This window comes from Gymnogyps californianus, chromosome 2, assembly GCF_018139145.2.
Source record: "Gymnogyps californianus isolate 813 chromosome 2, ASM1813914v2, whole genome shotgun sequence".
In the NCBI taxonomy this organism is placed as follows: Eukaryota; Metazoa; Chordata; class Aves; order Accipitriformes; family Cathartidae; genus Gymnogyps; species Gymnogyps californianus.
The window spans coordinates 112733644-112855539 of record NC_059472.1 but is presented as its reverse complement, the minus strand read 5'-3'; the positions used below and the strand labels follow the sequence as shown (position 1 = coordinate 112855539).

The window sequence follows — 121896 nt, the reverse complement described above, 5'->3', positions numbered from 1 at the left end:
GCACACCAACTCCAGCCATTTGCCTAGGAGAGCAATTCGTGCAGTTTTAGCACTATCTGGTCTTAAAGGGAGAGTTCAGAGCCTGAACGACAATAAATAAACCCAATAAACCACATTCATGCCATTGTGCAGTTCATGCATGATTCTGCAACATCTAAAGGCTTTGTTTTGGGGGAAGGGGCAGTGTTTATCTGATTTGAAAAAAGTCGTATCTTATTCCCAAATAAAGTAACATTTAAGACTTTCACTGAGTGCAATGAGGCAGGTGAAAGCTTTGAGAAACAATTCATCGCATTGCTTCCCAGGAACATTGCAAAAACTCCTATTTACTTAATTGATCAAGTGAAAAATTACTTTTTAGTCACTCATGTTGCTCCTGGGTGGAAAACCAGTAAATGCTGAATTACCAGGCTATGAATATGCAATTTTAAATGAGCTGCAGCAAATGATGTATGTTGCGGCATTTTTATGGCTGGGCTTCAAGTTGATCTATACAGGGATGGTAAATTAGGCTGCTGTGCTGTCAGAGATGTCACTGGGACCGTAACTCCTCTTTGGCGAAGAACATACAGTGCTAGGCTTAAAGGGTGCTCTTTTTTTTCGTATTAAGCTGTGTCAGCATTCCCCAGGCTTGGAAACAAATCCTCTTCAGAGCAGTGAAGTCAGTCACATCCGATTTGTGCTCCTGCCTTGTGTTGTTAAGGGTCTCCATGTCTAAACATGTACATTTTCACAGCTAATCCATTGCTGATATTCATTTGAATCTTTTCAGGACTCCACGCTCTCACTCTTGCTGTATTGTGCACTGAAAACATTCACCAACTTCACTGGTAAAGCTAGACTCGAATCGCGCATATTCGTTGTCATGTACTTGCTGTGGCATACTTTACTGTGTACCTTACATGAATGTTGTTGTGTGAACTATTGATTGTTCATATTTTAAATATTATCTCATCTCACTGATAGATTAACAGGATAAAAAAACGTACACCTCCTAAGTATCAGGCATCCCATTAATAATATAACTGGCCTCTTGTACACTTTAATACACGATTATTTATTATAAGCTTGTTGATTACATCTTGAAGCTGAATATCTGTGAATGGACTGTGTTCTCATGAAAGATGCTGGGTCAGTCACTGTGGCAAATGAAGTCCAAACTAGTGTGCTCCTCAGCTGTCTGCCTAAGGGTGTTAAAAAGATAACTAAATTCAGTCTGCCAGGCTAGATAATCTTTAACCTCTCTGCTGAGATCCCTAAGGGTCCAGCTGGCAGTGCTGCTCCATCTAGCGCACAGAGCTATTAAGGTAAGCACAAAACTACCCAGTTCTACCTATTTTATATAATATTCTACAAGTACCCGTCTCTTTGTACAAATGCTGAAGGCTGTAGCTGGCTGTGAAAACAATTCTTGATTGAATCAATGAGGTAAGCTATTAAAAAAAAAGCATGGTGCTGTTCCACCTTGCAGTATGCGTATGTCATTGAGTAACACTATTACTTTTACTCAATTTTTACTCTCCCGCTGTGATTTTTAATCTTTACGGCCCCTCCTAACTGACAACCTAGAACTCAGTTTAAAAAGTAGATGTCAACAAAAAAAAAATGGAGTAAAAGGATCAACTATCCAACTAGTTTATCTTTCACCAACCCAGGAATAAAACCTTTGAAAGAAAAAAAACTAGTCTACACTGGTGTAACAGGCAGGCATTGCACTTCCCGTATGTTTCTCTTCTGAGAGCTCTGCTCTCTGTCCTGTTTGATGTGTCAATGCTGACAGCCCTTAGCTGTAAGTTTTCATTCTACAGTAAATGTACCCTTTTCTCCTCACAAACACAAGTCACAAGCAGATACAGGCAGAAGAAGTGTTTGCTTTGCATTTCAGGGACTCTTAGCGTTGATTCCTGCCCTCCCACTCCTTCCATCTATCCCATCAGCTCTGCACGTGGGAATTTTCACTGTGGTCAGTATTATTCCAGCAGAGGAAAGCTGGACAAATGAGGTGAAATGTCAGGAGAAAAATGCACTTTGAATCATTAGTTGATGCTTTACTGCTGTGTGCTACCAACCGCTCTGGTACCTAGCGCCAGGCACACTGGATTGGTGGTGTCCTTTGTGTTAACCCTTATCACTACGCTGCACAAAGCTAGATCTGATCTGAGGTGGATTCCTCATTGACAAAAATCCTGGGAAGCCGCTTTTAGTAAACCAAGAGAATCCTTCCAACCCCACGTGTAAGTGAAATTTCTGTCATTGTCTGCTATGATGCTTGCTGGGATATCATGAGATGCAGATAAGCACTTGAAGATAATTTAAATTCAAGTGCATGCTTGAGAAAATTATTATTTATAAAAATGAAAGGACTTTTTTTTTCTATGTGCTGCCACTTTGAATGACCCAGAATTATTTACACTGCATTATTGGAAATGTCACTGTAATCTTAACTGGGGATTGTGTCTCCATCCTTTTCTTCATCTTCCATAATCACTGTTTGCTTTTCTTCTGTAAGCAGCTTAGTGCCTTAAAATCAGAAAGACACAAAAAAAAAAAAAAAAAGAGAGAGAGAAAAAAGAGTCGATTTAAAATATTACTTCTTTAGAAAATATCAGGATAAGAACTTTTCAGTCCTCTCTAATTTCTTGATCCTAACGTAGTTTTCCAACATCATGGGAGTTACTCCTCATTTATTTTTGGCACATCAGTCTCCTGATATTTAGTGAACTAGGATTGGATCACTGTATTTTTAGCTAAAATTATCAGGCATTCTTAAATCCAGCGTATTTCTGCTACCTGTGAAAAGAGACACTGAATTTTCATCTGGGAACCTGTTTGTTAAAAGGGTTTGGGAAGCTAAAAAAGGGAAAGAGTTTGCATGATGAAATAAATACTGTGATTAATCTTTGTGAATGAGTCAGCTTATGTGAATATGTGTATGTTTTCTATATGCATATAGCAATATTACTTAGATTTTGCAAATGCAGATGCCAAAAGGGACAAATGTTGGAATACCCACATGCCAAGCGCCATCCCCACTGAAGTTATATAGTATCAATAAATTGCAAAAGCAACCAAATTAAGACCAATGGGAAAATAGACTCGGGTTGTGGACCATACTTTCCACAAATCTCTGTCTCTTCTCCCTTCTCTCTGTCTCTCTTTCTCTTTTTCTCTCTCATACTTAAACCAGTAAGTCTACCCCTTACGGATTTTGAGGCTTTTATGTGATACCAAGATATCACAATTACTGTAACTGCTCTCTTCATTAGAAATTAAATTAACAGAGTGAAGAGAGGACAATGCATTAGGTAGAAAATGTTCTTGATCCCTATTTTAACAGATTGTGTTGGTTTTGCCTGTTCCCAGTAAAAAGCAAGTGACCTGTAAGATATATTTTATGCCCACATTCCTTGGTGTGGAGGTTAACATAGTCTAAAAACAGGATGAGGGTTACCATTGTGTCGAGACCAACGAAATCTCTCCCTAATTCGGTCTCCTACTGTTTGCTCTCAGTCTGTGCTAACCAGCTGAGTTGTTCTGTCAAACCAACCTGTTTTGCTTCTTTCTGCATCGAAAGCTCTCTCACAGAGAAGGCTTTCAGTCTTGATGAGGTCTGAAAATAGAGCAATACCACACAGGAAGATTTTCTTCAACTTTGGAGTCTTTTCAAGAGGTGATGAATTAATGAAAATATTAACCTATACTGCCCTTCATTTAAGTTAGCTCCAGCTTCATTTATATGCAGTTCTTGTGAACTAGCTGGTTTCAGTGGGACCATGAGATAAACTGAAAGGCATGAACGAATATTATTTTGAAACACAAAGGACTTCATTTGTTCAAGCAGCAACTGAGTAACCACTATCGTTAACTGCAAAGAACTATGCCATTTTATGGAGATGGATGTAAATGTTCCCCACTCAGACTTCTATTCATATAGACAGCTTAGGCAAATACAATTTTTTTTTCCATTGTCTTTGGGATTTGGGGGAAGGTTAGGGGAGGGGGGGCGGGTTTCTTGTTATTTTTTCTTCATGGAGCATTTGAGGAATGAGGAAAACATAACTAAAATATGCTTAAAGTGTGAAGCTACAATGGCTCATTTGATGAGAGCTAACCTGTCTTTTGGGTAAACTCAGGAATAAGAAATCAGGAATGTAAGCTAAATAAAGCTGCACTGTGCTTTATGATCATGTGTCTTATTTGAATTATGAAGTGATGAAGGAAAAGTACGTTTATGTAATTCTGATGGCTTGATTATAGCATATAAACTAGCCTTTTTAGAGCAGATGCTAGGGACAGCCGGAAGGTAGCAGCCAAGCAGAGGTCCCCAGCTCTTAGCTGGACCCACATCAGTAGTGTGCCAGACGCTTACCACAATCCATAGCAAGATGATGCATCGTTATCAATGAGTCACTTTGGTGACTGATGAACTCCAAAGGTTTCCAGCAGAGTGCAGAATTCAAAGCTCAGAGGAGGACGTAGCCTAGAGCTGCAGCTTATTAACTTTCCAGACCATGGACCACCAGCAACTTCAAGGACAACTATGTGCCTTTAAAATCAACCTTTTAATGCAAAACAGTGGAAAGAGGATACAAATGGGATGTCTTAGCTAGAATTATTTCTATAACACAGGGACAGGATTTTTTTCTTTGATATAATGCCACTGATCACTTGTGGGGAAAGTGCTTTACTGAATGCAGTTTGGAAATTCTGGGTTTAAAGGAGCGAGCAGGGCTAAGAATTGGGGAACATTTGTAAGTCAGTCTTTACTGTTTAAGTAAATCATTTAGCCTCCCTGTCTCTGTTTTCCCAGCTGTATTATGAAATGCAGCTCATCCCGCAGATCTGTTTTAAGGATTGGTAGGTTGTTCTATTAGTATTTGCCAAGAGATCTGACTAAAGAAAGCAGCGTAGAAATACAATGTGGCCGTATTTTCCCAACAGAACTTGGAACTACTTGCAATTTTTAGCTAGAGACTAGGATCTCAAAGGCTCACAGAGACATGAGAGCTTCTGTTAGGAAGCTCAAACATATGCAGAAGCAGAAGTTGGCTTAAATCAACCATTTACCAGGTGCCACCTAGATCTAAGGCACTCCTCCTGGGTTGTAAATCAGAAAACCGCCAAGATGGCACCAGTTCCCCTTGACTGCCTATGGACAACTCCTGCAGCTGGGTTGGAAGAGTATTGGAGTGCTCTAGTCACATCCCTTGCAGTGGAAAAGGGCAAGAAATGACATTAAACTGCTGTACTTCTCCTGCATCACTCAGATTTTTCACTGGGGGGTTGATGTTATCCTAAAGCAGCTACCTTAACTAGTTTTCTAGGGCATGAGGGAGAATGAGGGATTGAAACTGGTTTTATTAGTTATCTCTGATCTGATTAAGAAACCCTAAGCAGCCACATTTCAGGAACCACATTCCCATATTTACACATGTATTCACATTCTTGCTCAAACCCACAGGCCTGAAGAGCTCTCAGAAATACTTCAGTTAATTGAATATATTGCTAAGCGGGGATGGCAATAGAGTGTCTCAGAGCTGAGTACAGGCCTTGGATCAGATTCAAATCACTTACTGTCAAGTGAGAGGGAAAAAAAGACCATTAGAATTGTGATTATATTTTGTCTTCTCGTCTAATCCCTTCAGAAAGACAAGGTGTTGGCTGACTGAAGGGGAGCTGGCCACTGGAGGAGACCTCTGCTCATGGCTCATTTGTACGCACATGGCACAATGTTATTTGTGCCACTTCAGTAGGAGTTTGAAGGTTGAACACATTTAGAAGTCTGACCCTTGTAGGGGAGAGTTTTGTGATGTCCAGGCTTAGACATTTAAGCTGGCTAAGGACTGATTTCCTTAGTCTCCTTCTGCAGACAACAGGTAGCCATGGATTCCTCCAGACAGTAACGTTCAGATCCTAATTTAGCAGCCCCCTTTCTGTACCTGCATTTCCCATTTGGACTGGGTGTTTGCAAGGTGTAAAACTGATTCCACTTCTCACTTGGATTGCAGGCCATCCAGTAGATACATTGATTTTCATCACTTTGTATGGTCTGTTTCACTTGCTTTTATTTGCAATAGAAAATCTCTCTGGCCACCCAAGAAGGAGAGGGACCGTCCTAGAGTGCTAATAACCAGCTGGTCAAAATGGAGAGAGATAACACAGCTGCCATTTTTAGCTACATTTACAACAAAGCTATTTGTGTGGACAGCTGCTTAAAAAGATAATCTAGTAATTAAGCTCTGTTACTACAAACAATTAAGTGGAGTTTTTTTGAACTGGCATCTGGAAGTGGTGTTTGGGAGGGATCTGAAGGGGAAATGTTAGAAATGGGGACAGTCCTCATTAGCAGGTCGCAAAGGATACATGCGGCACTGAACGTGCATCTTACTGCAGCAACGCCAATAACAGGGAAACAGGGACAGAAAGGCCTGTCTATATTTATTTAGCGCACGTAGCCCTGCTGGGGCTTCTCAGGTATCCGAGTCTATAGTTCAGGTTCTATTTTGCACAGCAGTTCCGCAAGAGTTCAGTTTGTTTGTGCTCTGTCTGCCACCTGATGGGATAACCCTGAAAGTAAACAAGTAGTAAATATTGGACCAGCTCTCAGCCACAATGAGTCACTTTTTCATAGCAAGTCATGGAGCCACCGCTGGCGAATTTCAACCAGCAGAACGCTGTACATTGGTATGTATCTTGAAAAGAAAATCTGCATCCTTATAGTAGGGAGGGAATGAAAATCAGGCAGTCAAACACATTGCCCCTGATACAGGCACCAGTCTGCCACAGGCAGTCAATCACTGGAAAACAGACCCAGACTACAGGATCTGGAAAATCTGTCCGCGGGGAGAGGCAGCATCTAGCAGGCTGCTTTGAATCCATGCTGAATGCTGGAAGGTGGCTTCACCAGTAGGCAAGAAAGTGTCTTTGGAGGTATAATTGAAAACAACTGAAAATTGCATTAGTTTCTATCATTTTCGCAACAGCAAATGCACACAGTTTGAATTTTTTCACACATTTGAAGGTCACTGCATTTTATTTTTTTCCCTTTCCTTGCCTTTCCCCTTTCCTTTCCTTTTTCGAGTTTTTTGATTACCAAATCATTTGGGGATTATAACATGTTTCTGTTACCATACAAGTTGTATTAGCTTTTTGCTTTGGAAATTATTAAAAGTTAAAGAGGAAGTCTTCATGGAAGGCAAGAGGCAAAGACCCCTACAATGATTCTTATTTCTCACTTAAGTGCCTACTTGAGCTAGTTAAAGCTAGGCTAGAAACATGAAGTAATAAGTGACTAGATGTTAATCCAACCAGGGTGTTGTTGAGACAGGTCAAGGAAATAATTCACCCTTGCTGCATCCTCTTAGCTAGCAATTACATTTAAACCAAACAGGAGTCAAGCCTCTCAGCTTCACTGTCACACATTTCATCTTTGATTTCTATCAAAAGTGTTTCACTTTCAGATTCTTGTTCTCTGCATATACCCAGAAGTGCAAAGGACATACAGCATCTTCAAAGGTGCTACAAATGGCCAAAGGTAACTTTTCTTGGGAGTGTTTTTGAACTGACCAAAATAATGTCTCATCTCTCCTCCAAGGTCCACAGGAAGGGTAGGCTTCAAGTATAATACACAGGACTAATATTTATTACAAATGGTTTGATAAATTTTACCTCTGCTTCTGTTTCTGAATCAATCCCTAAAAGACTATGATTTTTTCCCACCTAATACATTTGTCCTGTGGAACTCCAGGTAATTTGCTGGGTAATTTCCTCCAGCAATTATATGAGCAATTCATTATCAGTGCTCTATATTAAATATTTCAAAGAAGTGGAGTATTTGCAGTTGGGCTCAGAAGTTGTATGATGGATTTCATTTTCCCCAGCCAATGATTGGACCAGGTTTCCAGTGACTCACTCACAGCAGCTCTGATGCCGTAAGCCATTGGGATGCTTGAGTTCAAAGAGCAGATAAGAAATGTACTTTCCTTAGGCCGATCAATATGCAAGGCACTAGTATTCACCATGCTTGCTGCCATGATCCTGCAAACTTAGTCATACTCCTCTCTACTTTTGGGAGCCTCATACTGATTAAATGAAAAAAATTCTTAGACATGTTTAAGTCAGTTATGAAGGCTCAGATTCACAAAGAAAGGAGATGTTTACAAATACAGGTGCCTATCTGGATTGATGAAGCCATTTGCACACCTTATAATTATTAGGTGTACAGGAAATTCCATTCAAAGTGTACCTGAAACTCAGGTGCTTGATGTACTGAGCTGTTGCTTAGTCACTCAGGGCCAAAGTGTCTGTCTCGGGATTTCTTCCTTTAGTGTGTCTCACCGCTCAGTAGTGCCAGCCCACAGCAGAACTGGTTCATACTAGAGGGTTCCAAAGGGAACAGTGTTTTCCAGTTTTGGCACTAGTTTTGGATCTGGGGTTTGTTTGTTTTTTGTTCATTCATTTGTTCATTAGTTCATTCATTTTTTGCTCCATCCTGTGATCTGGAAAGGGCTAGTGCATAGCATACAACCTTGCACTAGTTCCTGCATCCCTAGCGAGCGCTACTAATTAACATTTACACAGTGCTTTACATCTTCAAAGACCTTCAGAAATATTGATGAATTGAGGCTCTTCTGTGACAGAGGAATGTGGGAAATGCAACAAACAAAGGGTCTTAGGACCTAAACATGTCTGGCTGACTTCATATGGTCACCAACCAAATTAGCTGCTGCACTGCGTATTATGCCAGAAGAACAGCACTGTCTTTAAGGTGCTGTTAACGAGAAGTTCATCACAGCTTGGTTTCCTCAGTGCATGTCAGGGACTGTGGAGTTAAGAGGAGGTTAATCAGGACAGCTTTGCTCCAGGTTGTTTGAGGCAGCATGAGCCACCTTAGTGCTGGTGACCTAAAAATTTGCACATGCTCAGGTTTGAAAAGCAGGGCAGTAGTTGGCCTTTCACAAAAGTAGGATCATGTTTGCAAGAGATGATAATCAAGTGACCTAACGTGTTCTTTTACTCCCCTTCCCTTCTATCCCCAGAGCATGAGCAGGTGATATGGAAGAAACTTTCCACTGCTATTGCATACTTGCACCAAATAGGTCCAGTTCAGCAGGAACTGCTAAGTGCACTGGGCAGAGCAACCTCCTTCCAGCCTCCTCCCAGGCATACCTCTGACACTAGCCACTTTTTGCTTCCTCTTTGGAGCACCTTTACCTAAGTTTCTTACCTATTATCAAGGGTGGGATGTGTATTGCAGGCGTATCTTTTCTCCTGGGCTTTTTCTGCTCCAGTTCGGTGACCTGAGAGCCTGGACTCACTCTCTCTCTCTGTGGCTTCTCTGTGATACCATACCTTTTCAGCAGATTATCAGAAAAGTCTGAAAGTATGCCTGCAGGCAAGAAAAAGCCACTTCAGCCTTGTTCACATCAAAGAAATTTGCACCTGTGTAACTTTCGCAATGACTACTCTGAAGTAAGGCTGCATGAGTGCATGATCTGCTCTGCATGGTGTACCTACTCTTCAGTATACATTTCCTCCAAGTCAGTTATATCCCATAGGCTATATGCAGTGATGCGATCAGGCCAGCTGGCTTCTGGTTGTACTTAATGGATTAAACTGCAGCCCATCAGAAATCATGGTAAAGATGAGTACAATCTTCTATTCCAAAAGCTTAGACATCTTATCAAAGTAGATTTATCATATGGATACTCAAGCCTGTGCTTGCGAGCAATGTGACCACACAGAAATGGCGTATTTTAACTAGTGAAACAACGTTTTCTTTAAGATATTGCTACTGTGGGCACAAAATGCAGCTCTCCAGCCTCTGGGCCACTCTTCCCTAGGAGAGAATTGCTGAGGGGAAGATAGATGTGAAAGCTGAACAGAGTCAAGTTCAATATCTGGATTACAAATACTGGAAAATCCCAGCTGCTTGTTTTTGACTTGGTGAATTGTTGCGGGTACGCAGGGGACCATGTAAGTAGTTACTGGCTAACTCCTCTGCCTATGTGCAGCATGGGAAGAAGAACTCAATGCAGTTGATACAAGAGCACAGCTCTCTCCCCAGAGAGCACAACAAGGAGTGCTTGTTAGCAGAGAGAAGCAACAAACATTTATTCCCACTGCTGATCTTGGAAGATCGTCAGGTTTCAGTGGCAGTCTCCCGCTCATTCTTCCCTTCCCCAGGTTGGTGGCATTTGGCTCTCGAGCTTCAGAGGTCTGTAGATGCGCAGCAGCAGGGAGCATCCCCTTTTTTGCTGCGGTGGTTTCTGGCTTCCCGAAACACCCGCTCTTTGCCAGAGTCCCCATAAGCACAAAAGCCCTGTAATTTCCAGGAGGAGGAACCTGCAGCTGGCTTGTGTACTTCCCTGGTGTCCTCCCAGCCTTATCCCCGTTCAGCCTCCCACTGAGCACTGGGTATGAGTTTCACAAGAAAGTGCAGGGACTGAACTGGGTCCTTTTTGGTTTTGGACCAGATCAAATCAGGACATCTAGCATGGCTCAGCAGCTAGAGATAAATACACATCATTTATCATGTAAAGGCAGCAAAACTATGAGTTCCAAGGGAGCACGTTTTCCAGAGCACACACCCACTCACCTTGGTATTCCCAGACCCTGTGAGAAAACCCTTCATCTAACAGGGAATGCCTTTGAGAAAGTCAGTCTCTCTGTTTGCCTGTTTTCCCAGGTGCACATGGCGTGGAGCTGCGTTCTTGCCCACATCCAAGGGGACATAAGTGAATGAGGGGTCTCCAGACCTGTGCCCAGATTCTGTCCCCTCAGCTGAATTGGGATTTCGAAGTCAAGAGACGTATTGCTCACCTGTTAGAGGTGGTGGAGTGTGCAAAGCTGGTGTATCTTTTCTCCTTGGCTTTTTTTGCTCCTGTTCAGTGTTTTGGGAAGCCGGGATGGTTTTACCTTTTCTTGGTTTCTTTTTGAGGTCACAGCTCTTAATCAGCTGCTCTGAAAGATCTTCTGCAGGGGAAAAAAAAAGAAAAAGATTAATAGAAATTGAAACTGAGGGGAAATACTAAACCAGATGGTGAAAAGGAAAGCTTTAATAATACTCCTTTCATCCAAGTAAATTAAAATGCCTGTGGAGAAACATCTCCTAAATAGAAAGTCAGCACAAGAGGCCTCTGTGCCATACTACGTGGGAGTCAACTGACTTAGGTGGTCCTTCCGCGTTGTAGGTGGTAGACATAAAGCAGAGGGAGAGAGTTGTGGGCAGCTCCGTGTTACATGGCAGAGGGAAGGCTGCACCATCGTGTGCAGAGGTCCCATGGCCATCCCTGTTTTGTCCAGCGCTAACTGTGCAGGCTGTGTCTTCAAAAGTTACAAGGGCACTTTTGTGAAGGAAAGATTTACGTGTGTGGAGTCAGCCTGAGGTATTGGTAAACCGAGCCAATATATTGTTCCCTTCAAGAGCTGGCTTTATTTCCAGAGCCACTGAGCAGTTGGTATTCGCTTTTGATTTACATAACATTACACTGGATTTTTGGTTTTCCCTTAAAACAAGCCTTGACCCAGATGACTCAGATCGTCAGCATGTTTTTTTCTGCAAGGATCTGCATTTTTGGGTGCTTATGCAAGCCGAAAATATTGAAGATAGCCTGTCATTAGTATCATCACACAAACCAACACTTTGATTTCTTAAAAGCTGTTTGTTTGGCTTCTAGCTGGGTCCCCCGCACCCCTACCCAGCGCCTGACTGCAGACTTGGGCGCAATGGGACTTCATTCCAGGCTCTCTCACGCTATTTGAGGCAGCTGTATGTCTGCGAGCCTGCGGGTAGACGCAGGAAGGATGACCTCCGGGTGAAGTCCCTGGAAGATGTGGGGTCTTTTTCTGGCCCTCACAGGCTTCCTGCACGGTCCTAATGAGCTCATTTAACCTCCTGCTGCCTCAGTTTCCCGACTGTAGAATGGGACTCATTCTGTACTTATTTAAATAAGCAATTTTGTGGAACAATTATGTTTGGTATACCAGCAGTTGTAAACGTGATGCCTGCGGCTAAAAATGCCGTGTGGCAGAGGCAGAACTAGGATACCTTCCTTGCAGGCCAGATAATAAACAAAGTTTATAAAATTGTGCTTGCCTGCGGTGAGACACTTTTTTTGACAAGCAAGTGAAATTGCATTTGTGTTTTGTTGTTGTCATCACAAGGGTAACAACAAGCAAATAGATTTTTGTTTCTGGGTTGCTAAATCTTCATGACAATTTTGCAAGGCGGGAGTGAAGTAATAACATTTGAAGCAGAGGCAAAGACCATGAATATGCAAAAAGCTTATCTATCAAGTATGAAGTCTGGTACTTAGGAGTGTGGTGGAGCAAAGATGCCTCTGGTACTCTCAGTGCAAAAGTTATGTATGAAATAGGTGCAAGAGAGGAAACAGATTGACGATGAAGGAGAAAAAGTATTTAGAAAGCCACCCCAGTGGAGGCGAAGGGGGTGTTTGAAATCTTTTACTGATATTGCATATGGAAAAAGTGTTCAGGGGAGGCTCAGCTATATCCTAGCTTTCAGTTGCTTGTGGTGTAAATGAAGAAACTGCTCTACTTTTTCTACCAGGGAAAAGAACAATGACTCTTTTTCCTTTCTCCTCTTTAATTAACTTCACTGTAGAGCTTCAGCTGATATTTATATGCAGGAAAAATGCTCTTTGCCTTTCCATCTGGCATCAGAAGTGTCAGCAGAAGGTGTAATCTATCGAGTTTCATGAGGGCTCAGTTGTGTTGCTGGAGGGGAAAAACGGACACTGGACAGGACCTAATGATATGAAGACAACACCTCTCCAATTACTGCAATGACATCATCTAATAACACTTACCTAAATGGCTACAGTGTGAATCTCGCTTGTCCAGTCTGTCTTCTGGGATATCAAGTGGCTGAACACATTCTGTTGACATCATTGAAATAAGCTTTTCTCCCCCTTTGAAGTTACTACACCAAAAAAAAAAAAAGCAGCAACATGACATAAAACAGACTTATCGGTGTTATGTATCCACTTGCTAGCCAGATCATGAGAAGTTCTTGTCTTCCAGCTGCTCTCTGTCATGCAGTCTGCTGGCCTGATTTTGCTCACATGTGCTAAGAGATGCATTTATTCACTGCCTTGATTACACATGCAATATCCTGTTTTTCCACCTACCTTGCTGTAAGCAACCCACACTAGCGCGGGAAATACGTTGGCCCTACAGAAGAGTACTGACTTTGATCATACAGAAAGTGCTATCACATACACAAAGTAAATGCTAGGAAATAGGACATTTTGTTCTGGTTTTCTTCAATTTTTCTCAGCTGTAAACTAAGGATCATATTTGGTCTTTATCATACAATCTAACTTTATGAATGCTGTTGAGTTAGTCTTACAAGTCCAGCTCCTCTAACAGAGCTTGGATACCCGTGAAGACCCAGGTGTGAGCGCTGCCTCTGAAAGATGGCCAGTGCCCACAGACCCCAAAGCCAGCATGAAGCAGACTTACTCATCACCTTGTAAGAGCATGGGAACCCATTTCACAAAGCTGTTTAAGCGCCCATGCTCTGTAGGTCTCACTGGATTGCTGTTTTGACTGTTTTATCCCCCTTTACTTACAACTGCAGGGGGTCCTGGAGCCCAGCCTCATAGCTGAGCTCCCCCAGCATCCCCCAAGCTGAGATTTGATTTACTTGCTTACTCAGGGGCCACCCCAGATGCCATCACAGGAAGAAGGAAATTAGACCATTTTTTTTACTGCTGATGGTTTCTATGGTTGCTTAGCAGAAACCCATCAGAATGACAGAGCGGTGTTAAAGGAAAAAACCTTCAACCTGAAGGTGCAGTCTGAGTGATCTGGGTACCTCCCTTCAGCCAGCAACAGCTGTGGTAGTTTCTTACTCACAACCTCTGTTCTCCATTTTCGGGAAATAAGAGCAGACTGTGACTTCCTTGTAGGGAGGAGGAAGGCAACGAGGAAGAGATAAAAACAGGAGACAGCATGAACAGTAGAAGAAAGACAGCAGGAATTGGGAAAAAATGGGTGAAGAAAGGGGAGGTGGAGAAGGAAAGGTAAATAAAAGAGAAGGGTGAAAGAAAAGGCAGTTGGAGAAAAACAGTGAAAAGGAGGACGGAAAACCAGGAGACTGTACTGTGGGAGTTTGTTTTTATCTTGCTGGAGGTAAAGAAATTATCTAAACTATTTGTAAATTGCAGTGGTTGTTTGTCAACAAGAAACAGAACAGTAGGGGAGTTTTAACCTCATTTCTATGACTAAACTTGTGTCTATATAAAGAACAATTAATTGTCAAGCAAAATCCAGTCACATAAATATTTGCCAAACAAAATATGAAAGGTCACACTCATAATCATGCACTGAGATAATTCTTCAGGGGATGGAAAAACATGTCCTAAACTCTAGTGACTTCAAAGTAAGTGGAGCAACACTGGCTGACAGTAATAAAGGTCAGGAACATTGACTCATAAGGTATGTATGGGATTAACTCCCATACCCTTCAGCATTCAAAATTCACAAAAGTTTGTAAAATTCTACAAATTCTTAAATACCTTACTGAATCAGGCCTGGATAAGGGGTTTGACCTCCAGCTGTTCACTGCAGAACTGTCCCAGTCCAGCCTCACATCTGTACTAAAGGATTATACTGCCTGGAGACTTCATTTGCATTTACAGAAAAAATGATCTTCCACTTGGGAAGACCCTGCATAAAGAAATCTTTGAATGCACCTTAGCATGGTATGGTTGCTCTGTATAAATAATCCACTGTATAAATAAGCTATAGCTGTGGCTTAAAATGTAGCAGTCAATTTTATTTAAAACAAAACTTATTATCTGACCATACGAAGGCTCACACTGCATTTTGTGACTTGGAGTTTTTTTCTTCAATGCCATTTGATTTTATTGGATTTGATTAGGGCATGCTGGCTAAATATTATGATTGTAGGGAAAATGTTCTTTTCTGAAGGGTACTCTGCTTAGAATGTTTTCAGTAAAATCAGGGATGCCATTTCAGACACTATGTACTTTTTTATAACAGGTCTTGAGGCAAAAAAGCTGAGGATAGATAGTAAAATTTAAATGTAAAATTGGTAGTAAATTATACTGACTGGAAATGCCTTATAAAATGTGATTAACTTTGGTTTGATTTCACTAAGGTGTTTCATTGAGTTATGTCACCTAATAAAAAATAAGCTTTGTAAAGAGACTTAATGTAGGATTGGTATATGCAGATTATGAGAGACTTCCTTAATTATTTTTTCTTAATACAGTAGTTTGAAAAATAGTATTCTAAAATAAATCTCTTAGATCTGTCTTCACATTTTCATAGTCACAGATGCCAAGCCCTTGGCATCTTCAGTGCTTTAAACTATGGCTTTACAGCCTAACTTCTGACACCGTCCCTTTTTTTTTTTTAAAGTTTGCCCTGCAGCCAGCATTGCCTTGCTTACAAAAGTGTTTCCACACTGCATGTTGTGACAGTCGGTGTGACAAAAGAATAAAAAGAGAAAGATTACCAGAATGTATCATGAGGTTTGGTATCTTGGGTGTATATACATTGCATACAATGTGCGAACCTGTGAGTGCTGTTACATCTTATCACTGTGCATTACACACAGAGCTCTTGTTCAAAGGAGAGGTGATGTATGTGAGCATTGTAATGGTGCTTTCCCAAACCACTGAAATCAATTCCCACCACTAAAGAAACAGATTCCCCAGTAACGTTTTGCGTGGAAAGGAAGACTGCTATGGGGACTGTACGAAGCCATTAATATGCCTTTACAAACGGAAGCACATTCTCGGATTTTCGTGTGTTAAGTGCAATTCTTTTCCTAGCAGCCCTCATGCTAGCACGGTTTGCGCTCTCTGCTGCCATCAGTCACCTTGGTAGTTAATGCTTGCTATTTACATGATGGACTAAGGTGGTTTTTTTCTTGCATGCTGTTACATCTCTTGACATAATGGTCCACATTCATCCTTTGTGCAACTGTAATGGTTACAGTGGAGCTCTAAATCACACTCAGCAGGAGACACTTCCTAAAATGCATATAGATTTTTCCATATGAATTGGGATTCAATAGTCATTTAGCCTGACACTTTGGTACAATGCAGCTAGGCTGTACCACCCCCCTGCAGAGATATGTGCCTAAAGGAGTCACCTCGAGTCTCTTTTGGGAAAAGACAGAGCTGACAGAGACACCTTAAATGCTTCCCTAGAGGTTGAGACAAGTTCTAGCTTTGCCTACATAGTTTTGCATTTGCTTGTAAAAGCATTCGACATTCAATAGGATTGGCTCTCCTTACAGACAAAGAAGAGCAAGGAATGATAAGGCAGACTGAAAAGTGCAGGTATGAGTGAAAGCTACTTCAGCCTCATGTGGATGAGCTCTCATGCTGAGCCACTGTCATATAACAGCAGGACTCCTTTGGGCATACACACTTGTAAGAGATGGTGATTCAGATGACAAATATCTGAACTTTTCACTTCCTAGATATCAGCTTTGGATTTCTAGGTAGCTCAAAGCACACTCCAAATTTTGTTTTCAGAATTCTCAGTTGCTGTATATGCTTGATTAAGGTGCCCAAATAAAGCTATCCGGAGAAAGGAGATTTACAGCTCCTACCACTCACTAACATAGTCTTAAAGCGCACAAATGCATGCAAATAATAGGATTCCTTTCTTTGCTTAAATTGTGAGTCTCCATCAAAAAGTCCACCAATGCAACCAGTTCCAGGCTTCAATTAGGTAAAAATATTTTGCCTAGAGGCAGACAAAGAAACCAGTTTTGGTTTACTATTTTAATGTGCAGTTGGTTTAATGTAGATATTTGTCGCAAGTAATCAGGCTAGAGCATAGGGAATACTCAGCAAAGCTACTCTCACATATTTCTACCAAAATGATGTAAATCTTTTGAGGCCATCTGACCACGTGACATTTAAATCAACTTGAAATGAAATCTCATGACAAAAAACTACCTTGTAAGATGGAAAACTAAAGCTTTGAGAACAAAACTAAAGAGCTGGACTTTTTTCATTTGATCCTGAACTAAACGGCTTTGGCACAGAAATGGCTTTGGATAGGGGAAAGTTAAATCTCCATTTCTTGTCTTCTAGGATTTGAATGGTCATAGGTGCTATGCAGCTACATGGAAATTAGGTACCTATGGATATTTGTATCCAGTCTCAAGGGACAATGCAGTTCTCAAATGAGTCATCAGTAGGCAATCATTCTTGTCTATAAGATGGAGATACGAATTTCTGATCTGCAATTCTTACCAAAGTTTACAGGGTCTAAGTGGGCATCGATGTCAATAGTTCTCACCATTGTACATTAAGGGCATGACTTGTTACACCTGCATATCATTTCCTGGTACGTTGAATGCTTAGAATTTCTAAACTGACCCTTTGTAAGATCTCCACAAACTGTGCTTCTCAGGACTTCAGTAGACCATGTGGTGTTGTCCACAAGTATGTGGATTTTTCTTTTTTTTTGTATGTGTTTTTTGTGTTTGGGTTTGTTTGGGGGTTTTTTTGGTTTGGTTTTTTTTGAGTTTTGTTTTGTTTGGTTTTTTTTTTTCCAGGGGCATGTTTTGTTTCCATAACTGACAAAATTCCCAAGAAAAAACATGGACTAGTTTGCAGGACATGCATAATCATTAAAGAAACCATTGGCATGTTGACAAGGATGCTACATAAATAAAAGTACTCTTGAGAGCGTTCTTGTTGAGTGGCAGCAGGCAATCTGAATTTAATAAGTATTTATTTTGGTAGGTTGATAATAATGTTGCCACAGAAGCCTATATGACACTATGTACCTATCTTCTGGACCCAGAGCACTTCATAAGAATATATTTTTGCCATGAGCTGAGAGAAAGAGAGTTCAAGAGCAGAAACGGAGGCAACTGGGGCCCTCGGGTGGGACAGCACGCACATGTGCTTGTCCACATTCCCGTAGGCAGAGCCTTGCCTTGCTGCTGCTGATGCACTCGACAGTTGGAAATGGAAGCAAGTGGGAATATCTTAGAGTGTGCTGCCCCATGCAGACACGAGGCAGAGGTTGGACTGCAACAGCTACACTCCAGCCTGCACCAAGGGCAGCGCTTCACTACCCTGCCCAAAGAGCTGCTCAGGCATCAGGGTTTGCCCTTTAAGACTGGTGCATCTCCTCCCACCATGCACACACTTATGGTCTCCTGACAGGTTTTGATTATTAAATTATTTTTAATTGCTTTGCCCCTCTTTGTCTGGTTGCAATGAGCACATGAGCAAGAAGGGACAGGCAGGCTCCCTGCATCCTTACCTGCTCTTCTCTTCCCTCCCTAAACCTATGTGGGAGGCAAAGACAGACCTGTCCTTCCTTCTGTCACATGTCCTCTGCAGGGTCCTATAGTGTGAGTAGGCCCCTTATTTGGATGAAGTCATTTACAAATGTGTAAAGAAGGCATAAGATACTATCATCTGGATGTAGTCATCTTGCGTCCGTCTTCCCAACACAGAGCTCATCTGAAACAGCTCAGGGGCCAAGGGGAATTCTACCACACCTGGCTGCATTTTGCTCCTTCCACCTGCACTCAGCAGGCAGCCTTGGCTCCTTTACCAGCAAATACGTACCCTCACCCATACCCCAGTCCTATCCTAGCCCCGTTATAACTGCTTCGTGGGCAAAACTTGTGAATAAAGCAAGGCAACCCATCTACTACAGTCAGAGTAGAAAATAGATGCCCTAAAAGTAGAAAGTCTGAGTGTTTCTGCTTTGTATTCCAAACTTTTCATTACGAGTTTTACTATATGTTTAACGTTACTCTATTGGAGTGATGTCTTCCTGGGCACAGAAGACGGCCTCATGCTACTGCCCAGAGTTATTTGGGCACTAGGCTGCTCTCTCCAGGCATTCTTGTCAGATTAGTCTGATTTTTATTTTTCTAAAGCATATTTAAAACTTCTTAGGAAACACTTAGGTATTTGAAAGCCGCATCCATGTGCCTCCCTCCACCCAAAACTTTTGCTACTAATAATTGTGCTGATGCAGAAATCCCACAGAATTGTCTGGGAGCAGTTTCCTCTCACAGACAGTGTGCTTCTGGGGGCTAGTTCAAAACCGTGGTTGGGCTGTGGGCTGGCTCCCACTACCTCCCATAAACTTGTAAAAAAAAATAAAAATATCAACCGTTAAACTCTGATTGATGGGAAAAAATGTAAGATACATTTGTACAGGTTCTGGTCACAATGTCTTCGGAGATAATAAAAAATACAAAGTCTTCCTTAGTTATTTCTTTGAGGTACAAACTAACCCTTGCACATGCCAACCCTTTGTAGTGGGATAAGAAGTCCTGATACCAGTTCCCACTCTGCTGGCTTGTATTATCTGCTTGTGAACTGTCCCAGCAGTTAAAGTTAGTTGAAGCAGTTGTCTCTAAAGCACTCTCCTCCCCATGATCCCATCCACGCATTCCAGCCTCAGTGCGGTCGCACCCCAGCTTTCCCCGCATGGGACCATCCCCAGCCCACTCCCCGCAGAGTGGGGACCCCGTGCTTTCCTGCTAGTCCCCACGGGTGACGCGGGCGATTTGCCTTGCTGGCGGTGGCTGCTAAGGGGGGGGGGGGGAGAAAAGAAGAAGAAAAGAGCAAAGCAAGAAGCCACCCAGGCGGGAGGGAAGTGCGTGGATGAAGTACTTACGAAGCGGTGCGAGGCGGTGGGGCGGGTGCGATTTGGCGTCGGGGCTCGCTGGAGCGGGACCTTTCTGGGCTGGGGCTGCAGCTGATGCTCCTGCCCGCCTTATCTAGGGAGCAGCGGGAGCCGTCGCTATGGCAACGCCGCGCTCAGGCGTCCTCCGGGGGGCTGGGGAACAGCATCACCGCTCCCCTGCCCCGCCAGCGGGTGGTAATCGTGCTTCCTTCCTCTTCCACGAGTTGCTGAGGCCGAAGGAGAGGGAACGGGACGGGGGAGGCCGGCAGCGCCTCAAGGCGAAGGCATCTTTCCTGCCAGACGACCAAGAGCCGCAGGCGCTGCTGCTCTCGGAGAAGCAGGGGAGGACGCGAAAGCTTTGGCACAGAGAGCCGAAAGGCGAGCTGCAGCCGCCGTTTCAAGAGGCGCAAAGAAAACGGCAAGGGGAGGGAGCGAGGCGGATGCCGTCTGGGCCCCAGGGGAGAGCTGAGGATAAAAGTGGAGCAAGGAGGCAGGGCACGTGTCTAGGAGCAGCACCGTAAGCACTAAAACTGACGGACACCGTCTCCAGCGCTGAGGTTCAGCGATGACTGCCGTGTTTGTGTATGTATCTGGCCACAACTAGTTATACAAGCGTGGTATTTACGGGGCCAGGCAGGGAGTCTTCTGTGGCTGACAGTTGTTTGCCAGTAGAGACCAGTCTCTCCTATTTTAGCCCATGCCTTTGGATGGAGCTGTTATTTCAACTGAGGGAAAAATATACAAACATGCCTGACGTTGGAAAAGCTCTGGGAGAAACACTCTACTCAGTGGTGGGACTGTGAACTGCCCCTCTCAGTATTCATTTGCAACAAAAATGCCTTTGTCTATGCCCTTTTATTAAAACATCTTTAAAAACTGTGACTGCTCACAGTTGCGGTTATCTCCTCCTTCTCTTTTCCCCCACTCAGTGACTGCAATTCAACAACACCAATGTGCACCGCATACTTTAAATTAGTCAAGGTTTCTTTCATAAATCATGTATTGTACAGAAGGCCCCAAAGGGCAAAGTGCTAATTGCCAGCCCTGCAAACTGTGCAGCACCCTCGGATCCTGTATGTTTCAGGTGCGGTTCTGCAAAGTGCCAAGGACATTAAATGCTCTAAAGGCACCACCTGGAAGAACTGTGAGCTTTCCCCATCGATGTCTGGGAGAGACAAGCACATTCATTACCTCACAGAGTGTAGGTTGTGTGTGTTTAGGTGTCTCAGAGACCCATTTTTAAAAGCAAGCTCATAAATGCGTAAATTGCTTCTGAAAAAATGGACCATAGGCTCCTAAGTAAAGTACACTAAGATTTTTTTGGCAAGATTAACATTTCTAACTCAAAAGAAAAAAAAAACAAAAAAAACCCAAAACTGCTCCAAACCACACAACCCCCAAACTGCTCATAAAAAAAATTTTTTTATGAGTTGCCAATTTCCATATAACTTGGATTTTACTTTCAACATTGTCAAGACCTCTCTGTTGCAGTGAATTTTAAATAAACCCCCCCTCTATTTTTACACTGAAATGCCTTTTACTTAGAAACACAAGTTATTTCATATTTTCCTATGAACTCAGAAAAATCAGAACGAGATCACTGAAAAATGGGCTCATGAAACAAAACACTCTAATCAAATATATTTTGAAACTCAGCTCAAGATTGCCTTTTTACTTTTTCATTGTCATGATTGAGAAAGTCAGTCAGTCATTTATAGCACTGGAAAAATTCCCTGCGGATGAGGAAATCATTTCCTGTTCTAGCCACCAGATCCCAGGGATGCTTTGGGAATATTACAGGATAGCTTTACTCACAAGGAAAGTGGCCTATCACACTCAGCAAGATCACAAATCCAACCCTAGTCACCTCTTACATTTGTCAGGTACTGCACAATGCCACGAAGCATTTTACTGCAGCAGAAGATTTCTCCCAGTCTTTCCAGAGAGGCTGTCACGTTACCAGTGTGATGGAGGATTTACTCCCAAGTCTGATCTTTTAAACGTTTACAGTTGTCGTCCTGCTTGTAAGAGGTTTGGGACTCCTTCCAGCTTTCTAATCCTTCCTGCTCGGTTATTTCACAAATACAGCCTGGAAATAGTCTGAGTCTGTAATAAATCTGCACTTCAACCTTCCTTCGTACGCGAGTGTTCCCATCAGCACTAGGGGAACTACTCATGTAATTAAAGATAAGCACATGTCTAAAAGTTTCCAGGCTAGTGCTTTAGAAGGCAGGTGATGCAGCTTTGACAGATGGGAAAGGAGACGATCTAATAGAAACCAGATAAATACACAAACACATACACATATGTATATACACACCCACATAGGTACATATAGGCATACATATATGTATATATAACTGTTACCTACCCATGCGTTTGTTATTTTTACATTTGTTTCTGGCTTGGTTTGTAATTCAAGGGTCAGATTTTCAAATGTCCACAGGGCAGTGAGAATTTGGCCTTTCTTTGATACTTTTTTCCTGTTAGAACTTTCCTTTTCTATGCCGAAAAGTTGGTTTACTGAAGCTTCTCAGCGCAGCATAAGAGAGTGATTTCTTGAAAGATGTCTTTTCAACATTGCAGTAACTAGTAAAGATTATTTTCCAGCTGTAATTTTGCTCGCAGTGAACTCACTTTGAATCTGTCCAAATTGAAGACCAAAATCAGACCTCACTCATAGCAGTGCCAGTCCAGTATGAACCAGTTAAACCGCTGGATTTATTTATAGAAGGGGAAGCCAGACAAAGCTCTGTTCCTTACAGATTACTGGTGCCATGCTCATTCTGGCATAAGTGAGCCTACAGTTTGGGCCAGATCACATGTGATACATGAAACAGGACTGGTGTGATGGGTTTGGAGGATTGGTTTTTGAGTAAGTCCTGGTAGAACAAGACTATTTTTATGCCTTGATTCATAATACATGGGGGGGGGGTTGTTTGTTTGTTTAGAAGTCTTACATTAAATAAAAATCCCACTTCTGGGATGGGAGGAGAATTACTCCAAGTAGATTGCTCAGCCTGGCCGAGTGCTGAGGCTAGCAAACCTCAGACTCCATGGGGCATTTAAAATGCCTGTGCTTTCTCCTTTTCTGCTCTCCTCTGTGCCATCATTAAAATAGTTCTACTGTGGTGAATTTCTATGCTGGTCCTCTTTAAAAACCACTGTCTTTTTAATAAATGTTATAGTCTGGAAAAAATGCCAAATATGCAAAGGAGGCTGCCTACAAGGCACGGGTGTGGAGCAGAGAAGCTGATGCTGCCTACAGAGGCAAGGATGAGTCTGCTGGGAAGGAGGTGAGACTGTGCTGCACAGGAGAGAAGCAAGACACTGGAGACCATCAGGTGAGTTAGATCACAGTACGTTCCCATGCAAAACCCTCTCTCTCAAGAAGTGAGGGTGAGCATGATTATCAGTACCAGAAGGCCCGTTGTCCTAAAGATGATGTAGTTGTCACCTCTGCATATTCCACATCTACTGCAGAAGACCATGAAAGGCATTAAAAACTAGTATACAATCAAAGGTATATATGGAGATGTTTCACTGTGGTTCTGTGGGGTTTTGTATTCAACCGCTTACGTTACAATTTGTTCAGATTTGACTTTCAACCGCTGGCACTATTTTCAGATGAAATAAGAAGTGCTGATAAGGTGGAAATGAAGGGTGATTTCATTTTAACAGGTCTTAGGCATCCAAAAACTGTTAGTAATCCAGTCTCAAGCGGTTTCTATATGCAGTAACGTGGTTACATGCAAGACAATAACTCCCTCCAGTTAACCTCCCCAGGCTCACACTATCCTGACGTGCTTAAGCCCAGCTTCAGCCTGTGCTGCTTATTTCTGTGTGAAAGGGCACTGCATGGTATAGAAAGTTTGATCCAGGTTCATGCTATCTCCTAAGCTGCTGCATGCATGTGCATGCCCAAAGTAAATTTATACATGGAGAATTAAGGAATTGTATCTTGTAAGGACCAATTTATCCATTTAGTCACTTTATAAATGTTGTCATAGGTATAAACAGACTATGGTTGATTAAATAAGTTACTTCGCAGCCAGAGCAGTTCGATCAATAGATCAATGATGTGCAGTGTTGTTTTTTTATCAGATTGCTTGATGTACAGCCAACACTTGTCTTTGGTGGTTTCCCTTTAAGTTGTGGAGGTTAAAAGTGCAATAGATTGAAACCTGCACTCAATGGGCCTAACTTTTCAGACAAATTATTATAAACACTTACATTTTCCCTTCTCTGTAAAAGAATATGCATATAGGGGCATAAGCTGCATTTATCACAGACCCAAACATATAGATAGCTCACATTTTTTAAACAGAAGGCTTACTTGAGGAAAATCATTGCAACGTCCTGAAAGGCAGCACGTTTGTCCCAGGTCCAAGAGGGAAACCATCTGTGTTTGTTGTACTGCTGAGTGAAGCCTTTGAGGCTGGAGCAGTCTCTAAGGCCCAGAGAAGTCTGGGATTTGCATCTACCCTGACAGATGGCTCTCATGCAAACGTCCTTCCTGCTGCCCCTGCAAAGGTTAGGGGGATTACGAAGGAGACCTAAAAGGCTGGAAGAGAATAACCCCACTTAGAGTGGCAAAGGGAGTTTCTATGTTAAGAGTCAGAGTGTCATGCCAAGGCTCCTTGTGCAAAGCCAAGGGAAAAAAGTATCACACTAAGTTGACATGAAAATGATTGTAGATTAACCTGTGCTTTTACATTTAGACAGGTAATTTCACATTGTCTGATCTATCTAGTTTATAACCAAGTCTTCCTGCTTACTTCAGGAGGAGTAAGCCAGGAAAAAACAAGGAAAGAAAAAGACGTGGCTTTAAATGAGGGAGAAAAGTGTTCAAGTTTGGTGCTCCTAAAGACTCAGGTCCATGGTTTTCATCGGTCCTTATGTCAGGAGGCTTGGGGGGGGTTACTTTTAGGGAAAGACAGATGTAAAAATCCAGCAAATGGCAGATGGTAGTGGAAAACTATATTCCAGGGAGACTTCGGACAAAGCAGTAGCAGATGACCTCTGGCCCATGAAACTTGTGCTTCTCCTTAAATGCATTGCTCTTATGCAGCATGGAGCAAGTTGAGAGCTGGGGTGGGTTGAAAGCTGCCCTTTATCTCTGAGATAAGTCTCTCCCCTTTCCAGGGGCGTTAGATCTGTCATGTTGCTCCTTTTCCTGGAGCACCCGCTGCCGTTCCTCACCCTACCCTCTAACTTCTTGGTCTAGTTAATTCGGTGCTGAACCCGTGTCTTCCCATGCATTGACATACAGGATATTTCTGCTAAAACACTATGGACTTGACAAGATTACAGCATTTCTAACTATGCATCCGAGCATTATATTTTCAGATATCATCACAGCCCTCCTGCACTTACAGCTTAAAACATTAAACAGCTTCTAAAACACTGCTGTGTTTGCTCTCCTTTCTAACACTCTCCACGCTGGCTGCTTTGTTTTACTAGACTGTGAACCTGGGAAGAAAACAACTTCTCTGACTGGAAATTACATGCATGGCTGTGAGAAACGCCAGTGCCTACAACATGTGCTTATCTCCCAGACTAGAGATAGAGACTCATTAGCAAACTCAGGCTGTTCCTGGGCCTGTCTGTGCCTCGCAGCAGGATGGCAAAGAGATGTAGACATCTAAGACGATGTCTGTGAACTTCCCTGACAAAGGATATTTCAGCATGTGTTATCCAGTAAACACTTTATTAAAAGAGGAATAAACTAGGCTTAATTGAAACCAGACCAAAAGCCTTTCAACCCAGGGAATGAAATGAAGAAGCAAGGAGCAGAGTGATCCGCATGGGAGGGTTTTCAGAGAAATTCAGGGAAGGTGAATACTGCCTCCTCCCAACTTCCCTGGGAATTTCCAGTTTGCTGCAAGCAACTTTAAAAATCCTACTCACCCTTTATTCTTCGCGTTATAGCAGCACCACAAGCTCTTTGCTAGTCACTGCCCTACCATGCAATGAGAGCACGTTGCTGTGCTGATGAACTTCCAGTTTGTGGCTGGCTCAGGTCTCAAGGGGGACCTGGGCAGAGATGCTGACTTGTCCAGCATTGCTCAGTCAGTGGCAAGCTTTGAGCTGCATCTCTGGCATTTCTCAGCACCTCCCCTCTGTAGGAAGAGATAAGAATGTATCTTTCCATACCCTGATTTTTTTTTTTCTTTTGACTTTACAAAGGAAAATAAACCTAATTTTCAGTATTTAACAGTCCTGAAAAATTCAGTAGATGAGAAACCGTAATAGATTAATTGATGCTGGCTAGAGAACACAGAAGATGAGAGTTCAAGGAAGCAGTCTTCTTACATGCCACGACTTTGCCACTTCATTCTGGGTGTCATCATTGACTAGCGTCTAATGTAAGTAAGTCCTTACCTGGTCAACTGGCTGGCCCAGTCAGAGCCCTGAAGGCCATCATATGATGAAGGCAGCCTGAGGACTGCAGTTTTCTTATCAGGATATGCTTTTGAAGAAAGCAGGGTTTTTTGTGGAGAGAGAGAGAGAGATGATATAATATATATACAAGTTGTGAATACTATGATTTTGGGGATTTGGAGAAAAAGTTTTTACTTGCACGATTAAGGAACTATAATAAAGATGCTAAAGAGCCTCATGTTGTGTTGACCAATGAAGCAAATCAAAACATCTCCCAGTCCACTGATGGGCAGCTTATTTGAATGCTTCTGTCCTTAACAGCTTGCTCAAAACATCCCTACAAAGCATTTCTGTGCTGTGTTGCTGAGAGAAGGTGTCAGAGCAAGAGCACTTCAGCCTCCTGCAGTATACAAGGAATTTTTGCAGCCCACTGACAGCTGCCTGGTTTGTAGCCCTGCCTCCTGAGGAGTGCTGCTGTGCTAAGGGCTGAGGGGAAACAAGGGGATGTTGCATCCTGTGGTGGATCCTGAGAAATCCCAGATTGCCCGGAGGATAGCAGTGGTGCTGCAGCAGTTGTGCAGGGCTTTTGCCATTGTCTTCATCCCACATCCCTCAATTTTCAGATTGCCAATCCAGGCCATACAGCAAAATGAAGGGAAGGAGGAAGGAAGTGTGCTAATGGCCCTTGCTTGGTTGCTATTGCTAAGCAGACTACTGCCTGCTATTCAGAGCAGGATGGTGTCCTCTGTGTGGGATGATCTCTTCCATTACAGGTAATGGTACAAAGGAGATAGCACAAAATATTTCAAAGGGAGAAAAGAAACAGAAACCTCCCCTCCCATGCTGGATGGAATTTGTAGAAGCAGCTCTGCTTCCATTGAAACCAAGTCTAAAATTCCCCTTAATTTCAGTGCATTTCAAGCTTGCAATTCTAATACCAAAAAGGTGTGTTAGTCATTAGCATTTTATCCATTCTTCTTATAATGTCAACAGACCTGAGCCCGGCTGAAGGTTTGGCAGGAAGCCACTGAACACTAAGCTCAGCATGGGTACATTACATTTCATTCTTTAGAGACATATAAGCTTTGCTTCATGTGGGATTTGTGTAAATACTTGCACAGATTCCTTATCTGCAGAAGCTTGCTCCTAGCAAGTTGTTAAGCTCATTAATAGGGCAGAAGGAAGACTGTGCTCCTATAATTTCCAGTTCAATTATTACAGAGTGAACAACATCCTAATTCTACTGCAGTCCAAGGCAAAACTCCCACTGGTTTAATGGGGCCAAGATGGCACAAAGTTAATTTCCCAACACAACATAAAAACTGGAAACTCTCCCAGAAGAGTGACTTCAATGGGGTCTGGACCTCAGGAGATGAAACTCTCCGTTGTCTCAGAAAGGCAAATTTTGTACCTTACCAGAAAGATGTTTCTAATGAGGCAGCCATTAGAATAAGGAGCATTGCCACAATACACAGAAGATGTGCATGATTAATCAGCTAATGCAATACAATTTCTGTTGTGCACGTAGAGTTTTGATATCACCAGAATGAACTGGGCAACTTTTCTTCCCCTGAGGGCAATCACGGACATATTCACTTTCAGCACTACTATTTCTGCCCACAAGGCATTGAGGAAATGTCTTTTCTGAAGTAATATCATAGTGAAGAGAGACCATTTGGGTTATGTGAAGAGAACAATGCCAAGGTAATGTCATAGAGAGGAACGTTTGCGAAGCTGATATGCAGTGGTCAGTATCTATTTCAGTTACATTAATAAAGACTGCTTCAATTCAAGCAGTGCCCAACCATCAAGTGCCTCTTTGCCTGTAGTTTAATTAAATGCCCATTCTTTGGTAGGTTTCCTACTTATCAGTGATGAAACATCAGAACAATAATTGCTAATATCAGGAAATTTTGCAGAGGCAGGTGAGAGCTGCCTCTCTTTGTTAATGGTCCAGTGAGACCACAGAGGACTTATTTTTGTTCAGCAGGGCCAGGAAATTATGAACATAAAACACAACAGAAAAGGTGGACAGATCTTCCAATAAGTAGGTTTTGAAAACAAGTTGAACTGAACTCTCTTTTCATTACATAAACTCTCATCCACCAAAGGTATGATGCATATTTAAACGAAACACCATGAGTTTCCAGCCGCAGGCAAACCTCCATGAGGATCTTGTGGAAGAGTAATAGCAGGATGCCCACTTTCTACAGCCGCTGTCACTAATGCTCCTATACATGTGGAAGGAGGACCACACAGAGACCTTGTGAAAGCAGCAGTGTGGGCCCCTGCTGAAGGTGCTCTGGTAATAGTAAATCCAGCCTTCCACTTAAACCTCTGGATGCACTTACAACCCAAAATAAAAGCTGCAGAATCATACCTGTAAAGCCAGGAGAGAGAAGAGCCTCCTCTCCTCCCTGCTCCCTCTGCTGCCCCTCCAAGTCACCCTCCTCAGGAATAGTATTTTTATGGCTTCCCTGTTAGAGCAGCAGGGAGAGGAAATGATGGTGGTAGGAAGATGTGGGGAGGGAAGGGTGCGCACGGTCCAATCTGTGTTCCAATTAATTTCTAATTATTTATGTCAAGTGGAACAGCTCCATCCATCCAGACAGCTTGCATCCATCCAGACAGCTTGCATCCATCCAGACCCTGTGACACACCACACTCCTGTCTGTAAAATATACCCAAACTTGGTTCAGGATTAGCTGGAGACAGTGTGCATGGGATGGAGATTGAACCTGTTTCACTTACCTTTCCTGGGGCCCCCAGGGACAAAAAGTGAAAACTGCATCTCTCTCCACACACTTTTTTTTTTTTAAATTATTTGTAATGATCTACCATAGACCTCAGAGTCAGGCTTTGTGAATGCAAATGCTAAGCAGGCAGGGCTGGCCACCAGTTTCTGAGCAGCAGGACCTGATCCCCCTTCCTCAGCCAGCACAGGCATTGCTCCATTGGGTTCAGGGAAACCCCTTCCTTAACCAGCATGGGGAGACCTGGGAAATCAACCCCATGAGGCAAGTTGTCTGCTGTGGATCCTCTGTGCATCCAACATTAGCCTTTTGTTGCCTCTTGTGGGTCGGCACATGAGTAGCTGCTAGGAGCTTTGTAAATAGCTGTGCACAGGATTGCACAAAACAGACTGAAAAGTAGCATCTTGCTCTAACTTAGCTGTGTTGACTTCTGCTAGCAGTAGTAGAAAAAGCCATCAAACTGATTTTAGTTGCAAAAGCCAAGAGCCTTTCTGTGCTTCTGCAAGGAGCTCATCTATTGACTAAGAAGGTCAATGCTAATGGCGACTCTGTAAGAGCAGAAATTAATACTGAGGCCTTTGGAGAATTTTGCAAATCCATTCCTCCCCTTTCTAAGTCTTTTTTATTCATATACACACAAAGTTTACGGTAGTCTTGCATGGTAATTCAGCACTGGAAATGTACTAGCCATCCCTTATTTTATATAAAAGGACTTAATTTTAGCCAGAAGGGGAATGGAGGATTATTTTTGCTAATTAGTTTTGAAAATGATTCACTTTAGATGAGTCACCCTCTCTTTTGGGAATCAATGGGCAGTGTGACAGTGGTGCTACATCATGCTTCTTGGGCCTCTACAGGATTCAGAAGGGCCCAGATAAGAAAATTCAGCTGGCTGCATCCATGTCATGGCTGGCCTGGTTATGGGCACCTCTTATTCATACCTCAGCAAGGTATAAATAACAATGTCATGATTGAAAACATCAGGGCTTCTTCCATCTCATAAAATTGGGAAGAGGGAATAGTTTTGTGTAGTTATTGATTTCCAGCTGCTTAATTAGTGTTTACAATATCTCTCCTTGAAAATAGCCATGTGCATTTCATTCCCTACTTGCTTGTTTAATTTAATTTAATCAATTGTTACACACCTGTTTCCACTTACTTAAAACAAGCATTATCTGCAGCATAACAAATACGAAGCAACATTAAATGTAATTAATCTTTATCCTTGAAATGTTTCTCTTGGAGTGGTATAATTAAGAACACAAGCTATAAAAATAATCAGATATCAAGTTTATACCTTAAAACACCAATAGATATTTAACCTTCTTTTGAACAGTATAGGCAGATTTGAACATAGATGCACAGAAAGGAGAAGAAAACTAGAACATTTCATAGGAGACTGCAAAAAAACCATTTCTTTCGCTGAAAGGTGATGCTCTATTAATGAATGCTGGGAAGAGACAGCTTCAGACAACAGCAAGCAGGTATTTCTCAAGCTGCACCAAAGAGAGATTGATAGGTTCCTCTTTGATTTTACCATGGACCTTATGCCCAAGCATGTATAATGTTGTATACTGCTTACTTTCCTAATAAGATATAGACTGACACATCCAGCTAAGTTCCTAGACCTCCTGCTTATAGGGAAAATCTTGAACAAGGCTCAAAGCCATAAGGCAATTAAAAAATACTACACACACCTACCTTTTTTTTTTTTTTTTTTCCATTTAATGATTTCTGAGCTCTTGCTGGTGCCAGGCATGCTGTCCAGAAGTCAGGCAGAGCCAAGGCGCTGGCCCCAACCACTGTCTGCCTTCTGCTGCCCTGGGCTTTCCCACAGCCCCCCCAGAGGGGATGGCAGGCTCATCCCAGGGCATCTTTAAAAACCAGCTTATAGACTCTCCTTTCCCCTCTGGAAAGCATAACCACTAACAAACATTAAGAAGCAACTTTAGCCAGAGTTTCACATACGTGCTGTTAGCTGATAAACTAAATCAGCAGCATGGGATTAGTGCCTGAGAAGCCCTGTGTTTCAGATAGCCTCTGAGTCTCTCCAGCTGTCTTAGACTTTTGGGGTTCCTACCTGTCTTCCTCTGAGACCTTTATCCTCTTTCCTTGTATGGTCTAAAGAGAGTAATTTATTTATTCCTCCAAAGGTCTTCAGTGACTGTGACAGCAATTTCACACAGTGCATATGAGTACCCTGCTGGATCATCACTTCCCCCTGTGGACCCAGGGAACAAAAGGATAAAGTCCTAAAGACCCCAAATTAAGGTGAGGATTTAAAAAATAATTATTATTTTATTTTTCTTCCAAATTTGCTTTTCTTATTTCTTTCTTTCAATGTCTGGAAATCCCCAGAGAGTCTGACATAAGTCCCTAACTCATCTGGTTTCTGCAGAACGAAGCGTTGCCAGATGACGGCTCACGCTTCACTGACGATGTTCTGTCATCTATCGGTGCTAACTATGGATCAGTGTCTGTCTCTACAGCCTTTTTAATAGGTACTTTATTATTTTGACACATTTCCTTCCCTCTTGTTAATCTAGGGATTAGCAGTGACATGTCTAAATTCATGCTTAACTGTGTTAACATTATCCCTCTTGTATTGAATTTGCTGCGATCTCACAGTGCTAGCTGCCTAGCAGAAGACCAACACATCCTCTTGCTTAAATATTCCCACTGAGACTCTCTGAGATTGTCTTTGTGGACTCTAAAGCTTTACCTGACAGGTTGGCTACAATACAGAGCACAAAAAAAGACTGAATCTGAGAGGATATGATACAAAAAAAAAATCAGCAGACCTGCCACCGCAGAGGTAAAGAATAAAAGAGTAAAGGAGTAGTAAAACTATAAACTAAGGGGAAAACAGTAACAGAAAAGCGTCTACGCAGTCATACAGCACACGGGGAGAATCATTTATCGACCTGCGAGTCCTAGCCAGGATCTGCAAACTCATTCTGACTGCATGCTTTGCTGATGTCCATCCCTGGCTTTTCTTCACCACGGATAGGTGCCTGCTGTCCAGCAGCTGCATCAGGTGGGCAAGTAGCGCCTGTGACCTTCTATGCCTTCCTTGTGGATTCCCAGGAAAGACAGAATACCCTTTCCTGATAGCCGTTCTGGCACATAAGCAACACCCCTAGCACAGGGACCCAGGCTTCCTGCTTTTCCCGTTTGCAGCCACCTGTACATCTGACTCTGTGTTCCTCTTTCTGCTTTTCTCCTCAGTCCTCTCTTTTTCTCCCTGTGCTTCTCTCTCTTCCTCCTGTCTTCATTCTAGTCCCATATCTTTTGTCAACCCTATGTCTCCTCCTTCTTCCAAGTATTTGTTTTTTTACTTACTTTGATAAGAAGAAGAGACTGTATGTTTTCCATAACACTTCTAGTGATGATAGAGGAGTATTTATAATTGAGTAAAGACTTGGATTTGGCAAGGGTTGAACTTTGAGAAAAGACTCAGAAAAGAGAAAAGAGCTTGAGGCAGAGCATTTGTTTGGAGGCTATGATGATTCTGCTTAAAATTCATAAAGACTCTTGGCTTTCTTCTAGGATATTTCTGATAGAAGAGGGCAACAGCTTCAGACTCAGCTCTTTCCAGTGAGATTGGAGAATGGCAGCAGAAATGAGTAGCTATAATAAAGCTGACTTTGTAAATGGGGCCAGAGGAGAAAAGTCCCTGGAATTTCTAACAACTTCAGAAAGAAATGTACAAAGTTGAAAATCTGGAAAATTTTTGTTGGCATCCAGCTAGATTTGGGTGGAAAAGATTAAGGGGATGGAGGAACTGCCTGGAGAGAAAAGACTAAAGGGCCTGGGACTCTTCAGTTTGGAGATGCTAGGCTCCTCAGGGTTATAGAATCAGGAAAGTGGTGGTGAAGGTGAATGCAGACTGCTTTTGCACCAAATCCTGCAGTTCTAGAGCTAGAGGCCCTTCATCAAAAGTAGGAGATCAGTTTAAAACTGATAAAACAAAAGAGTTCACATAGCAAGTAGCAAATTTCTGGACTTTGTTTCCACAGGAAGTAGTAGGAGCTCATGGTAGGAGGGTACAAAAAGGATTAGGCACGTTAATGGAGAAGGCGGCAGGCTAGTCCCTCTTTGAGTGGGGTGTTGGATTAGATGATCTCAAGAGGTCCTTCTCAACCTGTCTTTCTGTGATTCTGTAACATTAACAGATGCTAACAGGCACAGGCAGAAACATACACTCTAATGTCCCTTATCCAACTGTTGTGGCTTCTGGGGACATATGAAGAAAGCAGCCTGCAAAAAAGTAGTCAGGCTCTCCCTGAAAAACATTTCCTAGTTTCTCTGTCAAAGATATAGCCCTGTGGCAGGTGGTCTGGCCCTGTAGCCCATTTCTTATGTTCTTAACTGCTGGGTGCTATATCAAGGATTTGGATAGCCTTAAACTGACTGTTCTTCGGTGCTTTGTCTTAATCTGACCATGGTCCTTAAACCCTTTGCTAGTCTGTGATCCTGAAGGGCTCATAAGTGTCCTTGGGAAGAGCAACAAGTGAATTTATTTCCCCAAGTTTTGAGTGAAGGCTAAGTTAGCTTACTTATTTCATTGAAGGAACTCTATGTATTGGACTAATACCTTTGGGCTACCTTTAAACAGGTGAATCTACACAAAGATGAACTTCTGCTTCATCCCTCCTTTGTCTAGTTTCAGGTCTCTTATTTCAGGTCTCATTTTCATTATACCTGCTCAACTGTTGCTCTTTCTCCATTTCTTTCTATGTCTGCCCCTTGTTTTCAGATTCCCCTGTCCCATCCACAGCTATAACATTTCCCCGGTGCTGCTCACAAGCCCCTTCATTCACCTCCTGCCTGGGTGGTAGTCAGCCCAGCTGCTGTGTGCTTTGGCAGCAATTGCTTCCCAGTGCCCGTCACTGAGAATGGGCTTGCTAGGCAACAGCTGGATACAACCTGCTGACACCACGAGGCTATTGCATCAGCTCCCAGAATAAGATTTCTTTGGTACCAGCTGCTCCAAGTTTTCCTGGACATCTCACTCCAGCTCCCCTCCACCCTCAGCCACACACACACACTCTTGCTCCTCCATGGGTTAGCTCAGCAGGAAACCCAAGCCTGAGAAAGGCACCTCTCACATTTACCTGGCCTGGTTTGGGATGACTCAGGTGCCCTTGCTTCCACTTCTCTATTTGTTAAATGGGACAAGGATGTGAGGAGTCCAGGCTACCCTGCTTCACACGTGCTGTGCTCTGATTAAAGCAACCCTAGATCTGGAACAGCTCTCCTGATGTAACGAGAGTAACATTTTCTCATTATTGCTATTCCTTGTAGATCAAAAATTAAGGGCAGTGGAGCCCTTATGCAGGACATTACAGAAGTGTCACTGATACAATAGACCCTAGTTTTCAAGTAATTAGGTTTTTCTTTTTTTTTTTTTCTCCTAAGTGACTGTAACTATTTCCTACTCCCCATAATTTCTCTTTCTGTCAGTAGCTTAGAAAAACCTCTGGAAAGTCCAGGCAACCTTTAAAAAGCTAATTCACCAGCAAGATAATACTTAACTACAGACTCTTCTCTCCCCACACACCTTGTTTCACAGTAGGTCTACAATAGCTTGACTTCAGTTACCTGTTGGAAAGGAAGCTCTACTTGTTGTGAAAGGTGTATCTTACTGTATCTTCACAGACTGGGAGCTGACCTAAAGCAATTTCCAAAAAATTCATACAGTGAAATTGAAATGGCATGGAGTATGGGAATGTTGAGGTGAGCACCACAGTTTTCTTCACTACCCAGGACCTTCATCCTGCTCCTTTTTGGGACCCCTGGCAGCCTGCCACCCTTGGCAGATGCTTGCTTTACCTAAAGGCTTTCTAATAAATACTTACTGCAGCCATTCCTGGAGGCAGCTGGCTAAGCAGAGAGCACAGAAGGGCAGGAATATTTTACCTGCCTGTGTAGTTGCAGAAGCCTTTTGCAGGTGACAGGGCCAGAGCTTGCCAGTGACATGCAAGGGACATGTGTCAACATCTTCAGGTGAGGCCCTAGGGAGCCCTCACACTCCCTTAGGATAAGAAGTAGGGGAAAAAAAAACCTTCTTATTTCCTAACTTTTGGTCTCTCCTGCTTCTTGCCTCCTCACTACTTCTGTGACTATCATTAACTATAAGCTCTAAGGTCCTAACAGGCTGCTTTTTTATTTTAAGGGGGGGGGGGGGGGGGGGGGGGGGGGGGACACGGAATCAGGAAAAGGCTGCCTGTGTTCTGCATTATTTGTCAGGGTAATAAATGTTTCCCATATTAAGGTTGAATAGCCTCAATGGGACACACCTGTGTCCCTCTTACTAGCTGTGATCTGTGCTAATTGAGTGAGTGATGCGCCCCTTGAAAGACAATAGAAAAGAATGAAATGAAGATGGATGAATTCAAATGCAGCTCTCCAGTGAGGTGAGAACAGTGTTGTTTCACATTCTTTTAATTCCTGGAAGTCTCAGATGTTCTGATTCTGAATTTTCCCATTTGATAGCAAAATTGCCTTTTTGTTCCTGCTTCAGCCTCTTTTACACAAATCCATTTCTACAGGGAAGATCAAAACCTTGTTTCTGGAGCAGAGGGAGTTAAAACAGTCAACAGCCTTATAAAGTGACACTGCAGCTGTTTCTTAAGTAGCAATGGATCTTAATGAAAGGCTGCTCATAAAATTATTATCACAGCAGCAAGTGGAGGTCCCAACTGATATTAGGCCCCTATTGTGCCAGGCACCGTATGAACACATTAGGAGAGAATAACTTCTCTGCGAGGAATTTAAAACCTCATTAGATAAGACAGAAAGAAGCTGTGCCAGGAATAAGGGTCCCCACGGGGTAAAGAAAAAGGCCCTGGTCACAGGGAAAACACATGCTAGAGCCCAGAATAAGATGCTGGGTTCTTGCCACTCGCCGGTAGCCCTAGAGGAGGAGGTCGTTCATATCTAGCAGCTCAGGACCAGTTTATTCCTGTTGCTTGAGGCCAAGATTTGAGACTCTTTGTTATTCAAACACAAATTCCAGTCCTGCATAGGGAAAGCCCTGAGCCTGACCTGGGGCACCTCATCACCATGCACTGGGATGCAATACGGAGGCAGCACGGCCAGATTGCGTAGAGCTGGGCTGTGCATGCAGCAGGAGGTCAGCACCACGTTTAAAGCAGCCGTGCCCATGTTGTTTGGCTGTCACACCCTCTCTCCTGAGCCCTGCCTTCTTCTAAGCCAGTGTCAAATCTTCTTTGGACTTGAAGTTGGAAGGGGCTGAACTCCCAAGATAGTACTTTTCTTGGAGTCTGTTGGCAGCATTGACAATTAGGCAACTGATGCATTAACATGCCAGAGAGGCTCTGATGTTTATTCATGTGCTGCTCTCGAGGGTTTATTGAATTGATGCCTGGTAAAGCAACTAATGGGAGCCCTTGGCAGGGTACCTTAGATAGATTTCCTTATTATCTCTCTAGATTTTATACTCTCTAGCAAAATCAATATTCAAGCTGGTGCACAATGCAGCCTCTTTTAGCTTCAGGGTTTAAAGATTTATGGGGCATCAGGGAAAACCAATGAAGGCAAAAGACAATGACAAAAGAAGTAAAATCCAAGTGACACAATTTGCTACTGAACTAGGGTGGGCAAAAGCAATCATTAGGTTTTGAATTTTCTGTCTTTGTCAGGGAACCATTTTTTAATTGACCTCCCCCTGCCCGCCCCCCTCCTTTCCTCCCTCCTGCTTTGGTGAGGCTGCATGTTGCCCTTGCACTCCAGAAATTGTGACCAGGGCAAAGGAAATGCTGAGCCTTTAACAGGGAGTTAGAAGGATTTCAGGTGGCAGTTTTAGGTTTCTGCATGCAAGAGATGCCGAAAGAGTGCTAGAGAGCAGGGAGAAGAACCACCACTGTAATATACCTGCACCCTATGCATCTTACTCTTTTCCATAGCAGGTCTGATCTATATTGCATGGACTTTGTGGGGCCTCAATGGTCCTGTGAAACAGAGCCAATGGTTCTCACCTATTTCAGTTTTGGAGAGGTGGAATAGGAAGGGAAGAAAACAGCCTTTTGCTCAAATACTTCCTTTTTTTTTTTTTTTGGTCAGAAGTCCTGCAGTGTCACAGGGTCAGTTTTCTTCAGATTTCAAACTTGCAAACTGCCTAGTGCTAATGCTTTTCACAAGTAATGTAGGCCCTCCCCCCAAGATATGACCCGCTGCCTTGTGAGCCTGCAAGCTAATTTGTATGGTTCTAGCTAGCTAGAGCAATTATCATACTCAATCAGATATGTTATTATTTCATTAATTCTGTGGAGTTATCATTAAGATTCCCACCATGTTTGCTTATGACTGCCCTAAAGGGAAATAAATGATAGAGTTTAAAAGGTTGGTAACACTGTGAGGTTAAGTGGGTACACAGCTGGCTGGCACGCTCACCAGTGCTACCCCAGGACTTTCCTGATCACAAAATTACTGCATGTTTTCTTTTCTCTCCCATCTTCAACAGCAGCATTATGAGACTTAGTCCAGCCATCCTTGTAACATGCTTGGAGGAGTTATGAAGTGAAATATCACTCGTTGTGCTCTAGGATAAGTCAGAAGATTTTTCCCTTTCCCATTGCTTAGTATGTTTTTTATTGCTACGAGGTTACAGCTTAACAGTTAAAACAACATTGAGGGCTTGAAAGGCTGTCTAGCTATAAATGCAAACGAGTTCACAGTAACAATATTTGTGGGTGTCTAAGGGTTGCATGTGGGGGAACCCTATCCCATCCATGGCTTGCACAAAATGATTTTATGATTAAATTGAAATGAGGAACTGGACTGCACATACCAATCTAGAGATCATTCAAACAGGAAAGTTTTTTTAGAAGGAGTCAGATTCAGTCCTGGTCGAGAATACAAATGGTAGAATTCAAATGGCATCAGAGGTCCTGCATGATCTTTCTAATCAAGAACAGCTGTCACCTGCCAATACCATCTTCTGTACATATGGACATAAGACAGGCAGACAGTGGTTGCAGCATCACATACCTACAGAGCTTTTCTGCATCACGCTCCAGTGACACTTGCAAAAAACATCTTGTTTCATGGGAGGAATCACAGCCCTGCTGTGGCTGAGGCAAGGAAGCTTCTTAGCCATCCTCTCTTCCAGGAGACCTTCAGCACTGGCATTATTGTATGTCCTTCACCATGCTCTTTATTTGCCTTCCTCCACTAACTGAGGTACAACATCTACAAGTGCAGTTCATAAGCCCGTGGAGAGAGAAAATACTAAGCCAAATTTATTGGTTGTTCCACCAAAACTTAGGTGAGGGATGTTTTGGTCCTGTTTGCATGCTGCCTGAAGATGCTGTCACAATCACAAATCTTGATGTATAAACTCTTAAATGCTTGATAATGTGGAAGTAGTGTACAAATCCCATGCGGGGTCTCAAGAAAGGGGCAAATTTCAACCAGTAAAATTCATGGCCCAGCAGGCTATGGAGGATCTTGTCAGTTCCTATGTTATGTACTTCTCTCCCCTAATCATTTTATTACCCTGAACATCTGTGGAAACGTGGAGGTGCAGGGAGCCTCGAGGCTGCTCAGCATGTTTGACTCCATTTTCTCCTTAAACATGTGCAAATGCTACTTCTATTTGCACCTTCGCAGGGCTGTGATTTGCAACACCAAAGCCTAAATGACACCTAAGATCCCTCCAGAGCATAAAACAAACAAGCCAATAGGACATCTCACAGTCTGGGAAGTGCTAAATTGAAAGCAGTAGTACAAACTGCACTGCTTTGAAAATGAACCAGTTGAATTTCTTTGCTGTGATCCAAACCTGAGAGGTCTTTTCTCATGGCTTTTTCTGCATGAATCCAGGCTCTGCACACTCCCCAGAAAACGGAACCAGGATTCTGATTCAAGGCTTGTAATGTAGAAAATCCTGTGTATCTCATCTCATTTTGATTTTAATTGGATTTATATGAAGCAAATATGGAAAGGAAGAGGACAGCCAGGAGACTATCCACAGTAATAGTTTGACAGAGCAGGTGTTTAACATTGTATGCACTGTCAGTGAGCTTCTGATTTGATACTGACAGTAGATACAAGCCTCACAAAATTAGTCAGAGGCAAGTTAGTAGCAAGTTAAAAGCTAGAACGTGGCTAGGACTATACAAGGTAGTTTGGGCTTGAGGAGTAATATCGGTGGAAGGACTGTGTTAAAATAACTGGCTATAAGGAGAATACCTTGTAGTGGTATCTCCGGGGCTGTCTGCAAGTTCTTAAGTTTCTTCTCAAAAATAAGCCCTCTCCTCTTCCTTTTAAATGACTTTGCAAAGATCAGCCCTATCCCGTATGATTGCCAATAGGAGCGTAGTAAGTTTTGCAATCACAGAATAGCAAAATACATCGTGCCTCTCTTCAAAACATCCTTTAGAAATGCCTGCTTTCCTGGCCAGTCATCTCATTGCAAATGAAACTGCTGTGATCATGTTTCTGTGATATACCATGCATTTCAGGAAAAAAGCCACAATTATTAAAAACAAAATCCATAAGTCTGTCCTCTGTCAGTCTTTTCCTTCTGCTGAATCCTTACCTACAGAATTTTTGAAAGATTTCTTCAACTGGAAAAAAAAGGAAAAAAGTGTTATTTTCTTTGTATCTTGAGAGAATGACCAAGACTAGTATTAAAAGGAAATAGGTGCAAAAGATGACAAAACATGATCTCAAATATTTCAATTCCTTGTTCCTCTCTGTCTATGGTTCTCATTCTTTGAATTGTATGCTAAGGAACCTGATTCTGCTTGATAATACCAGTGGTAACATCAACATAAATCAAGAAAGTAGTATAAGACTACAATAAAGAGCATTCCCTCCCATGGTGTTTACATGAAGTTTGTGCAGAATTTAACCCTAATTGTTCATTTAAAAGAATGATCAATCCTTTAAAAATTGGGACACATGCTTAGGTGGAAGAGACCATTAAACGATAAGGCAGCTATCTAAGAGATTTTCTAGGCATATTTTATACTAAAAAAGGCAGGCAAAAATTTTTTTATGGTTACATTGTGAGATCAGATCAGCCAGAAATGCTGACTTCGCATTTCTTCAGAAAAACAACAGACCTTCCAGTTCACTGCCTTTACTGCCCTTGTAAAACTGGATAATTGTATCTGCAAATTGAAGCCATAAATTACTAATTTCACACATTGGGAGAGGGTTGAATATACTAATTAGTCCAACAGTTGCATTCAAAGTTCAAGCAAGCCAAATACCATCCACATATTTATATGTTCTTCTCTCTGGAGCATCTAGATCATTGCCACAGCTTACTGAGAAATATCAAGGCAGGTCCAGTCCTAGTTCTGCCTGTGTTGCCTATGCAGACTTGAAAGTGCCCTGAAACACAGGCTCCATCTCTTCAGATGAACATGTGGCTTAGCAGGAAAGGGTCCTGATCTAGGCTGTGGCAATGAGACACAGAGTAGTAAAACCGCATTGCAGGTCAGCGATCCCTTCCACTTAAAAACTTGAGGGTGAGACTGAAACATCTCCTTACATTGTGTATAAATGCCTTAAAGTCCATTTTTGCTTGGGGAGGTCCTTTTATTTCCTTTTTACTGGTGGAGAGCTCCTGTGGGGCAAACTCGGCTGAATTTGGCTCAGGTGTTGTCCTGGTAGGAAACTGTACTTGGGATGCCCTCGGCTGGGGGGCAGAGAGTGATCCTGTTGCTGTCATGTTTTTGCTAAGAGCTCTTTGGAGCACCATTTTTGAGCACCCACTTTGAGGATGCGCAGTGTCAGCAGCATCTGGAAATGCTTGTTTATTCTGGGCTTTTCTTTCTCCCTTCCAATCAGAGAGTCCGAGCTCGGAAAACAGATGGGATTGTTCTGCTAGTAATTGGTCCAGCTGCTGCAGAGAAAATAGAAGGAAAAGCATATTGCAGTAATAAAAATATAATAAAAGGAATCAAGCAGTATACACAAGAGTATATGAAGCATGCCTGCTTCTTCTGCTTGGTCCGAAGAAGACATGCAATATCTGGCAAATGAGATGTTGCCCTACAAAGGAGGAGAAAAGCCTAAAGGACATTTTATTCCAACAGATAGATCTAATTGCATAATGGAAAATCTGCAAATGGACTTCAATCTCTGGCCATTGCGATCTTGAGCTTCTAACTCAAGCTTGTCAGGGAAGAATCAAAGCCAAGTCCCCTGACCATCATTTCTTTACCTTTCCTTATCAAACAGACAGCTGGCCAAGAAAAGAACCAGACCAGTAACCATTTCTCAATAATTATGTAGGCTGACCGCCCATCACCTTGTTCTGGAAAGCAAGAGCAGAGTAGGATACAGACACTTCTATAAATATTGTCACTTTTCCTGGGTAGTTGAGCTCAAGCAGCGTAGCCAAGGAGACAGAGGGTCAAAGATGTAAACTGTAAAAGTCTGTTATTGGAAATCCTCCTCTTCCTGGCACTGAAAGGACTGGTCAGATGTACCTCAGAGTTAGCACTTTGAACACTGAATAGCAGGACAGACTTTAAACTCTCCCCACATGACCCAGAGCAGTGGCTTGTGCAACGTACCATAAGGATGCTCTCCCTGACCTGGCAAGCTCGATCGTTCAGCTGAAATTCCAGCTCTGCAACCTCCTGACGAACAGCTCGCTGTAAGAGTTGCAGGTGTCTGCCTTCCTCCCTGTAGGGACAGCAGCAAAAGCACACTCGAGTGAGCAGTGAACACCCTCCTCTTCCTCAGCCCCAGCATAACGCCTGTATCTCCCTCTGTTGCAGTCTTGTTTTTACCCGTGATCACAGGATACCTTACAAAATAATTAATAACAGCCCTTGTCTGCTTGACTCTCATTTCTTTGATTATCCCAGTTGCAAGATTAAACACACTGTAGTTGCAGAGCCATCTTGACTCTGGACTGATTTATCACCAGCACAAAGACTGCATAAATGCCCTACTTTCAGGCAGCTCAAGACTGGAAGCCCCCAGTAAATTTCTGTGAACACAAGGCTTCTTGGCAATCACTGTGAACTGGGGCTGAGTCCATGAAAAGCTAGTTCAAATTTTCCTGCATCATCCCTGCACTGATCGTGGTCACTAAGTACATGGCCTAAAGGGACTGATTTGTCACAGATCGCTCCCACCTCATTCCCTGAACCTGGCATTGACCTGGGACACCGAGCTCCAGCTGACTGAGATCTGTTCCTGAGTTCCTATTGCTATTAACACATAGCATTTCCATTCTAAAAATCTAGCCTACATCTATGGAGCAATCTTCCCCTTCAAAATGCTCATGTTTAAGAGCCTTGAACAGTGTGGAGAGAAGCTGGGCTTTCCTCTGAGCAAAACCCACATCACAATACATTTCTCCTCCACTTGCGGGATGCCCACAGCTGCACCTCACTGACCAGAAGTGCTGTGGTAACACAAGTGACCAGACACGTTGCACATGCCCACGGGCTCTTGCTGATGCTAGTTTTGGATTTAGGTAAGTGTGTTGGGCTGCCATTACCTTCCTTCATCTGGCATAGCACCAGAAAACAGCGCCTGCTGTTCGGTCAGGTGCTGTTCAATCTCATCCAGCTTCTCCTGGAAGTGCTTGCAGGAGCTCTTCATCGCTTCTATTTCATGGAGGGTACACTACACAGAAAAGCAAGAAGACACCCCACTTTACTGCTTTTCTTCGAGCACTTCCATGTCGAGTGCATTTGAAGCTGACAGCCTGAACAGTATGGGTCCTCCTCTTACCTGCACAACATGGACTCTGTGAGCAGCTGCTGTGAAAGTCCAGCTGGCACTTCAAGCGAGTTTGCTCTGGGTGCATCACTCACATCCTAGCAACCACCTTTTCTCCTAAAGCATGTAGGATTAAGTCCTGGCACTACTTGAGCCAATGAGAATTTAATTTTTGCCATTGAAGGGGAAAAGGACTTTAATCAAAGATCTGGCACCATGTGCCACATTCTGATGTTATTGCACTGTTGTCAGACATTATATTTGAGTAGGATGAGTTGCTATGGATTAATGATAGGTTAAATTACTGTCCACTGGAAGTTAGAAACTGTTTTTAAAAAGAGAAAGAGGGAGAGGGATAAATAAGAATTATGAGAAGGAAAAGCATCTTTCATGATGGACTCTGCTAAGCGTTACACTGATAATTTCTCATCTATTACCAGTTAGAAACCTAGAATTTGATTTATCTAATCAAGTGCAGACATTTACCGCAACAGATGTGCATGCAAGTACTGCAAAAGAGCAGTTGTTCTGATCCAAAAGTAGACATCTGTAATAGATCAGAGGATCTATGCCATAAATGTGACCATTATTCTTCGAGAGAAGGTATCTAGTATGGTTGATCATCTTCATCTACCCTGATGTGGCCATCTACACCAGGAATGTCTCAAGGCAGGGGAGATGAATGAGCAGGAATGGCACATGAAAAAGTATAGGCAGATTTGCAAGTTACTACTTGTAGCACAGGACTAATACAATGGCAGCCCTCTAGTGACACCGAAATAAAACCTGTAATTGCAGTCCATCAACGTCTGAGTTTCTAGCCACATTAAAGACTTTTCCTTGACTTTTTCACACCTTGTCCAGGGCAGTAATGCAGACAGCATCATCCATATGATTTTGGAGACAATACCGTTTGCCTTCTGAAAGCATGCCCCCCTATTATGCTGAAACTGCTCTGAGTGCAAGAAGGTGTTTGGCATGGTCTCATCTTAGCAAATTTTGGTCTCTTGTAAGCCATGGGAAGACAGTGTAGAAACCTGCACTCCACTGCTGACCACTGTAACTGATAGAGAACAAGAGGCGTGTTTGCAAAGCATAGAAATGCCCAGTCTCTTTGGATTCCTGTAATCATGTCCTTTGATGTTCTTTTCATGTTTGTGTGCTTGAATGTGTCCCTCAGTCCCAGCAAGGCCTGAAACATGACAAAGCCGTCTCTGCCAGGGGACCAGCTTCAGCTAGAGGGCAAAAGATGCTCCCCATGCATTTGAGAAACCTCATTCTCAATCTCCATTTCAATGCAGCTGCTATGTCAGGCACACTCCTGATGTGCGTGACCCAGGGATAAACCATTCCATAGCAGTAATTTAAGAAACCTAGCCCCAACAGCCATGGGATTGCACCAGAAAGGGCTAATTAGAGACTAATAGTAGTTTGATAGGGCCAGTCCTGTGACTGCAGTGGAGGTGAGCTCTCCTAAATGTCTGCTCCATGTGGAGCACAACTGGTGCTCTTAATGCTGTGGGTCAGGGCAGCAATTGCACCCCACTGAGGCAGTCAGATGTGTTATGAGCCCCTTCAGGTTGAGTGTTGGCTGATTGCCGATTTCACATCCCCCCCCACCCCCCCCAACTTTAATCTTGATCCTCAGACAGTTTTCTTGTTCCTAGATGGAAGTGTGTGGGGTGCAAGTGAGCAGTGCCCACATAGTAATCATGATTTCTTCTACCCACTGCCAAATCTGAGCAGAGTGAGGACTTACAGCCATCAAAAAAGTGTGCCCAAATGAGCCTGAAGAGCTCCTGTCCTTCAGGTCACTAGGAAGAAGTCGATGGGCCACAGACAAATTTCTAGGCGATTCCTCAAAGCTAACAGAAATCTGGAAAGCACCATGCAAAAGATCCAAAAGTCATAATGTGGGTAGGTTTGGTAAAAAGTCATGCCAGCCCTTACAGATGAGGTACAGGCAGCTCACCTGGCACTGGCTCTTTGAGCATATCACAGAGCACAAGTTCACATAGATTAATTCAGAGTTCATGCTCAGCAGGGATGGAGGGGGGACTAACTGTTCCAGGACTACTCTCATGCAAGACCTTGTTTAAGGTAAGGTGCATGTAAACAGGGTAAATTTACTGTCTAACAGTTGCTCTGTGGTGGTTTCATTCCCCATGCATGTCCTTGGTAAATGAGACTTAACCTGAGTGAGCTTCTCGCAGCAAAAGATGTAGAAATTACCTCACCTGTAATGCAAAGTACAAAGTAGGCATGAGTGTAATCTCTGCAGAGTGACTAATATTCAGTAAATTCACTCGCTTACTGCACAGTGACTTGGATGTGGAGCCATATCCCTAAGAACAGATCTTGGATAACAGCACGGTGCAAAGTCTGTTCCTCCCACATTCCCTGTCCACAGACTAGAGAAGACAAATCACCATAGTGATAAAATAGTAGTGAATCAATGTGAAAAGGCTTCCCAGTCCAGCATAAGGTACTGACTCACTGCCATCTTGTGGCAACAGCAAGATAGCTGACAAAAGGCATATTTTCCAATATACTGTTCAGACAAGACATTGCAGATTTATATATCATGATGTAGCAGCATAAAATTCACCAGTTTCACTTTCTGGAACTTTTATCTAGTAATTTTCTTCCCCAATTTGTACACCAGTTCAAGTTTCATTTCCTTATGAAGAGCAAATAGAAGAGGAAAAATGGAAACATCTGCGAACTAGTAAGAGGTATCTGCTCCTTCCACATTTTTCTCAGGATGCAAAAGCCACTCCCGATCCCCTTCCTTGCTTTCTTCCCCAACACACCCTGAGTCTTTCACAACTTTTGGGAACTCCTAGCAATTCTGAACAAAGAAATAAAAAATCTGGTGACTTTTTACTATCGGTATTTTTATTGCAAATATTCATCTTAGCAGGAGTTTAGATTTAATGCAAGCTTCTTATTCTACTGCAGTAAAATGGCTTGAGGCTCTGAGAAGCTGCAACTCACTTTGATTCAGAGCAGTTTGTCTTATGGTATATATCTGGGTGTTCACAGTTAGTCTTTAATAAACACTAAGTAATATAACCTAAATGAGTTCTCTTTTACTAAGAGGATTACACTAAATCATGTAACCTCGCATTTTCTGCAGTCCAGTAAGTTACTCAGTTACTGTAACTCAGCTGATTCACAGGAACTCACTGAAACTCATTCTCATCTCTCAGCTCTTCGTTTGACCTGTAAGCTTTATCACCCAGTTCACAGTAACCGTTTTAAGATTGAACTGATGTACATAAGTTACTAAAAGAAGCAGCCCAACAAAACTGAAGGTACAGAGATATGTTTGCTATTTTTGCCGAGAAGGGAATGCTTCTTTCCCCATCCGTTTTCTCAGTTACATTCCCAAGATATGTCTCACTAAAGAAGCAAGCATAGCAGGAGGGGAAAGGAAAAGGCAGCTTGTACATTTAGCTCATAAGTGTGTCAGCTGTCCATGTATATGAAGAAATCTACTCACCGGAGCAAGATTACGCATTACAGTGTCCTGTAGGAGCATCAGCATTTTCAAGAGCTGCAGCTCAGTGGCAGCATGGTTTGAGCAGCAGCCCACAGGGCATTGGGGAGAGACAGCCATGGGGAAGGCCCACGGGCAGCAGCCGTGGCGGCAGCAGCCGTGGCAGCAGCAGCCGTGGCAGCAGTGACTGCCCTGAGCACCCCCGGCGCCAGAAGCTTCACCCCAGTCGTGTGACCTGTATTTGCCACAAAGCATGCTGTCAAGAGAGGCTGATTTTGTCAGGTGAGTATGGGGTGTACAAAGCAGTGGTGGCTGCCTGGGTTTCCTGGTGGGGATGTCAGTTTGGCTGGAGGCTTCAGTGGTCTGCTTCACACCGTCCTTCGAAGGCCCTGGGTCTGACTGTATGAGAGGACCACCCTCAGAACAGTGCACTAACATGTCGGAGAAGTCCACAGGATCTTCCCTAGCAAGGCTGTCACTGAGAGGAGCATTTTGCCCCGTGCCCTTTGCTCTTGAAGTAAACTCCAGCCCTGAAGACATCTGAACAGTAACAGATTTCAGAGGAGCAGAAGCCATTTCACCGTTTTGGACAGTGTCTCCCTGTTCTGATTTGTTAGCACCTAACATCTCCCCTATGCTACCAGTCTCTTGATCTTCAGATGAACTTAATCCAGGCCCTTCTGCTAGACAGGGGGGATGCCTCCGAGATACTTGCAGAGAACAGCTTGAAGCTGCGCTGCTCCCACTTTGCGCTGCTGAGCCCCACTGCGGAGTTTCTGGGAGGCCCATTTTGGGGGACCTTCTTGTATTTTTTGAATCACCATCCATTTTGCAGAACTTCTGCCCGTTTGTCACATCATTCACTGCAAGCCGGGTACCATCTTTGCTGACCACTTCCACACCCCACCACGGTCCTTTAACACGTCCTGTATGACCTCCACGGGCACTTTCATGACATGCAACTCCAATGTCCTTTTCAGTCCAGCACCTCTCACCTTCATCTTCACCCCCAATTTTGCTCTCACTGGTGACTGCAGGGTTTATATCACTCAGTTCAGTGAAGGTCACATTCACCTTTTCGTGTCCTGTACTAAAATATAAATGACAATCATATTTGGAGGAGCTAGGATCCCCTTCATCCTGAGTATCACCCTGAAAACAAGGACTATGCTCTTTTATGCACCTCTCTTTTTCCAGTTGCTTTCTTTCAGTTTTATCCTCTTTCTTGTCCATGTCACATAACATTTCTTGGATAAAACTCTGCGGCTCAGCATTACATGCCTGATACTTGCCATTTTCTGCAGTCAGCAGCAGCAGAGTCTCTTCTCCCTGGTCACTGCATGCTTTTGTTAATCTAGGTACTGTCAAAATGCTCTTGCAAGCTGCGATGAAGACCGTAGCAATACAATCATCTGGCTGTTGTTGAAAAACTTGATTTAACATAGGAAAAGATGCCCTATGTGACAGAGCTGTTTCTTGATTGTGGATATCATAAATAAAATTAATCTTTCCTGACAAAGATGCATTCTGAAGGGGAAAAAAAAAAAGGAATTGAAATACTACATTTGTTTTATCACACTGGTTTGCCCACCACTATTTTGCCCTGGGCATCCCTAGGACATCTTTAAATACATCTTTAAATACCCAATGAACCAAAGAATCAAAGATTCTTGTAATATTTCTTCTCTAATGCCTGTAACCTTGCACAAAAATTGCATTAGTGTGGTGGAAGAGTTGCACAAAGTTCTGAGAAAGCTTCTCTCCTTCTGAGGTTTTCTGGGAGGATGAATTTGTTTTCATCAAGCTTTCACAACTCCATGATTTTCTTTATGTTACTTGTGTCAGGGTTACAGAGTTTTCACAGACCTACTGACAACTATTGCTTGTTTCTTACTTGCAAGACTACAGGTTCTGGTAGCTCCTCCATGAATCCACTGCTGTCTGACTGGCAGCTGCTTGTTCTTGTCACCATCAGCTCTGCTGGGGAAAACAAAAGGATAAGAAAAATTAGAAAGAAAGACAGAAAGCAGTACCAGGTCAAAATGAATACGGAGCTAAGCAGGAGCACTTTCAATGTACCTTTCTAGAATTATTCTTGATCCTGGCCAGAAATCTGCAATATTGCTACAACCAGACAAAAATAACAAAATGTGCTCAGGTTGGCTACTGCTGATGTTACTAAGCATTGACTTATTCATCAGTGTAATCATCAACTGCAGATTTCAGATTTTGATATATCACACAACATACACTGTGTAAATAACCTATAAAGCAGCCAACCACTTGTTTTCCTTTGCTAAAAATGTTGACTTTTGATTGTTAGAACTGGCTTAGACCAGGTCTCATTCATACCTACATAGTTTCAATGGCTTCAGCCAGGTGACTCATGCAGGGAAAGGGAGCTGCCCTAGCCTCTCCCTAGACCAGTTTGTCCCTACTTTGAGGCACTGTGTATCATCTTTGTCAGTTTTTGGTCTGAGGACAGAAAATCACAGTAACAAGCAGAGATGATGTAGGGTTGCGTTGCAAGACATAAAGGTAAGAGGAAGATATTCTAGATTTACTCCAGAAAAGGTTTCTAGTCTGGCAGCCACATCATCTGTCTAAATCAGTTCTTGCCCCAGCTTTTGCAATTAGCTGATTTCACAAATAAAAGCCAACCCTCTTTAAAAGTATAAATGCTTAAAGGTAAACCCTCTGTTATCCTGTACATCCCAGTACATCTCAGCCCTTGGATAACCCGCACTTTCAGATAACCCTTATCCTCAGATAATGCCCTCATTCTCAGATAGTTGGCACAAAAACAGAGGTAGATTTGGGGAAGCAGGCTGAGGGAGTCTGCTGGGGAAGGGAAGGAGACTGAGTCACTCTGGATACACTTCCTCTCTTGTTCCTTGCATACATAACCACTACTGAATCCTAGGGCTTTTTATCTTCTGGTTATATCCATGAAAATATGACAATTCACCTAGCAGTTCTGAGACCTGAGTTATTAATTCTCATTTATGTGAATTGGAAAATGCAAAAAAAAAAAATAGCCTACAAATTATGTTTTCACACATTAACAGACTATGGGCTTTATTAAATGTATCTTGGGCATCAATTAATGAAAATCACACAATCTATTTGTAGGCAGCAACTGTAAAATCAAAACCAGATATCATTTTATGGTTTTTAAATTAGTTACTTGCATTGTCAGTCCTGGTATCATCATCAGCACATCAGTCAGTCAGTCACTTTCCTATTTCGGATGAGAAATATGTGGTTCCCATCTCACACATTACAAAATCTACAGCAATGTTGCTGAAAATTGCCTGTTTTGTGGGTGGTCTCAAAACTCATCCTTGCAGTTTCCCACAAACAACATCATGGTTCAGCTTCTCCCCCAGGGACACTGCTCTACAGATTCTCTAAACTTTTTTTAAAGCTGTTTCAATTACCCTTTGCATCTTTGCCAGCTGTTGCTTCCAGCGTGTCAGTCTGGCCTATAGTTTTCCATACACAAAAATGAAGAACGGCAGGCTTACGAAAAATTTTGAAAAGCTAGAATGTTTCAGCTGCTGTAGTTCCAACCAATTTGAGACTCAAATTATTTGAGTCTCAACTACTCAATTGTATCCTACAATCATAACAACTGACCTTCAGGCTTTAAAGTTTGCAGAGTTAGAAGATCACATTATCTGCTTACCTAGTGTTTTAAGGTGCCTGTTTTTCTCTGAGACATGTAGGATACCAAAGTAGCTGGCATGCTACTAGAAATTACATGTAGGGAAAAACCCTGTAACTTGTAACAGAAGAGTAAGTGTGGTTAGAAGTCATCTTCTGACCTGGTCAAAACCAGGTGGCTGTAGCCAGGTTTGACCCATTTAGTAAGATAAAAGCAATGCATCTGCTCCAACAACAGTTGATTGTGTTTGTGTATTGCAACCACGCAGCCTTCCCCCCCACATTTACATTCATGCATTACCTAGAGAACTACCCAAAACATGTGACAGTGGACTCTGGGCTGATCTTTAGGCACAAGGTGAGATATTAAAGACTGGATGACATATGTGCAGACCAAGTTAATATCACTACAGTTAGGCTACAGAAAGACCTCCATGTGTCTCCCTGGAGTTGCCCTGGAAAGAGATGTGATGTGTGCTCTGCTATGATGGCTCTCATTCATTAAACATGCAAGGTATGTAGATAAATCAAGGCTCAAAGCACTTTGAAAGGCTGTTGACGTATATATTTAAAAATGGTAGTATAATATGACCTAATGACCATTCTGAGCATAAATCCAGTTTCTACAATTTTTATGTTAGCAAAATAGAAACTTATAAAAGAGAAGGAAAGTATAGTAGAAGGAGAACCATGTTAAGCTCAGTTCACCTGTGCTTGTTACTGTGATTTCCTGTCCTCAGACTAAGTAATCACCTTCATCTGAGTTAGGCATCTAATTTGCACCTACCTACATATTAGATGTGTAATGAACTAATACTCCTAGAGTAAAGGCTTAAATTCCCCATATAGTAAGTGCAAAACGATGTCTCTGAGGGTCTGAGCTGCAGTTCTTTTCCAACTACATTCAGATGCTTAATTTAATCATTACATCCCACACTGACTTGCAAGATCCTACCCAGTATGCCAGGCCTTGTTGAAGGTAGGCAGGTGAAGATAAGGGGTTTTTAAAAGATGAGATGTTTCTCTGACTCTGTAACACTTTATTCAAAGCCAGACAAAATTCCCTCGATTTCAGTGAAAGTCTGAATTTAAAAAAAGACTTCGTAAAAATGAATATAGGCCTCCAATTCAAGGTGGGGTAAAAAGCTATGAAGAGATTGCCAAAGCGCTCCCACAAGGACTTCAAGCTGAACAATATGATCCTGGGAGAAACACAGAACAGTGCTGCATTGGGAAGGCAGGTCGCACTGCAGGCTGGGGCTGTGCCAAAACTAGATTAAACATGATAGCCTTTTCAATTTGAGGCAGCTCACTTTCAACCTATGTAAATATAGTTTGGTTTAATGTCTGTGTACCGGAGCCAAGTAATGCTTGCATAATGGCGGGCAGCATTTGCATACTGGGGAAACTGTGTTTTGGGTGAGGAGTGGGCCAATCTATCACTTCATTTCCTCTTAGTGTCCCAAATAATAGCAATTAAGTGAGACTGTAAATTAGACCATGCCTAATGCTGTCCTGAGGAGGAATAAAGTTTCCCTCTTTGTGAAATTTTCAGTAATGTTAATAGCTTGCCAAAGGTAGCAGTCCAGTTTTTCTTGGCAGGCTCTAATACCCAGCAAGGATACCCATAGCCCGAGTTTCTACCAGGAGACTGACTCTTTGCAGGGGTCCAAAGCAGGTCTTTGCTAGGTCTCCTAGGACAAATTCCTCTATCTACCAGGTATCTGAAAATGTCCAGACTGGATGCTGGTGGTGATTTGTCCCAGAGTGGACTAGCACCTAAAGCCGTTTCAGCAGTGGCCAAGGTCACCTTTAGGGACACCACTTCTTCACAGCAACAATTCCTCATGTTTAAATGAACTAAAGCCTTTTAGCAACTGGAATATTGTCTTTAGGAGGGATACAACTTGGCCAAAAAGATGGGGGGGAAGGTCAGCAAAATTTACATAGTTTATTTTGACATCTTTAAATGCTCTCACCTTTCTGTTTCAAATGAGGTTTGTTGGTTCTTTTTCCCTGAAAGCAGCTTAATTTTTTAATTTGAAGAATGGTGCAAAAAATGGGTTAAATCACCTGAACATTAAGCAAAACATGTTTTTGTTTCTAGTCTACCCAAACCGCATTTTCCCCCCGATCATTTGGTTCAGCCACTGAACCAAAATATCCATTATTCATGTAGCTCTACTGAGTTACCCTAGTGTGTGGAGACACCCAAACCTGTAGAGATTCTGCAAATACATGCAGAGCATCACACCAAGGAAGGATAAAGTATGTTTGGAGAAGAAGTAGAGACGCAGACCAGCATTCAACTATGAACTAAAAATTACAACTCTGGGCCCTGTGCGGAGAATACATCTGGCTATGCTGGAAAGAGGAAACCTGAGAATCGCCCCTGAAGATCTTGGTAAGGAAAACCTTGGCTCTTTGCCTTTCTGTGCTAATTGAACTAGGATAGTTTAGCTCCCGCATCCCATTTCTGTTCTGCCTGAATTTTAAATAAAAAGAGGTTAGACGAACTTACTAATGGGGTTTCTGCTTCGTTTTCTTATTGTATAAGAAAGCGCATGCCTTCCAAATCCCAATGGTCCCATAGCTTTCCAGCCCTTTACTTGATCAATCCAATTTCATTAAGAGACTTTTTCTCTCCCCTTATTTGCATGCAGATACAGTGGCTCCCATTTTCAGCAGCCTGCAGTGCAGGAACTTTCTGAAACTATTGGGCTCCTAGGTTCACCATTAATGAAAGAATATTCCCTAATTAGTAAAAAAATAAGTGCTGGAGTACAGTTCTGCATTCCTCTGAAGACTCCACAGCTGGTTTTCTGTGGACTTGGCTGCAAACAACACAACCTCTTTCTGGTTTCCAGCCTGGAGAATACTTGCAAACTGCAAAAGATGCCATGAGAGCTACAACACCGCTTGTAAATAATAGCACATTTTTTGCATGTCTTTTGAATCACATTAACATTGATGAATGTACTTCAATATTTGTTTTCTACATCATTTGTGTACGTGGGGAAGCATAGGCACAAAAACTTCAAATGCAAGAGCATTTGTGCAAATTTGAACTTTAAATTCACAAATTAAAATCTGGACTGCTCATCCCGTCATATGAAAAAGCAGAATGGCCAATTGCAACATAGCAATGCCGTTCAAATTTTAGATATTTTTATACCTATTTAAATGTTGCTGGACATTGATATAGATAAATATTTCTAAAATTATCTGCTACATACACAGGACTAAATAACGCACAGAAGCCACAATTTAGTCAGATACTTTGTAAAAGAAAAAGAAGCCTGAAGGACTCAGAATAAGACTTTTCCACTTTGCTCTATAAGCAAAGGCATTTTGCAGTCTCTCTCGCACAAAACTCTCAAGGCATTAACTTCATTACAGCTTAAACACTTGGGCTAAATTTAGCAGGGAAACTAGATTCAAGCTTAAATCTATGCATAATATTCCCACACCCAGAGTTAAGTGGACACACTAATATCTCACTGATTGGGCCTTAAGAAACATATCCATTCAACAATAGTTGAATTCAATAGTAGCTGAACGCAGTAAGAGATGGGGTGAATGAAGATCACACCATGTCCACAGAAGTGCCAGAACTGATTAGATATTTTATTACATTTTGGATGTTTTGTTTTTTGCTTCTCAAACACAGACATCAAATACTAAAACTGCTCGATCCACCAAAGCTGCTCAGCACTACGGCTCTAGTGGCAGCATGTGGAAGATGTGAAGGCTCTGATGCTCCAACACAAGGCAAAAAAAATCAAGAATTTCTATCTTACATGACAAAAAAGGACTTTCAAAAATACATTTTCAAACGGTACTTTCAAAATAGAAATGGGTTCATTTTGAGTAGTTAACTGGATCCTTCCCATTTAGATGTTTCACTCTATCTCCTCCTGCTCTGCAAATTGTATAATAAATACAATAAATCCGTATGTTACCCTTAACAACACTGCCCCGCCTATGGCATCACACAAAATGATGTTGCAGGATGAGCTGGCTATGCGCTAGAGGAATATGTCAGCTGCATGGCACAGTTACAGATGGTCCAGTCCTATGACGGGAGAGCTGCTGCAGCTTACTTCCCTCTTCTGCTACTCAGAGGATAGGCACCACCAATTTTTAAACATCACACTCCAAGATATGGCCATTAAGAGCTAATAAAACTGCACTGAAAATATGTATTCTGCATAAGCCATGAAGAACCCTTTTTTTAGTGCTGTTATCCAGAACAGTGGACTTCCCGAAGCTCACTCAACCTTGGTGCACCAGAAGAAATTATTTTGTACAACTTTCAGCATTTTGGGAGAAGAAACGTTGTTATTCATATCAGTTCCCATGTATATGGAAAAACATGATCCTATGTAAATGTTCCATAAAATCTGTTCATTCCCAGCATACCGTACTGTCTTTCCTTAATCTAAGAAGTAGTTCCCCCATAGGCCACTGCACCGATTACTGACTGTTGACTATGAACGTAAACATTTCATTTAGTGCCACTGAAATCTCAAAGGAAATGTCTATTCTTAGTCTTTTTTTTTAATATCGCTGTACAACTTCTGTAACGGCAATTCACTTTCCACATTGCAGAAATGGCGATGAACAAGCAAACTGAGGTGAGAAAAATCTAGTTTATATTTATTTTCTAGCCAAACGCAATACACAGTTCTCGAGCTTGCCCATAAGAGAGATCAGTCCAGAACTGCTTGTCACTGGAGCAGGGCTGCAGCATTGACCCCTTTCTGTACAGCTACATCTCAGTTTTGTGCTGCATTTTGGGAGAATAATCACCAGATGGCAGCAGCACATAAACGACAAATTGTGTTTCCAAAGGCCAGCACAAACTAGAGTTTTTATTCATGTCCTGCAAATTTTATTTTTCAATGACATTACAGCAGAAATTAGATAAACCATCTTATTAGAATAGTCATATTATTTGAAAACAAATAATACACCCCAAAATGCACCAGATGCAGCAAAAGCTCCTATTCTTATTCAAAACCAAGTGTAGCTATGAAATTTGTCTATCCCCTGCTCCCTTTGAATGGAAGGGGAATTTCATGTCAATCATCTTCAGTGTGACTGGGTGAAAATATATTTTAAAAAAGCACTACACAAAGCAATTTCTATTATTAATTGTGCCCCACTGTGCTGGTAGGTGCTGTATGAATAGAACAAAAGAAAGCTCTATACCCAGAAGAGCTTACAAGGTGAACAAAACCTGGCTCCTCTGAGGTATTTCCTTCTGCTAGTCAAAAGCCAGTTCCCCCAGCTCTCACCCAGTCTGCAATGTCCTTCTCCCCATCACTTTGGGTACCACTGGCATATGGAGAACTTCAGGTATACTTTTCTTTTTGGGGGGGTGAAGCCAGACTCATTGTGAACAAGAGAGGAAAGCCCTGCAGTCCCCATGACTGCAACCACCTCAGGTGGGACACGAGTGCACGCATGCTGCACCTTGAGGAGGTGAGACAGGACCAGGAGGCATGAAAGGTGGCGGGCACATATGTCCCATGACAGCTACCAATATCTTGTTTCATCTCCATGTTCAGCCTGCAGTTCTTTGCACGGTTATCATTGGGGTTTGACTGACACAGCCATCATTAGCAGGAGACACGTGCATAGCTCCAGGGGCACTGGGAGTGCACACACCGTGCTTCACGTCCTCCTGCACAGCCTCCCGCTCCTCGCCCAGGGTCTGGCTCCCCACAGAGTTCTGGGTGCCCGCATCCCCCTGGGAGGACATTGGCCCAGATGCTCTCCAGATATCAGCCATAAGCACTTGAGGGAACCAGGTCACGGAGCATTAAAGACACAAACTGTGCTGGCCCAGAACATGACAGAAATAGCTAGGTAGCAAAGCCACGTCTGTCGTCAGAGCATTTAGCTTCAGTCCTCCTCCAGAACACCCGAGGAAAAAAAGCAGTTTTGCACCAAGTTCCAGCCAAGTTTTTGGCTTAAGATTCAGTGTATAGTATGGTTATGTCTAGCATGCTCGTGGCACAGCACAGCCAGCAGGCAGAGCACAGCAGCCTGGAGCACTGCCCAGGTTGCAAAACCTGTCTGAAAAGGAGGGTGAGAGGGTGCACTGTCAGCTCCCCGATGCTGTGGCTAGACAGTCACAGGTATCTGCACTACACACTAGCATGCTTTAGAGCTGGTGCACATATTTACTGATTTAAAACTAGCTTCAGTACATCTGCTGTGCACTATAGTCAGCGCCGCGACAGCAGGTATAAATATAATCCTTTGTGAAATGCCTGGGGCTGGTGGGTGGGTTGGTTGGCGCTCTCTTTCACTCTCTCGCATTACAGGTTGTCCCAAGCTCATATGTAGAAGGAAGCTTTGGAGAAGAACTGAATTAGCTCACAATATTCTGTAAAGCTACTCATCAAAGAAAAATGAAACCATTTTAATTTTTTTTTTAAGGTTCATTTCCCCTCCTCCCTACCTAAATCGGAGATGAACGTGGGCAGGGGAAGAAGCATGTTCTCTACCTTGTACATCACTGAAAAGGATGTAATTTCTTGCACTAGTGAACCACCCTGTGCCTCTCTAGAGAGGGTCAGAACTGACATTTGTGGGCATTGGTTGCAGAGGTTCACCATCCAGAAGTGTCCAACTTTGCCCCTTTCAAGAATATCCCCAGTACAATTTGGTTCACAACTCTGGAAACTGCCTTTAATAGGTTGGCTGGAGCTACAGAAAGTATTTGAAGTAGCTAGGGACAGAGGTCATGTCAGGTTTGGTAATACAGATCAACATCATGAATCTCCCATGCTGTTGCTGAGAGCAGCGGACGCACCCCTGCAAACTGCCATGCTTGGGAGCAAGGTGGCTGCCTTCCCCATGAATCAGAGCTTCCCGTCATCTCCTGCCTGTCCTACACAAGAATACACTGCCCTAGATATGGTAAAAGTATAAATGAGTAATCTAAGAGCTGAATTTGACAGGAAAAGAGAGAACACTGTAGGCAGTTCTCTGTGATAAATGATGTTTCTACAGTCTGGGAGGTAAGGAGTAGCAATGATTCTAGTCAAAACCTGAAATAGCAGTCACTTTGACAATGGTCTTTTATCTTCCCTCAGCTGATGAAACAGCTTCAAACTTTGCCAGGTCCTCCTCCTACTTTTCCTTGAGAGTCAGTATCACTTCCATCTTATTTCAAGTGAGCTTCAGCCAACTGTCATTAATTCAGATTCGTGCCGCTGCCAAATGTCGGGAGAGACGGGTGATGGTTGTGTCTGCTTCTGATGAAAATGAGAGGTAGAGCTGAATGTCATCAGCCTACACTGTAGATCACATTACATCACAACTCTCCCAGTAGCAGCTGCACAGAGATAATGAATAAAAAATAAGCAATCGCAGGGAGCCTCGTAGGGCTCTCTGCAACTGAGATCACCTCACAAAAGGAAGGATGGCTTCTAGCAACCCTTACAGAGACCTTTGAGAAAAATGAGTGAAAAGCCTGTATGTTTTTGCTAGGTCCTGCAACTTTTGCCTGGTCAGCAGTGCCCAAAGCAATTTGGAGGCCAGAACAGGTATCTGGCTTTTGGGTGGTATTTTGCAGAGATCAACAGTCAATTATAATAGCTCTATTTCCATGGTAATAGCCATTAAACTGTGTTCAGGGCGTCTAAGAGTGTCAGGCTTAGTAAGCTTGCCTCTCTTTGTCAGTGATATTTTCCCAAGGAGAAATGCTAAGTATCAGCCAGCAGTTGGCAAGTATGTAGAAGATCTATGATATTTCTCATCTGTAAAGAAATCTCCAGAGCATAAAAATACACCCAGGATAACACCAAAGGTCCCCTTCTCACAGGTATCACTGACAGTGAGGTGAATCAACCCTCTCATAGCAGCCATGGCAAAGCAATGTAGTGCCATCAGAAAAAGTATGTATGTTCTCACAAAGCTGCTTTGAAGGCTGAGCTGGACGTGGGGTTGGGATTTTGAATTTTGCAGCAAGGTTCAAAGGGTCAGGCTGTCAACTGGAACAATTAGTATAGCAACATGGAGGTCTGTGACTGCACAGGCAAGGCTCTGATCCTCCTATGCTCTGTTGAGGGCATGGGAAGAAAAGGCAGAGGAGGAAATATTAGAAAAGACCTTTCAAGATCTCAGCACAACTTTAGCACAACTAGATTTCATTTCAGAAGTTTTCCTGTTTAAAAGACTATCACTGTTAATCTAAACCAATGTCTCTTAAGTATTTAGTTGTCTAAGTATTTGGCTGTCCTCCTGGATACCTAAGGTATTTTATGATTTTTTTCCCCCTAAGATTTAAACAACAGCAGGTTTTATAACTTTCACTGGGCCATCTGCCTTAAGTATGCGGTGTGTGCATATCCTTTCCGCTAGGATGAATCAGCCTGCTGCAGTAGGACCTAAAATATGACACATACATGCAACAAAATGTTATAAATGTGCAATGACTTTTAGGAATGTACTCACTGAATATCATACAACACCCCAAAGCTCTTGGGATGGCTGCTTAGACCCGAGGATTGCAGGCAGGGTGTCCTGACACCACTGGCGGGTGGCATGACCTCCCAGAAGCCATTTCAAAAGTCTGCCAGACTTGCTTTCTTTGCTGCTTATCTAGTTTCTGTACTGGTGAACGTGGCATCACCACCTCCTGGGTGTCCATCTTTATATCCATTGCTAAACTTAGACATACGCATGTGCGTGAGATGAGATACATCAAGGAGGACTGTGGGAAAGCGAAGTAGCCAGGGTATTCTCAAGAGCTGCAGAAGTAAATTGTCTTTCTAGGAGGACTTCTCTGAGGGAACCAGGCAACTCAGGATGTTTCTGGATGGGGAAAAGATGCAGGAAGGTTTGAAGACTCATCATTTCACAACTTGCTTTTCACTTTGCTCCTTTCTCTCAGTCTCTGCTTCTTTCTGGGACCACAGGACTTTCCCTCTAGACTTCTTCAGGCTAGAAAATGCATTAAAATGATACAGCTTCCTCTTATTCTCACTTACAGATCCCTTATGTAAGAAACAGGAAAGAATAAGAAGGCCTTTACGTGGTTCATGTGCAGAAGACCCAAAAAATATGGGCTGCAGCATCATAAAACAAATGGAGATAACCCAAAGCAGCTAAAGAAGGCGGATATCTCCTTTGTGCCAGGTCACCTGCAGAAGATAAAACTGTTGCAAGGAAGGATCTATCTATTATGGATCTATTATTCATCATGTTTTATGAAGGGACAACTCATATTTGGAGACTGCATGTGATCATTAACCAATGTCAAAGTTTAACATAAATGTCAGGCAGTATCAACACAAGAGTAGTTGTAGCACATTTTTAAGTTCAGCTCCTGATTTTGATTGCAGCTTTAGCAAGTCTTCCCTTTGGCCGTCTCTTTGCCTTGCCCTTTCCTTTAATCTGTACTTAAAACTAAAAGTCACTGTGTTATACATGAAGAAAAACAGTGTTATGTAGGCACTACAGCAAATAAGAAATATGAAATAGCTGTTCACTTCTTAATACTGAAACTAGAGAAAGGTACACAGAAAATCCTGTGCTCTTTGAAGCATAGGAAATATATGTGCCTTTTCTTCTTGCACTTTTGAAGACATTGCTCCTTCAATTGCAGGCAGACATTACAATGGATAATAGATAATAAACAGGATTCACGTTCTTGGCACTCAGTCAATTAAAAGAAATACCAATTGCATTCTGTGAATATTCCCATGGTGCCAAACCATCAGAGGAGTTGGTGAGTAGGAGGAGTGAAGGTGTGATAATTGAAAGAATTGCTACTTGGTAAGTCACAGGAGCCAATGTGTTAGCTCAGCGTGCAGGGAAGCTAGGACGTTCCCAGCTGCTGCAAAAACTGGGTGTATGCGATCCCTGGCACCACTCGTTGGGACAAGACGAATCACAAGCGCTTCGGTAGCAAGCTACCATGTCACAGTGAGCCAGATGGAGGTGGTTACTTCCCTGATTGATTGTCTCTTGGGCTACCAAGAGCTTTTCCAGCAGGCTAATGCCTTTCTGTTGGCACTCGAGTGCCCGGGAGCAGTGTGTCCACTTGGGTCGGCACCATGCAGGAATTCCTGCCTTTCGGGTGCGTGGCCGCCCCGCAGAGGGAGAGGGAAGTAAGTAAGGAGCAAGGGGGAGTGGGTGACTACAATGCACACCAAAATAACACCGACTTCCGATGCCTCCCTAATAGATGTTTCTGCTAATGAATTTTCAGGCACGTGCTGAGTTAACGGGGGTGAGCAACATTGAAACATCCTTTAGTTAAACCCAGTGCTTTACAAAGGCTAATTGAAAAAGGAAGGAGCAGCAGGGGTGGGGGAGGGAGAACAAGGCAGAAGAGGGGGTGGAGGGGGAGAACAGCTCTATTTTTCAAGTGCTGAATATGAAATCCCTGCAACAGATGAGTTTACATGCAAGCCTGCACCTCATCAGGGCAAAGATACAGTGAGTGGAGTCAAGTAATTTTCCTCCGCACACAGCATCCCCAACCCCTTACCCTGCCCAGCCAGCTTTCTCGACTGTGAGCTTTAGAATATAAACAGCCAATAAGTAAGGACAATAACTGTAGTTCCTGCTGAGAGCTAACTCTGCCTGTCATGCATTTGCTGGGTCCTAATACAGGACAGTGAATAAAGCTTCATTACAGAACAATGGAGTTAGCTGCCAGAGCCTACAGATTTGAATAAACAACAAATAAGCAACATCTGCTCCAGCATATGTGTATGGTAAAAAAAAAGTCACAAAATAAAAGAATTTGTAAATGCCAAAAGCAACACTAAACTGCCAGTGCTACTGTAGAGTGAATTTTTAATTGCACATGCATACAGGCAGGCTGTGGGTATTAGTCTCACATATGTCTGGTTGCTGCCAACCTGGGAGTATAGATGAATTTAATTAAATAAGGATTATCCCTTCTCCCCAGTACAATTACTTATTTATAACAATGATAAAATTGCCTAATAAAAAAGATTGTAATATTTTTTAAAACAGAGCTAGAAAACACTCTGCTTTCCCTATAAGTTATTCAGGGATGTTTGGGGGGTTTGAGCGTCTTTTAAAATTAAGTCTCAGCGTTCTGCCAAGAAAGAGGGAAAAAAAGCCTTATCATAAAGCCTACTGCAGTTAAACAGCCAGAATCTACATTATGGAGAAATATAAAGAAGACACACAGCAGCCAGGGAATTGGCTTTCATGGGGAGTGTAGAAAATTAAGCAATTGGACTAAAATTGAGGCCAGACTACAGAGCCAAGGGACAATACCACTGGGACAAGTACTTCCATAAGTCACCCGTCTCTAACATGCTCCAACTAGGCAAAGCAGTCTGTTCCTATCTATCTCTATTTCTTCTCATAGTGGGCACCTCGCACTTTCCTGCTCAGGTGAGCTCCCGTTTCAGCAGGGTCATGTCAGGCTCTCACATCTTCATCATCACTCACACCCTCTTCAACAGAGCCCACAACAAAATGAGAGTGGGCCCTTATGCTACCAGGCACTGCATGAGCCTTGAAAAATAGGCAGCCTGTGCCCCAGGGAATTTGGAGGCCAAATCTAAATTCAGGCATGCTCTCCTGTGAGCTGAGGTTTTCCTTGTGTAGGCTCCTGATGGACTCTATTTCCCACTCACTCCTAATTTGAGTACCCCTGCTTATGGGTCTGAGCCACATTCTGCTGAATTTGGTAGGAACCTTCTTAAGAGGTAGGTATTATTCACTACTAACAATATTAAGTTCACAACCTGCAATTTTTAAACTGTTTCCACGATGCACAGCAAGTTGGAGTCGCAATAAATCTCCCATGGGTATGGAGGGGTATGCCATTTAAAAGCAATGGGGAAAAAGAGAAAGAATATGAAAAAAGCCTGTAAAAAAAAGCCAGAAATCTCCACTTTAAATTTAGGCCAAGCATCAATGACACTAAAACAACAGAGCAAGAGAGAGAGACATATATTCCAGCATTTAAACAAAACTCTAAAATAGTATTATGGTTCTGCAAAGGCATAAATCTTACATAAGTTCTGTTTACTTGTATGATTTTGATTGATCACTTAATTGGATGACAGTCTTACCAGAACTAAAATCAAATAATTACTTTCTGCATTTTATGTCATGAAAACATTACTAATTACATGCTTATTCCTATGTCTTAAAAGAGTATTCAAGGCATACAATTATTTTTTTCCCCTTACGTTGTGATTGATATACCTATACAATCTGCTAAATCCTTTAACTAATGCCCTTCATCATTAAATAGCACAGTTATTTTTTAGAGATGGACAAAGAAAGGAAAAAAGCATTTGTGGGTATGTTACTACATTTTGAATTTTTTCCCCACTGGGCTATGTCCCCATTCTCTTTTTTTAATTTCTCACTGAATGTTTGTACAAATGGTGTTTTTCACTGCACCAGTCCTGGGGATTTGCTATTCTTTTTTAGATACTGCTATGAGCAAGACTACTGGTATGGGGGCTCATCTTTGTTCATGAAGATCAAGACGTCCATCAGAATACAAAACCAAAGTAACCTCATGTAACTCGGGTGACAAATCATACAGTCTGAATAGCAACAAGGACCTGACATGAAGCCCCAAAAGTCACTGGAGCCACACGTTGACAGACTGGACACATGCAACCCTACCAGAGCAGCTGAATGCCATAGGTATGCAATCTATTACACAGTTAAAAAAACCCCTAGCAGAAGAGCAAATATATGCTTACAGATCATTTGAAAACAAAATTAAACCCTCCAGAACTGAGGAATTCATAATTTACTCCATCACCTTTACTCAGCTCTAGCATTTACCAAGAAAACCCCCCACACTTTGATGAAAACACTGGCCTCACTGAAGTCAGTATGACTTACGCCACTGCCTTCAACAGGCTCATGATTTCAGTCCTGCAAATCCAGCTGTGACTCCAGCCAATGGCATCTGTGAATGACCAGCACCAGTGGATATCTGAATTTTTTTTTTAGATACTTGTGTATGGACTTGGGTTGCTTAATTATTTGTGCTGGCTCCCCAAAAGTATATAACGCAGCCCTCAAATGGTGAAGGCTCACGAAACTTTCACCTTTGTCCCTTGCTATCTGCTTCTTGCTACTTATTAGTTCTTTCACATTAAATTTCTGTCCCATTTAAAAGAAAAACAACTGCCAGTCCTGCTTTAACCACTGCTTCGCAAAGGTCACTAGAGAGCAAGGTGAAGCGCTCCCTGCTCTGGAGGCTGAACAGCCATTTCCCCAATACCGCCACCCCTGACAGCAAATGCTTCTCAGGATCCAAACTCAGATTGCCCCAAATGACAGCATAACATCTGGTCTAACAGCTTTGCTTTTAATCCTTTCATAGACTCCTCAAATAACTTGTTTTCTAACACATGATTCAATGCTATGTCAGCTCGTGTGGTGATAATCTATGTGATATAGGAGACTCAGATGATGGGGTAGAGGCCATGCTGCCACCAGAACGTGCTGGTTGCATGGTCTTGGTTGAGTTGGGTACAGAGTGGCTGCAAAGCCACTGTCTCCAGTCTCCTGGTTGACTTATCTCCTAGGGATCTGAGACTTGGTGGATAAGGGGTCATCTGAGTCTGGCAAATAATTCACCGAGCAGGAGCAAAGCTTTGGTGTCGCTTGGAAGAGTGGAGAGGTCTGCTTAAAGCATCAGACAGGGACCACACACAGTCAAAGCTGTGCATGTGAGGTACCCTTTTCATGTGCACTCATTGTGTCTCCCTGACAAGCTGAGCATATTTTACAGCCCAATGATTTATCAAGTCATATCATCTGGACTGCCATGTCTAGAATAATGCATCCAAATGCCAGAGGTAATGGGAGCAGAGAGGGAAAATGTATTGTTAGGATAAACTTTAGAAGCAGCTACATGGGAACAGTGTTTTAAAAACAAAACTGGCCAAATTGTCTGTTTCTTGACACTCACCTGAAGTGGTGTCAGGAGCATTTCCACATAGAGTTTCATCCTCAAAACTCTGAATCTGAAAAGAAAAGGAAGAGAGGAGGAAAAATTCTTATTGATGGTAATGATTATGAGTGTATGCCTTGTTATAAAGGGGGTTAGGAGTAAAAACAAAAAAAAAAATTCTGGACATTTCAAAGTAAAAACATAAGATCTTTCAGATGGTTCCTTTTTGGTTATCTCCTCTTCAAAATATTTGTTCTGGTCATAAACCAGGCTCTAGTCTCAGAACCTTTCCAAGCATTGCTCAAAGTAATCAATACATAAAGGTTCCCAACACATAAATATACTAACAATCTTGTTTGAACAGCCTCAGAGAAATGTCCCTAGGAAAAAAATATGACTTAGTAGAAGAAACCCAAGGAAATGTAACCATATGGAGGCAAATTCTTGCCAAAGAGTGTATGTAAGGTCAGAATTTTTTTTCCTCTAGGAATGAAGACCCATTCGACTTTTTCATACTATCAAGGGGAACATCATGTCATGGTGCTGCATAACCTCCTTCAGAAAAAAACTTAATAGAAAAGGGGATCTATTAGATACAAGTAACATGTGAGCATGCAAGTTGGGTGTGTCCTCTATGCAGTCTGTAGCTCAAGAGATCTGTAAGCCCCTCTTTGTCAAAGGCTAGAAGAATACAAGAGAAGGATTGCTCTATATGTGCCTGTTACTCTGTTCCCCATACATCTGCTACTGGCCATTGCCAGACTAACAATTTAGGCGGCCTGAAAAGCCAGTACATGGTTCTTACAGCCTTAATTTAATGATGTGGTAGAGAATACTCGGAAGTTAAACAACATATACCTTGTCTAATGTGAGCATACAGCATTCCCCAAATTGTCTTAGACATCAAACTGCGGAGTTTACAATCATCTGCATTTACTGCTCTGTCAATGATGTCCTCACTTTTGTGTGAGCCTCTAGTCACAGAGCTATAAGTCCAGCATGCTAAGTGCTTTACAAAGACGTATAGGCTGCTTTGGGACTATAAATTTGCTGTGCTGGAGATCTCTGAAAGACACCTTCTTCCCCACTGAGGCTGATAATCAGGCCCGTGCTCTGATTCTTTAGTCAGCTCTGCTGACAAGAAGGCTGCACCAAACCTTTCACAGAAAAATACACCTTTGGAAGGACTTGAAAACATAAATAACCTTTCCTCGAGAAGAATGCCACCACTTTAACCTGACCTTTTCCAATGCTTTAAAAAATGGAAAACTTTTTTAAGCCTCCCACCTTTTCCAGCCACTCGCTGCTCCCTTCCTTCCTTCCCTCCCTCCCTCGCATATGTTTTCAGGGGGCTGCCAACCATCCCATTTCTCCTCCTTTCTTTGATTCTTACAGTAGAGCCTCATTTTTAGATTCCTTCCTTTTCTTTCCTCATTCTTGAAGGATGGCTGGAAAGGGAAGAGTATTCCTGTCAGCATCCCAGCAGAATCTGGTATGATTGGAGAGTATCCTACCATAGCCCTTTTTCTGCAGCAGTACAGCCAGAAAAACTGCTGCTTACAAAACAACTCTAGATGTAAGAAAGGGACTGGCAAGTATCCTGATCTCTGCTACTTCATGTTGAACCCCCACTGACAACCCACTGTTGCTAAAACATACAGAGAGCTGAGTATCACGGACTTCGCAGACTAGATATGAGAACAAGCTGCTGTTCTGAGTTATTCTGGTTTCAGGATGCTCAGCTTACAGAGCGATAAAATATTTCAAACACTGCTATAAAACCAAGGCTAATTTTGTGATGCAACTTTCTGGAAGAGCACACCAGAAAATGAGCTTAGGGAGGAAAAAAAGATAGGAAAAAACCCCCAAGCCTGGTTAATGATTGGATCTGTAAACATATCCTTTACCATACGTATTAGTGTTCCTGCTACTTCCTTCTATAAAAAAAACCAAACCTAGTGCTGCATAAAACACATTGGCATCTCACACTGTCATACTGGTTGAATGAATCCTACCTCAGTAACTTCAGTGCCAACTTCTTTGACAGTATCCTAACACAAAGACAATTTAAAATAATCAAAACTCCAATGAGTAGTGTAAATCCTACTGTTTTTCCCCATAATGCTGCTGCATGGTGTTGAAATAATTTACTCTAGCTTCCATCCTGAAACAGAGAATCCAAACTTATACCATAAATATGGGTAGACATACATTGCTAGCACAATACACAAAAAATCCACCTCACCTCTTCCATTTCAAATGAGTCTGGCAGCTTGCAGTTTAGGTCAGGCACTTTTTTGAGTGTGTGGGCCACAAGCAAAGGTGGCTCCTTTCTTTGCCTGTCTTTGGCAGGCACCTCACACTCAGGAGAAAGATGGGGCTGTTTTGCAACTAGGTGCGATGAATCCCAGGCTTTCCCCGATGGAGTCGGCGGACACTGGGACACGGGATACACCGAGGCACCTTTGTCTCTGGGGGCTTGCTCCTGGGTCAGACAGCCCAATGTAACATGTGCAGAAAAGCCCGCCTGGACTGTCCCCCTCTCAGCAATATCTGCACAAGAACAGGGTTGCTCTTTCCTGCTAGGCAAGTTGGCTTCCCCAGGTGCCAGCGAGCTCTCTTTCAGCAGCGTTGTCTGCTGATAAGCCCTTTTCAGGAGCTGACCTATTCTTCTCCGCTTTGCTCGTGTGACCGCAGGTCTGCTCTTCACAGCATCCAGGAGACCGGTCTCATCCCCGCCAGCGTCCTGTGCTTTGGTCTGTTGGGTGTTGACATCGGTCAGCAAAGATGAGAGGGCACTGGTTATGTGGTCAAGTACTTCCAGCTGTCGAAAACGTTCTTAAGTTTGGCAGAATGGAAAGCAACATGGTTATTAAAAAATATAATTTGAAATAATCAGGTACAATGATTATTCAAACTTGTCATTGCCAAGAAACATACTAAGTACCTCATTCAAAAGTGGCTAAATTTTTCCATTTGCTTCCAGAGGATCCATTCAGGCTACATACAGACGTCATTGCATAGTTCTTTATATTAGACAAACGCTGACACAAGGTTGAATTCATTGGATCAAGTGCAGCTGAATACTGTTCTGTGTGAATAAAGGTTACAGAATCCAGCCTGAAATTCTCCGGTTGGCTGGGCCAGACTTGGATGTCATTTTTGAGGACTTATTAAAATTCATGTGAATAAAGTTATTAAAATCTGACCTCAAATGTTTACAGCTGGCAGCTGTCCAGGATAACTGCAAAATGCATATAGCCATTAACTGATAAAAATTGACCACAGAAGATATGTTCTCATTTTTGTAGCAGCACAAAGCAAAACACTTATCCCCCAGAAACTCATAGCTGATGTCGTATAAAGGTTCCCAGATTTTTTTCATTGTACTAACCTCCTGTAATTTCTGGGTCATTTTTTCCATGGCATAACATCTAAAGAGAAGCAAATAATGTTTTCTCTAAGGGATCCTGGAGATTTCCATCACTGCAACACTATGAAGTTATTTATACAAAGAAATGCAACACATTTGCTTGCATGTTGTGTCTGCACTTATCCTGAGGCAATGAATATGCCACCAGGACTCCTCCTTCCTTAAGAGATTCATTGAGGACAGTAGATGGCAAAATGCTAACTTTCTTGGCTGCCTTTTCTCTTAGAGAGCAGCCAAATTTACTGCATGCAGTCTGCATGCAGGCTGTTGGTAATGCTGCTTCACTGACAATTAGACAGCAAGGGGATATTTAACATGGATCTGAGTTGGTCCTTTACATCGGGGACCAATATCATGACACATAATTCCTGATAGTTACTATATCTCAAGAATACGCCTTTTTTTCTTTGCCCCAAACGTTGCCTGATTTTTAACACTGGAGAAAAACATTGCCATTGCTGCCGCTTTTTAAGACATGGTCAAAGGTTTCACCTGATGTTTTTTAAAGGAGTTACCTGATCTATCAGTACACACATTACACAGTGTTGTATAGTTTCCATTTGCATAAGTTTGGGGTGTCAGAGTAAATAATTTTTTGTTTTGTACATCCATTGTGCTACCACATGCTCTCCATGTAAAGCACATTTTATCCTCAGTATTTCATCTGGCTCCCACTACGTCAGGCCATAAAAATGCCAACTGCTAATCTCCTTTGACTGACAGTGGCACAGCAGTCCAGTCCTTCTTTTGATTTGAATCAGAACAAAACTTGCTGCAATTTGAAATAGTTTTTACACACTGCTTAGCTTTTGTAAATTATTTCAAAGAGCTTGGGACAGCTAAAGAACAAATCAAGCAACAAGAGAAATGATAAATGAACAACATAAAAAAATCCCCTCACTCATGTGCAATGTAATAAATACACAGGTCATGAAGAAATTATGTCAGGGACAGCCTTGCTTCATGGACTGTTTCTTTCCGGGCAGGCAGTTCCTTCAGATTTTAGGCGTGCTCCCCAAGGATCGTGCCTCAAATAGGCAAGAGGCTGATAAGATCTCTTTAGTCCCTGCAGCCTGCTGCAAAATAGTCTAAAGCTGTAGCACAGATGAGATATTAAAGGACATAAACGCAGGTTCATTTTCACTAGAAACTTCAGCTGAAACAGCAAATGGTCATGCTGTAAACAAGATCAATGAATCTTCAATAGAATCCGTATCTTTTATAGGGCTTCTAATGACTTCATGATCAACCATTTTATAATTTAGGAGGGGAAGCTCACATTTTTGTTCCTCCTTCCTTAAATCTGGTATTACATAGGCTGACATAATTATCTACATGAAAGACTTGGAAAGTCTTCAGTAGGCCCACAGTGGAATGAAGGAACACAGAACATTTCCAGAGCCAGCAGGAAATTTTCAATCAATATCTTTTTCTCACAGCAAATGGCAGAATTTGGAAAAAAATCAAAATTTTCAGTGGGAAAATAAAGACATCTGAAATTGCTCAGTTTTTCTCAGGAAAAGTAAAAATGAAATTTCAGCATTGTCTACTTTGTCATATATTAAAATATTTTCCTTTTTTTAGATTGTTTCAACTTGAGTCTTGGAAATACTGTCTTTGCTTGTATCATCAAAGCTGTACTTCAGAGAATGCATTTAGCAATTTACATTTCATTTCTCTTCTACGGGTGGATTTACTGGCTGACATATATCTCCTGTCTCCTAGCTGATGTGTGGTGGTCACAGGACAACCATGTATCATGGGAAATGGTGTCTACCTAATACACTCATCTCATAGAGGACACTGAGACTTGAACCACAGCTCCAGTGAAGGCCTTGCAGCAGCTGAGACAGAAACGAGTGTGAAAAATCCACAGAAACAAGACACCAAACCCCAAGCAGATTTAGATATGGCAGTACAGAAAGGTGATACTGAAATGTGGTGGGCTTTTTTTTTATTATTAAGCATCAGACTGAAACATTTTAACATTTCTGAACTAAGGTGTTCAGAAACTTGAAGTTTTCAAAGAATTTGGGGATCAACATATTCAGAAATAGAATTACTTTTCACTTAAGATTACTTCTGGGTGTCAAGTGACTTTATTTCTTCTGTTAGGAAGTCAAATATCACTTCTAATGAAGTCAGTAAAATTTTCACCACTGGTGAATGATGGGAATAAGCTTTTCTTTTGGATCTGACTGAGAAACTGAAAGGGTGACCAACATTTTTGAAAATACACCTTATTTTTGTGAACTGAACCTTTTGAAAACTCTCTCTGACAATGCTGGGGAAACAGCACCAAGTGAGGGGACAATTAATAAATAACTCTATAACAATCCACACATATTTTAAAAGGTCTAATCAGCAGTGAAGGAGGCCTAGAAAACTATATTCATCAGAAGCAGGGAAGAGCCAGACAGAAACAGAAAAGGATTGCATTATGAAATGAACTAAATATGAAAGTGGAGAGGGATCGCTCTGCTATGGAAGTCCTCGGTCTCTCTCACCTCCCTCTCCTGGGGGAGGAAAACCTCCAGGTTTCTTGTCTTCCATATTGTACCTATAATCTTTCTCCTTATCTCTCACTTTCTCAGAGTAACACGTCGTACTAAATCAATTAACTTTCTCTGCTGATTCAGAGAATAGGAGAAAGTAAACTGACAATGAGATAACCTCTCAGGCATTCACTAGCTCATATTAAACAATTTCTTACTTTTCCATGGCTAGAGACAGATGAGAGGGATTCAGACTGTATTTGCATTGAAATGGTTCATGATAATAAACCAAACAGGGTGACAATAACTGAATTCATCCAGCACGTCTCTGGGAACAGTGATTCAATACAGTCTCGAAATCTCTAGAGGTGGCGTATGGTCTGCCTCATTTTGGCACTTTCATTTCAATGCCCTGGTGAAGCAGTCTTCCAACGGTAAGGAGTCTGGAGTTCCCTAAATTGTTCATGGAGAGGTAAATGCTGTGGAACATCTGTAGACCTGAACCTTCTACTTAATTTACAGAGAAGGGTCTTTTTCTGGATCTTCTTCTGGAAGCCTTCAAAAGCACCTATTCTCCTCATTGCCATTACAGGGAACGTAGGCTTCTGCTTTAGAAGACCTGGCCCATTAGATACCTGAAAATTTAGGTGCAGTATTAGTACTGAAGGCAGACAGATTAGGTCCTGCTCTAGAGATGCAATCCATTTTAAAATCTAATAAACATGAATTTGCCACTCCTTGTTCTTGCCATACCTCACTGCAAAATCATTAGACAACCTAAGGTTGGCAAGATTGGAAAAAAACAGTTTGCAAACAAATGCCATTTGAGGATATTCCTCAGGTGTTTGTACGCTAAACCTGATACATCCCTTTTTGGCTGTTCTCCTGGAACACCAGCTGTAGGAAGATACTTGTGCAAGATTACCTACATGGTCACTGAGACAGACTGGCTTCTCTGAGAGGTGTTTTAAGTGGTGGCTGGATGATCACCTGCAGGAGTTGCCTGATTCTCTCCACTTGCTATGGAGACAGAAAGACTCTACAGTGATTAAGCTCCTTGAGATGGTGCTTCAGCTAAAAGCCTATAATTTGGTGCAGTGAACCAGGCTGAGGTTAATCACCGCATATATCAAAACATGTAGTCAGTGAAAAGAGAAGAGGTAAGTATCTCTGAAGGATGAATCCCACCTCTCTCGACTAAATGTTCCCAGCCCAGGCACATACTTAGGAGGCCTAAGCAGATGGTGTGAAAACCCCCTCCCAAACTGTCAAAAGCAAGATAATATGTTTTGATGGACATCACACCCACCGAAACACAAATTCAAATCTTATCTTACTTCACAGCAACTCCCCCGTACAGATAAGCCATTAACATGTACTAAGAGTGCTCCCATTGAGGATGACTGCAGGACGAGTCATTAAATTCACACCTTGGCTTACCACTGCCTGCCTTCACTGTGCAAACTCCTTCCCTCAGAGGCTCTTTCTCTGCTCTCATTCCCTTCTAGTTCTCTACCTTCTTCCCTGAGGTCTCCATCCACCATCCACTCATACTGATTATCTCTGATCCCTCTCTTCCTCTCTCTCAGAGGAGTTACAGAGAGAGAAAGAAAGTGAGAGCTGAGAAACCTGTTTGATGTGTCAGTTTGCTGTAAATATTGAAATGTGTGCACAGGGCTTGCTATAAAAAAAAAAGAGAGAGAGAGAAAAACACATTTTCCACAATGCTCTGACATTTCTGTTTCAATTCTCATTCTATCCATACTGCTTCATTGGTGTAATTCTAAATGGGAATGCACAGGCTATGTGAGAGATCCTACTTCGCTGAGCATCTTAAGTAAACAGAGGATTTCAAGAGCCATCTGGCTATCCTGTGCAGCAAACATGAGGGGAAATGATGTCAAAATTGGACTTTTCAGATGGGTGATATACCAGCGCATTAACAATGCTATTTTAATGCAGCTATAACTTTAGGGTGAGGACCTTGTATTCATTTCTCAACTGCAAAATACACAAAATGAGAACTAAAACCATCTAAATGAATAAAAATCAAGACTGTATGCTTTAAATGGTGCAATTTTATTGTACTTAAAATATGATCCTCATCTACATCTTAGGGCATATTTGAACCACATAACCATTATGTTCTAGTTAGGGATTTGTGGGTCTGATGCACAAGGTCTGGCAGCTCTAGTGAAGGGAAGTTAAGATCTTGTAATCTGCTCTGCACATTACCCTGTGAGAGGGGTCCTGCACCCACGAAGGGGAAAAGGGAACACGAGCCCACGTCTGGCCTGGCTGAATTCCAAACCCTCTATATTGGCTTATACCACCAATGATGGTGGGTACATACTAACATGCTGCTGGTGAAGTGGCTGAGGCAATGGACCCATGTTCAATTCTGCAGCCTCTGCGACACCAACGACAATCTCTGGTGGTGGGGTAGGTCTTACGGTATGTTTTAAAATGCCACAAGCTGGTAGCTTCAGCACATAAATCAGAGTTCACAGCTGAGGAGAGCTATACAGTATTTCAGTCACATTAGGAAGTATCATTGCCACAGAGAGGTACATGAGGATCCTTGACGTCTCCTGAATACATGTCCCTTTTTCATGAATTTTCTTTCATAAGCCTCTGCTTCCCTACCCTCTCAGTCCCCATGCTATTTATGGCTAAAACTTCTCCTTTTGCCAAAATGTCTCTCCTTACCATATAGGTTTGGCCTCTCAATGTCCATCCGTTGCTTCTGAGCTTCCAGAAAGACTCGGATGTTGATCCCTTTTGCTACAGAAGCACCACTGAGGAACCGAGGAGGGATTTTAGTGCAGACATCAGGTTCTTCTGTACCAAACCCCAAATCAAGTAGAATCTCCACCGGATCCTTTTCCCAGAGTGCCAGCCATTCAGTGATGCTGTGGTGAAAACATCAGGATTATTTACACCACTGTCTTGGTACCACTTTTCTCTTGCAGTAGATATCGTATGGTCTTATTTTTATTAAATAATTCTCTTCCCTTCTTCTCCCCTTTTGTGGAGACTACTGCTTAAGTGAAAGTAGTCATTTTCAGTCACATTGCTAAGAGATTAATGCATGTTCCTCCTCCCAGAGGAATTTGGTGGCACTGGATCTAGATAGCTTAGGAAGAAGAACATTAATAAAAGGTGTAGGTTCACAACTCAGCAGGCTCACTTCTCTCTAGACACAATACAGATAAGGCATGCTGCAACTGCCATAAGACCTCACAGCCTTTTACCTTCCAGTGGATTCAAAGCCCACTGCAGTTTCAGGTAGGTTTTGGTTTTTTACTGGTACAAATGCATTTGAGATCAGACACCTGTTATTAAGAAGGTTATTTTGATCTTGTTAAAATAAATGAGGACATACCTTTTACAAACTAAGACCTTGACTGCATATTCAAAATTGTACTCACATTTGTTGGTCCCTAGATGGGCTAATACCTTGTATTCCTAGCTGGAAAGACATGGAAGTAACTAACCTCTGGGGTGCACTAGTGAGCGAGTGGGAAGAGCTGAGACTCTTGCATCTTGACATAACTGGACTTTCTGAAAACTCTTGTGGGGACCTGGTTGGAAAAAAGCAACAATGAAATGTGTTTACTCATCTGCTCCTCTGGGATGTCATTATGATTTTTTCCTAGAGTAAACATTTGCATTTTGTCTTGCTTTATAATGATACATAATAGCAATGTCTTAGATGAAGAGTCGGCATGAGAGTGTGGCAATACGCTTATTCTCAAGAACAGTATGTTACAGTAGGTGTGAGAATGTAGGTGTGAGGTACTAGTAAATGCTAATTATAAAGGTGGCAGAATGGCTCACTTTTGACAGATGGTGAATCTTTGGGGAACCTTTAGGGAGCACGGTTTCTCTAGTCACCTACTTCAAAAGATATAATTGCCCTTAACAAAGTTTTGGAGAGACAAGGCACAACGAGTTGCAGCAGCAGGAGTGGCACCTGAGAACAATTCTGTGCTTTGCTTCTTGTTGTGTTTGTATCCGCTAATCTGCAGAGAAATAACTGCTTTTCAGAGCCCGCTCACTGCAAAAGGAATATCCTGCAGCATGGTAGTCTTTCTCAATAGGTAAGACAACATGGTTTTGTTATGCCCCAGCTTAACTTTACCTACACATACCTATCAAGATAAGTTGCAAATGTTTATATACAGTGGAAGCATTGCATTGATCATTTTTTTTATCATTGCGGGTTATCCATCAGCTCACATCTTAAACAGGCCTAGAGGAATATGTAGATTTTTGAACTAACACTATTGCTATCAGTTTGAGAGAAGGGGAAAAAAACCCAAAAAACAAAACCCCACTAAAATTCCTCCTTTTGTCAAAAAGAAAAGGAAGAAAAAATAGTTTATAACAGATCTCTACAGTGTCTGACACCTACCTCCTGTAGCTTTGCACAGTCATTTGTACCATTTCTGGTACTGACAAGGAAACTGCAAACAAGAAGAAATAAAAATAATTTATTTTCTTACCTTTTTTCCCCCTCAAAACAGAAATGTGTCAAACCAGAGAAAAGACCAAAAGACTGATTGCATTATATAAGGAAACATTTTAGCCAGAGTGGCAAAGTTGCAGAACAATACCATTGTGGGAAGCTCAACTCACAGTGTTTGCTAGTCATAGGTAAATGCAACACTTGTCAATAAGAAAGGAAAAATAGGTGCCTTTACATTTCATAAACCAGTAGCAGTACTCTCTAAGCCCCTGCTATTTAAAAATAAGCACTATGAATTGGGTTCCACTGTCTGCTGCAGAGCCATTGAAGATATCCAAGGAGCAAATATGATGAAAATAAATTTTAATCCCTGCTTTTTATAGTAAAAAAAATACAATTAAAATATATTATTTTAAATTTTCATTCCAGCACATGCTGGTACAACTTTTTTGTGTATAACCGTTTTTCAGGTGTAATAATTCACTGAAATTTTGTGAATATTGGTTTCTCTGGGCTTTGCGTCATGCTCTAAATGTGTTTGAGAGGAGTGAGACAGTTGCAGGACACTTGCAAGAGTTTCTGGAGGAGAAAATATTTGTCTGAGAACTGATAACATTGCTTACTGGACTCCAAGTGTGCTATACCTATAAGCTGTAAGGTGCATATTTCTTCATTTCACGATGATGAAATGGGAATAAATCAGATGCAAATACGCAGTGCCTGTAATTGTCGCTTGCCCTCCTAACACTGAAATAACACACTTATTGATCCTCTGAAAGCTGGGGTAACATTCGCCCGGGAGCAACAGTGGATATCCTTCTGCATTCCACAAGATGAATATTTTTTGTCTAGCTTTTAAAGTTTTCTTTTCTATTTAACAAAATTGTGTCAATAAAGAAGGAGAAAACATCCTTTCACATTCTCTACTGGATTATTCTTCCGCTCATAAATTCTAACATAAGCTCCTTCTGGCTTACTCAGTGCAAGGATATCCATCCAAATTGAGCAAATAAAGGTTACTGACATCCTGTAATTTGCTGTGGTAACATAAACCAGACTTTCTAGCAGCAAACTGAGCATAATTTGAATAAGAATCAGCTACTTGTTGTATACCATTTCCTACTCACGTGCCAACAGAAGCTGTAGATTCACTATAAAAATGCTTGAGAGTGTAAAAAATAAGATCTGAAAGTGAGAGTTAATGCAATTTTTCACTTGCAGCACGTAGGCACTCCTCTCTGTAACAGAACATTATACCACAAACTGGCTGCTGCTGTGATTTCCTCAATATCTTGTATTGTCGGGACTGAATGAACAGAAGCGCTGCCAAAATAAAAACCTAGCACTGTGAAACACTGGCCAGGGTGTTAAGTAAATAATTTAATGATGAGAAACCTGGTGTTTGTAGGAAGTGTAGGAAGTAGCAGGTCACCAAAAAATCAAGTGGACAGAACTTGATAGGTTACTGCAAGTTGGGTAAGAGGCAGTAGCTGGTGTGGCTGTACTCTCAAACCAGACAAACACAGGGTGTGACACCTTAACTATCTCTTGTTGTAGGCTAAAGTAAGTTGAATTGTCCTGTATTGCTGTGAGTCAAGAACATGCCAACGTACTGCTACCAAGGCTAAGCCATCCTACCTGTTAAGTGGTAGCAAACTGCTCAGGAGCTGTATCCACCTCTTGACTTGGACCAACTTTGCACCTCCAGGTAGTGCAACACAGGCCATTTCACTCATGGCTAGAGTCTCCACTTCCTTCTCTAATGAGAATACTCTCATGAGAAGTTCCTCATTAGAGAGCTTGACATTTTGAAATATTAGAGTTTGTTTTCTCCATATTTAAGAGGTCACAGAAATCGTAATAGGGAGGGTACGAATTTACATTTCCTGATCTATGTAAGTATTTTGTTCCTGACGCAAGAAACACTGAATCTCATTACCAAACTGGAAGATACTTTGGGGGAAATAATGCCCTTTAGAAATCTGTCAGAAAACCTTATGAAAACAAACAAACAAACAAAAAATACTTTGTAAACCAACTGTGGTGCTAATTGGTGCTCTGTTTACTGCACATCTAAGTATATCTTTGCTTATGAATAATATATTTTGCTAAGCAAAACGTGTCTTCTGATACTTGAGGGAAGATAAGGCATTTTAGCCTCAGTAATCTCTGATTAACAGGAGACAAGATTAAATCACATTGTTGAACTGCATCTTCTACTTGTGAACCTAATAAACAAAAAGTGTAGATATGGAAGCACTGCTAAGTAATATTTTGGGCTTCCAAAAGCACTAAAAATGTGGACATTTTCAGGAATATATGAGGAGCTGTGAGGTGATTTGGGCTTCTGGCTCCGTTCCTAAAAACAATAGTCTCTGAATTCACTACATTCAGCAGATCAGGAAAGTAGGCGAGAACAAGTGAGAAGTTCTGCATTCAGGTCAGGCAGAATTTCAGTCACCTGAAACTCTTGTACCATAACTTCCAGGCCACTGTGCAAACCTGTCCTAGAAACTCCCACTCCTTCAGCAGAAGAAAATCAAATCATGCCAGTGGAGAAGGTGAGCCTAAGACTTTTCTGTCGAAGACCTCATGAGAGAATCTTCTCATTACGACACCAAATGGAGGAAAAAATATACAGCTTACCCATGAATATCACATTTTCCCAATAGCCCCCTCCCCTGAGGTCTGTGGTGCTTGATGTTTTATAGGTAAGCAGTCCTTATTAGAAATGACAAACGATGTTGTGTCTTACCTGCCTGCTCTTGGCCTTGCAGCTTATCCTCACTTATAGATAGACTGTAAGATAAAAAACATTAAAAAAGACAAAGAAATTAAATCCCCCAAAAGAACGGCTGCTGTTTCCTGAGAAGAGACAAGGTCAGGGAGGCAGTCCGATGGGCAAGCACAGCACAGGGCACTCAGGGCATGGATGAGCTGAGTGGGGATGGCTAGTAGAAAAACAGAGCCATAGGCTCATCTTCTTTCCTACCTGTGAACATCACCTACTTTCCTCTCAACACACATTGGCCTCTGTTAAGTGTTGAGATTCAAATTGTGAGTTTACGCTTAAGGCAAAGACCATGAAATTTTAGCATTCTGCATGAGTGAAGTCTGTCACTTCTGAACTTAAATTTTACTAAGAATCTAATTAAATCAGCTTATCTTGGGCAGGAGTGAGAAGAATGGAAGCGAAAGCCTTTTTAGTGCATCACATAAGAGGCAGCTGTGTGATAGCTCTCGGCTGATCCGTGTCTGCATGGTGACATGGTAATTATTAATGACACCAGTAATAATAGCCAGTCCTGCAATGCATGAGTTTGGCTGACTTGGTCTTAGCCTGTTACTGGAAAATACTGCTACAACCATTATGTAAGATTACTGCTGTTTTTCGCTCCTCACCATACTTCCAAACATCATTCCTAAGCCTGTGTCTTTTTTTTTTTTTTTGCTTCTGTCACAACCCTGCCTCTAACCAAACACACTTCAGCTGCATTTGCTTAAGCAGTCAATGCATGAAGTCATACTGAAAAGTTCATGAGAAATACCAGTCTTTCAGAGTTTATTTTTATCCTGAATAAGGACAAAAAGTTAAAAAACCCAGAATTTTGGTGAACAAAATACATTCAAGTTTAAGTAAGTTCAAGGTTAAACTATATTTCCCTATAGTAGCACATTGCCTCAAGGAGTTGTGGGTATGTGTAACCACAGTTTGCGCCATAAATCATGCTTGTGCAGCAGGCTATGTCTCCCTTGGGGCACACAGCATTGTGAAATTCCCATGATGTAGCAGATAGCTTGATCAGAAAGCTATCCAGACATGTGATGGGAAATGCTATCCTTCAAAGAATACCCTGGAAATGAACAGAGCACTGAGATACATTTCTCGTGAGGCACTGGGTCGTAAGCAAGACACGTCATTTCAGACTGAATAGTTGTGAAAGAGTATTTTGATGTAGTTCAACAAAATAAAAAGTTCATTCTTTGGTTGAAATCAGCCAAAGCAGAAAATTTTGTTCTGAATTTTCAGGGGTCACAATTTTCCTACTAGAAACTTCAATATTGCAGACATTATATTTCCTACCGGAGAAATCACGCAACAAGTATTAATGTGACCCAAACTTACAAAACACAAGAATTCAACCAGTGATGAATATTTTCTTCTATAGAGTCTTCTAAAAATAAAAGCAGAGCTCTTAGGTAAAGTATTGCTAGATCAGTTTATAACAATTGGCTTTGTTTTTGGTGAATCCTGGAATGCATGAGAAATATTGGGAGAAGGGTCTAGTAATTTCCTCTAGTAATCTGAGGGCTTTTTAAACCAAATTTGGAAAACAAAATAAAATCCTGAATTATTCATTTGTCTCCATTATCTGCCAGTCATCCATATTCTGGAAGTATCTAGCGGTTCTAATGAAAATGGAAAACCAGCTTTTCTGATTCTGCATGAATGCTTCCCGATGCACAGTTCCTGCATAGCTTGAAATGGGGGAGACAGTCCGGTCTTGTGTGGAGGTAGGATTATCTCCTCCTTTTTACCAAGCATGCAGGAAGCCTCCAGCAGAGCCAGGAACAGATCTCAGCTCTCCTCCGTTCAATTTTTCAACCCGAAGGTAAGCAAAGATGGCTCAGAAGTATTTAACTCGTTGCTGAAAAATGCTACAGGCAGGCTTCTTTCCCTGCAGGTTCAACCGAAGCCACTGAGACCATCAGTTTAAGGAGCCGCCTTGCTCTCCGAGGCAAAGGGGGGAGGAAAGTGCTGATCTGCAACATGGATCAGTCGGACATTAGATAAAGCAGGAGGTGGTTTTGTTGCATTATCGCCTCCTGGATTCAATGGTACAACTCTCATTAACACAGTGAAAAGACATGGAAAGACTGCAGCAATCAGAAGTCTTTACACTCAAGTCTTTAGAGATCTAGTTTTGATGTGTAGAATACAGTATATACGGATTTGCAAGATTACTCTGCTTTTTGTTCAACTACAGAGCAACAGAGTTGTTTTAAGACTGTCAATCTCTGCCCAGCTGTAACCCTGAAAGCTCATTACTGGTGCACTGAAGATTAAGATCTCCCAGTAAGCCAGCATGTTTTCTCCAAACCAGTCTTTTAGGTTCCCTTTATGGTCAATACGAAGAGTAAGGCACCTCCACGACAGTTCACCTGTGTTAGGAGGAAGAGACAAGGAGCTGTTTGGAGGTCCTTTTCTCCACTGACGGAAGAAGCAGCCTAGCATTGCACTAAACACAGAACTCTGAGATGGCTAGTGAGATGATCCCAGGTGTTAGGTGACGTACCCTGACAAGTGGCACATTCACCCAGGCAGAAGTGAGAACAGTGGAACAAAGGTGAAGTTTTGATGAAAACAAGATCAGATTTTGCAACACACGGTGATTTTTCCCCACCCAAGAGAAAGCAGGCAAACTGCAACCCCAAGTGTTACACTGAGTATCAATTTAAGTATCTGGTACTTACAAACTGGCCTGGGGAAAAAATAGATTTGTGCGTATTTAACATTTCAATAGGAAATACAAACAGGTGCACAGATTCCACCAGAAACTCTGTGGGCAAGAACAAAAGATTGAGAATAAAAATGTAGATGGAGTTAGTGACTAAGAGCAAAGTGCGAATGCTTGTCACCAGTGCACACTAGTACAGAAAAAAACCCCTGACATTGTCCTCAGTCACCATGGGATGCTGAGAATTTGCAGAATCCTTTTTTCCAGTCTTACCAAGCAGTGGCATAGGAAAAGAGTGGTCTACCACTTTTAACAGTGGAGAGTCTTCATCTAGGTAAGTCCATGATGCTCTGCTGCACAACAGAATCCCTCCCTTGTCCATCTCAAAGCTATGGCCGATCCATTGGCCTGGATCTGATGCCACCTCACAAAGCAAGTCTGAAAACTAAAGAAAAAGATCCCCCGCTGTCGTGGTTTAACCCCAGTCAGCAACTAAGCACCACGCAGCAGCTTCCCCCTTCCCTCTCCCAGTGGGGTGAGGAGGAGGAAAGAGGGAAAAAAAAGTAAAACTCGTGGGTTGAGATAAGAACAGTTTAATAACTAAAGTAAAATATAATACTAACAATAGTAATAATGAAATATAATAATAATAATAGTAATGAAAAGGAATATAACAAAAAAGGAGGGGGAGGAAGGGAAAAAACCAACCAAACAAAAAAAACCCACCAGTGATGCACAATGCAATTGCTCACCACCCGCTGACCGATGCCCAGTTAGTTCCCGAGCCGCGATCCGCGCCGCCTGGCCAACTCCCCCCTGTTTATATACTGGGCATGACGTTCCATGGTATGGAATACCCCTTTGGCTAGTTCAGGTCAGCTGCCCCGGCTCTGCTCCCTCCCAGCTTCTTGCACACCTGCTTGCTGGCAGAGCATGGGAAACTGAAAAGTCCTTGGCTTAAGATAAGCGCTACTTAGCAACGACTAAAACATCAGCGTGTTATCAACATCATTCTCACACTAAATCCAAAACACAGCACTGTACCAGCTACTAAGAAGAGAGTTAACTCTGTCCCAGCCGAAACCAGGACACCCGCCCTTACTTATCGTAAAGCATCAGCAGCGGTTTTAGAGCCTATCAGTCAATAGAGAGCTCTATTGTTGATCCTATGGTGGGATGCTATTTTTTGAGGCTGAATCCCTGGGCTGGTACTCTGGAAACATGGGTCTGAAACATTCTTCTTGAATGAGCAAGTCTCCTCTTTCTTTTGCACCTCTGTTTCCTGTGCGCAATGCAAATATAATAATACTCCCTTTTTCCAATCGTATCCATTTGAATTGTAACATATTTGGCTAGCAGGACCTTGTACCCTGATCAGTGTAATAACATGCTCTTTTTCTTCTTTTCAGTACCACTGTATCAGAAATTTTTTAAGTTCTCTGCAATGACTAGTGCTGGGGCATCTTTTTCCCTATCTTCCCCATATCTTTCAGAAATTAACCTTTTCCCACATGTTCAGATGCGTTTGCAAACAAAAGTGAGCTTGGTATGATGCCACTGACATAGCTGTCCAGCTGCTACCCCTCAGACTGTGCTGCTCCAGCAAACCAGTAAGGCAATGTTCTCACAGCCGTCAATGCAATTATTAATCATGTGAAGGTGGGGTTGTTCCTGAGATGGTAAGAAGGGGTGGGGAGAAGGGAATGCATATGATGAGAGACAGAAACCAGACTGTGTCAAAGACATTCAGAGAGAAAAATGGATTAAGCCCCACAAGAGCAGCTTTTAAGTGGTCCAGTATCATTGGACATGGTGTCGAAAGGGAACACCTATTAAATGCTGTTTTATTTAGTGAGTTTGGGAGGCTTTTTGTCTGACCCTGAGAGCGTTGGTTCAAGGAAGGCTCAGCTCAGCAGCCACTGAAGAGGCGCCTCCACTTAGCTTTGCTGAGACGCTTGATCTGCATCACCTGGGACACTGCCACCACTTCCTGAGCAAAAAGCCCATCTACCAAGGTGAACTGCAGCTAAGAGAAGTGGTTTTATGACTCTCCTGGCTTGAAAACCTGAAGGAGCAATGTCTAGGTCTGCTGTAGTCACATACAACAGCCCAGATGTGACACCAGAGACAAAAGATTTTACAAAGCCAAATACCAATGATTGGGGCGGGGAAAAAATTGCTTTTCTGTCCCTTCTGTGAATGTTCTCAGGACAAATAAACCAGGATACTCAACATTCTTTGACATCACTTAGATTTTTAGTTGTAGTTAGCCATTTGTCATTGGGTTGGTACACCCACTGATTTCTTTTCTGTTACTACCTTTTAGGAGACCTTGAGACTAATAAAAAGCCATGAGTAAAAGACTGAAAGAGCGGGCTAGCAATCTCTGTTGTGCAAAGGATGGGATATACAGCATGAACTGTGTTTCCGAGTCCTTTGGCAGAGGGAGTCCAAAGTCTTGTCTACTTGCTTTGGCCTCTCAACGTCCTTCCAGTTGGAGCATTGCAATTACACAAGAATGGTGAGAAAATGTCTGTCACTGCATTTGGTCAAAGAAAAAACTGCAAGGAAATGGAGCCTCCCATCTGTCAGAGAGGTTGCCAGGAGAAATGCCTGTGCAGCAGAAGGAGGTCAAAGAAAGGACAGTAGTGTTTTTGAGGAGTCAAGGGGGAGAGTGAGGCAGAAGGACCATTTTTTCATGTTAAGATGATTCACAGCGGAGGAGACGCAGTGACACACCTTCTCAGAGTCAGAAGTCAAAGTTTAGAGCTAGTTTAACTGAAATTAGCTCATTCCCCAGCTGAGTAATCCACTGGCCTGATTCTCCATTGCCTGATGACTTGTACAGCCATTTACAGCAGGGCACAATGAGGGTAAGATGCTACAATGGGACTGAACTGTAAATGACACAACATGAAGGGCAATAAAGAGTTTGGCCCCAGATGTGGGAAGTACAGAGGTAAATTCCATTACATTTAATTAGTGCTATCACCATTAATTTCCTGTGCACAGACAGCAGAAGACATCCTTTTGATTTCAAATTAATTAACACATAATGATTAATCTGATAGGGTACATCTTTTCAGACAAGAGTGTCCTCTTGATCACAGTTTGGGTGCCAGCACCACTCATCATCTGTGTGTTTTAATTTCTAACTGCTCTCCAGAAGCAAATTTAGCTCTGCAAATCTGTCGATGGAATGAATGACTGGCTGGTTTCCATGTTCTGTGTGTTTTGTTCATTTGATAACACACTGCGAACATCTTGGAAATCTCTTTTTTTTTTTTCCCCTCTCTCCCTCCCCTCCAAGGAGGTTTCAAGGTAGAAACTGAGGACTCTGCATCAGCGAGAAATTTATACCAGGTCTTTACTACAGAATGCAAGAAATGAAAAGTTTCTAAAAATTGAAAAACACATAAACAGTTTATGGCAGGTTCCCAGACAGATTTGTCTCACTTCGGTTGCCAGCATTTAACAGAACCATTCTCCTTGCCACCAACTACAGTAAAGTGTGTTTGTTTCTCTGAAACAGGATCTTGAACTTCATCAGCTTCGCACCATATTCCTCACACCGTATGATACCTACTGCATAGCGCTGTTAATATTACTCTTCCCTTTCCATTTGTCAAGTGATTACCCAATCACACTTGGTTAATATTTATCCACTTTCTTTAGACGTTTATGAATGCAAACATCTCCATATCCAGGTGCACCAATACTCAAGTAGACAGCCCACGGTTAACTTTAATATTGAGAAATATGCAAGTGAACTTGCGGTTATGCAGACATGAATTAGGACGTAGCAGCAAATCTCAGATACTTTCAGTTAGGAAGGCCTTTAAATTCTAAGACGTTCCATATCCATACGGAAAAGTATTTGAGCATATTTATGGTGACTGGGCTGTTTTGGCACGACAGCAGAACACTAAGTATGTTTTTGCAACATGGAATGAATAGGAAAAAAAATGTTTTTTTCAGATCCCATAGATGAGAAGTTTTTCTGTTATCAGCTCTATGAACTCATATATATAGTTTCTGAATCAATCACTGCATTTAGGTAACCATTAAAAGAAGAAAAGAATGGGAGGGAAACAACAAAGAAGATCCTTCATACTATTACTGTGGAGTCTTTTATGTGATACAGTTGTGTTCTGCATTCTGTCTCAGCTATGCTTTTTATGGCAGCTCCATCAGGGAGAAAGCTCATGGTATCTATCTATTCATCTCTGCTCCAGTAAACAAGAAGGAAGATGCAGCCAGCATGGTGCCCTCAGGCAAGAACAATCATGATTTCTGGTCTGCAGTATTCACTCTTTTCAGTTGCCATTTATTGGGACAAACCACTGCTTGAAGACTGAGGACTCTTGCTTTCTCTCTGTCTTAGAAGCAAAAGGAGACGACAAAAACCTTTTCAGTCTTTAACTTTAGGACCTGACTTCGGGCAGCTGAATGAAGTTGAGGTCCCCTTTCCCTGCCCATCAAAGTTTGAGTTGTTAAGCACACTGAAATCGTAGCTGCTGTAGGAAGATACTAATTTATTTTGTCTCTTCAGCATGCCTGCCATTTGCATTGAAAGAAACAAAGGACACTCAGTTTGATATTCAAAGCACCCCTGGAAGATCCATGTGAGAACTCACAAGTGAAGTGACTCCAGGGAATGAAGCTTTTCTGGAAGCGTGCCAGTTAGTGAAAGCTGTAATAACACTTCAAGCTTTCTCATATGTTGGTAAATATAAATTTGGGTAGGGTTCTGTCTGTGTGAAGCCTTTGGTAAAATTCCTGTTCAGAGGCCATGATATCAACTTGTTCTGCTCTTTTCAAAGTAGAAGTCCAAGGGCGGGCTGAGACAATCAGTGTTGCTCACTGTGAATAATGGCATTGGAAGCTGATGGTATCATCATGCTGCATTTTAATCACAATGTGAGCTCACTGTTAATTGAGAGGAATCATTACAGATAATGCTAAGTAACAATAGCTAAAGATGTTTCCATTTAAAACAGCATAAGTCTGTGCTGAAGAGGGAGAGAAAGAGTTGTATTTTAAGCCTCCAGATACATTTGGGAAAATGCATAAATTCAGTGCATAGGTTGTCACAAGCAAGGAAACAAAACAACAACAGTGAACACAGTAACAACAGCAATAATTTTGCAGTGCACTCAGTTTGAGTCTGGTCCCTTTGCTAAAAAACGTACCCTGGCTGGTCAAAAGAGACAGCCTATGAAGCTATGAAAAAAATCAAAGCTTTTTAAATCTGGAGTTAAGCTCTTTTAACAAGAATTAAAACCAGAAATTAAAAAAAAAAATTATTATTTCCCACATCATATCTTAGAGATCAGAGGAGGAAAAAAAAGAAAGGCTTTCTAAAATTTTTAACGACTACAATGAAAAAAAATTGATAAGCTCCAACCTGTATGGATTGATCCAGCTGTTAATATAACGGAATAGTTGCAGGCTGGTGCATCTGCGCCTCTGCTCTGCTACAGACCCAAAGTCTGAAAAACTGGAGGGCAAGAAGTGGTGTTCTTGGCTTGGCTTTCCACCCCCATTATTTATTTTTTTTAAAGATACCAGGAAGGGCAAAGAAAGGCCGTTTGCCAAAAAGTGGTGTTTAAGTTGACTGTTCGGATGGATGGTTGCTTGCTTAGCCTCTAGGCAAAGGGAAAGCAGAAATCAGGACTAGCCTAGTTTTTAACAATGGGAACTCTAGAAAAAGACAAGATGGGAAAGAGAGGCTGGAGGAGTAAGAGCAGTGATAACTGAAACAGGAGGGGAAAAAGAGAAAAAAAAAAGCAGAAGTTGCTTTGGTTGCTTCCATTTCCAAGAAATATATCGCTGTCCCTTTAACTCCGTATGCCTCCTTGGCACATGTACCAGGGGAAGGATTACACTTTACTAGGGAAGTAATGCAAACTTGTCTTCATTTGGTTACCATGGATATGGCACCATGTGAGACAAAGCCTCCCATTTGCATTGCAAACAACCAGGAGCAGTGAAGGACACCCAACTTGATATTCTGGCCACAGAGTGTCCCAGGTTCTTCCTCGAGACTGATCACAAGTAAAACAACCACCAGCTTTGGGTCTGTGCTTGATACCAAGAGAACAAGGGTAAGGGATGTTGCATTTCAGATGAAGAAGGAAGAGGCAGAATCACACCCATCTGCAGAACAAATGGCCTTTCTTGTGCTACCTAGTGTGAAATAGCTAACAGATAGGTATGGCGATCATTAGGCTTTCCAGCTTTTTCCCCCTGGGGTACTAAAGCTGAATCAATATGTTGGTAATCTGGAATAAGTGATTTCCACAAACACTGGAATGGAATAGGAAGCGGCCAAGTCTTATGATTGCTGGGCTTTTATGCAACAGTTTTTATCTAGCCGAGTGTCCTCTTCATTCTGCAGAAGTACTGTATAAAGTACCTTAATTTTATACAAAATCCAGTTAAATGAGCAAGATGAACAGTCCCCTAAGCAGACCTAGTGGGAACCAGCACAGTACAGTTAATAGCAAAGAGGGAAATTGTCTTGTTTCGCTAAAACAAATTGCGGATGATTGTTTGTCTATTAGATTGGTAGATTGTCAGTAATTCTTTTTTATTGCTTTAAGCTCTACCAGATACATAGTCACGCATCATTTTTATTTCAACTGACATGGAATACAAACGGTATGACCCTACTTCTATGGATAGAAATGGCCAAATTGCCATCGGTTTGGGTGAAAAAAGAACTGGATCCCAAACGGTTAGCCCATATCCATGAATCAAGGGTTTTCTTTCCAAGGGATGTTAGTCATGGATTAACCAGAACAGTAGATCAGATGTTTGGCAAGAACATTGTTTCCTCCCTTAGCACTGAACTAGGCACATCTCTGATGGGGCCAGGGCAGCTATATCATTCCAGGATACTCTTCTTGGCTCCCCACTTCAGGAGAGTGGCCCACAGCTGGTGACAGGCCACCAGCATCATCTAAGTAGCTTTCCTTTGATAAGGATGGTGCAGCCAGACCTCTCTCTGTTCTTACACCACTGTTCTCTGTGGGTATGGGGGGATAATTAGGACCACCAACCCTTCAATTTCTCACTAAAGGGTCCACAAAACAGTAGCTTTGCAGCAATATAATCCTACTGACATCAGTGGATTTGTTTCCTGCCGGTGTCTGCGAGCGAGAGAAGCATCAGCCCCAGATGTGTTTGCCTTTTCCCTTTCTTCTAAAGCAAGCAGCTGCCTCCATGTCTAGCCCTGAACGCATTTTCTAACACTGTGCTCACAGGGAGCTCAAGCCCACTGCCGTTGTGTCCCTGAGCAAACACTGTGAGCAAAGAACAGGGACCTTTGCAAAAGGGTTAAGTTACCTCTTTGCTCTGGTGTCCCACCTCAGCACGCTCCTTGAACTCCCACTCAGACCCTGTAGTGGCACAGTAATATGTGCCCTTGAGACCGGTTTTAGAGGCATACAGCAACATCACCAGACCAAGACCTTCACATACCCTGAGGATTATTTCAGGCATTTCCAGCAGCCCTAATGCTATGATAATTACCGATGGGACAGATTTTGTCAGGCCTTTCAGTAAATGCGCTGCTGGGGAGAGGGACAGGGAAGGGGGCAAGTGTTAAACACAGAAATACTGCGCCAGCCTCGTGGTGTCTGTGTAAGCACCATTGGACTTTATATGCACACGCTTCAGTCTTTTCCTACCCTTTCGGAGCACCTGGCAATGAAATAAAGCCCTGGGTCTACTCTTTCCTCCACCCTCTCTGCACCAGCCCATGAAACAGGTCAAGAAGGGAGGGGGAGCAGGGTGGGACTTGAAATGGGAGCAAATACCTGGACCGGCAGTTCTCTCCAGATGCCTCTGACAGCTTTCCAGGGCCTCAAGTCCTCAGCTTCCTTGCAGCAGTGCAGAGGAAGGACGGGTCACCCATGGGCTGCTCATAGTTCTTTTCCAGATGCACCCTGCAGCAGCAACAGGAAAGTGTAGAAAACGCTGGTGCCAGCCTGTCTTGTCATGCCAAAGCAAACATAAATTCTGACCATACATAGGTCTCCTCGAAAACTGAACTTAGCATTTCATTTACTTTTAGTCCCATCCTCCTGCCCTGTAGGATCCTTTCCTTCCTCTGCAACAAAATTGATTAGGAAAGAGTTTTCTTGTCATTTCTTTAAACATTAGTACACCGGCCAGTAAAAATGTAGTGAGGCAGGCAGGATGGTAAGTCTCTCAAATGACAGAATGACTCGGCATGAATAATCTATGAAAAGCACTGTTTTCTTTAATGTCTGAAAATAAGTTTGGACTCAGTCCTCCAATCAATAGGTCTGTTCCCTCTGTGTGTTCAGTCCTCTGTTTATTTTAGTAAAAAACATTTTGTTGCTTTAATTCTATTAATCCTGCACAACCACAAGAGGGATGGGAAAAGCAGCATTCCCTGCCTCCTCACATTAGCACGACCACAAATTCTATATGGTAATGCTGAATCTATAAATGGTAGATATCCTGCTATTTCCACTGGTTTCAAGGGAGTTACAAACAGATATTCCAGAAGAGGTAAATGGCCTGCTATTTTTATTTTTAGCATTGTCAGAGCCAGGAATAACTCATCCTGACTCTTATGGACAAGGCTAAATTTGCAGGACTGAAATCTAGAACATTTGCTTTTTCTTCTTGATAAAACTAGGATCTTTAAGTCATAAAGGATACAGCAATACAGTTAAGTGTATTGGCCCTTGCAATGTCATTCTTACAGAGCTCATTTCAAAGTATAGCATCAGTGCAAACTATTTTTGCATTTGTTGCTATTTATAGCAATACAGTTCAAGCGGAACTGGGTTCTCACCAACCTTTATATCCCTACCCCACCCTTACACATGAGCTCAGACTTCTTATTTGATGATAACAGTTCAAAAAGCCGGTACCAATCATGGGATGGGTATGTGTTTCACTAATATCTCAGTAACATCCTAACACAGAGAAGCAAACACTGATTCTGCTTGCTTGCAGCTAGTCATACCCAATTTTGCCATGATTTTGGAACAAATTCGGATAGCTTTAGGTTAGTTCACAAGCAGCCTGGCTGACTTCAGTCAGAAGCCAGCATGCTTGGTATGTATCAGCGTATAAGGAAAGAAAGCAGATGAGGCTGACCTCCTATCTCAGATTAGAGAAACTACATGTTCACCAGAATCACTCTGACAACCGTTTAACCGTAATTACTCCCTTCTTTCTCTCTGCAGTACGAAGTTTCAACTGATTTTTCTTTCATATAGAAGTAGACAGGTTTTGCCCAAAATTAGTCCTGATTTAACTGACAGTTGCTTCAGGTCTAGTTCTGAGACTACAGAAGTCACTTGAAAACTACCCACTGAGAATTTGGTTCAGGCTTCATCCACATCAGACTCTGCTAGCCATCATGAACATTAATTTCCCCCATCTGTGAACTGGCACAGGAAACCCTGAGGGCAAACATTTTACTTTTCTGTATTGATGAGAGTATGCTTTGCATACTGGGGGCAAGCGGGGGGGGGCCTGTAAGTATATGTAATCTTTTGTGTTGTAGGCCAGATTTTATGTCTCTTAGTCAAACAGAGATGTCATTTAAACAATCACTAATCCTATCTCTATGTCTGAGAAAACAAAGAGTATAGTTGATAAGTCAATAATTTAATCTGACTTTATACGAACCAATAAAACTACATGGCTCAATATCTTAGATAGGGGTATCATTAGACACTGTATATTTAATTACTCAGTGACATAAGCTGCAAGCTTTAGCTGCTGGTAATGGCATTGTCCCATGCACATGGAGTAATATAGTACGAGACACAGTCGTGCTGTGTTAGACACACCTTCCCTCTCTATTAGATGTGTTTGCATGCAGTGGAACAGCAGAAAAGGAATTTTGTCCTCCAAAGATACTTGTCTTGGCATCACGCTTCTGCCAGCAGTGCCTGTCTGGGGTAGGCTTACAATACAAATGCAGCTTCCGTAAAGAATAAGGGAAAGTAAACAAGGGTTACCTGGGCCAGCACGAGTACTGCAGAGCATGCTCTAACACTCCTTCAGGAGCCAGAGGAGGGACAGGTGAGAGTCTCCAGCAGCTCTCCCATCTCAGCTCAACAGCTCTGAAAATCTCTCGCAGCTTCCCCGTTCCTAAAGGAGAGAGAACAAACATTTGCCTAGCCTAGGCTGATATTTTCATAATCCCCACCCATTCACGCCAAAAAGAAACCTGTTTTTCAAATACGCTTTGTCTACTCTGTGTCACATAAGTGTTTTCAAGAATAGATGTGTTCAGGAAGTTTTGTATTGTGGAGTTTTTTCTAAAAGTGGTGCGGGAAGCTGATGTGGCACAGATTTTAGGGCCAGTGAGACCTGTTGTGAGGGCTGCTGCCCTGTTGATGCCACAAGCCAACCTGTCTGTGCAGAGTTGTATGTGCATGCAAAACACTCTGGGCAGTCCTGTGGGGTGAGGCAGACACAGGCTGGGAAGAGGTCCCAATGATGTCCAAAACTGGACTGCCTTCACGTGGTCAGTCCACGCCATCTTCTACAGGTGTGAAGGTCCAGATGTCCGCAAGAAGCCAGCCTGCCCAATTGTCAGTCAGGTGCCCAGGGATGGTGGCAGTTCATCAGAACAATAAAAATTCCTGGTGCCTTCACAACTCATGGAAATGCCACAAAGCGCTCTCAAACATCAATCCCAAGAACAAACAAGACTTTTAAAACAAACAGGCGAGCTAGCAAAAACAAACTCAGCACTTGAAAACTAATGAAAATAACAACACAGCCAAAGCCTACAAAGCTGCTCTCATCAGACTTGAAAAAAGTAAACAAACAGCCTGACAAACAACAAAACCAACCTTGCAAAGCTACTTTCAGCAGCACAATATTCCCAAACACGCAACTGCTGCAGGGTGTGCCACTTCAGCTGGGGGCAAGGACACTTTCAATAGCCCCAGTACACCAGAGATATTGAGCAGATCAGCTAGCATGGGTATCGCGGGGCAAATCTCATATCCTGAGCCTGGCTCAGCCTCTGACTTCCACTAAGTATTTTGGGCAAGTAATTTGACTTCTGTGTCTCTACACTGCACCCCTTGTAAAATAAGGATTCTAGCAACCAGGCATGTGTATATTAAGGTATGCATACCACTTTACATATGAATATTATATGTTCCCTATGGCCATCTAAAGTCAGTCCTCACCGGGGATGAAACATCTCCTCTGCAAGCACATGCTACAAACTCGGAAAGCAACACTCGTGAGGGAAAGGATGCCCTCGAGCAGCCCTTTGACCAGGGATCCTGACCAGAAAAGTCTTCAAGTCTCCCTCCATGTGTATTGAAAGCTCAAATTTCATACTGGATGGGCTTCACGAAATAGCCAGATCATGAAACTGTAGTCAAGTAGGTTAACTAAACCAATACTGAGACGAGAAAAAACAAGATCAAGGAAAAAACTAGGAATCCAATCTGGAGCTCTGTAAGAGCACCTGGAGGGGAGCTACTTGTCATGCCTGAATACATATAAATGACACATGATTTCATTAAGTGTAATTTATCCTTCCCCCTTTCTTCCTCCCAATCTTCTCCAAATTTTTTGGCTCCCCACCTCATCAGTGAGGGAGTCCAAAACACAAAACACGGGTTTCACATGTAACTTCAGTCCATTCGCTATCCCGCCTCGCTCACACTTGAGGACAGATGTACAAAACTGGAAATAATATAAGCACAACAGAGCTGCACTGAGCTCCATCAAACTCCTGGTGTACAGCGCTAACTAGTTTGCACTATTGGATGCCATTTTACCAGAGATAAACAAGTTTAACAGCACTAGTTGATATTGCTGCAAGATCCAGCAAGATGCCCAGCAGAGCCTGCAGGAATGTCTCTGAACACAAAGTTGTGTTGCATGATGTTCATGTAGCAAACTCACCCTCACAAAATTATGTTATTTTCCCTAGTGAAATCCAGGCCTCTTTAAGAGGCAAAATGTCACCCAGCCTGGATTAGCAATTTATCTGCACTTGTCCTCCCTTTATTTTCAGAGCATTCGGTGGACCATTGTACTAAAGAGGTGAAGTGAGAAAAATCAAATTAAAGAGGCCAACAGAAATAAACCAGCTTCTTTTCCACAGCTTTTTAACCAAGTCAGACACTGTATCCCGATGTCTTTGCGACAGCCAGTATGATGCAATTTATCGTTACCATGAACACAATTTATTGAACATACAAAAAAATCCTTTCACGATGATTTTTATCAGGACTCAGAAACTGGGTTTCAAAGACAACATCTCACCCTCCGGTACGTAACTGCTAGGTCAAATGGCATTCTCAGTTTTCTCTCTAAACTTTCCCCATATACAAAATCCTTTGATTTTTTCAGATATCTGATCTTTCCACTGTTCTTATTTACTATTGTCCCTTTTTTCCCAAAAGTACCAACTGAAATTTTACAAACTCTTTCAAACCCATTAAATGTTTCTATTTTAGTAATATCAAACCAACTAATTTTATTGTTATAATTTAATTTGAAAATATGTATTTTAATAAACTCCATTTCCATGTAAAAAAACCTTTCAGACTGGAAAGAAAAAAAATCTTGTGATGAAAATGCTATAATGGCACATTTTGAACAAGTCCAGAAGAATGACTATCCTAAACAGTTTCAGGTCAAGAGCTGGTCAAGAAGAACTATTTTTATAAAATATTCTCATTTTGGCAGATCAACATTTTTAATGAGGAAAACATCAAAAAATGTTCTAACCAGCTTTATCTCTAATTCCTTTCCCTGCTTCTCCCTCAATCTCAAATTACTTGGAGGAGAGTCCTGTCCTGTTAAAAGACACGTCTATCTTTCAGGAGCAAATGTTATAAGTTTCTGAGATGCAATATAATGAATATGACTCCCAAGCAGTGGTAAGCTGCTCCTCATGTTTGCCAGCAAACGTTCTGTGTTTGGTGGGAAACCACAGGGCATTCACATCCTTCTCTCCATGTAGTCTTTTACTTTCTATAAAGAAAGTTTTGGCTGGGACTTCAGAGTGGATATACTTTGTTGTGGCCCTTGGTAGAGGATGAAAAGCACATACTTGTCACCTCAGCTCCATACGAGCCACAAGCGGGGACTATCCTAAAGACCAGGGATTAAAATCTTGCTCATTCATTACTGGGGGGATTCAGTCTCACCCACTGCAAAGGATGTGGGATTGCACCGACAAATCTGAGGTTATATTTTTGGTAGACAGAGTGGATTTGCACAAACACCCTAATGGCCAAATTTCCCTCCTTATCTCAGTGTGACCCCACTGAATCCAGAGCAACTGGCCTGAGTTTGGGCTCAGAAGCAGCAAATCACGTGCTTAGAATTAAGCACAGCTTCCACTGTTTTGCTGATAAAGACAGACTTATGCTTGAAATTAAGCAAGCTGGACTCAGCTCTTCAGTGGTAGATTTTCTGTCAACTTTTCTGCAATAATCTTTTAAATTTTCCTTCCCCATCTCCTGTAAAAAAAAAAATAATCAAATAGCTCAGCTTCTTCCTCAGAGATTTAAAGCCACAGATGCCTTCTGTACAAATAAAATCTAAAAGTTTGGTTGATGACCTGTGACACTGAAGTGAAACTATTCCTCTCAGAGCTATTTCTAGAATACTAGGCAGAAAAAGAGAACATTTTGCAAAGGGCAGTCATTAATAAGGAGCTATTTGCATGTGTGCATGTGTCTGTTTTTCTATGGGTGCGTACAGGGAGTGTACAAAATTAGAAGAAAGTGCTGAAAGTGTATTTTTCCAGCATTCGCTGTGAAGTTAGCCAGAAACATGACAAAGAACAGATCTGCATGGGGAAACAACTAATATGTGTTCTGTTCCAACCCACAGGACAAAGAGCTCATTCTGGGCTCTTGCCATGTCTTTTCTGCCCCCTTTTTGTCACATGGGACTCTCCAAATCAGAGTGCTAAAGACAATTCGGGAAAACAGCATGTAAATGACAGGGCCTGCCCTGTCCTGTGACTGCACGCTCTCTAGAGACGTCTGGTTGGAAAGTTTCTGAAGAACTTTCTTTCCCCAGTGAAAAACGGGGTTATGTTGAAATTGAGATTCTTATGAGAATGAAGCTTTCACAAGCTGGGATTTTTTTTTTTAAATGTGTTTTTTTTTAAATTGTTTTTAAACAAGCATATTTAGAAAGACACTCCAGTGTTTTCACATTGTATTTTCCCACTCTGCTACTGTGTTACAACTGACAAACATTGCTCAGCAACTACAAAAAGTGGGTAAAACCCCCCTTTTTTCTTTGATTACGTTCAGATCGTTGTCAATAACAAAAGTGTGTGGACATTGGCATAGAAAATAGTAAACTGGTGTCTAGAAAATGGTACTGTGACTTTAGGTAATATTTTCAAAACTTCCATACTCTAGGAAATCTATATGGCCATAATTTTCTATTTCTCCACATCTGCGTACAGATTAATACCAGTGTCTATGCAAAGTTCGTTGGTTGTTATCATTCACTAAGTGCCCTTTATAGGAGGAGATAGAAAATTACATATTTTATAAATCTGATTCAGATCATAAACCTTTTGGATCCTATAGAAAGATTAGAAAGACAGACTCTATTTTAAGTGCAGAATGACAATCTTTTTCCAAATCAAATCCATCTTCCATACAGAAAGGAGTAAAATGATTCTACTATCACTTATGTGATCTAATTTTATCCTTGCTAGGAGTCTGCTCATTATTTTTAAGGAGAGGATGCCACAGGAATGGGTGCCACAGTCAAAATGCTTTATATAACAACAAATATTTTGGGGTCACTCTGTCTTTTCTTTAGTATTTCAGCATTTGTAACATCCTCCCTACTATTCTTTGGGCCTATATCTTTTTGGTACTGAAGATAGCTGACAATCTTCTAACATACAGCATCTCTGAAATATTCCACTTCCCCTTAGAAGATCGCTGCAATAAAATACACTGAGGAAGCAGGGCAACAGCATTTGGACACAAACATTTATGAAAAGACCTGGATAATAATTAATTGAATAGACATGCAAATTTCCACCAGCAGAGGTCATTTTCAGTCTAGAATGAGTTAAGGAGCTCATAAAAAGCCCTGTCTTTTTATCTAAGGGAATATCTTAACAACAGTCCCAATACCTGGGGTATTCTTCATCAAAGCAAGTAATCTGGGGCGGGATATAAAGAATGTCAAAAAGCTTAAGCAAATGCTCTTAATTTGATCAAACAAATTCAGGCTGTGCTGTGAAATATCAACAAAACATCTGCTTTCACATTTCTTGTGCATATGGGATTGGTCAGTTTAAGCAACCCTGATGGCCTAAATATTTTTCATGAGCAATTATATTTGTCTGGGAAAAACTTGCCTACGCAACAGTAAAACTTCGTATAAGTCTCGGTAAAAAAGCAGTGGGCAAATGGGAGCCATCTGTTTTCTTCCTTTTCTTTCTTGTGTCTACCAGCATCATCTACGACTCCCTTCCCAGAAGGCCAAATCCCACCCTCACATACACTGCCTCGGTGCCACGGCTGTTGTTGAGGGGTGTCTCTGAAAAATGGACTGTGTTCACAAGGACATACACATGCATGTCATTCACCTGAAGATCAAACTAAGAACTAATGCATACTGACATTTTAATTTTAAGAAGGAGGTGCATTTTAGGTTTTTAGCTTTAGCAAAGGTAAGAGCTGTTATTTAGAAAAGGAACCTGGAATTAAAAAAAAGAAAAAGTTAAAAATTAAGATATACCTGTTAGACACAGCAATGGCATGAACCTGGCAAAGCATTAAACTGTTGTACTGTAACAAATTAAAAATAGAAACAAAGGGAAATGGGAAATTTGATACAATGTGCAATTGTCGAAAATGAACATTGAGAGTAACACAATGATTCAGATAAGTAGACGTGTATGAGAGGAGAGCTGATAGTAACTATTCCTCATACAATCATACTGGGAAACACACCTATGCTGGATATCAGGGAGCTTTGATTTTTTGGGTTGTCTTGTCATCTTATGGGTGACAAGATGCTTAGAAAAACATTTCCCTCTAGGATGTCACACTGCCATTAAAACACCTGCACTCGCTGGCCAAATACCTCTCTACTATTTAGTTTTTCCCTTTACTGAAACTACAAGTTTCCACTATGGATATATTGCGCTATCTGCTGAAGAAACACAGTACAAAACCAGTATTGTTTAACATTCCCGCAAGCTTATCATCTGTAACATCACATGATTTTTTTCCCCCACCCCAACAGGGGCAAGGATCCCACTGCAGTAGACACTGTGTAAATGCTATAAGCACATACTATCTTCTAAATACATAGAATTTCTAAATCGTTGCAATGCAAGTAACATAATTTTACAGTCCATTTGGAGCTCTAGCACATTTTTCTAGCAAGATATATGAATTTCTTGAACTGACAGATCAATTGTCCCTGTCTTTCACACTCAGCATTTTGGTGAACTTGCTACCCCAAAACCTACTGTGGGATGCATGTGAAACTGCAGAGATGATCCTACTTTGTCTGTCTGGTGTTTTGAGAAGGCCAATATACATTGACCTGTTATAAAGCAGTCCCAGGACAGAAAGTCAATTGCAAACTGGACTGTGGACAGGCTGGTGTCTTGCACAATAACACGCCTAGCAAAGATGGGCTTGAGTTTGATCCAAAGCACCTGAAAGACAATGGGAAAACTTTGATTTAGGCCCAGCGACAAAGATAGCAAGGGACAGGTTTTGTTTAGTAATGCCATGAAGACTGTTATTGGGGGCAACAGAGAAGAGGGAGGAAAGGATGTGAAATATCCCTTCTAAGTCTGAAAACACTGCTCGGCAATCACTATACAGGAATTAACGCTTGGCAAAGCAATAATATCCCTATTTCTCCTTGTTTTACACCAAGGACCGAAAGGGGAGTTGAAGGAGATTAATTACTTTGCCTGCTAATCAATGCAAAGACATATTTTTCTGCTCCTCCATCTCATAATTTTTATTTCATCTAGTTTGGGTTTTTTTAGGGTTGCCAGATGTCCCAGTTTCACTGGGACAATCCTGGTTTTTGAAGGTACATCCCATCTGCTCTTGAAAATATTTCTGTTCACTGCTCTCTTGTTGATTATGTGCTTTTAGAGCAGCCAGCCAGCAAAGGACTGGAGGAGAGAGGCTGATAAATTATTATCAAACTATAAAAAGCTGCCCATATTTGCCCAATGCTGAAAATTAATTCTATAGGGACGCTTTTTCGCAAAATGTAAACGGTCACCATGGCAGACAAGAAATGATGATTACAAGTCCCACCACTGCTCAGAGATTGCCCCTTAATGTGCGTACATTTCAAACTGGAAGCACTACTTCTGCCCTTCCTGGGCTGCCTGAGCTCCCGTCACAGAGGGACCCCTGGACTTTTTGATTGTGCAGCCAAGAAGAGAGATCCTCTAAAACCAATGTGGGGGAGGACCACAGGAAAACCTCAAACCAAGAGCCAGACTTGGATGCAGCACAGTGCAGGTGAGTGGCAAGGAGACTACGCTGCACCCCTGACCCAGAAAAGTCCCCCAAGGGAAGGAGGCTACAGGTTCATTAGCCCAAAGTATCTAGAGAAAGTGGAAGGTCACTCCTACACTTTCAGCTCCACTTCTATTTCATAGCTGCTAGCTCCCATGAATATCTCACAATTATAATGAATGTATCACAATATTACTCCTAAAGCTCCAGCTACTGGAGTCATGTGAATCTTTAAGAATCAAAGCTGTTCATTAAGAACAGAAAGTGAGTTTGTGGTCCTCATTACAAAAAAAGCTTGCAAAATCAACCGTGAAAGGACAAATGAAAAGCATGCCAAGTCAGTTATTTTCCATTCCTTTTCATGGTGTTCTTCCGAGGCTTGACTCATGGTTTCTGAATGCCTGGGGAGAATAGGAGAAGATCAAGAAAAAGAGAAAGCGATGATACCTCAAAAGGGAGGTCATCTTCTTCCAATCCGGTGCCATGTTTTCAAACAAATGTCATCACAATATCTCCTGTGCATTCCCTCGGACTCAACAACATTCACACAATTACCTCACTTTTTTCCAGCAAATGTCTCATTAAAAACTGCCTTTGTGTCAAAGACTGCAAAGGACTTGACAACTCTGCACTGCAGGTTGTGCTGAAAGTAGAGGCGTAAAACTTCCAAAAGTTAAGAAGCATAACTGCTTGCCTTTTCTCCCCCAAAATGTGGGGAATTAGAGGGGGAAAAAAGATCTATAGTTTTCACTCATCTGTCAATACAAACAAATATTTGAGCTCTTTAAGAATTAGAAATATCGTAAATATATTTCAGCTAGTACATATAAAGTACTGTTAACATATTTATAAACTAAATCAGTACAAAAGTTTTCATGTGAATAGCAGCATACGGGAGTACCAAGTTTCTGATGGGAGAGAGGGTTTACCTAGTGATAGAGTTCAAAAACGGGAAGAATGGGATACCAAAAATAAAAAACACTAACCTTGCTTACATTAAGAAGATGTAAAAGGAAGATTACATCCATGAAACTCAGACATCTAGAATGGGATTCATTTGTCCAAATGACTGACTGCAAAGGGAGCCAGGCTTACTAGCTCAGGCACAGAAATTTGTGTTCCAGACTGCCAGAGTGAGATGGGATGCATCCCACTCCTAATGCTCTCATACAGATAGAGGAACACCTGTTTTTAAAGAGTTTGGAAAGCCACCATAGCTGCCCAATACTTATTGAACATAACAAACCACAATATTAAGTACTAACAACATATTTGCACACGGGAATCGTAAGGGACTAATACTGTCTGGAACCAGTAACTTCACCTGAAATACTTATTTGGTACAGAAACCATTTTGAAGGACTGAAGTACAGCAATGAGAATATGATCCTCTTGTTTTCTTCTGGGATAAAAAATCTAGTGGGAGAGCAACTTTATTTTTTTCCTCTGCATTTCTAATTGATGGGACGAAACTCTAGAAATGCTCATCCTGCCTTTCCAGCTCTGCCTACAACAGTCAGCTGTCTCACCTGCCAACATGGTCCTTCTGCTTCCTCTTCCTCAGGATAAATGTCTTGCCTCCAAACACAAGCTCACTGGAGTAGAAAATTTCTTTTTTCTTGCATTGCAAAGTCCAACTTACAAGCAGGTGCTTTGATAACTGTCCCCATCCTGCTGCAAGGCTCTTCTAAGCACAGCCCGTGACACATCCACATCTCCTCCGGCACTGTAGTGACCTGTCCTGGCCAGGTCTGAGCTTGTTCATGGCTGGAGCATGACCCACACGTCCTTCTCTGGGAGGAGGTTTGGGGAAGAAAGCTCCCATCTTGTGCTAAATGAGGTACCTGTTACAGCACCACTGCGTCAATGTGGGGTCCTTGCAGGATGCCATGCTTTTAGGGCAGCACACAACAGGCTGGTTGCAAGCTCACGGATCACAAACCACTGAACTTAGATGAAAAAATGAAGCACATATTGGTTGGCAAACATGAGTACCAGCAGTTTCTGACAAGTGAACTCAAACTCTGCAGCTGTGTGCAACCTACCTGAACTTGCTCTGTCCACTCCGATGGCATAACCAGGACACAGGTTTAACTGGTAGCAGAAAGTAAGGAAAGCAATGAATGGTACAGCTATGAGAGAAGGTTTTGAGATCATGATTCCCTAATACTACGGCAGACATTTCATATTGGCATGCTTTTTAAAACTAAAACTCCACCTGTAAAATACACATTTTTGCATGCAAGGTGCTGTTTGCAAAGGTGGAGAGATACATCTCAAAGGTCACAAGAAAGGTAATTACTTCTTAGTATCTTAATTTACCCAGTCTGTGGATTCAGCTGACCACAGTACTTGCTTGTATTGTGTGTATAATATTAGACCTATATTATCTGCAATATATAGAAGTTATAAAGTTTGTTGCCAAATGCCTGTAGAGGAGTCAAAACATCTCTACCACTTACCAGCAAGCATCTCAATAATTCATATAGCAATGCCAGCAATAGCAGTGCCATCATTTACACAAAAGATTTGCAGAAACTCTTTCTGGCTTCTACATCCTATGTTTTCAGTAAGGATGCCAGTCGTTTTTCATTTGACATTTGTTCTATCTGAGTTAAAAAGATGTTAAATTAAATTTTAAAGCTTCACAGATACAACTCTAGGTGCATGGAGTGGAGGAGCACAAACAAAGCCTTTTATGATTTTTCACTTGTGTCCACATGGTGATTTTGTTGCTTTCATCAAAGACGGGAAAGGCACTTTCATTCAATAAACAGCCATCTCAGTTGTCACCCTTAAGTAGTTAAATTCTCTGCAAACAAAAAACCTACACCTGGTGTTTGCATGAAGCTACTCTGTTTTTGGGGTCCCTCAGACCTGTCTTCTCCTGCTGGGTGAAATATAAATTTTTGTCCTAACATGTGCCTGGCAAAGACCAATAAGCAAGTATGGATAAATCTTATAGTTCAGGTATACTGAATCTGTCACTTCCAGGATACATCCTATTCATGCGGTGTTTACCACAAAGACTGTCTGCATACATGCAACGTATCTGGTGTTCCCTGAATACTGTCCGCTTACTGGGCAGCGCATGTGTAAGTATTTCTGTCCAGGAAACATGCTAGGCTCACTCTTGTTATAAAATGCAGTTCCCACAGTTTGATTAGTTTCCCTTATGCCCCACGTCAGTTCAGCGCTTCACTGCATGGTTAGACACGGAATTTAAATACCAAAGTAAGTGCATTTTTTGTATCAGAACTATTGTCATCGTTTAGTCCAACCTGGATACAGAGAGATCAAGCAAAGTGTGAACACTCACTAATTCCAGAGACCAAAGAGCTTAAACTCAGTAGACTTCTAAACTACAGGCAACTGTTCAAAAAACCAGTGCATCACTAGAGTATTCTATGTTCTATGAGCAGGTTAAAAAGCAATCGAGAAAGATCCAAAGACAATTCTGCCTCTAGGATGAATTAATTCAGAGAAAGGAAAACAATGCTGTTAAATAAGAAATTACACAAACTTTTATTTGAACTTGAAACAAATCAGATCACAGACCTTTGGGGAAGTGTAAAAGATTGTATTTGATCGTTTTCTATTTATTACCCTTATTTTCTCTAATTGTGATCAAGACAAGAAGGGCCAGCACTGAAATACAAAAGAAGAAAACATTATTAAAAGTATTCTCACTGTGACAGGCTAAAGCATCAAAAACATTGTGAAATGCCTTTATTAAATATGTAAAGCATGTGAATACACGCTTAAGTGCTTTATTGTGCTTGAAATGCAGTCTTTTATTTCTCAGACAAGATGAAACAGAATAAAGAAAGAGTGAAAGAGGAGTTGCTTTAAGTCCTACATTGCACATCTGGTACTACAGAAGCCTTACAGCAAGGAGTTTTGGCAGACCCAAGTGCCCGGCCTGGCTGCTGGCGGTCCCACGTGCAGCAACCCAGCACAGCAGAGTAAAGGGAGATAAGGTGATCATCACCCCAGCTTGGAGCTCCTGCTTTCCACACCCGAATAATTCAGCAGGCCAGGAGGCAGGGAAACAGGCAAAGCAGGCATTGCAGTGCTTGACTGTGTGCCTTTCCTTCCTTGCTCTCTAAAAAATGCTAACGATGGCTGTGTTACTGGCCTCACAGAAGTTTCACCCTCAGGGAAGCACAGGAGCCCACTAAAAGGGTGCTCTCAGCTTGCCTGCCTTGGGTCACCCTTTGCCCTTGGGCTCCCATGCTCTTCCATGGCCCCACATGGCTTGGAGACTCTTCTGACACTGCTCAGCTCCTGCCGTTTGTTCCTGCTACGGGAACAAATCACTGATTAATCACTCATACCCTTTTCATCTTTTGCAAAACAGCCTCAGCTGGGAGCCTAAGCACAGAATGATATTTGATAACTGCCCCCAAACATTTGCTAGGAAGATGCTTATCTAGATCCACTGAGTCAATTTCCTACTTGGTTATTCAGTATGCTCCTGTTCAGCTAGGGTAATGTCTACATGCAGGGAAATTTTGTGTCTCAGCAGGATGATACTGTATTTTGTCTCACAGATAAGATTACATATGGGATTTCCAAAATTGTTATAGATCAGTATTTTAAGTGATTGCACAGCAGCTCCATGTCTGCTATGTGCCTCACTAGCAGATAGGATACTTCCTAGTCCTAAATGTAAAACAAATCTCCTGTGTTTTAATTCAAAAAGCCTGGAGAGGCAGCTAAGTCTTAAAGCCTGCAAGCATAGATAGACCCACTGGCACCTATTTGCTTCAGAAATTGGACAAGAAATCTTTATCCAAAGTTAACCTACGTACTTGAAGAGTATGGAGATTATGCATAACCCTTGGCCAGCTGCACTTATTTCTGCAATAGTTTTAATACACATCACTTCCATTATAACGGCTTCTGAGCACCCCACAACCTCTAATGGATTTATCTTTATGCACTATATTTTTCTTAGGCGGGTGGACAACAGTCTCAGAGAAGATAAATGACCTGCTTCAGACTACTTGGGAAGTCTGGGGCAGGACAAGGCTTTGCACATTGTCCTTCTCAGGCCCATCATCTTCCCGTCCTTTCTGAAGAACAGAGAATCTATTTTCAGAGGATCAGAAATAAAAACTATACAAGAGCAAATTGCCCAGAGCTGACCATCCCAAATATGAATAGTTGCATGAACAGTTTTGCATAACATGTTCCTGTTCCGGCAGGATATTGCACCCCTTCGGCTCCTCTCTGCTTCAGGTTCAGAATGCTTAGCATTGCTGAAAATTCAGGGCATTTCTGTCTACAAATTAGATTTTACATGTGCACATCACCAGGTGCTACTGAGAGTATGGGAGCCCCCTCATCATTGCTGTGGACAGATGAGGCTGTGCATGCTTTGACGTTACACACGTAAACCACTTGCTTACTACAAAGTGGATATATTTTCTCCAAGGCAAATAAAACCATTTTAACTTCTGCCTATGGCTTCACGGGAGATTTGAAAAATCAAGCAAACTCATTAAGGTAATTAAATGATCTTTAAAAAGTGAATCAGCTCAGCTCTGGTTTCCTGGATTTTAAGGGAGGGAGGCAACAACAGAATTCTCTAATCTAATCATGACTTGAAAGTAAATAAAATGAGAGAAACTGAAATAGTTGCTGACTCTTACAAGAAGAAACATAGGAACAGTGACAGATAAGTACTGTGTCACTTCGGGGACAGAAGGATTATGTTTCTCTGTTTCTACATAATTGTCTTCACCTGGACAGATTTCCAATTGTGTCATCCACGCCAAAGGGAGCATTACTAGATTAATTACTGTAGTCTACAAGGTAGTCAGTGACCGTAGTATCTAAACATATTCAGCATGGAGTATGACATTTAAATCAGGGAGGGAAGAACCTGTAAGACTTTGAGGGCTGCAAGTCTCTTCAGATATTTTGGCAGTACAGCAGAGTACTAGATATAAATATACATACCCCTGTAACAGAGGTAACCATGGACTAACCTGTTGCAACCATTTTTATCTAGGAAAAACAGATCCGTGAATATTGTGCATCTAATGGTCCAAAAAGCTTTAGCAAGGTTCCTGAAGTCTGTGGTATCAAGGCACTTCAGAATGAAGATGCTCTGGCATTTTCCGTTGAATTTTAAAAATGCAACCTACAATATCTAACAGTTCTTCTGCTTTCCTAAATTTCCCTGAAGATTATTTGTATTTTTATAATGTAAAAAAATTCTCTCAGTAAAATAATAGTTTTGCAAAACCAAGGCAATTTTAATCTAAAATATGTTTTTGTATAACAGCAAGTTTGACTTTCCTTATTTTTCTGTCTTGCTTTTAAGAGCTCAGAAAACTCCAGCCAAACTTACGATTTTCATTCCAGTCTAAAAGCAGTTGCTTATAAAAAGGCATTTTCAAAGAAGAGATTTCTGTGACCCCTTACACTGGTACTAGATCACTGCATTGCACACAGCTCTGCGCCTTTAATTTTCAACTCATAAAAGATTGTGGTGCTGACAACAGAGGTCAGACCCACTGATGAAGGAAGCAGCTTGTGTAACAATAACAGGATCTGGGACTAGCAAAGTGCTTCTCATTTTTTGAGAGTGACAGTGTGCTTTTTTGGTAGTGATTAATCCAACCTTGACAGGTAAAGCAGAATATACTGACAAAAGCCCAATTCTGCTAGCATAAAATACCATCAGCTACCCTTTGTATAGCTACATGTGCCATAAATCACTCCTTGCTCTGCCTATTCATGGTGGCTACACCTCTGCTAATAAAAATGTGTGATATAGACTGACACTGCCCAAGTCATTGACATTCACTGACATTATCCGCCAATTTTGCCTGCTGAGAGAGAACTAGCTGGAGACAGCAGCAGTTGGGAAGGCACAGATGATGAGGATTATGCATTACCTGTCCACCTGCAAGCGGCCATCCCTCAAACAGGTGAGGATGTGAATGCATGCTTCAAAGTTAGCACCCTGCAGAGAGGAAGGGGCTACTGCCAATTCAAGCTGCTACACATGTCTGAAGACAAGGGAAGAAATGGCCCCAAATAAGACCCATTGCCAGCTGCGATGATCTAGCTGCAAACGCCACACGCCTGCTTGCTCTCAGGGATCCCTCTAGAGGAAAACTGCAAGTCAGGCTGCAGCCTGAGCTCAGTGGCCTCGCTAGCTAAGCCCCACACATGAACATGAGTGCAACAACGGTGGTCCAGGAAGCCCTTCAGGCTCAATTTAAATTTTAACACAGCCATAAGTTAGAAACATCATTTGCTTTAATCAAAATCATTTTCAGAGTGCAAGTGCGCAGCCAGGGGTGAGTAATGCTGGTGTGAAACACACAGTGTAGGAGATGATAGAGAATCCCCCTAAATACTTCACTAACAACAGCCAATGCCTCGTGCGCTGCATTTTTCTTTTCATAAGAATTTTTCTTCCTAGTCTTTGCAAAGGTTATTTATGGTTTCCCAAAAAAGAAGAGGGCCCAAGTCAGTGCTTTGAATCATGAAGCTCAGTTTCAGGACTTATATAAATGGGTACCAGTGATGCTAACAGAGTTGGATCTGTTTTTACCAGTTCTGAATCTGACAAGAAATCTTAGGTTCAAAAGCCATTTCCCCATTCTTCATATAGTCATAAAGACATTTATATTCTGGAACCAGTTTCCTTTCCTTTTTGCACAGCCATTAATACATTTTTCCTTTTTTTTTTCATAGCTGCCAAGTCTTGCACAGCTCCATGTGTGAATTTATGCAAATTTCAGAATGCGCTAATTCACATATTTGCAAATTGGCAAGTGATTGGCAAACATGTAAATGAGCTCATTTAGTCATTTTCCTCTTCCCTTAAACTTCAGTTTGGGATCAGTACACTCTTCCCCAAGTTATGGCAATGAGGGAAAGTTAATGCAACTGCCCCAAACCTGGCAGGTCTAGTAGGGGTTTGGGCTAGTGTACCTATGTGCCTGACTGAGTATAGGAAGGATGTTAAAAAACAGCATAGGCTGCTAATGCGCTAAGGAGATCTCCAGACGTGGTAGGAAGGCATCAGGGAAGCGAGTACCCAGCACAGCTGCAGAAGTATCAGCAGTAAATGGGTGTGGATGTGGTCATGTTTAGCACGCTAGGGCCAGGGGTGGAAGCTGAGATGTCTGACGGTGTGAAGCAACGCTCGTGGTGAGGGGAGCTAGAGAGCTGGTTTCACTGCAGGGGACAGCAGTTTGGAGCATAGCTGGTGTCCCTGGATGGGGGAAAGATGGTTTGACAGAAGAAGGTGGTGGATCAGGAGGTATGGTGAAAAAAGTAATCTCTTGACTCTTCTGGTAGAGCCTAAGATTTTGCTGTAAAATGGGCCAGCAGGACATGGAGCAGGAATGGATGAGTCCTAGCACCCAGGCTCCCACTGGCTGGGGTTGCTCTTCCCCCTCCAGACTATGCAGCCCCATGGGCACCCATCACCCAAGAACTCCTGGCAGCAGCTCCTGCATTACCTGCAAATCGCTGCTCGCAATGAGGGTATGACGTAGCTGCTGCATAGGGGCGAGCCATGACAGATGCAGGGTGGTAGGCAACCCTCTTAATTTTCCCTCTTACCAAGAGCAGCTTACTGCTTTTGCATGAAGGGCAATGGCTCACAGCCCAGCAATGCTGGGTGCAAAGTATGTCCTGATGAGCTATGTTACACCAGCACTTCCAAGGTTTAGGGCAACCTCTGATCTTCTCCCTTTATTTACGTGAGCCAGAACAGGTTAGAAGCCCTATCACACTATCTGCTAAATCATACTTTATGAGCTGAGGAGTTCCCAGTGACTGCTTATTCCAGCCAGCACCAGTTGTGTTGCTTCTCCTCAAAAGCAACATATTTGTAGCAAGCTGTATCACCTCTAAAAATGACAGATACCTTGTAAAGCACCTGTAGTTTTGGGTGATGAAATTAGCAAAGAGTAGCCTCAAAAGGTTAAACAAACCAGGACTGAGAAACTCAGGTAAACCAAAAGGAAAAAAAAAAAAAAAGGCCAAAGAAAACATACAATTCATCTTCAAGTTATCTAGGGCAGCTTGCCTTAGAATTAGCTTAATTAGCTTCATTACCTTGTTTCATATGGAAATATTGTAGGAACAGTATTCTTTCTGTGGCACTCAGGTAGTTAAATCCACACAATTTGCTTTTTGAAGCTTGGATTCTGCTGACTTTATTTCAAGCAATCAAAAGTATCTAATTTGCATTCACATTCACATTAGTGGTCCATATGTTAGCCCTGTTTAAAAGCTATATGCTGCATTCATTATGAAATACTTGGCTTCCTAGCTTTATCCTTTTACTTTGAAATTATTATGATAATATTGCAACTCTTCTATTTAGACTATTCTCAAATACAAGGGGTTTTGTGTGATTTGATTCTTTTTCAAAGTCTTCCAAGGGTAGGGCTTTTTAATTTTTGTTTACAGTGTTATGGGAACTTGCAAATTGGCAAAATAACTCACTACCATCATTTAATATGACAGTGTATTATTCCTCATACCTAAAGCTTCATTAAAATATCAGGATTTCAATCTGTCTCTGCATAAGATTTCAGACCACACACAGCGTCATGAAGTACATGCCCTTCAGAGTTCATCATGCTACTCACTGAACTGAGTCAGCCTCTTAAAATGATAAAATTTGGTTATATTACATTACTGTTCTTCAAGTTTCTTTTTCATTGTGGAGCACAGAGTAAGGCATTTCCTTCTTACAGAGTTCATAATCCAAATGAAACAAAAATAAATTGACAGAATTAAAAAAAATGAGTCACTGTCAGATGAAATGTCCTGTCAGTGGTCACATAAAAGGATTGTGACAGAGCCAAGAATTAAATCAATGTCTTCCAGGATGTCCTCCTCTGCCTGGGATAGAAGACCACCTACCATGTACTATTACCTACTTCATCAGGTCATCACTTTGTCAGTACTTGCTATAATGCATGCGTTAAAGCCATCACCAAAGTATTACTTCCAGAATTTAATGTGTATCACAGTTTGTTTTTATTCACCAGCTTAAATATTGTACATCTAATGCTTATAGTTTGGGAAAAGAACCATATTTCTTCCCATAGAAAACACTGGTAAGTGATTCCCCCTTGGAGACTGATTCTCATACCCCTGAAAACTTGAAAGAGAAACTCCTTTCTCACTTGCATATTCACTGTGGCTTCTGACATTTGGAAAATCTTTTCCCAATTCAGTCTATGGAAGCTCTCTGGACATCCTAGAGGCTGAATAATAATGAGGTGTCTGCTATGAAATGAACATCACAAAAGGGTTCTGCTGAGTATGAGACAAATGTCCTGAGGCAAACACCTCAAAACCAAAAAATATCAGAAAAACTTCATTAAAAATCCAGTGATCAGAAAAAAAATTATATCCTTCATTGGTCTTAAATTTTTACATGAAATCTATTTAAGCAAGAGTTTCTTGGATGGGTGGAAGAGAAGTGGAAGATTTATTAGATGAATTGTTTCTGAGGTGTGCAGTTTTAAATTATTAGGTTTGCTGTTTGGAGACATCTCCACCTGCTGCCATTAACAAATTTACATGGTACTCCTGAGAATGAATTGTCGCTAATGGTCAAAGAGTTCATTTACAATTAATTCCTGAGTGCAGGAGCTACATCTTTCATAACAAGGGTTGCGTATGGGAGGAGCGTGAACAGAAGCTATTGGGTTATGATGGCACCCAGCATGAAATCAGAAATTCAAAGAATAAGCTCCAAATCCCATCTGGTTATCAAGAAATTTAAGAAGAGACCCTGAGTATCCTATTCTGATGACATGTAGAATAGAATAGAATAGAATAGAATAGAATAGAATAGAAAAAAGAAAAAAGAAAATTTAGTCATGAAGTGTAAGATATCCAAGCATGAAACCTATGGCATATAAACGAACACAAAATCACGACAGAGCATTTCTGATCATTGTGGGCATGTCTCTGGCACATAACTATTTGAACTAAATAGGAAATACTGCCTTTTGTTGATGGACTACTCTGCATTTTTTAAAAAATGGAGCTCTTCACAACACCTGAGTAGTATAATAACATGGTAAATTGCAGCTCACTTTCTAGAGGACTTTGAGTGAGGTAATAACAAATAATGATCCACAACTCACAGGTGAGTTCTTCAACAGTTCTTTCTGTGGTATTAGTTTAAGCACATCATGCCAAGCTTTATGTAGAGTCAAAAAAGCTAGGAAAAACTCAATGTGCACAATAAATAGACTGACTTTTTCTTAAGTCCAAGAGAATTCAGATCAGTACTTAGTATTGCTAGACATTATGTTGAACCCTCCCCTCCCCCCAAAAGCCCAACAGTTTAGAGAGTAGAGGCAGAAAGCCAAAACTTTAGTGTTAAAATCAAACATGCTTCTTGAGGCAAAGGCTATTAACCCTGAAGTAGTTACAAAAGAGCAATATGCCAGGAAGTAAGAACAAAACCATACACTGATGTGTCAAAAAGTTACCCTATCTGCATTCCATTTCCGCCTATATAATACCTCCTTGGGTTACAGCTATACTATCCATACCATGCATGATCACTCTTGAGAGTCAGTCCCTTCAGAAGAACAAGAGATGTTTCAGTAACATGAATGAAAAGGCACAGATACACCATGTCCAAGATGCTTCCCACTGCACTGACTCACTGGCAGAAGTACAGCTCTGAACATCTTGAAGTAATTTATCTATAAAAGAGTGGGCCCCCATCCTCAGTTGTGGTAAGTCACAGAGAGCAATGACTGTAGCTGCTATAGGTCCCCTGAAGACAGCAGAGCAGCACTGACTCAGTCCAGCTGCGGTGCTGGGTCAATTCGTCCGGTTTTCTGGACAGGTGTAAGTGAAACCTGGTAACAAAATCAATAGGGCTGAATATTTGCTATGGTTGGGGTCATGCTTTTCTCTTAGCATGTGCTTGCAACTCCCACATGAAATAAAAAATGAAACCTTAATGTCTGGGGGGAAAAAAACCCCAGAAAGCCAAAAGCTTCTTCTTTCCACCCTACACACTTATTGGCTGTACGCAGTTGTCTTAGCCAGAGGCAATGTCAATGTACAGGGAAAAGAAATTAATATTTAGGTTAGGGGAACCACTCACACACACTAAGAAAAATTTCTTTCAGAGACAGGTGTAATGGGGGGGAAAAAAGATAAGCATATGCAAATCAGAATGTAAATTAATCTTCACTAACAATGAAGCTGTGCCTGGATCCAAACTTCCAGTGTTTCATTTGTGTGGCAACTGGAATGTCAGCTACGGACATCAAACCAGCTCAGGTCATAAAAAAACTGACAATAACTTTCAATGAAATCCATATTTAGCCTTCCATGATCCTTGAAAAAATTCATGCAATCATTTAATTCTCTGTGCGCCTGTGAGTACATACTGCTTTATTCCCTTGAAGTGCAAATACTAATGATTTTTTTTTTTTTCCTTCCCCTCTGTGGTACTTCCAGTCTAGAAAAAATAAAAAAGAACAGGTTACTGGCTAAAATGGTGTTAGCATGAAAGTAAGGTGAATGCTCCAGGTTTGGACTGTCTCAAAGAAATTCCCGCCTGGGTGTTTAAATTTTTCTTGCCATTTTAAGCCACTAAATTGGGATCACAGTTGTTAGGACCTGACTGTATGTTGGAAAGCGCTTTGGATAGTACAGAGTTTTCTGTGGTTGACTGAATATCCTCATGACCTCAACAAGTCTGATTTTTTATCGTGTAACTTCCATATCACGTATGCTATCCTCTGCTGCCTTGAGATACATTTCATCAGAACACCACAAATATCTACATCTGCCTTGGGAATAATGTAAAGGGTACCCATAAAGTGGGACCCTCTCCATTCACAGTCCTTAAGCTAGGATTTTGCTACTTTCTCCCATACCTCTCTCAGCGAATTTCAGTAGATAACAGCACATCTGCCATTATGTTCTCTTATCTTATGAATCAGGCTGCATGGTTCTCTGCTGCTCAGTGAACACATCAGATGAATCACTTTGTTGTTGCCAGTTGGCAGGTAATAAATATGCAGGTTAGGAGTGTTAATGATTTAAAAGATCCAGTCCTGCTCCTGTTGCTAGCAACCTCTTCCCAATGAAACAGAGCTAAAACTGACTGTGAACAGCCAGAGTGTGTGGCAGCTCCTGCCATTTTCTACTAGAAATTTCCTGTAGCTTCGTACTGCACCGGAGTCTTAAATGTTCTCCTCCCTGTTTCTTTTCTAACCAGTGTGGAGAGCGTTCAGCATGCTACCGCTCTCATTGAAAAGTCTGTAGCAATAAAGACATAGATAAATCTGGCCCATAGGTTTTAAATGCTGACTGGACAGTATGGGAGAGCTAGTTCCACATTTTAATGGTTCCTTTCTCCATAAAGCAATGCGACTTTAAAGAAAAAAAACAAAGTAATGGCATATATATGTATGTATCACCACATGATGTCAGAATTTACCTGCAGTACCTCTTTGATTCAGGACTTAACCACACTCCAGCAGGGTACTCAGCAGCATCAGAGTGTAGGGAGCTCGTATAGAAACCAAACTGAGAGTCCCATAAACTCTGGACTGGGTCACTATCCAGCATAACTCTTTCATATAATCACATAGCACACCAAGTATGGGACTGTAGTTAAAAGTCTTTTTCCAGGAGTAGCTAAGTGCTATGGCCCGTATACCCATTTTCCACTGGAAGTGTGCATCTTGTACATGCTTTATTGTACGTAGGGCTCATTTTTCCTCATTACCTAGGATGATTCTTGTGTTTCTATTGACAACTTTTGAATCAGTTTAAGCCACCAAGCAAACCATCATTGTTACAAAGCTATGCTGGAGAACTGGTGATCCTGTCAGACACTATCACAGGAATTAGGAGCAGAGCAAACTCATCTACTGGTGACCAGCTAGGTCAAATGAAGCCAGGCAACTTAAAACAGCCTTCAATGTGCACTAACTCTAGGACTAAGGAAGTTCAAATGTAGCTTAAAATCAGCTTCACATACTCATCTTTCTTGAGTTTGAACTCTTTTAAACAAAATGCAGAGTCTGGTTTCTGATGCCAACAGAGGACTAATGTTAAAGTCTAGGGTAGATCCTCCATAGTATTGGGTGCATTGGGTGAGTGGCTTGACTCTTTGGTTTTCTGCCTGGCCTGCAGTTATGGTAAACTGTGTCAACTGGAATACATCCATTAGGAACCATCCACTAGCTGCAATGTACCCTAGGTCCTTCCCAAGTCCCCTCCATCTACTGCACCTTCCCCAGAGAAGGGCCTAGGTGAGCTCTGAGGGATTCCTGTGGCCAGGGCCACTCTCCAAGCAGCTGGGACTAGACGCTTTGCATGGGACAGGAGAGGTGTAAAATGAGGTGGTGGATGTAAAGTCTGAACTCTTAACTTTTGCAGATCCTTACTTGATATTTTAACTCTGTACATAGATTTGCATCCTTTAGGTATTTACAGTATAAATCAATTCATTCTGTCATCACATCAACTTGTATAATATCTGTATATTAGAATATACAATCCTCAGCTCACATTCAAATAAATAAACATTGACTTAATATAAATTGTTCTCTTACCATATCAGAACATTGTGTAATTAAATCATCTCACTGGTAGTGTGTACAGATGGCTTAATTTTCTGTAATACCCACTAAAGCTCAATTGACTTAAAGGGGACTACTAATCTATTTAAAGTTAAACCCACAATGGATAAATTTGGAGCTCAAAAAGGATTTGTCTCTCTAGTAGACCACCATTTTCTTAAATGTTTGGGGAGAACAAAAGAATTTACCATTTAGAATTACTAGTCACTTTAAAAAAAAAAGAAAAAATTAAATAGAGAAAACCCTAACCTTGTGGCCATTAACAAAGTAATAAGGCTAGCAGATGATCTCTCTCTCTCTCGATAATCTTTCACTGTGAAACATTTCTGTCAGACTGGAACCCAGCACTGAGAGCAAAAGGCAAAGCTTAGTCTTCTTTCAGACTCTGCTGCATATTCTACACTTTCATATCACAACAGAAGAAAAAAAGAAAAGAAAAGAAAAATAACCAACTGAAGTTGAATTACAAGCCAACACGTTGCATGAAGGTTTACAGCTTTTTCGTAAAGTGAAATTTAACATCTCCAGAACCTGTGCACTGAGTTTGTTTTCTATTTTTATTGTGTTGCATCTTTAAAAAATTGCCAATTAAGTCAAATTAAGCTGTTGTGCAGTCGGCTTCTATAATTACTAGCAATAGTTTATGGTAGGTTCAAGCAAATAGAGGGTGTTTGGGTTTTTGGTTTTTGTTTTGTCTTTTTTTTTTCTTCTTTTTTTTTTTTCCAGAGTAGTAGTTTCTTTTTGTAGAAACAATTATCATGTTAGTGCTTCCCAGCAAAGAAAAACATAGCCTGCAGCCATCCTATATTTCATTTTCAGTCCAGCAGTTTTAGAGAGGCTTTTTGCTTTTCTAGCGAATGTACAATAAGAGCAAAACAATCCAAGGTGACGAATAAAATGTGGGGCATCATAAAGCAGGCAGAGAGGCAAACGAGGCAGAATGGCGAGGAAGCTGTGCTAGTCTGGACGGCTTCTTCCTCTCATGCTCAGACTTACAGTGGCAGTAAGTATCTGTTCTGTCACGTAGTGCCAGAACTCTTATATACCCCAGCCACCATAACAACTTTATTGCCACACCTGAAATAATTGCAATGCAAGCCCATGAATGACAGACTTGTCACAAAGGACAAACCAAAGACACATGTATAGCATTTTATATATCCAGAATGTGCTGGTGTCATGCATGTTGTTTGCAACTCCAGACCCCCTCCTTCAAAAGAATATCGTGGAACTGAAAAGGTAGAGGGAGTTGTGGCAAGGATGGTCAAGAGTAGGACGCAGCTTTTGTATGACGCTTTTTTGTAAGAGGAATGGCGAAATAGACTGAGGCTCTTTCACCTTGGCATGGGATGATGGTGTGGATATCTAAAGAAATCTATAAAACCATGAGTGCCACTGTGATACAGGGAATGATCTTCTGCTGTGTCTTCTGGTGCAAGAAGCAGGGCATATGAAATATGCTACTAGCAATGACCGGTTCAAAATTAACTGAAAGAAATACTTCTTCACACAGGATGTGGTTAGGCTGCCGATCTCTGTGTCAAGGGGTGTTGGAGATGCTGAAAGTTTGCATGAGTTCAAAAAGGGACTGGAAAAATTCAGAGAAATAAAAAAAAGCACAACCACTTTAGGATCAGTAATCTGTACTACTTTGATGGAGCTGAGACAAGGGAATGATTGCCCTAGCCTTCTTTTTACAACCCTGGCATCTTCAGTCTTAGGTCCAGTGTGCCTTTTACTCCAGCACTGGACACCCTTGTCCAGCCTACCACGTCAGGGTGAAATAGTTCCATATTAGGGAGAAGATGACAAGAGCCTCAACATTGTTCAACAGAGCAGATAGTAGTATAAAACTGTATTTTATGTAAGGCGCAAGTCAAATGTAAACATTCTGGTAGCAAGGCATTGGTAACACATAACACCTAGCCCAGCACAAGTTCATAGTGCTTTACAAACCTTCATAGAGTCTCCCAACACCTTCTGTGTTGGCATTAAGATATTATTACACAGGCTGGCACCAGAGAAAACTCTGACATCCACAAGTAGAGAGATTAGCCTTCTTTTACAGAAGGAGAAAGTAGAATACACAGATGTTAAGTACCTAGCCCAAAGTGATCTATCAGCATAGCCAAGACAGCAACCATCCCAGCTACCTCCCAGTCCTATGCTTAAGCCTCTTGACTGATCTGCTTTCCAGCTGACAAGCTCTACACGGATCTCTGCACCACACTTCCAAGCAGTGCCTGCTAAGTGGCATATCCATCACCACCAAAGAGGTGCGGAGGGGGAATGAAGCATCAGAGTCAGCGGCTGCCTTGACTCCAGCTCCGAGCAGCCCATTCATTGTGCACCTTACAGATTTTCCCCACTATAAAGAATGAATAATCTGTTCAAGCACTGAACGCAAAAGCCAGTGCCAGATCAGTCAGTGCCAATTTAGGGGCTATTTCAATGAATGTAGGTAGCCTGAGTCCTCCACAAAGCATGGGGTGCTGTGAGGACCTGTAGAATAGTCCTTCCTCTGTCTCCCTGGGAGGTGAGCTAAAGGAAATTGCTTCTGTCCCACAGTCCTACCGCTGGCCAGGAGGATGCTTTGGCTTGGATCTGTATGCAACGCCCGCCACAATTTGACCTTTATGCATTGAGAGATTTACCAAAGGATTATGAGGGTTTTTTCCCTCCTTCCAGGATTTTTTTTTTTTAAACTATCCTAAGAAATGTGTAACTCCAGATTAGTTGCAAGGGGGAAGGGAGAGGAACAACAAGAAGTCCATTTTTATTCTCCTCGAATTAGAAACATGAATTTTCTTCCCCTCCCACTGATTCACCGCTCAGCATTCAGCTAAGATGATCACCGAAAAAGGAAAAGCAAATGAACAGTGATGTTTCTTAGGGTATGAAATACTTTACAATTAAATAAGGTGCTGCGGAGTATTGCACTGATCACCAGTGATTGGTAGCTCTCTGCTAAGCTGCAAATGAATTCAGCACAGGACAGCATTCCAAATTGCTCTTACAAGCTTTCCTTTATTATTTTTATTTGGTTATGCTCTGACTCTCATCCAGAATTGTACTTAATGCCCTCGTCTGAAGTTGTTGAAATGGCACCCCATGGCATAGTGTGACAGTGAAAGGATATTGCCTTTGGAAGCTGCTAATGGTCCATGAAAAGAAAACAGCAGAAAACGGGAGAGCAGTTGTTCCAAAATAATAAGAACAGAAATCTTTACATTTTTAGCTCATCGTCTTCCCATTGTCAGAGGATTGAGAATGGGCAGAACATAGTTTGCAGCTAGCGAGGAGTTGCAGATCCAGATGGGTTGCAAGTCAAAGATACAAGTAATGAAAAAATAGTGCATTATACGTGGCAAATTAATTTAATATTTTTAATCTTCCACTTGCCACTCAAAATTAATGTTTGCTATATAACATTATCCACAAGGTATCATTATTCCCTGGGGTGCGAGATGTGGATCAAAAAAGTGTCATTAGAAATGAGCAGCAAGGGTTGCAAAGGTCAGGCAAGCAACAAAATCTTCAGTCCCAGTAACTCTTAGACAAAGATACTTCAGTGACCCCCAAGCACAAGGCCCCACTGAAGCCAAAAGGACCTCTCTGTGTCAATTTTTCTAAACTTAAGAGTAAAAAACACAGCTGGGAAGGCCTAATTCCTCAGTGACTTTACCTTAGACTTACCTGCACATTGCTCCAGCAGGAGTATTGCAAAGGCAAAGCAATGATCGTTTGACTAAAACAATGCCAACAGGCAAGCAATGAGCATATTTGTGTTTTAACAAACCTGTTTGTCCTAATTCCCCCAAAGTGATACATTTCCCCTACTGTTGAACACACTTTTACAGCTGAAAACAAAGAAAAGAGAAGAAAGGTAACAATAATGGTGGCTCATTCCTTTAACAACTCTCCCTACTCACAAGAGCTTTTCCTCCATTCTTACATTATTTCTATGGCCATAACTGCCTCAGCATAAGCTTTGGCACCTGCCTCTGCATCCCACAGACCACAACAGTAATAAGGCACTAGCCAGACCCTTTCATGTCCCCTACCAGTCTACCAACCTACTTGCTGTAGGAAAAACAAGGAGATACCAACTTCTTTGTCCCAGCACAGCAACATCAGAGTGGAGTCTATGTGTCTTAAGTTACTTTAACAGCTGTCTAGCTTACAGTATATTTCACCCCAAAGTAAAGCACTACATTTTTTTAATATAACCATTACTTAAATGTCTTACTACCATAAAATTTGCCATTTTTTCTTCCCCTCTCCAAACAACTATATGATAAAATAATAATAATAATAATAATTAGAAGGAAAAAACATCATCCTAAGAGACAGTTATGTTTACTGTGTAATGATTTCCCAATAGAAATTAATTCAAAACAAATTTACATTCTACATTTAAGGAAGATATAAATAATTCATGTTCTCATATCATGAGCACTCTGCATGTCATACACCGGGGTACCTGCAATTTTTCAGTTTATCCATTTAAAATTTTCATTCAGGAACTCATTATCATGGGGGTTTTTGTGCTTCTATTCCACTGTGGTAATTTAATACTCTTCAATAGAATTATGTTCAATTAAAATGTATTCAGTTTTACCATTCCAAATCTTCTTAGCTTTTAATTTAATTGCTGTAGGCTTCAATTTTACTTATGTACTATTAACTAACCTTGTTCACTGATTCTGCTTTCAGAAATATGAAAAGACTAACCTCATAAAGGCTGTGAAACAGAGTTTTGCTCCTCTTAAGCCACTTCTGCATAAATGTCACTCCATCTCTTTCAGGCCAATGATTCCCACAAACTCTGAGAGCAGAGCCAGGCCTCATTGCTTCATTTTTTAGCGGCCATTCTTCTTCCACGTAAATACAGTGAACTCCCTTGACTGCTAGTGCACCTCATTGTCCTCTGACAGGCCTTTCGCACATCAGCACAGGGTCCCACGAGTTTCTGCTTGCCCAGCTTCTGCCCACGATTATCGTGCATGTGAGTTCCTGCAAGAACCCCCAAGTCACTGATGTGCTCAAAGCTGAGCAGGTAAGTAGATGCTTTGCTGGAGAGGGCAGGAAAATGCTCCACTTCTTGTAGAATCAGTGACATGACATGGAAATGGACCTCCTTCCAATCACTGGAGGTTTGATGTCTCAAAACAGACAGCGAAAAGGAACAAGTGACCCATGGAAAGGTAGAAAGTGGTAATTCAGGCTTTCTTCTGGGTTTATACAACTTTGTACCCCTACGGGCATGGGGATGGTAGACCAGGAAGATCCACATCAGTTTCTGAGTCTCTGCTGCCAAAAGCAGGTTTCCTAAACTGTACTGGCATATAAGCACTGGACTCTTACGAATGTAATACAAGCATCTGAAAAAAAACAAGAGAAAACTAGCTCTGCATCTTCTGTATAGGCCTGTCTGATCCTATGTTGCGGGTGACAACACACCACTGATGCATACAGTGACATTATCAGGTTCACATTGTTCTGTAACTGTAACTGATTGACATAGTTTTATAGTCCAACCTTTACAAGTACTAACATTTTGCCTATTTTTGAGCTATTATTACAGACTGACCAGTTCTGACTGACCTGTGTTCAGTGGTATTTTTCCTGAGTATTAAAGTTAACTTGTAACCTCCAAAATGAATTGGCTGTTTCAAGTTCTCCCTTCATTATCCCAAGATAAATGACTTGCATTTGTCAACTTTCAGTTCCCTATGTCATTGTGTTAGGTCCTCTTGTCTCCTGAATTTCCTTATGACTCTTGACTGGCTTAAATGACTACAAACTCTTCTACCTAAGACTTTATTTCCCTGTTCTCAAATGTCAGTCAGTGCTTCTCCAACTGCAAAAACGTCGAGTGCTCCTTTTCTCCTATACTGAAAGAACTAAATTTTCTCCTTATTTCTACCAAAAGGAACCGTTTTGATGGGTATCTCCAAGACATAGAAATTTTCATCTAATAAACACTCTCTTTGATTTTTTTATGTGCAAAGACATTTCAAAGGGTGAATATAAACAAAATCAGGAGAAAAATTTTCTTATAAAACACCTGCCAGTCATCTGAAACTACTAAATCTATGGTAAAGATCTTGGAAAAGCATGCTGCAAAAATGGCTTGAAATCATTAAGGTACACAATTTACTGAAAAAAAAAGCTAGGTAGATATGTATTGCTCAACTTCGTAACCTTGCTGCACAGGTGCTTGTATGTCCCAGGTGTGCAAGTTGTGCTAGACTCAATCTTTATGTATCCTCAGGTTACAGTAGGCTTGACTTTCTTCTCCCATGTGCATGCGTATGCTGTTATCAAAAGATCAAAGATCTACCCAAATCTAACTGGCCAATCAGATTATTATGACCAGTGTTCTGTAGTCAGTGGCATGGGAACAGGCAATGTGCTCAGCAACACACTTGGCTTGCTTCAGAAACCATTTACACATAAATAACCATAGATAGATATTCATTAAGGTCTACAGCAGAGTCTAGACTCACACCATTGGCACTGTATCAAGACTCTTCAATAGCCCTGTTCGCTGTGCTGTTGAGAAGAGACAACAGCTCACGCTTGCATCAGACCAAATGTCCAGCTAGCTGACACCCCTGTCTCCGACAAGGGTCAGCTGCAGAGCATGTGTCATGGCCCCTCTGCAAATGGTAAGAGAGTTCCATTTAGGATGGGCAACACAGGCAAAACCTGGCAGAAAAAGAATTAACTTTTTCTTTGTGTGCAGTGATATATGTATGTCCGTCTAGGATTCGTCTGGCCTATGACACAGTTTTTTTCCACAGTCAGCAGTACTGAATTCCCGTCACAAATTAATGCCAGCAACATTCAATTTTTAGTATTAGAAAGACAATGAGCTCTTCAATCACTCCACAAAGAAACAATACAAGGAACCACCAGGTGTAGTGTCCCAAAGCAACTTGAACATGGGAAAGCAAAGTTTTGTGTTTTAAGTTTCAAGCAGCACTGAAGTTTAGCTGAGATTTTGTGTGCCAAGTTTCAGCTTAAAGGGAATTTTTTTGGCTACAGTATAAGCCCTGGAGAATAGGAAGCATTTTAGAGGAAGCATCAAATCACACTTAACTACTGTATGGCAGAACAAGTGGCTGTGTTACAACACAATCACTCAATAAGATAATTTCTTATGTTAGCATTTTAATTAAAATAAAGAATACTTGCCTCCATCTTACACTCTACAATTCTCTCTTCAAATTACACAGAGAGACAAAAATGTACAAAGCAAACAGAAAATAGGATCACAAATCCTAGCAGACTTGAAGGCATGACTCAGAAGCTTTGCGAGAAATATGGCCAATAAAACCAGAGTTAATGATTCCATAAACATTTATTTCAAGGAAATATTAACAGCAGTCCCTAAAACGTTTCTGGGCAATAAAGGATAAATAACACCTATTATTAATGTAATGGTAAAAAATGTCATTTACCACACATTTGCAGTACTCTAGTTAAATACATTATTAAACAGCATCCCTGTATGGATTAACACTGAACAGAAGCTCCAGATGTAGAGATGTTTCCCTGTGGTTTTATCAGCAGCAACATGGTTGGTGCTAGCCCAATCCTGATCCCAGTGTGGACAGGGCCTTTGGCTTGCTCTGTTTGTTTTTTGGATGAATAATAACACTTGTGCAGGCTTCGCGCTGGGCTTGGTGCTTTGATCAAAGCACTTTCCAGTGGGCACAAAATCTGCCTCTAATGTTTGCACCTAAGCTTTCATTTTAAAGTAAATCACTGGGGTGAGACCCTGTCAATCCAGCCTTGCATACCGCTCTCTCCAGCCAAACGGTTGCACAGATTGTCCCCTACAGGTTCTTGCACCAAGAGAAAAACAGGTCTTCTCCCACCCGTGCCAACAAATGGTCCAGGAGCCTTCTCTGCACCTCCTTCCCTCACTGGCTTCCCCCGAGCAGCGTCTTTGCTCAGCCCAAAGGCAGCAGTAGGGGAACAGACGGTTATTGGGCAGCATGCGGCAGGAGCTGATAACGTGTGCTAGTCCACTTCTGACAGTAGAAAAGCTCCTGAGGAGAGACAGTGCTTTCTGCATTGACCTTCCACTTCTCCACCCAGCCATGTTGCTCTGGGGTGAGATACGGTGTCTTTCCCAGCAGGTTTCTTGAGAAAGATGTGCAACGTGGCATGGACCAGCAATGGCTGAAGATGTGGTTAAAGTCTTTTCTGCTCACTTCAGTTAAAGGTGATCCTCTCACTGGAACCCAGATCAGATGTGCTTTACAGAAAGGCATTGCTGATGCTATCCTGGAGGATCAAGCAGGTCCATGAAGGCTTCTTTCACTCTCTCCGATCCCCACGGCCCCTAGATGCTTAACGAATCAGCAGCCTTTCACTTGGGCAGTAGCACTCCAGCCCGGTTGACATCTGCCTCCCCACAATGGGAATTTTTATCACTGATCTCTTCTTGGTGGTAGACGTGCTCTAAGTTATACGAGATCATGTCTCCCTCTAGTGACTAAATGTCTGTATTATTGAAAGTCGTGACCTCAACTTTAAAGACATAATTTTTAAAGGGGCTGTAAAGTACACATCTACCTATCTATCCATAGATTAAACTCTCTTTTCTTTCACTCCTGATTGTGCACCAAGGTATGAATTGGATTTTGCTTAAAACTATCCAATTATTAACAGAGTCATAGGACTTCTCAGTAGGCATTATGTCTCCATTATACTGGGCTTTTAAATAAAAAAGGCAGTATCTGACCAGGAGGAATGATAGATCTTGACTAAACATTCATGCTATTTATTTTGTACTGGCAGCTAATCTTTGTCCAAACATTTAAATCCAGACAGTGATATTTAACAGCAACTCTACTAAAACTATCACTTGTGCTTGCTACAGATATGAGGATCATTCTTTCTTATTTGGCAAGCTAGAAGACATCTACTTATCCTCACCAACAAAACTGTAGCCCAATTTGTTTTTAGAAGACTTCAAAAAAAAGGGAAAACCACGTTCAAAGTTTCATCAGCTCTAGATAAGAGTGGAGAAAAGATGATCAGAGAAGAGACTGGAAGCTTGAAGCTTCACAAAAGGCCTGCCACGCTGGTTTCTTCTCTGGCTTATCCCACAGGCAATAATATACTTCACACTGATAGTAAAAAGCAACAACACACAAAGCATCAGATAGGGAGGATGTCCTGAGATTTAGAAAAGTAAAATCTTTTTATCTTTAGCCCTAGTAATACGAGGCATAGTACAAAGTGTGGTATGTACACATCAAGAAATGGAGGTGGAACATAGAGTATAAGAGTGACCAAAAAATAGTGCCATGGCACATACCAAGGATGAGCACTAGGAAGCAAGGAAAGGCAACACAAAATCTGATGGAAGGTATGTCACTTTCCTCACACAGGGACAGAAGGAAACAGTAAAGAAAAATAACAACATACCTGAACTATGCTGGAAAAAAAAACATTGCAAAACAGTTTTTAAAACTCTGCTGGAAGCTGCTAAAAAAGCGACATAGGACAAAGTCAACTTCAGACTCACATTTCCACTCAAAATTTTTAAGCAATTATTATTATAATACATAAAATTGAAAAAGGAGGTGAAATTAATATTTTTCTATACATTTTCTTTATTGAATTAGTTTCCCACACATAAAATCAATTTAATTTTACATCTGGCATCACTTTTGTTCTCATTTTTAGTGGCACTGAGCTTGCCTAAATCCACATGTAGCCTGTGGGAACACTCAGAGCTCAACCATTTCAGTATTTCTCCTGACTAGGAAACCAGGGCCTGGTTCTGCAACTGCCAATATGTTTGGCCTCAAATCTTCATAGGGTCCCATGAAGTGGGAGCAAAAAACCTCTCTACCAACTCTTATCATGATCTGAGTTTCATGTTATCCTGCTTAATCCCCTAGATCTTTCACAGAAAAAAAGGATAAGACAATGTGATTTAAAATCTACAGAAACTGATAAAGTTTGGAAGTGGGAATAGCACCCAGGGCTAGATGTCAAGCCTATGGGGTTCCTTAAACTATTCCTACCTAATTGCAAAAGAGAGCGTTATATCAGTATTTTATATGGTCTGAAATATTTTTTAATTTTTTTTTAATAGTAATAACAATCATAATAGGACTGCAAAGCTAGAGAAGAGTCCTTGAAACTTTTCTTAAAAATTGACTGTGCCCCTAGTCTGGTTTCAAGGATAGTTTTGTTTTTCCTTCTTAGTCAACTCCAGTTC

At 41.8% G+C, this 121896-nt stretch overlaps 2 protein-coding genes across 4 annotated transcripts; both read right to left on the bottom strand.

The window, feature by feature from the left end:
* Nucleotides 1-340: 340 nt before the first annotated feature.
* Nucleotides 341-19952, bottom strand: PPP1R17 (protein phosphatase 1 regulatory subunit 17). 3 transcript variants are annotated; one of them, XM_050915835.1, is made up of 5 exons: nt 19669-19952; nt 12831-12943; nt 10822-10974; nt 9227-9388; nt 341-2520 (listed from the first exon to the last, which is right to left on the bottom strand). In XM_050915835.1, the coding sequence occupies exons 2-5, from the start codon at nt 12910-12912 to the stop codon at nt 2441-2443; spliced, it is 477 nt and encodes a 158-aa protein (XP_050771792.1). In that variant the 5' UTR covers nt 12913-12943; nt 19669-19952; the 3' UTR covers nt 341-2440. The 3 variants fall into 3 exon arrangements, with proteins under 3 accessions (XP_050771792.1, XP_050771794.1, XP_050771793.1); XM_050915837.1 differs by lacking the exon at nt 341-2520 and adding an exon at nt 4457-4559; XM_050915836.1 differs by lacking the exon at nt 341-2520 and adding an exon at nt 6313-6567.
* Nucleotides 19953-40290: 20338 nt separating this feature from the next.
* On the bottom strand, nt 40291-74017 carry ITPRID1 (ITPR interacting domain containing 1). Its single transcript, XM_050890908.1, has 10 exons — nt 73986-74017; nt 73066-73152; nt 72278-72480; nt 65886-66478; nt 63659-63713; nt 47933-48018; nt 46042-47565; nt 42313-42440; nt 41375-41486; nt 40291-40698 (listed from the first exon to the last, which is right to left on the bottom strand). The coding sequence occupies exons 1-10, from the start codon at nt 74015-74017 to the stop codon at nt 40291-40293; spliced, it is 3228 nt and encodes a 1075-aa protein (XP_050746865.1).
* Between the last annotated feature and the right edge of the window lie 47879 nt (nt 74018-121896).

What these genes read in the sequence shown, in the direction of transcription:
- PPP1R17 (XM_050915835.1), bottom strand. Translation starts at nt 12,912, where the DNA reads ATGATGTCAACAGAATGTGTTCAGCCACTTGATATCCCAGAAGACAGA. An exon ending in TTCACACTGTAGCCATTTAG is followed by an intron (nt 10,975 to 12,830) that starts GTAAGTGTTATT and finishes TTTCCCCTGCAG; the next exon opens with AAGATCTTTCAGAGCAGCTG. An exon ending in CATCCCACCCTTGATAATAG is followed by an intron (nt 2,521 to 9,226) that starts GTAAGAAACTTA and finishes TCTGATTTTAAG; the next exon opens with GCACTAAGCTGCTTACAGAA.
- ITPRID1 (XM_050890908.1), bottom strand. Translation starts at nt 74,017, where the DNA reads ATGGTACAAATGACTGTGCAAAGCTACAGGAG. An exon ending in ACTCATTTGAAATGGAAGAG is followed by an intron (nt 63,714 to 65,885) that starts GTGAGGTGGATT and finishes TTTTCTTTTCAG; the next exon opens with ATTCAGAGTTTTGAGGATGA. An exon ending in TGCTCCTGACACCACTTCAG is followed by an intron (nt 48,019 to 63,658) that starts GTGAGTGTCAAG and finishes TGTTTTCCCCAG; the next exon opens with CAGAGCTGATGGTGACAAGA.